This window comes from Cyanistes caeruleus, chromosome 7 (assembly GCF_971803275.1).
Source record: "Cyanistes caeruleus chromosome 7, bCyaCae1.hap1.1, whole genome shotgun sequence".
Lineage (NCBI taxonomy): Eukaryota > Metazoa > Chordata > Aves > Passeriformes > Paridae > Cyanistes > Cyanistes caeruleus.
Genome location: NC_141707.1, coordinates 8,920,085 through 9,064,263, shown reverse-complemented (window position 1 = coordinate 9,064,263; position 144,179 = coordinate 8,920,085). Strand labels below are relative to the sequence as shown.

The window sequence follows — 144,179 nt, the reverse complement described above, 5'->3', positions numbered from 1 at the left end:
CTTAGCAATCCTGAATTAAATGTCCATATGTCAGATTGCTGTTCTGATTGCTATCAGCTGATGTTTATTTGTCAGAAGCTTATCAATATTCTTCAAAGCTGCTATTATCACCTTAATTTAAATTCTTTACATCTGTACATTATTTATGCTGCCTAGAGGAGAAAATTTAGGACCTTCAAAAGACTCTTAATGGCAAGAATTTAGTTTGGCATTGGGGCCTGTCTCCTGCAATGTCCTCTCTCTATCAGTCATATGATAACCTGAGGGGAAACATCCTTCTAACTTGGATATTTGAGTTGGTTGCCAAATGGCAAGAAGGATAAATATCCCCGTTTCCCTCCTTTTTAAATCCTTCCCTCAGGATCTCATTTGTTCTTTGGGGTAATTTGCTATTTTAAAAGTAGCAGGATTAAGCCCTTAGCTAAAAACAAAAGCAAAGTTACAGAGAGAAAGAATATGAGAAGGAATAATATATTAACATGGCAAATAATTTAGCCATTTTTCTGTTTGCATTTTAAGAACTTCTTTACAGCTAATTAAATCAGAACATTTGGTTGTACTTTTTAGCAAGATACTGATTTTTTTATAATCTGCCCTCTCTGAAATTATCAATTTGAAAGATTAGATTGTAAAAAAACCTGTGTATTTCATCCTGAAATGATCTTCAAGTTAAACTAGAAGTCAGTGAGGGTACCTACAATATAAACCAATCCACTCTGAAGATACCAATTTGTGCCTTTTTAACTCACCTGGTTAAATATATATATATATATATATAAAAGTGTTTCAACTTGCTTGGTTCAGAGGAAACATGATTATTTGGTTCTTGCCATTTCTGAGATTCAGAAATTTCTACATCTCCCCTCAGTTCTCTTCCACACCATTTCTTCATTATTTCTTGCAGCTTTTCCAGCTTCTAATTTTCCACATAAAGTTGTATTTTCACGAATAGATATGACATAAAGTGAAGGTTTAAATAAAGTAACTATAGATAGCAAAAGTAATTTAACAACAAAGGTAATTGACCAGTCAAACAAGCTCAAATTAACTGTGGAGTATTCAAAGCTTTATCTCCAAAGCAAAGCTGGGAGAGGTGTGTTAGGACAATAGTGACTATTAAAAACAGAACATAAATTAGGCTCTCCAACCTCAATTAGGTGTTTGATATTTCTGATGCAGAGGTATCAAGGCAAACATGGAACCTTGTGCTTTACTAAAACACAGACAAGATGATCTGTATGTCTTGTTTGTCTCTATAGATATTTGATATTTTAAAGTCATCAAAGCAAAAGCTTCAGTCGTAGCAAACTGCTGAAAATTAGAATTTGAAATGAGAGCTCTAGCACTGCTTTCTACATCAGCAAATTACATATATTATTTAAATGTATGCATATTTTTATGTAAGTGTTACCCCATGCTACTGCTGCGTGGATTTAACCTTATGTTTGCAAATCACATGATCAGCAGAGTTCGTAATCTCAAAATCACCAAGGGCTCTAAAGCCTTGCAGTAGACTAACAGGGCAAGACACTGCCATAGAAATAAATAAATATCAAATAAACCATGCAGAAGAATTTAAAACTTAAACTATATGTATATGTATTTGAACTTTTCTGAGGCTTAGAGCCAAGAGAGCAGAATGTTAGCTGGCATGAATCCAGATGGTGCCCCAGTTTCTTTAAGGAGATGCTGGTGTCTAGCCTGGTGTATCTGTTATGATGAGAATAAAAAGAGGACAAATATTAAGCCCTATTAAAGTAACCCATATGGGCCCTCGAAGTGATTAAGTGAAACAGCACACAGTGTTCCTCCCATGTGCTGATTTGCAGCAGAAATTTCTGTTCATCCCCTCTTTTCTACCCAGAACTGCTTCTTTCTGTGACTGAGGGGAGTGAAGAGAACAGAAATTGCTGGAAATAGCAATTTAACCTCTTGCTGATTCAACAACAATTTGGCTAAACAAGTGGAGTCTCCAAATGCACTCATCTATGAGGAAAATTGTTTCTCTTAAACACTTACTGAAAGATCTGGGGGAAACCATGTGTATTCTTAGCATGGAAATCCCCCCTTCCTAACATTAAGTACTCCTCACTTCTCCCTGCAGAGATGATGTTCACACTGGACTAGAGGCTGATAAGATCTTTTTCACAAGATATATTTTAATTACTTAACTGGATATGTATAACATATTTATATTTTAAAATATTAGTTTCATTACCTACTTTTGTGAAACATTTATTGCACTTTTATTTGTAATAGAGCTCAAGAGAAAGTAGGAAGCAGAAAGAAACATGAGAGGTCAATGGAAAGGGAGAAGATTGAAATCCATCTGATAGAATGGAATGAAAGACTAAAGGTTAATTTAGACATCTGATATCTGGCCCAGTAATGTGCAAATCAGAAGAGCAGAACTCCTTTTGTAAGGGCACAAGGTTGTTTCTTTAGACATGAATAGTTCAGTGTGCAAAACAGTGGTTAACAAAGCATATAATTTTGAAATCCTGCTTCCACAACAGATGGTTTTATTTACCCTGTTTAGAAACTTGACATGGGGAAATCTTCCACTGGAAGTGCAGTTGTGAGTGCTGCAAAATAATCAGATGTGGGTCAAAAATCAGATTGCCCTAATTCTTGATGCCAGTGTTTATGTAAGACTGTCACAATCTGTCCAATGCAGGAAAAGATTCAAATAATTAAATTTATTTAGTGTGTGATGTTTTTCCTCCTGAAATAATTGTGAGCAAGTCTCAAGTGAAACATCCATAAGGGAGCAGATTTCCAGTGCTGCTTTTTTTCCATTTGGTACAGCTCTTGTGGTGTGGCTTTTCAAACATCCTTTCTTGCCATCAGCCTTCTGATAAGTTCTGGGAAATATGAAGCCATAAAAAAATCAGGGTATGCTGAAGAGTGAAGAGTGGTTGATGGATGGAAACACTGAAGAGGACCTCTAGGAGACACTAGAAAGAAATTCTGGAAAACACTGGTCAATGCTCTTTAAATTTCCTTCCTAGTGAATGTCTTATACCAAAGAAAGCACCAAGTGTTTTCCCTGCTCCTTATTTTTCTGCCCAAGAATGCTGCTGACCAGTCTGATCAGAGGAAAAGGTGCTGCAGCACAAGGACACCCAAACAAGTAATCAAAGGAGGGCCTGGAAAATAAGGAGGCAGGATATTATGTGTTAGGTGTTGGGAAATAATGTTCTGTGTGGAGGGGAAAGTGACCTAAGTTAAAATTGAGATGTTTCTCCAGAGTCCATGGGTATCCTGTATGCATGACAGAGCTGCCAGGAGGTGAAACCCCTTTAAAAAATCCTTTTCCATCTAAATTCAGCTTCTATCCATCCTGGTCATACAGTAAAGGACAAAAAACAAACAAACAAACAAACAAACACAAAAAAACCCCAAAAAAACAAAAACAAAACCCAAAAAAACAAACAAACAAAAAAAAAAAGTGTGGTTAGTTTATGGATCCTGAGGGTTTGTGGTTAGGGGTTTTTTTTCCAAATCTGTGTAAAACTGGAAGCAGTTTTTAATGAAATTAAGATCATTGACCAGTTCTGGTGTGATTTGCTAATCACAGCAGCAGGACCAAATCCCCATGGTGGGTAAATCATAAGCATAACCTAGACTATATTCTTCTGTTGTTTTGCTTCAGAGGAAGGTCATTAACACAACAAAACTACACTGGTCTGACTGGACTTCTCACAAATCTTCCTTCAAACACTGGAGCCAGAACAGAGAGAACAAGAGAACTGGTAAATTAAAGTACAGAACTGGGATGCTGTTCAACATTACTAATTTCTAAATTATCATTAACCCAGAGTTGTTACTAATATTAAGTAGGAATGAACCAGACAAGAGTTTTAGCAGTTCAACAACAACACATTTTTTAAGGGAAGTAAAAAGAGAAGAAGTGATATTAACACTCATCTACAGCTTTATTTTTACTGTACAAGAAGCTGAAAAAAGGTGACTCAGTGGCAAGCTAGCAAAACTGTTTGTTTTATATAGACATTCACTGAACAGGATAATCAAGATCTTGGGTTTTTCAGAAAAAGAAATTAGGACAATTTTAAGTGCAGTTCTTTAAAAGTAAGTGTATATTGCAAGGGCTGGCAAGCTGATTAATATTACCTTGGAGTTTATGGCTTGATTAGCTATAAATTCTACAGTGATGCTGCAACAACAGCAACACGAAATTGTATGTGGGGTTTCTGGGTGGTTTTTTTGAATTGTGGCATTAATTTCTCTGTTTGATTCTCTCATTTTTCTTATACTGAAAGCTGACTCACTGATTTTCACATCTTTGGCTGCCTGGCTCAAGTGACCCAGCCTGGCATCTTGGCTCCATTAAACAGAGCTGGCTGCAGAGGGAAGGGTTTCATGTGTTCACAGCAGATGTTCTAAATTGCCTCGAGGCCATTCTCACTGCAGAAACAGGAGAACAGGACAAAGCCTACAGTTTTTAACATATACACCAAGCAACTGGGAGCTTCTCAGACTTTCCCTGCGATGTGGAGGTATTTTGCAACATATAAATGTCAGAAGTTGCTACTTCAACACTTTCCATAACGATTTCCAAGGAAAGAGCTCTAGAAGTCAGGAAAATGCATGGGTTAAGTGCTGTGCAAATTGTGTGTCATTTGACATAAACGAACTCCTTTGAAGTGTTAATTTAGAGAATTTGTCTCCTTACTCTCTAAGTTTAAAAGGCAGATAAAGCACTCTGGTAGTGATAGATTTTTGAGATAAGATAATGGATAACAGGGCTTAAACAGAATCGTCCTTTTCATCATTAGTTTTGGGTATGGCATAAATTTCTTCTTAGGAAGCCTTGGGGGCCACTAACAAAATATATTTTCCTTTGGAGGAAATTTAATTTTAAAAAAAGGCAGACAAACCAATCTATGGATATTGTGGAAAAAATACTTGTACTTGCCTCCATCAAAACATTGGATGAAACTGGAGGGGACAGGAGGGAGGGAAGGGGAAGAAAGTAAAGAACAAGACACTATTTTTTCACATCTCTAACAATACAACGTATTTTGCATTTTTTTTCCTGACTGCAATATTGTCTCCTCAAGGAAGTGAAGTTGCTAAAATTGCTCCTGTATGTGGTTTTTTTTTGGTTTTTTTTTTCTATTAATATCACTTGCAAGCAGCCTTCCTGCAGAGTTTGATTCTTGTGTCTTTGCTCGGCCACCTCTGCCGGCTGCGCGCAGGCGTTTGTGCCAGAGCAGTGACATTGAGGGAAGGCAGAACACTGACACCACAGTTAATTCTCTGTGGCCAGGCTCTGCAGATGGGGTGTGCTGGGGCACTGACCCTGCTCCCAGCAGTGCTCCCTTGGAAGGGCACCTGCTGGGCAGGGACAGCTTGTCTCAGCACCCCTACACACTGAAGGCACCTCTGCACATCTCAGTCTGCTGTAATAGACTGCAATTTCTGCTTTATGGGCAGAAAATGGTTTCTGTCGAAAAAACTAATCAGTATGATTTTGGGAATAGCCACAGAAATGACCATATTCTGAGGCTTATGAAACCATTTGGGTTTGTTCAGCACAATAACTCAAATCATGTACTATCAGTGATTGAGAGACAGGGACATCCGAGTCGAGTTCAGAAGCTGATTTTATTGAGTATACAAGGCATTTATATAGGGTTTGACTTGTGTGGTACTTACATAGGGTTCTACTTTTGGTAACAATTTCCATTAATTACACATTCTTCATGACATCAGTTACCTGGTAATCATTACCAAGCTTCACAACACATCTCTTGGTCACTTCTACCCCAGGGAGCAGTTATCTGTGTCTGTCTCTCCCATGGTTTCATTAGGCCCAAGATACCAGGCTCATTTATCAGTTCCATTGTGCTCTCTGTTTTATCCCCCATAATGTACCACTGCTACAGTGATAGCAAATTTGCACTAGGTCCTACAACAGAGAGTGTGGTTGTTTTCGTGAGTTTTATATCAAAACCAAACATCTGTGCTTGATTACATGGGTCTTTTCTGGATAATGATAAACAATTAATAAATAAGAGCTTCAGTATTATCTCATTAGCAGCTTTTTTCAAAAGCACAGAATTTTGTTAGACTCTAGTATTATGTCCATGCACATAAAAATTCAGAAGACAATTCATTGACTTAAAATCACTAACCTAACATCTGAAAGAGCCCTGTGGGAGGTGTTTGATGGTTTGAGATGTGCTTATAGTGATGGATAACTACTTCAGGCACCAGGCCTCCCTGGGTGAACTATCATTCTGAGAAGTCAGGGTTTGCAGAAGGTGAGGGTAGAAAGCCAGGTCCCTGTGAATGAGTTCATTGCTGAACACACTGTCCTACCTGCTAGGACTTCCCTTAAAAGAACAGCACTTTGCCTTGCCATGACCTGGCTGTGATCTGTTATTTAGACATCATAACAGGCAGATATTTTCAGGCTGACACACTCAATCCTACCAGCAATGTGCACCTGAGGCAAAACACCTGAGCTGTCTGTGCTGAAGGGATGTGGCACTGAACACATCTGCCTGTAATTAGGGAGATACAGAGACTCACAGGTATAGGGTTTTTTTCAGTTTAACAAGAAAAACACTTAGATCTGAAGCAGAGAAGACAAACATTAGAATTGTTTTCAATCATTTAAGCTACATAGTTCTCACTTGAGAAGCTTTGATCATGTACAATCCTGTTGAAAGGCTGACTTATAACCAGCTTCACATACATTATGTTACAATGCTGCAGCACTAGTGCATGACAGAACTTTATTTTCCATTAATTCATTCTTTGCTGGAACTATAAACACTCTATATGCATAATAGCCCCAAAAAATGGATAGTACTGCTTTTTAAAATTGCCTCTTAATGAGAATTTTGCTTTTTATTAAAGAAATCTGAGTGCCTGAGGACCATTTTTTGAATACTGACACACCTATTTTCAACACCAACAGTGCTGAGCAATCAAAACAAAATCATCCCAGACACTGCTTTTACTAAAAGCACCCATGTTTCTTAACTGATCAAAATAGATGTTTACAGTATCTGTGAACCACAAATGATTTTAAAGTAGCTTTTTGCTGAACTTATGAACAATTTCATATCTACTCCAGTGCAGCAGTGATGGCTCTGCAGAAACATCCACGGAACAGGAAGTTATTTTCTAAGGAAAAAGCCTGTTGTTCTAAGCAGGCACCAAAAATAAAAATAAAATAAAAAAAAAAGATAGGAAAGTCTGCATTGAGCTGAGTCATAAAACCCATGCAAATACAGGGCCAGGCAGAGCTGTTGGCATTTGTAGGAAGAACTGTTTCCCCAGGCAGGGATACTCTGGCTGCAGGAGGGGGCTGAACACACACTGGTGTGTGGGAAATTCAAATTCCAGTCACACCCAGTGTACCAGCAGAGAGGAGGTATTTGTAAGAGCTCCTGTGTACCAACACATCACCTGATCAGGAGTAACTGAAAGCACAACTGTGCACTCCAAAGAAAGAATGGAATTTATACTGTTATCAGTTTTACAGAATATTAACTAAATCTGGATTATCCTACCTGCACTTTTTCATCTGTGCTTGTAAGAGCAAGAGCTTCATGCAGTCAGAATCTGAAAGGAAATAGTTACCCAGAGCTGTTGATACAAATCTCATGTTACAGGATTAAAAACCTTTCTTCCCAGTATTGCAAACTTAAAGCATTACAGGAGAAACAGAGCAACTCCTTATCTTATTTTCACACATAAGTAAGGACTTCTGGTGACTGATACTACACACCTGTGGAAGCTGGATTTAAAGCTTAGTGCAGTTTGAATATTTGGAATTTTTTCCTCCTGTTTTCTACCTTCTTTTTCCAATTCTGGGAAGTAGGAGAGGAGAATCCCTTCAGCTTATTCTAGATATAAATGTTAAACTTCAGGGTATTTTGGAAAACTTTAAACATATAGAATGTGGCACTGATGAAGGAAATAGATGAACAGCCTGTTGAAAATCATTAGGATTATCTCTATGTAGCAACAGTGAAAGAGAAAACTTTTCCCCAAACTTCTAGGTCTAGTGTCTCCTTTTTGTAGCTGCATATAAATATGTGATGAATTATTTGGTTTATTATTAAATCTTAATCCTGTGTTGTGTGTCATTTTTGGCTGGCCCTAATAATGTAAAGAACATTTCCCTGCCCATAGCAGGGGATTTGGAACTAGAGATTCCTTCCAACCCAAATTATTCTGTGATTCTAATGTAAAAAAAGGCTTACAAAATTAATGGTTCTGTGTTCTCCATCATATTGGGGAAAGAGATCACGTGAACAGAGGCATACTCAAACATAAAATATTGCTAAATAATCTCAATCAGAAATCAGGTTTTCATTATATTCTAGTAGGACACAGAAACACCACATCAAAAATATTTCATTTTCTCCTTCTGATATCCTGTGGTGGTGTTCTGATGGGTGGAGAGCTACAGGCAGTCATGGGTACATTTGTGATCATTCTGTTGTAGTTCTGTGTTGACATGGACAAATAAAAGTGGGACAGAAATTAAGTTTAGGGAGAAAGAAAAGTTTACCTCCTCTCAGTCGTGCACAAAACCTCATTTGCAGGCACTGATGGAAAGATGTCTTTATTGGACAGCCAGGAAGGGATTAATAAGGGATAATCAGCCAGGTCTGATTAATGATCAGAGATAACACATTTTCAAACACACCACTCCTGTTTCCAGCTGAAACCTGTTGACAGACAGGTACCTCCTACTGCCCTGCTCCATGCACTGTCACCTTTGGTCTCCTGGGCTGTGCAGCTGACATGCCTCCTATGTACCTAACTGTGATGAGGGATAGGGGGGCAGGGTGAGATTAAAACCCCCCTGCATTTATCACTTAATTAATTAATTAATCTTTTGTTTTAACCATCTGTCAGCATTTTAGGATACCTTTTGTTCCCACCCATTTGCATTTACTTTGTAATAAAGCTTTCTTTTCTCAAATTAATACTGGGCAAAAGAATTAGAAGTAAAACACATTTTTGGAAAGTCACTTGTCTTAGGTGGTGTTGGGGGTTTGGTTTCTTTCTTTTGTACTTATGGAATTTTTTTCCTGTAAGTTGCTAGCAAACTAACTATTGGGTACTTAAGAAAATCAAAAGAGTGGAGAAACTCAGGGGAGAGGGGAGGGATGCCTGGAGATTTGGACAGGGAAAAAAGATGTTTGGGGAGCTGCTAGAGCTCTCACTTTGGGTTTTGGAGGGCAGGTGAGCTGTCACTTACTGTGAAGGGAATTCATTGTCACTACCAGAACCCAGTTCTGAACTGCCTCATCCTTTCTGTGGGTGAGCATTGGACTGGAATGTGACCAACATCTACATCCCCAAAGCACAGTGACCAACATCTACCTCCCAAAACCACAGTGACCAACATCTACCTCCCAAAACCACAGAGTGACCAACATCTGCCTCCCTAAACCACAGAGTGACCAACATCTACCTCCCTAAACCACAGACCTGTCCTGGGGAGAGGAGTGACGGGTTTGTCTTTACAAACAAGCTGTGGTTCTGCTGATAAAATAAGACTGGCACTGAGAGATAACAGAAACAATGGGATGGATTCCATTGAAGGATGAAAGAGGCACTGAGGAAGCGCCGCGAATTCCACAAGAGTTAAGAATTAAGAAGGGATTATGCATTGAGGGGAAGTCTGTAGCTCTCAAGTACCTCAGCCTATGGGGAAAGAGAGAAGGGAATTTAGGGTAAAAAGGAGGCTGTGCCCTCCAAAAATTGGAGAGACCCCATGGCCTCTCCCTTTATTTGAATAAAGAAGAAGGACTCCTCTGTCTCCTTTTTGGACATAAACCTCTGGTGTTTGTGGATTCATTTTCCTGAGCCTGGTGTGCTCAGGTGCCTGGGATCTTGGGCTGCCTCCTCTCTGCCCTGCTGGGATCTGGGTTCCACTGTCCTGTCCCCTTTGTCCCCTCGGTGCCGCTCCCCAATGAGCCTTGGACCCGCATCTCTGGCCACAGCCCGGAGCTTCTGGCACATCTCATCTACCATCCCGGGAGTGTTGCTCGTTCCTGCTGTCAAAAACGACAGTTCAAATGCACAGTTAAAAAATTCACATTTTTTTAATATAAAATTTAAAAGGTTTAACAGAAAGACGATTAGGAGACAGAAATAAAGCAAAATGAACAAATGCGGCTGGCTGCCACAGCATTCAGCTAAGAGCACACTTTCCTAACCAAGGATTGTCCCTTAAAAACACAAATCTTTTGCATGTTCATAAATTCCTATGCATGATTCAAGCATTCCTCTTAAATTTTAGATGTTCTTTTGTTTAGCTTCAACTCCCCTCTCCCCAGCAGATCAATTTTCTCGCCTCTGTTGAGTCTCACACTCCCCAGTAACAGAAGTTCAGTAAATTCCTCCCTTGGAGCTCTGGTCACTGCTGTCTTCATCAGGATAAAATAACCTAAGAATGCAGGGGGGGATTTTCTTGCCATCTCTTCATTCTCTGGGTTATATGAACAAAAGCAGAATTTATTTTAATACCATACTACAGCCTAAAAAATACATATATATATCACACCGCTATTTCTAAGTTTCCTATAGCAAAGTTTTCCAATATTTATACATATAACATTCACTTTAATATTTGCAAAAAGCCAATATTATAATATGTATAATGTAATGCAACATAAAATTATGTGGCTTTTTAAAAAAAGAGCTCACTGAAGATGCATTTGTAATGATACAGCCTGGGTTTCTGCATAGCCAGTGAAGTTTTATATCAAACATCTAATAATGTACCTATTGGAGAGGCCCAAGTATCATTTAGGAAACCCTATATATTCCCAGCACACCACTGAGAATAATGTAAAGAAATACTTTTACTCCTGGTTTAATTTCCAGCATATCTGCTTTTAGTAGCTGTGCACTACTTCATTATGTATAAATACACTTTTTTTCCCTACAGGCAATCACCACATAACACATAGTGGCTGCAAACCTTAACTATACATAAATAAATAGTCCCATAAGGACTTTCTACAGAGACTGTATTTTCTGATATTCAAAAACATGCTCTTCTGTTAGAGCTCTAATTTCATTTTCACCTAAAAATAGAGGACAAGGAACCAAGTGAGACCCTCACACATTAGGGAACCCATGCATGCCTACAGTAGGTGGAATTATTGGCTCAGAAAGTCACTAGAAAGGTGTTCAGCCACTAACTTTTCATTTGTTGCATCAGGATTTCATGCCAATCCATATGTACCAACCATGAATTGTAACTTCAGAGTAACCCTCTTTACTACTCTGCTTGATATTTTGTCCCCAGTACCACAAGGTTAGTTCACACACTGGACCAAAAAAATTACATCATTTCAGTGTTAGACAAAATGCAAATTTGAAGAACCAAGCCAAGAATTTTATTTCAATAGAAAAGGTGTTGTTTTGCACATTGTACAGTCACAGACACAACTGGATGTGTGGTATAAACCACAGACATCAGGCAGGGAAGGAAAGCCCTGCATGAAAAGAGTTTTATTACTTTGCTTGTCTACTATACTGGTGCCTGGAATAAAGATGAAGTACTAATTATAAAAGACTTAAAAATCTTGAAAGAATGAGGAGGAATAGGTCTCCCTGGTAGCTGGAGCCCTATTTCTAAGGGTAAGGAAATTGAAATCCATCTGCTGAATTCTGTCCTTGCAACCTGGTTGCCTAATAGCATCCTGTAGGCCTGTGAAGTGGTACAGATGCTAACAAGCTGAACCTCAGATTAAAAATATCTATAATATGAGGAAAGACTACACAAACTGAAATTCTATCACATTAAAATGATTTGAGGAGAAAGGCAGTGTTGTAATTAAAGTACTTGCATTTTTGAATAGGATAAATGAGGTCTACTCAAGTTGCTATGTGCACTGCAAAAAAAAAACCAACAAAAAATGAATTTGTTAGTTAAATAAAAAATAAACTTGCAGCAGGTGTTTTATGTTTTCATGTACAAAGAACATACAGTAAAATAGTAGCTGTATCAAACACAGGGAAAATCAGCTCTTTCAACAAAGAGCTAAAAAGAAAAGATATACAAGCAATAGGCTATAGAAAGAACCTGGAAGTATTTTTAGATGCCTGAATTACAGTCATTAAAAAAATTATTTTTCCAGCTCTCACTCTGCCTTTAGCTTCCATAAATTAATAACACACATTCTGGCAGAAATAGAACTATGTTGCACATGTTGCCTCTGAAAAGAGAGGTCAAACACATCTTCTGAGCCAAACAAATAAACCCAGGCTCTCAACATCCCTAATCTAATCTAATAGCAGTCTGTGAAAGCAGGTGTTTGTTTCAAGCATTCCTGTTTATTTTACACTGAAGTCATATAATGCTGTTAATGCCCAGTTGCAAAGATTTAGAAGACTAGACACAGTTTTCTCCAGAAGTGATGGCAGTTTTCATGGAACAGTGTAATTTTCAGTACAGAAGAAAAAAACAAATCAGTGTTTTAATGACAGAGTAGATATTGAGATTAAATGCAGCAGGTCAGCAAAGCCTGCCTGTATTTCAAAAGAACAGCTCACAAAACTAAGAGTTTAAGAGTAGAGTGAACTTTCCTTGACTTCTCCATTGTCCCTGCACAGCACAGCAGGAAATGTTCCCTTTGGCACACATACCCCACTTTACACATCTATTACCCCAACAGATGCACTAAACAACAAGTTCAGCAAATACTAAACATCAAACACTGTTCAGCAACTGTTTTCCAGTTTTACCTAACCATAAGTCATCCTTTTCCATGCAATTAGGTCATGTAAGAATGGAAGCAATGCCAACAGCAGCTGCTTTATGTAACTCACTTCAGATCTTTCCCAAGATGAAGAATTTAGCCAATCATAATTCACAGAAGGGATGATGGTGCTTCTTCCAGGAGTCCAGTGGTCAGACACCCATGTTGTAGCATTGCCTCTGTCACCACTGGCCTTCCATATCACATCCAGCCCTGCTGAAATACAGAGACATTTAAAATGACAGCTCCCTGGAGACCTTCTATGAAGGACTCCTCTTTCCCATGATTAGTGATGATGTTCTGACATGCAGAGCACTTGCCATACATGCAGGGCACATATTAACATGCAGGCCAAAAGAAAAATTCAAACTATTCAGTAGAAAATTAAGTTCTTAAACTTTCCAGTTTTCCCTCAGAGGGGCAAGTCAAGATGTTCTGTTGCCTGAAGGAGACCAATAACCTCGCTGTGATTTTCTTTTGTTTTATTCCTCTAAACAATTCCTGTCTGACACATCTTAAAAGTCATTACAAACAACATCTGAATACCCAAAGGCACAGCTGAACTTCTGTGTCAGAGAGCTCTGCTCAGGCCATGCTCTCACACAGTACTAACCATACTCCTCAGACAGCTCCTGTGTCACCAAAGAGCAAGTATTTCTTTAGTGTATGACTGATACCTGGCTCAGAACACTTCACCCCAGCATAACTGCTGTTGGCTCTCCAGCCCTAGAGATACTCCAAAGTCATCTGGAAATGGCTGGAGGAGACAATTGCCAGCAGCACCTTCAGCCTCAGCTGTTCTGCCATTCAGTAAGGTCTCACAGTATAACTACTGAAGGCTTAACAGGCTTTAACAGGTTACATGAAGCACTTCATACTGGATTTCCACCTGTAGTTTATATGTTTCTTCATTTATCAGGGCCTTAACTCGTGTCTTTCTTCTCCATTTGAATCTTCAGTACTGCACCTGTGCTGTCTGCAAGGCACATCTGGGTTATATGAATCAAACACATAGAGAACACCTCTGTAAGGTTCCTCATATGGACAAAGGCACCTTGAGTCCTTGAGGGACAATTTTCAGGTCATTATTATGATAAATATTATTCTTCTGGTTTCTTTGTAAGATTTTTTTAATGTGCAATCAATTTTTTATATAAAATTATTTGCTAATTTTATTTTAATTTGCTAAGAACAGCAGGAAGATAAACAAGAATAAATGTCTAGTGGTACCTTTGCCTACATTTGGACAAGCTGATTATGTGCCATCTGACTCCTAAATGGGATCTTTTTCTAGCTCTCCAGAAGAATACAAAAATCTTCCCTTTGCCTTTCAAAACAACTCTATGAACAAGGATATCAGCTTAAACCTTAAAGATCATCTCATTTCAACTCCCCTCCCTTGGGCAGGGACACTTTTCACTAGACCAGGTTGCTCAGAACTGCATCCAGCCTGGCCTTGAGCACTTCCAGGGACGAGGCATCTGCAGTGTGCTGTATATGTGAGCCTGCCCCTCTCATGTTGTATTTCAGGGATGCAGAGCAATGTCACCTCTCTGGAACAGCTTGGCAGAGCAGCCAGCAGGTCAGCACACCCCCAGAGGCCAAAGGAGAGACACAGATAGCAGGGATTATTTTTCAGGCTCCAAAATGTTCCTGTTCAGATTAAAATTGCAACATTGGCACTGTTTTCTTGCCCCAAAGTAGCTGATTTCATCTAAATGTTACACAGTCCTAGAGGAATTGGAAGGGTGAAAGCAGGAGGCAACTTTAAAAAGGGAAGATTTTGTATTTTCAGGATAGGGTTTATCGCTTTGTTCTACACCATTAATTATACATATCATACATCTGATCTGACAGTTTTATATGCTTTGCATCTTAGGTGAATCTTTTCCCTGGGGAGGGAGGAAAGAGAAATTAAAAACTTGCCAGGGTTAAGACTCAGGAGGAGAGCTCCCTTGTCAGGATTTTTTTTTTTTTTTTTTTTTTAAGTCTATACAGTTGCTGAACACAATTTTCAAAGCAAAAATTAGTGTCTAAAACTCAGATCCTTAAACTCACACTACAGAAACTTAAATAAGAAGCTTAATGTAATGCCAAGCAGACAGTAATCCCAGGAATGCCAGAGAACTGCTGAATGCTGTGCAGCCTGAAAAATCAAGCCAGAAAATTGCAGATACCACATTTGCAGGCTTTCATGAAGAAATAGTTGCTGGAAATTCCCTGATTAGTTGGAGAACAGAGCTGTGGTTATCTTACAGGAGGAAAAGGAGAATGGATAATTTAGATTTAGATGCTGAAAAAGAAGTCTAGGAAAACTTGCTTCCTACCTAACACTCAAAGTTTTGAAATTTTACCTCTCAAGTGACCATATCATTTTTTTTCCTCCCATTTCTGCTAAGCTCTGAAGGTCTCCAAGGGCCCAATTCCTTTACTATGTTTATGGAATGTATATGCCCAGACACTGCTTTGTTGCACATCAGAATAATATCATACCAGGCTGGGGAACACACATAAGGGCAAAATACATATTTTTTTAAAAATAAGGCTCTGTATTATTAGAAGAAAAGTCCATCTTAGTTGGTCACATCCCCTCTGTGCCCCATGTCTTTGTTGGGTGCCCATCCCTCATCACCAGGCCTGTTGGTGCCCCAGGTAGGCTCTGTGTTTTACTGCCCTCTTCCACCCACATAACCACCAGTGAAATAATGTGGCTCCATGATTTTGGTGAAAGCCTGGCTGTTGGCTTGGGATCCTTTGCTTCGTTTTGAACCTTAAAACTGAGGAGAATTCAACATTAAAACTTGGCTGAGCGCTTCCCTAGCACATAACAGAATGGCCCTGTCTCAGCTGTTTTCAAGCCTATTAATTTATGGGAGAGATTTTAGGCTTCCCAAATGTACCATCTATTAATAGGCAGCTTGACAATCAGCAGGCTCCTGCCTTGTAACTTTGATTTAGGTACATTTTCCTCCACAGCCGAAGAACAGCATGGGAGCTGCCCAGCGACGAATCCCAGCTCCTGCAGCAGTCACTCCTCATAAGAGTTTGCACTTCTTCCCTGCACCCTGAAGCCTTGTTTTTGGAACACCTAATGTCAACCTTCTGTGGCTGAGCCTCACTGTATTTAACATCTAGTATCTTTGGTTTCAGCAGCCTCTCTGCTGATCTCGTGCTCAGCTGTGATCACTGTTGACGAGGTGAGCCCCTTCGTGGAGCTGCTGCTGCAGAGGCCTCTGTTTAAATGGAAGTGGTAGCACTTCATCAGGGCCTCACATGCATTCTTTGACAGAATATAGATTCCCAAAGAGAAGTCATTCTTGCAGCTATCATAAAGCACTGCTTTTTTCAGCACCATATGGCACTGCCATCAATAGAGCAACTGCTACCACCATCTACTGGCAAGAGCATAGAAGGGAAAGAATAGAGGGTAGGTATTGCCTCTGGATGGGTCTCAGCAGGAAAAAAAGCCAAGAAATACAGTATATGATCATCTTTCATGTCACCAGCCAGAGTGATAGCTCTCCAGTTGCACTGGTAGGGAAACACCTCAAGAATGAGCTCCCAGGTAAAAGCTATTTATTGCCTGCAGCTCGTGGATGGTACTTTACTGTTGAGTTCTGCCTTGCAGCAAGGGAAAGCCTGGCTAATCTGCTCTCTGCACTGCCTCTGCTGGGAAAACACCACCAGGATGTGGTGCTGCAGGAGAGCAGCAAGAGCACCACATCCAAGTGCTCCAAACACAGAGTCCTGATAGCACATTTGTGTATCTGAGTGGAATTCGGGGTAGATGGGCCTGTGTCAGCATTACAAAGTCACTGGGAATTATAAGAGTTTAAAAAAATGAAAAGACTGTGCTGTAGTACAGTGATTCACTGTGAATCTGATTCAAATATTATCAAATAAGAACACTTTCTTTTACACCAGTGGGAATTAAAGCCAGCACTAGACAAAATGTACTGATGGGGAATGTTGGTACTTCAGCTTTTCTGATTTAACTGTAAAACTGTCTTTCCTTAGAGAGATGATGGTGTAGTTGACTTAGAGATATTGAGCACAGCTTCCTGTTTTTTTCTGAACTTGAGTCTAAATGAACATGCAAATAACATCTTAGTTCAAGAAATCACAGTGTATTTCCCCATTTTTCACTGACACTGATTGAAAGATAATTGAGGGTCTTGGATTAGGTTCTAAAATGAGGCAAATAAATTAATCCTGTTGTATTAAATCAATTTTGGTCGTGTTCTTTACATAAATCAAGTCCAGAATAGGTCTTAGCTAAGGCTTTTAATTGTGATTCTTTCACCTGACAATAAAAACAGAGCCAGATCGAGATGATTTTATGCTCACTCATAGACTACCATAAAGGATCACAAAGAAATGCACCAACCCCTCTGTCACAATTAGACTCTGTCATAACCAGACAAATCAGGACAGGCTGAAGTCCCAAAGCCCTCGCCCCACATTTCTTCCTGAGCAGTGCCTGGGTCATCTCTGCTCTAACCTACAGGAGAGATGACAGCCCAAATCTTGTCTGCCTAGATGTGAAGACATCTGACAACCAGTTACTCCCTGGAAGAGACTATCCCATTTCAGGCAGAAGTCAGCAACTTTTAAGCTTCCAAACGGTGATGCTGATTCATTACCATTTAATCTTGACAATCTCCTGCTATCCTTTACTGGATAGAGGGCACAAACTACAGCTGAATGCCAAGGAACAAGAACTGGTACGAACATGATGTCCTGAGCCAAGATCTGCTGGACCAGCCAAATTGCATCCCAGTGAACTATTTGAAACGATGAAACCATCTGTTCTTATAAGTTGTACTCCGCATCAGTGCCCAACACCAAACACTGCCAAGAAGTCTTACTATATTTCACTTTAACTAACCCAGGCACCAGGAAGATTACTCAGACTGCAGACCCCTCTGCCTGTTTCATTCAGCTGAGAACTCAACTGCTCCCACCATTTACTGCATTCCTTGAGACGCTCTGATACTTTGTAGAAATTTTGCCCAAAAAGTGGTGACCCAGTCCAAGTTCTGTAGAGTCTCAGGAAACAGCCTCTTGAATTGTCATTCTGCTTCATCCAGGACACAATTCCCCTTTTCTTCCCTGAAGTGATATGTTTCTTGAAGAAACCCACCCTCAGAGGGTTTCTTTCACTCTCAGAGGGAGAGTTTTTAGTTGTTGCTTTACGACTTGGTATGAAATGACCACTTAGAAGTAAGATCATAAAACTTCCCATCCTCTGTGTTATGTGTCAAGTACATCTCTGTACTCTAAAAGATATATGGAGTCCTAACTGCTGAGATCCAAATGCCAGGGAGACCCAGGCTTACATTTGGAGAGCTCACCAGTAAAACAACCTAAATTGCTGTAGAGATTTTGTTATGAAACATCTGCTGCCTCTGCCTTGCCTGCTCTGCTCCACCAGCCCCTCCTGGATTGCTGATGGCTCTTGAACCTTGTCCTGACAGCTCTGTAACCAGCTTGTGTTTGATCAGTGCTCCCACACCTATGTGCAACAGCCTTGCTCCAATTTGCCTGTCCATCCTTTCCCTCACTCCTTTTTCCTGTGGGTGAGGGTCCATAGTGACAGAGTCCTCAGGCAGGTGCAGAAAGCCTAAGTTTTTTATTGCAAAAAACAGGTTTTTTTAAGCATTTAGGCCTTTCCCAGTTACACAGTTTTAAATCACAACAAGCATAATCCAGCCAATCACCATACACCACGATGTGAACACACAATGTTTATATAACTTGTTTTTCTACCTCTAATCCAGCTGAGTCTCTTTCCCATAGCCCTTTTCTGCTTAGCCAAAGTAGCAGGCCTGAACCATGGTTTTACATGTGTAAAAAGGCACTTATTTTATAAGGCTTTACCTATATGCAACATTTTCCCTTCACCAAGTATCAGCAGACTACTCCACTTTTCCAGGCTCCCTTCCCTGGCATCCACTGGGGGCACTGCCCCCAGTGATCTTAGGGATGAATTTTCATTTAGAAGAAAATCTTTAAACTTCTCTTGATATAAACACATACAACTGACCTCAGTTGTACCAGCCTCATGACAGTTCAAACAGTTCTTCAAGCCCTCCAGAAGTATCTGAAAAGTTAGAAAACAAAATGAAGTAAAATGGTTTGTCCAAGCCTCTCTGCACCAAAATACTGCAATTTCTCTGATGTTTGGTGGTTTTTTCGAATTGAGGTTAGAAGCCAAAGTAAAGAACTCAGGCTTTTTCTCCTTTTTTTTTTCACTTCCTTTTTACAACACTGTTGCAATGGAATAACTGTTACTTTTGCTTCAATCTTTTTGGTTTTTCACATGGTCATGTGTCCAAGGAATGTTGTTTCTCTGCACAAAAAAGCCTAGATAGCCCACATGTTATGTTTGGTTACTTCACTTATCCTTAAAAGCCAATTGGTTTGTTGTTTTCCTCCAAGTCCTACCCTATATTTTAATAATCTGTGACTGCAGGAAGGTAGTTTTGTGGTAAAAGCATGGTATAGCCTTGATTCTCTGTCATAATTACATTACTTTCTTTATGTCCTATTTCTGGGCCTAATTCTGACCATATAAATCAGATGAATCAGATGTCAGATGCCGCAGGTACACATTATTTCCATTTTCTCCACTTCCTACTGATTATTTTATGACTACGTTCAGCACATCATGGATTTGAACTTTGCTGGTACCAACAGCTCCCAGCTGGGTGAGAGAACAGAACTGAGCTCTCTGTCCTTGTATCTTCTTCAATAAAGAAAATTGGGAAGCACTGAAAGCATCTATATACTCTCAAATTTGTCCAAATTCAGGTGTTGAAGTCTCCTTTTCTAAGGTGACTTGGTCACTAGATGCCCAGCCACTACACCATGTGTAAGTCAGGAGGCTTTACCACTGAGAATTTCTTGCAGCAACTGTTTCTTCTGTTGCAGCAGTGCAGCAGTGTTTATTAATTGCTCCAAGAGCCTTGGATGAAAGGACTTGCAAATGTAGATTACACTATTCACTCTCATTAATTCATTTTGTAAACTATCTCAAGGTCCTTCTTAAGCTGCTGCTGCATCTGGAGCTGTTTCCAGTCACAGTTGGGATTAGCTTCAGACAACATGGAAATTTGAATGACCTGGCTGTGAAAATAAAAGAACAGGTTGTTCACGGTTTTAGTTGCAATGTTATGTATTTTTACATAACCTGAAAACATTAATGGAATATTGGCTGTTGGGCTGTGTTCTTTCTGATTAAGGCATTTCCCCATAATAAGCTGTGATCCTCTACATTACCCTCCAAACCCTGCTGCCTGAATTACTCATTAATACTCCAACTAAAAAAAAAAATTACTTAAACTCTTATGCATCTTTATTGCTTTTTAAATATCCAAAGAGTGTACCAAAAGAAACTTGCACAAATAAGAAATCCCTGTTTATTTGCTATGAACTTGAATAGGTCATTTTAAAATGATCTGATTAAGTAAACCCAACAAGACAAAAATAGTGCTAGGATTCAAGCATGATTGACCTGCTGCAGCTGCCTTAGAAAACACAATCTTCTTAAAACATGTATTTTTCTTCAAGGGAAAAAACCTAAATCTTCAGGGTAAAATTATCCCTTATTTGATGTAAAAGAAAAAAGTTCATTGTAATCAGCTTTCTTCATCTCACTAATGAATAAGTCAAATTCATTTCAGGAACAGATTATCCCATGATGTGACATAGCCTGGAATGCTGTTCATGCTTTGTGCTGCACACACAGTGTTCGTTTTGAACCACCTATAGGCTGTTCACAGCACTTTAAGTGATTACATAGTAGGTGTGTGTTTATATATAGTATGTAATCATTATATATAATATGTAATCCCATCAAATTCTGGGATTGCAGTGTGAATAGGTAATAAGAAATAAACTCCGCTTTTGATTACATAGACCTGTGATTAATTGTTTGAACTTTGGTAAATGAAAAAGACTTAATTAGTTTTAAAAAAAGCAACAAACCCACCCCCCCAAAAAAACTCAAAAAAAAACTCACCAGCAACTCCTGAAAATGGGCTGTTATTATTTAAGGTTAATATATTTTATGGGGTTTATTTACAGAGTATAACACTTTTGGGTTGGGTTTTTTTTCATTTTTTATTCAATTTGGTTTATTACCTTATTCATTGATTTTCCATAATAATGCTTGTGCTTATATACTGCCTTTCACTTGGTCTCATAAGGTACTTTACAAATGTTAATATATTTTTCTCACCCCTTTTATTTACATTCCCCTTCTAATGAAACTATCATAGACTAGCTGTATATAAATTACACTGAGAGCAAGAGAAGCAGAAGGCAGAACCTGTACCAGACGGGAAAGAAATTTACAATTACTGAAACAAAAGCCCAAAATGCCATGTCCCAGGTGGCTATTCCACCTTCTGCTCTGCCCTTGACAAGGAGAAGTAGATTGTGGATAGTATGGCTGTGCAGGGGCTGAGCCAGCTATACAGAGGTCACTCAGACATTGGGTTAACCTGTTCTCAAAAATTTCCTATTACAGAAATTCTCTGTGGAGAGCACAGACTCTGTTCTCACCCTGAACTACCCATGCTGTTGGAAACTTTTTTCTAATTTCTAATCTAAATCAGTTGCTTCAGGTTTATCTTATTACTCCATGTCTCATTCACTTGGACACAGAGAAAAATTGCTCCCTACCTTTGCAGCAGTCTCTTCTCAGTTTAATGGCAATTATCCTGTAGCACCTGTGTCTTTTTTCTTCTTTAGATGAAATAACAGCAGTTCATTAAATCTTCACTGGTAGGCATTCACATTGCCTTACACTTGCAATTACACTGCAAATCTCCAGTGTTATCTTCAATGAAGCCTAGTGGTGGAAATGGACATCAGATTTCACCAGAGCACCTTCACTTACCCTGCAGTGCTTTTTTCTTCTTTTATAGAATATTCCGGGATGGAACAGGTCCACAGGAATCATCCAGCCCAACTCCTGGCCCTGCACAGACACCTCATCCATCCCACCCTGTGCCTGAGAGCACTGTCCAAATTCTCCTTGGGCTCTGCTAGCCCTGGAGCCATGACCATTCCCTGGGGAGCCTCTTCAGTGCCCCACCACCCTCTGGGGGAAGAACCTTTCCCTAATATCCACCCTAAATCCGCCCTGACCATTCCCTGGTGCCCCACCACCCTCTGGGGGAAGAACCTTTCCCTAATATCCACCCTAAATCTGCCCTGACACAGCTCCAGCCATTCCCTTGGGTCCTGTCACTGGTCACAGGGAGAAGAGACCAACACCTGATCTCCAGTGAGTGCTGGTATTTCACACAACAGCTGGGCAGTGGTTCCTCCCACTAGTGATACCCAACAACACCCCAGACCTTTCCCTGCAGATCCATGACCCTGTGTATTCCAAACTGGCACAGCTGGCTAGCCTTGTACAATCACACTGTTGGTCAGCACTGTCAAGTGTCATATTTGTCCTTAATTCAACTCTGCTCTATGTTTCTCTAAATTATAAAAGTTATTGGAAAAAATTTCATATTTTCCCAACATGCCTGAATCAGCCTAGGATGATATGGTCTGCTTATTTACTAAGAATAACCTTTGCTTCATCATACAGGTTATTGATGAAGAAGCTACTGCTGTACCCAGAACACAAAGGATCCTGTGTGAGAGTTTGGCAGTGAGTCATTAATAACCTCTCTGTGAAGGAGGCTTTGCAGACAGCCCTGTATCAACCTCAGGGCACTTTAATTACAGACACACTTTTCCCAGTCTGCTTTGGAAGCCGCCACGTTATGCTTGCAAAGCTCAAAGTGTACCACACTGGCCAGTTCTACTATAGCAGCTCTATTTTTTCATATATATATATAAAAAAAGCAGGCTTGGAACTTGGATAATTTGCTTTTGACAGATCTTTCTTGTTTCACACTTCCTTGGGTTCATTTTGCTCTGTGCTGTGTTTGGGTTTTTTCCTTACAAATTATTTGTTTCTTCAGTATTTTTTTCTGAGAAGGCTGACTGATCTGTAATTCGTCTGATCTTCCTCTTCTCTCTTTTTAAAGATAAGGACTGCATTTACTCTTTTCCAGGATCTAGGACTTCATAAATCCTTCTTACTTTCTCAAAGATAATTTTTGATGGATCTATTTGATTCTCCTCATTCACAGCTCCCAGAAGAGACACCAAGTCCACCCAATTTCACAAGTCAAAAGTTCCTTAGCTCCCTGTGATGATTTCTTCTCCTCCTGTAGCTCCAAATCCTGCTTCTCTGCTGCTGTTCATGTGCAGCTGATCTTCCTACTGAGAGCTGAACTCTGATTTATATGAAAAAAAGTAGCATGAAGTATATTGGCTTTCTCAGTGGCATCTATCAGGAAAATTGCTATCTAAAACAGTATCCCAGCACTCTCCATCATTGATAATCTCTCTGTTCTTTCCTGGAGTGTCATATTCTGTGCCCTAATGAAAAGGCTGACTACCAGAATAAGTCCTGCAAAATCCCACTTGATGCATCCTTCTTGTTGCATCTCATATTGTAAAGTATATCATTATTAAACCAGTCTTATATAAGTATAAAGGGCAATTTGGGCACCTTCTTGCTCCTTCCACTTCTCCTGCAAGATTGTTTAAGAAATTCAGATTTGACAGGAGGTTTGAGCAGTGTCCATGGAAGGCTCTAACCACAGGCACTCACCACTTTCATTCTGCTTGGCATTTAACAGATTTCACTTATGTGGTTGCAAAATACATAACATTGGCATAACACTCACCATCAGAAGAATTCAAAGCACTTTCCACATGAAACTTTGTAATAAGGCAAAAGTAAAGTGACTTTCCAGAGGTCGCCCAGCACGTTATAGGCTGAGCCAAGAACACAGTCCAGACCTCCCAAATCCCAGGCCAGTGGTCCATCATTATGTCATCTAGCCTGCCATACTATTAATGCTGAGCCTAAATATATTTTTGTAGCAATTGATTTAATGCCATTAGTTTCAGACAGCTCCTTTAGTTATTCAGCCTTCAGGGATTTACTGGAACAAAGAACTTCAAGACCGATCCAGAAAATAACATAATAACTTTCCCAGGAATCCTAGCTAGAGTTTCTTAGTGGCAAAGTTACTTTGAAGGAAAGTGATCACCTGTAATTCCAAATCCACTGAAAATCAAATGAAAATGTTACATTTAACTAAGTATATTTGTGAGCAGGCCCACAATGGTTTTCTGCATTTCCTTTTCAGATGACAGCACTCAATAAAGATGTGCAGTAGTAATTAATGGTATGAAGTCAAAATAATTATTGTGATACATGTAAAGAGAATTAAGTAAAAAATCCTTAGGATCTTAAAGAGATGAGAGAGAGGGTGGAATTGGAGGCTGCAGAAAAATGGTATCCATTCAGCATTTGTTGGGCACAGGAGGAGATAAAGGTGCTGTGTGAATTATAGAAACAGATCAAATTAAACAACCAAAGGGAGATACATACAGCCATAAAAAGGACTTTGGAGTCCTAAGTTTTGGCAGTGCCCAGAAGGGTGTGGCTCAAAGTCCTCAGAAGATGGCAGAGAAGCTGGAGAACCAAGTTACCTGTTCATTAACAGGTGAGAGAACACAACTGGGACAGCCAGACAAGAGTGCACCAAGAGAAGGATCAGGAGGTGGTACAGAAATCTCTGTATCAATAAAGTCACACAGTTTTCTGTGCTTTTGGCTTTCATAATCCAATTTACTGAAATAGGTGGGAGAGGCCAAACGCTCCTTTCAGTCTATTATCTGAGACCCCTATATAGATTTTCTCACTCACCTGGATTCCTCCATGGTGTAGTTTCAAAATACTGAAGCTTTCAGAAAGCTCTGCTTATGCTGTGTGTTCTCCAGGTTTGTAGATCAAATAATGAAATGTTATTTCTTTCCATGTACATTGTACCTTTCCTTTACAGGACATTTGTTTTTCTCATCTAGCCAAGCCTTTGGATCAGACCTTACTCTTTATAGTGCTTTCTAATTGCCATTATATAACAATGCCAATTACTAGGTTTTATGTCAATGAAATCTACCATACCTTTTACAATTTAGAATAACTTATTTTTATTATCTCTGCTTCAGTATGGATGTCAGTGTTCTTAACAGCAAATCTAGTAATAGCTTATGTTTTCTACAGCTGAGTACATTAAGAAGATGCCTTGTGCTTCAAATACTCTATTGTGTACACAGATAAAATAGAAAATAAAAATATAAAATACAGAATCAACTATTTAAAGAGAAAAACTAAGAATTGTAGTAACACAGAATGGAAAAAGACGACTTTCAACTCTAAGCAGAAACAGCCCTGAACAAAAGGAAAAATTAAATTTCATCCTACCACATTTTCAGCTCACTGATGTGAATTTTATGTGGATAGAAAGACTAAACATCTGGTTTTCCTTTACATTCAGATTCAGCATCTACCAAGCCTGATGCATGATACTATCTGAGTACATCCCAGCCTCAGAAAGAACAACTGAGATTTAGAATGGTACATCTCAGGAATGGAATATTTAAAGAAACAGCAGACTTGAGGAAAAAATTTCTCAGTAAGTTTTGTACAAGAAAGACTACTGTACTTGGGTACTGTACTGTACCCAAGCTGAGATTTAAATATGTTTTTATGTACATAAGCATATATAAAGTAAGCAAAAATATACTTTATTTAAAATATATACAAGTATATTTTAAATATACTTTTCATGACAGAACAGAAAAGAAAAGCCTGTGACTCACATTTAAGGTGCAGAGCAGGTTTACATGCAAATCTCAGCTCATTCAGGGGAGATGTTTATCTGTAGGCAGAAAGCAAACACCTCTCAATACTAATCTCATGTGATTGATATCTCAATGTCAGAACTCGAGCTCTGAATCTTCAATAAATTGCTCAACCCCCATAGAATATGCTCCTGTATCTCTGTCTGCCACGAGCCCTGTTTGAATCCAGCACTGCCCATTTTATGTCAGGCTGTTCATCACCATCCTGGTCTGAAAGCACAGCAGCAGTCAAACATCCTCCTCCTGCACTCAGCTGCCAGCTCTCAACCTGGAGTGCTTCAAGTAAACCATTATAAATCTCACACACTGTAATTTGCAGCGTTTTATCAGCCTCCACTAGTCACTGATCAGACTGCAGCAGCCTCCAAGCCTTAATCCTGGTGATTTCTGATGGCAGCCCCCGGCAGCCTGACCTGCCTGGCAACCTGCCCCAGCAATATGTGCCTGCACAGGCATTGCTTATGGCCTGTCCAAGGACAGCAAGGTAAATGTGTTAAGAAACCTACTTTTCCCATCCTGAAGCAGTGTCTCCTAACTTTGTCCACATTTCCTCAGTTCTCTGTAGTTGTCTTTTCTGAATCAGATTCCAGCACCAGTGTCAAATGACTCAGTTGTATCAGTCATGACAGTGAGATTTCCAACCACTTGTTTTGTTTGCCTTGCCATTTTTCACCTGCAGTAACAAGAAGCACAAGCTCAGGAAGGTCACTTTTATTACCTGTTTGGTAGTCCAGGAAAGGAGATTAGAACTTAGAAGAACAGCTACAGTTCCTTGTATACTAAAGTATATTGACTGTGCTAAATTCTGGTTAGAGAGGGGTGTGTTCTCCTGTACTGGGTTCTACTTGTGCTGAGTCTTCCCCTGCCCTTAGCCAAGCACAAACCTTGTGGGTTTACCAGTTTTTAGAGAATTTCCTCTTGCTTTTCACCTGAATAAAACCCAGAAGAAGTGGTCCTGAGAGAATTCAGTGCATCTCCTGAATGCTTTTTCTCCAACTATCCCTCCAAAGAGCAAGTCATCACATACCTATAGGTGTCTGCACTTTCAGCAGCAAGGGCTGTGCTGAATGAACACAAATTTTTTATTTCTACAAAGTTGAAATTTGGTAGCATCAGCATTTTGAATTCTGACAGGAAAATGATAACGACAAATTATTTTTATGGAAATACCTAAAGAACTACTGGGAAGAAAAAAAAAACCTGAAGAAAAAAAGCTACCTTTCTCTTTGGAAAGAGGCATTTCTAAATGCCATACATCTTTTCAGCAACTGAAAACATAATGATAGTAGAAAGTTTTCCTTTACCAGGTAAAGCTGCAGATAAACTTTGTATTTATACTAGCTGACAGATCTTTACCATCTTCCCAAAACAAACATAACTCCTAGCTATAATAACCCACAATAATCATCTTTGGCTGAACACAGAGATACGTGTCAGGAGGACAAGGTGGTGGCATTTGCTGATATTTCAGATACACTTGCTGTGACAGCCAGCTCAGTGGGGTTTGTCTCTTTAGGTGAATTTTCACCAAACATACACTTTCTAATACTGTCTGGAGCCTCTAATTCTATGAAAGAAATCTTAACTCAAGGCATGTACACTTCCTTTTAAAAAAAAAAAAAACAACTTAAAAAGAAAATTGCATATTACTGCTACACTAGGCAGCTTGTGATAGCCCAAGAGAAACCTTATTGACCAGAATAGATTTGTTCATAAAATCCAGGACAGCCTCACACAGCTGATGAAGCAGCTGGATGCTTATGCTAGTGCAGACCAAAGTTTCACATGGGGCATCATGAACAGTTTGAGTTCACTGAAGTAGAAGAGAATAGAAGAGAATAAGAAACAAACATCAAAACTTAGATAAGTTAGATCAGGTTTTCTCATGTACAAATGGAGGCAACTTCCTGAAGACTTTGAAATCTGTTTCACGACATTATCACTTCTTGAGTAGTCTTGGAATTCTTTGTTTCCACTTCACTTCAAAATATATCCCTGCTGGAGCATCTCCTCAGGCAAACATCCTGATTTCAACACACCAGCCAAAAAATATCTTTGAACTAATCTTTTCTATTGGCAGCTGAACAACTTCTGTTATGTTGGAAGGACAAATATTTTACCATGCCAGGTAAAATATTTTATACAAATATTTAATATTTTAAAGCCAAGACCTGACCTTGGTATCCAGAAATGTAATATGTATTTGCAAACTAAATTTTGAAAGCCAAATTCACTGTCTGCATCTCCACGTGCTCAATTCACACTTTGACATTTAGAAATAAACTAAGATTTGTAAAGACAAACACAAAAGTGAGGGCAATACACTTGCTCACATGAAGAAAGTATTTATTCTTCAGAATATCTACTCCTTACCTGACATGTCAGTTCAAGGATTTAATGCCCAAACAACATGCCATCTTATATAAAATTGCTAACCTTAACTGCTGTGTTTATGACAAAGCACCTAATTTTGTGATAGATTTAAGGTCTTAATATATTCATCCCTTTTTGTTTAAACAATAGACTGCAGCTCACAAGGGTCTGACATTTGTTATTTTTGGCAAAACACATGGGTTTATAGATGTTTGCTATGTGTAGTGAATTAAAATGCAAATCTCCTTAGTACAATGAAGGCATTTTGTACTCAGGGCTGAAAATTTACCCAAAGTACAAAAATAATTGAATAAACGGTTGCATTCCTAACTATTCACTGACTTCTGCTCTTTTCATTTATTTTCCTCATCCACACTATTACTAGAGGAATCATTTACTGAGAGCTCATTTCATTGTGAAGCTCAAAACCTTTAAGAAAGGAAGCAATTCCTTCCACCACTTTGAAAGACAACAGCTTGACGTTCTGTGTGTACTGCCTGAATTTAAAACTATTTAGTTTTTCTTCCAAAGGAAGGTTGTGACAAAGCTGTCTCAACATAACCCATCTTTTAATCACAAGTTATAATAATTGTGAGATAGGATATTCCTGGCCTGTTTCACCTGACTGTATTTAATAGAAAATGCATCACTCAGCCATGTCAGAAAAATGAGACTCCAGCTCCCCTCTTCCTGCAGTATCAAATTATCTGGTAATGCAAATAAAAACACAGCACATCACAGCTTGCAGCTCCAGCTTTGGGTTGCAGAATAATGGTATGAAACAATAGCTGGCATATTTAAATTTAGGATAGCTCCAGAAATAGCTAGTGCTAGGTACAGTAAAGAAATATTAATAGAACAGGCCAGTTATAGATCAGAGACCCTGTGATTTGGCATTATATACTTGCATATCAATGAAATACAATATCTAAGACATAGCTCTATTTTCTCATATGGAAAGAGCCTTTTTCAGTTAATTCAAACTCCAGTTCACCTCTGAATGGGGTCACAGTAAAAACTGCTTACCTTTCCACAGATTTATTTCTGTGTCCATGTATAGCTGATACTTCACACTGCTAAATCTCTTCCCTCTTCCCCCATTTTTACTCTTTCAACAGAGGCAGAACCAGTAGAGCAAGGAGCATTTGTGCAGGTTACTTGTCACCAGAGCCATCAAACCTGTTTACTGTGATCAGAATAATTATATCATTATCCATGTTGGTTCATTAATGATGAATGATGCAAAAGGAGATAAGAACTGAGCTGGACTCTCAGCCCTCCATTTGAATTTCCATCAAGGAAGCAAAGAGTTCCATGGCCAGTAAAACTCCTAAAATCGTGTTCCTGCGGATTTATGTCCTGTGCTTCAACTACCAGCTGCCCAAAAGCACAAACTCTCATTCCTCAGAGAGAAGAGAGTATTTCTGTGGGGATGATCTGGTGTCTACATGATTTCCCAGTAACTAATGATAGGACTGATGTCATAACTGACTTTTATTTAAGCAATTATGCTTAAGCTACAAGCATTTGAAGCTTTTGAAATGAAATCTAAGAGCTCATAACCAATTCTTTTCCACAGAAAGGTGGAAAATATTTCTACTTGAAGACTAAACTTTTACAGAGATAAAAAGAAAATCAAGTAGTGCACAGAAAGCTGAATATATATATAATTTCAGCAAAAAACTTATATCAATCATTCAAACAAATAAATTGCATTTTTTTCATAATTTGAAATACAAAACTTCAATCCAGACATCAAAAAGCTGATGATGATGGTCTCTAATTTAACTTTGGATCATTTTAGACATTTTGGTGTGTAAGATCAGCACAAAAAAATTCTCCAACAGCTACTCAGAAAAAAATACATCAGTGGACTTATTCCTAAAAGATGTCTCTGAGAGAGAGACTTACTCTCTTCATCACTTACTACAGTGTCTGGTGGATTGTGATTCTGTGATAAAAGCTTTTGCTATTTCACTTCCAATCTGTTGTCACTGTTGGCAGAATGGAAGCAGTTTTCCACTGAAGTCATCTTAGATCCTCCTGTTGCCAGTTATTTTTAAGATTCCATAAAAAACCTAACATTTTATATCTATATAGTAGCATTTCTCTCATTTATGTTATTTTATAACAGTATTAGAAATTCACATAATACAAATATGTCAGGGTATGTGTATGCATATTTTTATGTATAAAACTGACACACCTACAAGGTGACCAACATCCTCATACAGATATATAGCCCTCAGACAAACAGGCAGAGTTTCCCTCTATAACTAGAACTCTGAAATGAAATAAACCAATTTATAATCATCCTCCAAGCACATGAAAAGTTTCCCATAAATGTTGTCATTTGACCTTTTCAGAAAAGGTCACCAAAAGGCCATCGATCTCTCATTGGATTTCGATTACACACACTTTGAACCAAGGATCTTTACATTTACTGCTCTCATTTATCACAGAATGCTGATTACAAGAAACATCCAAATTCTGACATTTCAAAGGTCAGTTTGCAATTTTTAAAAATTCCCTTCCATTATTCATTTTATTGCCTGCTCTGCTCCACAAGTAATCCATTAGAAATACAAGTTTTCTTCTTGATCTAAACAATTTGTATCAGAAGCTCATATTTGAGTGGAATTAAAAAACACCTAAATGAAAGACAAATAATTATGCTGGTTACTCATCAGAGGAAAACTCTGCTCAAGATAAATATCTTTACATGTTATATAGCTGTAGAGGCAGTTGATTGGTTTTTTGGAAAGGAGGGGGTTGCTCTTGGTTTTCCTAATCATACTTTAGGTAAAAGGTGAGACAGCAAACTTGAAAACAAGTGGCGTATATAGTTTTGGTTTCTGACTTATCACATTGCCAGGTGTAATGTCAGCAGCATTACAATTCTCCAAACTCCCCAAGTCCTTCAAGATCATGCCTAGGCAACGTGGCAGGCATGTCTAATCAGCTCCTACATTCTGCTTCAACATTTCAGTGAAACACATTCTCTGTTTGAATGCTCATGAAATAAATGTCTTCTCAAATACGTTTTAGTCTGGGATTACTTGTCATTAGATTAAAAAAAATAATTTATCCAAAAATCTTAATTTTGGTGTTCTGCTGCAGTAATAAAGTCAAATAAATGTTCATAGTTCCTGAGCACTAACATGATGCTCAGATTATTATGGAAGGGGAACACTACCTGTGATTTTTCTTTTTTTCATGAGGTGCTTGCATCCCTTGCCAGCAGCAGTTCTGGAGTCTTGGTAGAAAGGTGCTTCTAACTGAGCTTGAAAAACCCACTGAACCATCTCATACAATTGTGATCAGGAACCCCAAGGCTTTTTGGTTTTTTTGCTGCACTTTTCATAGGTTGAGTTGGCCTGTGGTGTTACATCCTTATTTAGAGCGTTACACACTGAGGTGTATTTTGATATAAGAAATGGGATACTGGGGCTTTGCAGAGAAATTATATGCTTATTCCAGAGTAGCTGAATAAATACCAAACAAACAAAATTTGACAACCAAAGTAAATCTTACACCTCTGGCATTGCCACAGGACTGCAGTAACATATGCCATTTCCCTTTGGGATATTTGGTCTGTGTACTTCTAAATGCATAATGTGGATATACTCAGGTGTGACGTTATGACTTTTTGTGGGGGAACAGTTTATACACCAGCATTTTGTACTGGCTGCCAGCTGAGGTCCAGAATCACTTAAATATCTGTTCTAACACCATAGAAGATGGCCAGAACCATGACCAAAATGTGTATATATTCCTTCTGAACATACAGACACAGATTCAGGATCATTTGATATGCCCATATAACTCATCTACTACGGAGCAGGGAAGAAACCTCCCTGCATTAGTGAATTCCTACGTGTTAAAAATCAAAATGAGACAAAAGGGAAAACAACCACCCGTGGTTTTTATTCCCACAGCCCAGACTTTTTTTTGACTTGCATTTTCTGGAGAGCTGCAGAATGTCAGATGGCTGCTCTTGTTTAAACCAAGAGCTGAATCCCTCAGGTCCTTCAGATTTGAAAAATGAAAGAAAACACTTCTAATTACTTCCCTCTCCATTGCTTCCATGCCCTGCTCTGATTATGGCTTTTCCTGTTTCTAATTCAAATGAAAGAAGAAAGAGTTCTAAGCCACAGATGGCAGGATATCATACTCCATTTCATTACTCTTTTTAATAGAGATTAATAATATTCTAATATTCTCTCCTGTTTTAATGGGATATCACACTTCCTTATGTACCATGAGAAGCACCTTTGATAGTCTAAATTCCAACTAGTGCCATACAATCTTTTAGGAAGAGATTTTAGGAGGTTTTCTATTTTTGTTATGTACAAAAAAAAAAAAAAAAAGGAAAAAAAAATGAAAGAAGCTATATTTTCTATTTGCAGATAACATTTTATCCACACAGATTATCCAGGGTGTATTTTATAGATAATATTTTCTCAATCCTCATTCAGAAATATTTGGGATTTTTTTAGTGTTTGCAATGTTGCTTACATTGCTGTTAATCTCAGCCATATAAAAAAAGTCAGGCAAACACTAATGATTTATACCTTCATTACAGTGTACATTTGAGTAATGGATTTATTCAGAGCATTACAGCTCTTCATTATGCACTAGACTGAGTAGTTTGGATTTACTAGCAGCACTTGGATACTCTATGAAAAGTTAACTTTAGAATTGAATGCCTTAACTTACTTGCTGTGTTAAATGCAACTGAGTAAAAGGCACAACTCACATTTTAAACTATTTGAAAGGGCTGTTCAAAACTCACTGCAGCAGCACAATGCATTTCTTTTTATGTTCCAACTCAGCCCAGCTGATAAAATGAGTTAATTTGTGCTGCAGACACATCAACCCCCTTGCATTGAATTCTACATGAAAACTATTGTTGGCTGAGCGATTTTTTATTTTATGTACTGAACTGGTTCTGAGGTGTTCTCATTTACACGTTTGACAGGTCCTGGCTTTGATCTCTACATCAGGAGGAGTTCTTTGGCACACCTTGCCACAGAAGATGTATTACAAAACCAAAGCAGAACAGACATCTGAGTGTCAGCTCTGAAGGAGAGAAAGGAAACCATGCAGTGCTATGAAAAGGATGAAGTGCTCCAAAATTGCTGTGCTCTCCCAGCTATCTGATCTCCTTGCTTTGTTTCATTTCACCACTATCACAATTAATTGAGTTTGGACAATTTTAATGCCATGATCCAAGATACAAAGCTGTAAGATACAGCCAGCTACAGGTGGGGCAAAAATCCCAGTTTCCAAGTCGATACAGCAAAGGTCTCAGCTGAAATACAGGGGACTAGCAGCTATATAAAGCTCAAATGTGAGTTGTGCAATGTCTGGAACTGGACCTAATTTGTGAAAGTCAAAATTACCTCTCTTTCTTCTACTACAGAATCAGGCAGTGAAACTTGCTACACTGAACACTGACTATAAGAAAATACTTAAATTCTTATTCAATGGGTTGTCCCCCATTAATCCAGTCAGAACAGAATTTCTGATGACTTATTAAAACTGTATTTGATGCAAAAAACTAAGATTTTATACTGTATACTAAGAATATATACTATAGATTACACTGAAATAATATCCTCAAGAGGGAGAAATGAGCTGGACCCTCAGGAACATAATTTATTTTTACTATTTTAAAAATCCTTACTGGTCAAATAAAATCCCTGTGTTTTAGCATATATATATAAATTTAGACATTTTAGTAAGGTACTTTACAATCTGTGATAGGCCAAGTCTCTCAGGAAACCTTCACTCTGATACAAGTAGATAATTTGTTTTATCACAAAGAGGAATTCACCATGAACTACTAGGTGCTGTCAAAATGGCTCACTGTTTCTGACCAAATCCAATATGCTGTAATTTTGGGGTTGTTTTGTTTTGACCAAAGGTCTGACTCCTTATAACCTCTCTAATGATTGCATTCCTTTCACAGTGGCATTCACTTAAAATAGCACAACAAAATACCCCCTGTTAGAGAAGAAAAAGATTCTCACTCCTCTTGACCATAAATGAAGTCCTCATAAAAAGTTTCTGATAAGGAATCATGTTTCAAATCTTTCTTCCCAGCCAGAAGTCGGGATACAAATTCCAATTGCATTTAGGCACTGCTTCAGGACATGGAGAGTATTTTATTCAGCAAAACTCCTGCATGCTATTCAGGTTCAGTGCAGGAATTTTTTTATTTTAATTTTTTTTGCCAATTTGAGGATAGAAACTTTTTGTACTGGTTCAATACTTCTTGTGTAGCTAAGCATTTTTGAGGCAAGTACTCTCCCACTGTTCAATGCACTGTAAAGAGCCCACATGTGTAACAGGACTTGCCCACTATCACTTTAGCCAAGATATTTGCACTGTTTGTACCAGTAAACTCTCAGAGTCAGCATTAAATAAAGTACTTAAGAGATTATTGTGGAGGAGAGACTCTCACAATGCCAAAAGTGGACAGATTAAAAGACAGAACATGTCTTTCCAACTCAGCTGCTGTGTGAATTAGTCTTTACCCATCATACACTTTCTTGATGCATTGTTTTTTACAGATTCTCAGCAGACAGAAAAAGCTTTGATGGAAATATATATATATAACCAAGGTAACTTCAAAGTAATATGTAATATATATATATATATATAATTCAAGGTAACTTCAAGGTAATTTCAAGGTGGTTGAGCTTTGAGATATGAGAAGATTTTGGTTCCAGTAGGGAAATTCCAAAATTGTCTTTAATTGATCTCTTTCAGAATTTAAGTACCTAAGACACTGGGGATACCCATGGACTTTGTTTGAATGTCAGTGTGGGGTTTGGATCTGTGCTGGAAACTTTTTTGATAACAGAACCTATCTTCCCTCTTACATCTTCTTAAATGGAAAACATTGTAAGTATTGCTTTATTTAGTGATCTCTAGGAAATTAGTCTTTCAATAAAATGTTAAGTTCTTAGGCAATCGGTGCCCAAGAGTTTATTCAGTGACTACTGCTCACTGGGAAACCTGATTTCAGCATCTAACCAGGATAATCACAGTTGTTTTGAGGCAGGATTTACTCATGTTTACTTTTGAAAGGCCAGAAAGTGTTTCATACCCAATTTCAGAGGACTGTAAAGAGAAAAAATCAGACTGTGCATCAAGACAGGCTTTGTAAGCTTTTTGTCTTTTTTAAGTGAGGGAGAGAAAGGGGCTCCAGCACAGAAAATTACATGATCATGCAACCCCATTGTAGGCTCACAGATTCACAGGTTGCAGCAGATCCTGTGCTTCATATCTGCCCCTTGAGACTGGTGTCAGCCTTTAACAAGAGCTGTGAAAGATGGCTTAGCAGCAGGTTAATCTCATGAATTCTTATGCAGCCTGCTATTGTAAAGGAATAAATTTCAGCAGGCCTGAAATCAGAAGGGTGACTTAAATTACCTGGGTGTTTTTGTGTTTTGTTTATTTATTTCTGGCTGGAGAGTATGGTATTTCTTGTGGCTCAGCCTGGTTACTCCCTTCACTGAACACTGATTTCTAAATCCAGATACCCCACAAACAAGGCACACTCTGCACATCCTCCACAATGCCATCTCCCCTGCACAGTCTCTGTATCCTTTGTCTCTCAATTCTATTAAAGCTGGCAATAAACATCCCTGTCTTAGAGCCCCTCACAGCAGGAAGAAAGTGCCTGAGCTCAGCAGAGCAGTTTTCAGGAGCTGGTGAGCGTTCTCCAGCCAGCAGCATCTCCTGCTTGTGCAGCTCCTGTCCATTCCAAGGGCACTCAGGGGCTGCAGCACCACTGTGCTCCATTTTCACTGAAGGAATTGACACAAGAGCAGATTCACATGGTGCCACTTGCTGTTCTCACAGCCTTTGAATCATCAAGGCTCGAGTACAGGGGCTCATTTGCCAGGAAATTGGTAGAAAGGAAGTAAACTTTTCAGGTTTTTCCTGTATTCTGTGGTTTGATTCTAGTCAGTTTTGAAGGATTGGGGTTTTTTTTAAGGCTTCAAGGAGAGGAGGAACAGTAATCAGAATAAATAAAGATATCACAGCACCTTGCTTATGAATGTATTACAGCAGTCACGAGCACAAAGATTGTTCTGGAATATATGGGGGGTGGAAATGAACCACAGTATTTCTCTCATGTCTAAAAATTTCCTCCCTAGTCAGCATCTTTAAGGAATAGTATCTTCACCAAAATAAAAACCTTCTGTTTTTATTTTGATTCTGTTTATCTTTGATTCTGTTATCAAGGAATCTCACTCTAAAACCATAGTTGACATTCAGTGCTGTCAAACCAAGAAAGGAATGTAGCCAATCAGCTTTCTGAATCAGTAGCATAATAAGGACCAAGGTATAATTAGCTAACATTCAAAATCGATAGCTGGTACATGTTTGAGCAACTTATGCCATAGTAATTCAAGGGGGAAAAAAAAATAAGTTTGCTCAGATTTATGCTCTGAATGAAGCAAACTGCTGAAGAGCTGCAGAGTGTGAGTTGTTCATGGACCAAGACCAGACAGGCAAATTTTAACCAAAATAAATGAGAGGCATTCATTCATTCAGAAGCAGGATTTAGAATGGAAACAACGACAAGGCCTTGGAGCATTGGCACTGTAACTAGTAGAGCTCAATATGGCACTGATGGGACCAAATTCTACCAGGGCACACTTTGGCAGCATTAGCCAAAATTAAAACCTCCATAAGATGGTCAGAGTAGTCACTGGACTGACTTAAGCACTTGCATTTTTATTATGTTGCAGGAGTTCTTGCTGGAGTGTGTGCAGTGTTTGCTCCTGCGGATTGCCAGGGTGAAAGAGAAAGAAGCTGGCAACAATTCTGTTTCCCCATTGTCTCCAAAAGACCCATCAGGATCTCTAAGACCCAAAGTTGCCATTTTAGAGGAGCAGGTGTAAAAACTCTACACCAGCTTACCTGGAATCCACACAACTGGATGCATCTGCCTTCATCTTTCCTTACTCATTCCTCTTGCTCGCTTGTCTCTTACTGTAGATATTTTTGTTTCTTTCTTCACTGACTCTCAAAATAGTCAAGAGCGTATTCCAGTCTCAAATACTTATTTTCAAAATAACCTTGAGGAGGAAAAAAAAAGAAACACTGGTGTTTTGTGGATGGAGACTTTTAAAACTTTTCACAATAGTTTTGCATAGAGTGGATTCAGTGAGCTCACTCTCATGTGATTGACTCATTATTTCCCATCAGTTCCATCAGTGAAAATGATTTCCAATATTTCTCAGAAAAAAAAATACAGTGTCAGTAGGGCACAGTCAAACACAATGGCTGTGAGCAGCTCAATAGACTGAATTACTCTTGCACAATTCTCTTTGCCCTGCAAAGAGACATTCTGCACATCAATTAGGTTCGGCAAGCATTCCGTTTAAAGTCAAGAGCTGGAAGAATAATGAATTTCTTTGAAGTCTGATGACAGCCTAGGCAACAGCCCAAGTAGAAAGAGAAACAAACTGGAAAACTCATTTACATAAGAAATTGTACCAGCTGACCTTTTATTAGATCTGATCTAGTGGAAGGTATCACTCTATGAATTCATCATTCTCACAAGCAATTCCTCATTTAATAAGGGCTATTTGCTGCAAATTATGGCACTGGGCTCAATAACTCCCTAGTAAGGGTCAGTGAAAACAGAAATTATGAATGCAATGGACAACTGCAGAGTACTCAGGTCCAGTGAATTTCACACCTCATCTATATTTAGTGTTAATTTGCAAAAGGAAATATCTGCTTGCTACCAGGAAATACCTGAACACCATTTGCTAAAATCTCTCTGTGAACCTTCAGTAGTTTTTGGTTTTTGATTTTGCACAAAGCCACCCAAAACACTGAATTGAAGATGTATAGATGTGTAGTCACATATTTCTGGTTTTTACAGGTGCCACAGGAGTCTCAAACAACAACTTTTATTAGGGACACTGGTGTACAGCTTTCCAAGAAAATTTAAGTAGGGAAGATGCCAGAGATGGTAAGAAATATGTATGTAGAAGGTTTGCACTGACACTCTTCAGCATTTGGAAGGAATAGCACAAAGATACAGGAAGAAACAAAGGTGAGTAAACTGAGCAGCAAATTTAGGGGAAATCTGAAGAAGCAAGGCATGGGAGTGACAAGGAATAATTAGACTCAATACAAAATATTGTGTTGAAGTTACTGGGGAACAAAAGCACCTGGTAACAGTAAAACAGAAACACTTTATTTCCAAGATTGTCAAAACATACCTTTTTGCAGCAATCTCCTTGTGGGTCTTTACCATGTTAAGTTGCAAAGTGAGCAGATATTTCTTCTGTGATTTCACTGCAGCTTTCAGTGGCCTTAAAATGAAATTATTTTTTCTTCACAATACCATCATTCTATGACTATACCAACAACTTCAACTGAAAACACTTTTCCAAATCAGCTGCCAAATCCAAAATGCCATTGTCAATAAAGGATGAAACCAATGATATGCAGAAAGACTCCACAACTCAGTAAAGCTGTAAGGTAGATACGTATTTATCCGGCACCAGGCACATGCAGGATCATTCCCAAAGGCACATGCACTGAAAGCAATGGCTGTTCCCCTTTTATTCTCTACAATCTAGGATTACACAAGATGCCTGATACATTTTCATTCCCTAGCCCCGCCTAGCCTCACTTTGTATGGTAATTAGCTCCAGGTGCTGTCTGTGCTTGTGCCTGCCCAGTTTAGGGATCATTGGTGGTCTTTGATGAAGGCTTCCAAGCTCTTCTTCACATCTGAACTCTTCACCTTTCCTCTTCACACGTGCTCCCTGCTCCCTTGGTCAGAGTCCAAGCTGCAAGACTAGTCCTGGCCAGTTGTGGGATCTAAGCAATCCTTCCTATCTCAGTCTCTGCATTCCTGTCTCACTTCATCCTGTCTTGAGGTTACAACTCCTTCCTCATCAAAGAGTGCTGCGTTCTTTCACGCTGTTTTGCCAGCACAGCAGATGTCCATCTGCTTTTGAAAGCACAGCAGAGGTCACAGAGACAATACACGTTTTCTACCAAGCAGAATTCATTGTAAAGATAATACACATTTCCAAGTTAGCTATCCCTAATCAATTAATGGCTAAACTTCTAACTCCTTTGCCTTGCCATCTAGCACTGGCTTGTTTCTCCAAGAAAAAGGGCTTCCTAATAAATGTGCCAACTCTTGAGAAAAATTAATTTACATTTTTTCAAAACAGTTGCATGTTGAACACTTATATTTTTCCCAATCGGTTTATATTATCTTGACAATAAATCACAGTCATTAATGAGTATTTCTGAAACAAAAACAAAAACAAAAAAACAACTTTTGAGCATGTTTATAGTATAGCACATACAGGTAAATAGGAATAACATTTGCTCTTGTTTTTAGTTTTCAGATTACAGAGCACTTGGTAATAGAAAACATTATTAGTGCTGAGGATTTTCTTGCTTTTCAGCTTGAGGGATCTGTTCATCCTGCTTCTTTCTGGGAGACTGTGTGTAACCTTTTTTTCCTTGGGCTTTCTTTGAAGGGAGAGTGAAGAAAGTTTTGATACACCAGGAATACACTTTTCTATCATGCCTCCAACATGGAATAATTGTAAGTGAGATGAATCCTCGTTTCATGGGGGTGCAGTATTTATTTGCTATTGCAAATAGTCCTGAGTTGCAGTGCAAGATGTAACCAAAAGTTTAGATTTTATTACCAGCTGTTGAAACCAGGTGTGGCAGTGTTCTTTATCTCTTCCATGACCCATGCTCCCTCCAGGGGGATTCTCTTCTGTTCATGGGCCACTGAGTCTCATTACATGACTAATAAAATCCATCATCCCAGTGTGAGATGCTCCAACCAGGGGGAGGAGCCAAGCATTCCTGGACAGAATCTGAGATTTGGAACACCACAGCAGCCTTTCTCCACTGGATTCCCAAAGGAAGACCAGACCCATCTACACCACTGGACCTTCAGAGGAAAACTCCACCCTTCTACAGGATCACTGCTTCAGCAGAACCACATCTGTCACTGCAGGAGGACTGCAGCCACCATTTAATGGGACTGCTACCAACACCCTGACCAACAGGCTGTCACCTTGTGTTTTGACTTTGTCAGTGATCTGGGTTTTTTTGTACTACTGCATTTTATTTTAATTTTCCTAGTAAAGAACTGTTATTCCTATTCCCTTATATTTCCCTGAGAGTCCCTTGATTTCAAGATTATAATAATTCTGAGGTGGGGTGTTTACATTTTTCCATTTCAAGGGAGGTTCCTGCCTTCCTCAGCAGACACCTGTCTTTTCAAACCAAGACACCTATGTAATACTCAATTCCCTTTCTGAATGTTATGATGCTATTTGCCATTAGTCTTCAGCTGAACTATACCAACATCACATCACTAATCTTCACCCCATCCTGTGATTTTCTACGTACAGTAAAGCAGTTTGTTTTGAATTTATTAAAAGCACTTGTAGATCCAGATATTGTTTTTGTTAAATAAAATAATAATAATATTTATTTTTAATATTTATTAATAAGAATAACAAGTTTATGAAAGTATTTATATCTATTTTATATTCACACCTTGCTATGTGTCTTTTCCAGAATTCAAATGAAAGTGGCAAGATCAGTTACCCTGCAAACTCATCCAGACCAGTTGCCAGTTATTTGTCATAACCAATTCCATTTTGAGACTAAACAGATGAGAAATAAAGTAATAAAATAATATGAGTGGTCAGAAATGTTCCATCTGCTAAGCCAGAGGTTCTGGAAAAACATCCCAGAAAAAAAACTCTTTCTACAGAAAACTGGTCACTCATCTGAAAGCCCAAAACTGCCAGAATGTTTTCTTGAACAACTAGCACAAATTGTTTTTAGGATTCCTAGGAAAACTTAGGAAAGTTTGGGTTAATATTCAGATCTGCCTTCCAATAAAAGAGTTGATAAACTGGCAACCTGGATACATAAGCACACATCTGTATTTATTATGTACATTTATATACATTTTACAGCTGCTTCAACCAAAAGGCAGAGAGCTGAATCCTGCAATCATATGGACCAGTCATTCCAGCCAGTGGAACCAGACATGAGGGCACTCTTTGACTACAGTTTCCATTAATAAAACTGCACCTATTGCAGATGCCAGCACAGACAGAGTGCTCAGAGCTGTTAATAAATACACTGAATTAGAAAATGTCTCCATACGAACAATGCATCTGAGCTAGACAGATTAGAGGATCAAGTTTCCCACTGCAGCAGTTCATATTATGGTGACACAGAAATGTCAAGGATAACAGAAGTTACTACTGAAGCATTGGAAAAACTGAATATAAAAACCATGACTTTAAAGCAAAAGAAAAAAAAAAAATAGATTCACAAATCAAATTAAGCAAGACACTGAAGAAGTAAATAAATTCTGAGTAAAAATTATTCAACTGTATTGGCAAAACTCATTAAAAGGTCAGGTCTCAAATCATTCTGTGTGACACACCAAAACCAGGGGATACATTTCCTAACCTGCTGAAAGGGGCATTTAGGATAAATTTAATCAATTTACCTCTTAGCAATTCTGAGCTTTCTGGAAGTATGCTTGCATCTAGTAAAAGCTGCAGAATGTTTCTCTGTGAGAAATCTTGTTACTCATCTTGCTTTCAAAGGACTGGAGGTGGCATGGGGGGTCTTCATCAGAGAGGTCTTCATGTAAAACAAACTAAATTGTCCATAGAAACACAGAAACCTCCTGTTTTAAAACCTCATCTCAAATCCTAAAATTACTTTCCTGTTTGTTTTCATTGTCTTTAGTGCAAAACTAGTATTTGCTCTGTTTTGCAATTATTTTTTAGTAATAACAAACTATAAAATGAATTGCACATTCATTAAATGACCACATAGGAAGTAAAGAAGTCTCCTGTTTTGCCAGCATCCTCTGTGTAATGGAAAGCAAATCCTGCATGGATTATTCTTCTTGTTGGTTATTGCACCCATGGGGCTGGAGAAACACTTGTGACCTTCAGGACACTAAAGATACTCGATGTCAAACCCAGAGAAAAGGTAAATTCGCTGCTGATGTGGAAAAGTGGATGAAAAATTGCAGTTAATAGAGTCAATTCCCTCTGAATCAGTCCCTTTGCACTTGCAAATGTTTTTCTGTCAGGTAAAAGAATGAACTCTAGTCTACAATAAATCATGAGATGCCTGTTACCTTCTTGAGGGTCAAGTGTTTCTGTTTGTATGGGCAAGTTGGAAAGAAGTTTTATTTTTAAATGCATCTCTGTAGCCCCTCATCTACACCACCAGCACAGTCTCAGAGCTCAATTTACCAACCAAAGGTATCAGCACTGTCTCTCAGAAGCCCCCTTTAAAATTCAGAGCCCAGCTTGAAAACTGAGGTTTTGCCACCAATATTTTATATTACTTTGGGGAATTACATCCCTCAAGAAAATAAAATATAAACATAGCCTTTATAAGTTCCTGCAGTAAAGTCAAATGATAAAAATACTTCCTTACCATCTTTTTCATACACATAAACAACTATTTCCAGTTCTCCTTTGACACAGGCAATGCCTGAAGCCCACCAGCTGTAATTCTGCCAGACCTCTGAACTGTGCCCTCTGGCTTGGTGAGTCAGCACCTGCTATTAAAGGTAAAGAATTACATATGAGGTTGATTTCTTTAAAGTCTGAAAAGGAGATGGGGTGAGGGGGTAGCTGGGAATTTGGGATTCATGTGTGGTCTCTTTTTATTTTGCTTATGTTTGATTTGGTTTGGTTTTGTTTGCTTGCTTTGCAGGGGGCTCTTGTTTTTATTTCCACATAATAAAAAAATTTCTGTTTTTACCTAGAAATGATGTCTCTGGGCTCCCTGGTCTTTTTGTTTATTTATCTTTGATTAAAGAGCATGTGCAGCATCAGACAAGAAAGGGGAGAAAGAAACTGGAAAAAGTGAAACTTTCCCAAGAAAATACAATGAACAGGCATTTAGAATGCAGATATTTCTGAGCCACCCTGCTGAGCACCATTAAATTCACCTTTATGCTGCAAATCCACCTGACTGAACCACAAAAGGAGTTGCTGTCGTACCCAAGCCTCTGAAACCTGGCCTAATGACCAGTATTTATATTTTAAGTCTTTGGAAGGCATAAACCAAACTTACTTGATGATATATATGCAAATGTGCTATCAAATACTACTGCCTTTTAGATTACAAAGCACTTATTTTCCTGTGGTGTTTTCCACACAATCTAGCCTCAAATAAAGACATCAGTAATTTTGACTTGATTACACTATAATTATTCAAATATCTTTTAATTTCATACGCTGGACTAATTATTATATCTGTTGTTATCATTAAAAGAGATTGTTACAGATAATGTATCTCATATATTCCCCCTAATTGAAAAATGCAGTTCTTGAACAATAACAGTTGTTACAAAAACAGCAATTCTGTTTAAAGGCTGCCCTGGCAGTACAGCTGGAATTATTGCAAACAAACTACAGTGAGGCACCACAATTAACAGCAGAGCTGAGGGACAAGCTGATGACAATTGACTTGGGGCTTTTGCCAAATTTCTATTTCTTCACAATGATCCAATAGACAGCTTTGCCAGGGAGCACCCAATGCTTATTTACTTATAAAATCTGTAATACCCAGGTGTTATCCAAAATAAATTCAGTGTACTTGTCTTGTACTAAAGACTCTCCAGATTCAGGCCCCCCAGAAATCATGAGTAGAGGGGCAGGATCACTTCCCTCGACCTGCTGGCAATGCTTCTCTCCCTAATGCAATGCAATCATCTTCTCTATTAAAAGTTGTGCTTTCTCCCCATGACCTTTCCCTCTTGGAGGATTCTTGATGGATATGGAAAGTGAAGAGGGATAGAGCAATTCACCAGAAAAATTGCCTTTGGACAGATGACGGCGGGAGTTGTTTGTTCACAGATCTCCCCCAAAATTGCAAGAAGAACCAAGAGGGAAAATGTCAGGCAAAAAAGCATCCATGGAAAATAAGAGAGAACTGGGACAAAGGTTTAAAAATGGAGACTGGGACAATACAAGAAATTGCAGAAAAGGAGAGAAGGGAATAAGAGAAGGGGAATGTTAATAGTGAGAAAAAGAACCACTGAGCAGAGGAAAACCAAACAATAGTCAGACATAAAAGTGCAGATGCATGAATTTCAGATTTTCCAAACACCAACACAGCTCTGAGAAAGAAGTTCAGGTGCTATGTACCAGAATAAAGAGGATGGAAATACCAGATGAAATGATGAACACTGTGAATATGGAGTGGCATTAAGACTGAAAGCTCTTCAGGGGAAAGACTGCCTTTTTATTGTGTGCTTTAGCAGGAGTCAGGAGGATTTTTAGCATAACTCCTTTCTCCAAGTGCTACTTCAGTACAAAAAATTAATAACAATAACAGTCAAAATAATTCATAAGACTAATGACTTTACAAATTATCTTGTGCAGTTCTCAAGGGTAAGTGCTCCTTTCCCTCAACTCACTCCCCAAAATTCACCAGTGAATGTAGCTACTTCCCTTGACAGCTCATCTTATCTCTCTCTATTCCTTATTTCAGCTTGAATTATGGACCAATTAATATACTTTCTGCCTTATAAGTAGAGCCACAGTCAGCTCTGTGCTGAAGCTGACTGCATGTTGCATTGAATTTGTAATGAACACCCTTCTGGCTGGCACTCAGCACTGCTTTTCCAAAGCAAAGTAGTTTGGATAGGTAAATAACAAATGCTGGATTTGTCAGATGTCTGGAACACTGGCATTCTGTCATGGATATTGCAGTGTCTGATTACCACCCTACAGTGTTAATATCTCTTTTTAAATGTATGCTCTCAAGAAAATGAGTTTCCCTATGATCACATTTGATCATTAACTTACACTTACAAGCGTGGACCAGCTCCAGCACAGTCTACTCACTCTTCCTTCACACTGATGGTCTTCTTTTCCAACACACACGTTGGGCTGATGTTTCAGCAGGACCAAAACAGCAGAGAATGAGGGCCCAGCGAGTGTTACCTGGTCTGGCTGCAGATTTAAGCCACGCTCTGAGCCGTGGGGATGCAAATCCACTCTGGGCTGGAAGGATCCATGGCTTCCAGCACATGTCAACAGTCCCACCTCCACCAGACCCACCAGTGTCTCCAGCAGCCTGCCAACATCCACCCAGGAGCACTCACTCATTCTCTGGCAGTCAGATGTCAGTGGAACAAGGATATGGTCCCACACATCCACTATCCACAGCGTCTGTCCGTGTTTTACCCATCTCATGCTGCGAGAAAAGGGAAAATTGGATGAATTTATTTAATTGGAATGTTGGAAGCCTTTTGTTATCCTTCTGCAAGCTCCTTTTAGATTCCTGCTGTCTCGTTTTCTAAGTGAAAACATTCTTAAGCTGCAATTTCTCAATAGAAAAAAAAAAAAAAAACAAACCACCAAACACCAGAGCATATCATCACCTTCCCTTGCACCACTTTCGAAGTAAAGGAAGTGGACCAGCAAGGATTTCTCTTTCTTTACAGAAGTCATGCCCCTATGTGAATGTCTTCCCAAAAGCCAGTTGTCAAAGAGCACTGTTGTATTTCATCAGTGCAATTTTCACTTCTGTAGATGAAATTACTGTAATTGAAATAGAATTCATGCAGATTAAAAGGCAGGTAGGCTGATATTTCCCAGGATCCTTCTTCATAGTTCTCTCCATCCTCCACCCTTGTTATCTATTGACTAAGATGTAAGATTCAAGGGGAAAATGGAAATTTGTTTTTCCAAAAATAAGGTTTTTTGTTTGCTTTTGCATTTTCTAAGATTGCAGCCTCTCAATTCTTGAAAAACAGGTGGATACATTTGAAGAGAATCAGGGAAGAGAAACTAATTCCTGTCAGCTTTGTACTGGTCTGCTGCTATTTCACCTTTCTGCTAACTGTGACACCAGCACAGAGATACTTAGAGGGTTTAGGGGTTTTTGGCAAAGCTAGAAGAGAAAAAATAAAATTATTTTTATTTTAAAAAAATTTAAATAGCTATATTTCATCAACTCTATTTATCAGCAGAAGCAGAAACAATAGATGGGACATCCATGTGTAGACAGAGCTTCCTTTACAGAAGTGACTTGAGGAGATTTAAGGAATGTCACTGTGATGAAGTTCTGTTGCCACCTCCGCTGTTCTGGGGCCAGTGCCACCACAAGTGGGCTTTGGAACTTAATGTACATGCTTTTAAGTCACAAATTCATTATTTCAAAGTAAAACCTCACCACTATCTCTAATGAATGCATTTTTGTGCTAACAGCAGATTCACTGCAATACTATTAACATTTACTTGTGTGCAAACTGATCCTGTCTCAGCATATTTGAATGAGCAAGGCTACCCTGTAACTGCAGTTTTGTTATAAATCTAATAAATAATAATGCAAGATGAAATTACATTTGCTCTTTATGCTGTCATACCACATCAATTTCATATGGAATGATTTGTCTGCCCTCAAATGAGAGCAGCACTCATCAAGCTGCTCTCCAGTTTTTCCCTTTTGTGCTTCTAAGTAGTATTCCCTAATACTGTTGGGAGAGCTAAAAATGGGGTTGGGGGGGGAAGTGTGTTGCCTAGGAGGCAAAATATCTTCAATGTTCATAAAAAAATAAGTGAAAACAGCAAATCTGCATCAACTTTCCTTAAATAACAGCAGGGTGCCAAGGCAGGCAGCAGCACTCAGAGACAGCTGGGCCTTGTTGGGAAGGGAGGGGAGAGAGACAAAAACCAAAATCAGCATTCCTCAGCACTGATAGGATTAATTTTGCACATTGTAAACATCTCTAAACAGGTCCTACAGCACAGGACACAAAAATATTTCCTACACCAGGAGCTGGTAGCACTTTTACCTGTCAGGTAACTACAGCTAAGGCAGGCTGACACCTCAAGGGGAACCTTTCAGCAAGAGGGAGGAATGCATCTGTTTGAGGAACATTCTCAACACTGGATCTGCTTCCTCGCTTCCAAAACCACCTTCTGATGCAAGCCTCCAGTTCATGATTGATCTGACACCAGGTCCCAGCTGTCCCTGACAGCCTCCCACGTGTCCTGGAGGCAGTGAGCAGCCCCTGTCTGCTCTTCAGAGGCTCGGCAATTAACAATTCATTTGATCATGCAATATTAACAGCTGTAATAACAGTGGTAACCCCAGCAGCTGCCACGTGGATGACAGCAAAAGAAACAAAAACAAAAGGCAACACTAGAAAAACAATTCAAAGGAGCTGGTTTCTTCAGGGAAGTGCAAGTTGGTTGTCCAGGGATGAACACAGGGATAAAGAAGCAGAGAGGCAGGGCCCAGAGGAGCGGCCTCCCCACATCAGTTCTGGGCTGAAAAGTGGTTTGACTTCCCTGGCAGCATTCAAAACACCTGAATGTGGCACTTGGGGACATGGTTTAGTGGTGGCATTGCCAGTGTTGGGTTAAGTGTTGGATGATGTTGTAGTTGATAGCCTGAAATGTATCTTTTCCCATCTTTCAGTTGCGATTTCCCCTCAGCTTCTCTTTCTCCTAATTGTTTACCTGGCGTCAAGTTCCCATGGTTACTGAAGTTTCTCTCCTCAGCCCCACGGCGAGGCCGGATAGAGTAAAGAGAGGACCCCGCTGGCATTTCCAGCTGCTTGAAGTTTCTTTAGCCCAGGAAAGCACGGGGTTGGGAGAAGAGAGACCCTTCTTTCCAACACGGAAGTTTGTAACTCTGTTTTTCCTGTCCCAGAATGCCTCTGAGCTATGGAAGCTGTGAGGGCATGCTCACCTTCCCTTTCTTTCCCCCCTGTGCTGCCAGGAAACCAGGCCCCTCCTCTCTCCTCCTCTGCCCCTCTGTGGAGAATACTCCTACACCTTTGTGGGCATTTGAAGAAATTGGTGTCTGTTATTTCTTATCTTAGTGTGTGTAACCTTGATTTGTAGAAAGTTTGTAAGATGTACTAACTGAGAAAAATAATTGGTTCTTTCTCTGATGTTCCCTGCCTCCGAGAAACCCTGTTAAAAGAGACCCCCCCAGACCCCAAATCCTTGGTCTCTCGTCCATTGGATTCCCCTTCACAGAAATAAACTGTGGAATGCAAACCAGAGAGAGTCCCCCCCTGATTTCTTTACTCGCTCTATAGACTTGAATTCTTGAAGAAAATCAGTGAATCTCACAAACATATGCTGGCTCGAAACTCGAGTGAAGAGAAACCTCATCACTGAGCTAGCCGGGCCACACTCGAGAAGATCGAGTCAGGATTTGATGACCTCAGGAGGTTTTCTAGCCTTTTTGTTTCTGAGTCATTCTCTTCCATGACCCTTAAGCAAAAATCACAAGAAGGGACTGAATGCACCACATTTGGATATAAAGGCCTCACTGATCCCCCAGATTTCTATTGCAATGGCACTAGCATTTTCCTTTCTGGCTTTGGCAAAGGTTTTAATAAACTATTGATCAGACAGGATGTTTTTGGTACTTATCTCTTCAGGTTGAAACAGCCAGAGGCCTGAATTTGGAAAGAAGTGGTCGACTGTTTTCCAAACCCAGAAATGCTGGGAACAAGTGGGATCAACACCTTAGTTAACAGGAGACATAGATACAGGGGGGCTATTTTTACATATAGGACCACTGCAGGTATTTTTTCAACACACAGATGTCCAGTTCCCTCAGCCCACTGCAGGCATTCTCACCTTGTTTCACATCCTGAAATACTGGAAATTATCCATGCAGGCCAAACTGAACACAAGTGATCTGCATTGCAGGTAAAAGGCATGTTTCAGAAGAAAAAGTTCGAGTTGGTTGGCTAAATAACCTGACTTAAATACTTGTCTCCAAAGAGATGCTTATTCCTGTTGATATTTGCATGGTGATAGCTGGGGTTTAAGATTTAATCTGTCTGAAATAAAGTGAATAAATTGGGTGATAAATCTTTAAAAATCAAGCTGCAACTCCTATCTCTCTTTTATCCTTCCTTTGGGACTCAATGCTGTTTGATTGCCCTTTTCTCTCTATTCCATATTATACTAAAATCATTATGATGATTGCTATAATCTGTGTAGCCCTAATTGTAAAAAAAGCCTCCTCAATAAATCTTTTCTGCTTTGTTTCTGCCAGGTTCTGTAGTGGCTTCAGGACATGCAGGAGAGGACAGTCTCAAGCAACGCCCAGCCTGTGAGATCACTTTTCCCATCCCATTCCTGTTCTAGTTCTGGTGGAGTCAAGGAGCCAGATTATCACCTGTGGTGAAGGATTTTTTAGAGAAAAGTTACACATGCAAATGACAGGAAGGAAAATGGCCTGAGCCAAGGGAGCAACAACCATCTGTGAAAAGCCTACAGAGGTTATTCATGACTTCACTAAAATTTATGGGGAACACCAGTTTCCTGTTGCCTGGGAAAGAAGAAAAAGGTAGGAGGACTTCTAAAATACAGTATATATTTCAGTTGGAATGAACTAGGTATATCAAAAAAATAGAGAGTTTCAGAAAGGGAAATCTCAGAATTCTGAAAAAGTTAGTTCAGATTCATTTAAATAAAAGAGACAGAAGGGGTCCCACTGAGTCCTGCAGTAGTGCTGCTTAGCCAAAGCATTCAAAATTCAAATCAGACCATTAAAAGCGAAAAGATAAAGAATAATGCACAGCAATGACTTTTGTTCACTGCTTTAGCTTTGCTCAACAGATTTAAAATATACTTAAAACCCTAATATTCCATTATCTCTTAAGTTACTACTTTTCTATAGTGAATATGCTTTCCTAACCATAACTGGGATGTGGTAGAAAGTTTAGCTTGAGTGACAATGACAAGCTTATAACTACAAACATAAGATGCTGTGTATACAGCCAGTGCATGCATTTTATCAGGAAATAGGGGGCTGTATACACCTCTCTCTCTCCTTTTCTCAACAGATACGTCAGCTGTGCTGTCCCTAAACAGGAGAATCAAACAAGTAAATAATCTGTTTAATTTAGTAATGCCTGAAGCTTTAATGTGTGAGATTAAAAGACTTGATTTCTGAGTATTAGGAGAGTTTCAAATAAGTAGGACAACTCTGCAAGCCTCTGAGTTGGTTTTACTCTTCCTGACTAGCTTTAATTAGTCTCTGCAGTCACTGAGCCATGATTGCTGCACTGTGGGTAAAACAGCAAGTGCCTTTTGCCTCACCCTGTGTGGGGAAAGAGCCTGTGCAGTAGAGGAGTCCATAAACATGCAGTGGGCTTAAAAAGCAGGAAATGTGTGCTGCAATCTTGCTGAATGAGTTGAAAAGCAGGGCTGTGCAATTGGTCTGTGCTGCCTGCCCCAAACATAGTGTGCTCAAATTCCAAGGAAGATTATTAAATAAAGTGATTTCCTGAATAATCATTCCCAAAAGAGGAATCTGCAGCAGCTGCATCTCAGAAATCTGCTGGCAGAAATCTGCCAGTTAGGTACACACCCTTTTTGTGCACTGAATGCCAAGTGAGCCATCACCTTTACATTCCTCAGTAACCTATACAGGGCAAGAGGAGGATGGGGTTTTTAAGTATTTTCAGAGTTTTGTAAAAATTCCAGCATTATGGACTAATCCCTCTTGGCCACAACTGTGGAAAAGCTTCGCCTGAAAATCCACCAGAAATTCAACCTATCCATCCCAAAAGTCATTCAAGTGTATTCTTGTAGCACGCTGTCTCTCACCAAAGATGATTAGTTTAAACAAAACTTTGTGCCAAAGCAACTACAAAGTTTCCAGTTTAGACCAGTTCTGTGTCTGAAGGCTTAAAATGCAAGCATAACAACCTGAAAAAACAGGCCTTTAAGGTCTTGCACATGTAAATTAGTCATAAGTATAAAAAAAAACTCACCTAGGGAGGACTAATTTTTCTTTGCCTTCATATATTTTATTAATCAGAGCCAGTTTAGCAGGGAAGCACTTTCAGAAAGCACATCAGTCAGCAGATCTGACACTGCCTCTCAGTGAAAGGCCAGCTGATGTCATGTTGCAGATTAACCCCTTGTATCACAAGCAAGAAGCTCTCTCACTGGAAAGTGGTCAGGGAATTAAAGGCTGAAGTTCAAAACCCAGGTGTCCTACTCTGCATCCTCAGGAGGTCTGTGTTTCCAGGTGGGACACATCACACTTGTGTCACTCAACAGGAGTGGCATCAGTGCTGGCTAAACTTAAAAATATCAGTAAAACAACAACTGCTCCATTTCCTCCTTCAAGAACTAGCCTCACTGCTTCTTCCATGCTTCCACCTCACAAGAGTTTGAAAGAAGTTAGTGTTTGAGCTCTGAATTTGGATAGATCTGAATTTGGATTCCAGTGCTCATATTTGCTGAAATAAACACTAAGTGGCCCATGGCTTATTAGCCACCAAAATCCAGCAGCAGCAGGCACAGGAATGTGGGTAGGTCAGTATTAAATTTAATTTTATTGCATTTTCCTGGGTTTCCAGAAGCATTTCACTCACATAAACGCTGCCTTCAGTAGCCTACGAAAGGGAGAGTTAGAAACACAATTTTAAGAGATTTAAAATATTTATACAGTGTGGTTTCATGATTACAATAAAACCTATTGCACTTTTGGGGCATCTCCATTGTTGAGATCTTCCAGTTCTATGAGGACTTCTCCATTATTAACAGGAGGTTGGCAAGAAATTTATTTTTTTTAAACACTATGAGCAAATCGTTGAAGCAAGCTCATACAGCCCTAGAAGGATTTGTGTTTGCTCTTCTAGACACTGTTTGAATCTTGTCCCCAAAGATGACATGGTTTTCTCCTTACTCACTTCTTCTGGCTGTAAAGCTAAATTTGTGTAGCTTACTCAGGAATGGAGTGAAAGAGAACATAGAAGCAGAATCTGCTGCAAAGGATTCAAGTCTCTGCAGGGCTATACAACTTCTCTCCATTCCTCAGCATGCATTTTTTAACATCACAGACTCCCAGAAGCTTTGACAAATTGGCAGGCATATTTTAAGGGGATTAGGGAGGGAAAAAATAATTTGTATCACCTTTTCACTGCTCTAGGAGTAAGGTTTTTTCTTCCTGTGGTTTCTGCTAATTGTGACTCAAACATATACATATATACATGTACACACACACATTTGTGGGGATTATTTGTTTGATTGGTTACAGTTTTTGCCTAAGAGTTGTAAAGGGTGGGTAATCAACTGTTCTTGTACCCAGAAGTGGTGTCTCAGCCTGCAGCATTTCAGCCTGAAATTTCCAGCACCAAATGAACCTTTTGATTTTGTATGAGGTGGGCAGCACCAAGAACAAATCGACAGACTTGTTTACCTATCTTTCCAAAAAAGCAGCTTCTAATTAATCATTAAGTGGAAATACAGAGGTGTCTTGTCTGGCATTGATTATTAACATCAGGAAATGACTGTATGGGGTAGAAAGCATCTGGTTTTGAGCTGCAGACTACTAAGAACTGACTTGCTTCCTATGGACACAGCATTAAGCAACTCCTGTTTCTCACAGGAGGCAAAGGTGCTGAACCCAACTGTGCCAAGTGTTTTGAGAGCCATGAGTGACAATGACTGCAGCTCTCCATGAACAGGGATTAAGCAAAGTCATGGCTTCCCTAAAAAACTGCTTCTGTTTATAAGGACATTGGAGGTATTTCAGCCATGTGTATCAAATCCAGCTGCTTTCTTCAGCAAAAACACACCGTACCTCCACAATTATTTTTAAAATTCCATTTCTTAAAACGTTAGCTTCTGATCAGAGCATATAAAATGACTTGATTTAATTTAAACCCAAAGGAAACCTCAAGAGCTCAGCATTCCTGTGGCCAAAATCAACACCATGGCACCATCTTCTGGGCACTTTATAAAGCAAGTTCTGAGAAAACCAACACTGCCCACAGGTACAGGCTGCTTCTTCCATCCCTGAGCTCAGACGGAAGCACCGTGTCAAATACGGTTTTAAAATCTGAAATTCATCATATCCAGCTGTTTGGGAAACTATTTTACAAGTTCAACAGCAGGTTTAGTAGGAGAATTTATATACGTTTTTAGTACACTTGTATCACAAAAAAAAAAAAGTCCTAAAAAATATATAAAATAAAAAGCAATCCTCAAACCGTGCAGGTAATGTGACTCTCCACAGGATCCTCAATGTGAATCCTAAATGAGAAATATGGATATATGTCCTACCTTCAGGAGTAAAACCACTACTGTCATGAAGGTTTTTTTGTTTTAGCAGAGAAAAATTAATCCAATTTCTTACTCATCTTTTGATGCTGGTTTTAACCACAAAACCATATGTGGCTTGAAACTCCTGACACAGTGACACACTACATCTATCTATCTATCCAAAATGCCCCAAAATCTTATTTTTACAAGGCCAGCAGAAGAAGAGTAAGAAAAGTAGGATACTTTTACATTTAAATTGGTCTGGCTCTTCCATTTGGGTCAGCAGTTCTTTTCATACACAACTTTTCAGCTAGCAGAAGGAACCATTGTACTTGGAATTCCATAAAAAACTTGCCTGTTATCTGCTTGTTCATTTTGTGTCTTTTCTATCCCTGAATGTTTTGTCAGCAAGTCTGTGAAGACACGAAGAAAGTAATTTCTATATTCACAGGTTTTACACTTTAGGTTGAGGAGCAGGTTAGGAGTGCACACAATTACAGAGGAGGAGGAGCAGAAAAATCTGTTTAAAAACTCCCAAAGACCACACCATAAAGATTGAAGTTCCCTGTAAAATAATCTAGGCACCACAGCAATTGAGGCTACAGATGAAGCAGCAATGGTTGGCACGCCTGGGATTTCATGCAACAGTTCTTCCTTGTATTTGTCTGTCTTGTCCCTGTGGTCAGGGACTCAGATAAAGTCAATTCTGCTCTGGCACCCTGGTATTCCCCCTCTGGGCTATGGGGAAGTCACTCTTGGATCAAAGCCACAGGTATAAAACTCACCAGCTCTGCAGAGTGCTGGCCAAACAAATGACTGAACAGTGTGAAGGGGCATCTCACACCATTTTTCAGGGACAATAGACCTGAAAACTACATTTCATTTGCTCTTGGTGAGAAGGTTTCTGAACAGGGAGAAAAGCATCCTGCCTGGCAATTCCAGGCTATTGTAGCAGATGTCACTGAAAATAATCTCCTACAGCTCTGCATTCACCTGCAGTTCTTCTGACACTGCTGCCCTGGATTCCTCCTCCTTGAGATTAAAACAGCTGATGTCAAAAGTGAAATATCATACTATTGCAAAAATCTGCCTGGGAATTCAAAACCCAGGGATGACTGGACTCTGCAACAGCTCTGATGTCCTACTGACACCTAACATCTTTTCCTCCCTCCAATCTCAGCAGCAAAACCAGCTTTAGGGCGTTTCTGTGTTTTTATTGTAGTTGACTGATTTCTGCTGAGTGTCTTTGGCCTCTCCTCCTCTCCTCCTTCAGTTGCACCAGGTTCACAGGCAGAGAAAGAGAGTTAAAAGAAGAAGCATCCAGGAGAAATCTGAAATCCTTGCTCATGCAGGAAAGGCAGGCGTGAAAATCATCCTGAAAATTCAAGTCTCCACAATCTTTCAAGCGCCTCCATGAGAAACTCTCCAGTGATCAAATTCTTCCTAGACCTGCTGGAGCTTATTAAGAAACACCTCTCTAAGCAGAAACAAGACCTCTTTGCCAACTGCTTTATCTCAGTGGAGAATTTGTTGGGTATGGATCCTAATTGGCTTCTCCATAATTCAGTCCTGCCACTGGCAGCACACATGGAGAGGTCTCCAGAGGCTGAGCCCCTGCTGCTCTTCAAAGCACAAAACAGCTTCCAGGGTTTGCAAGACTGAGGGCACTCAGAAGGGACTTAAACATCCAACCAAAATTGTACAGCAATGAGTTAGCAGTCACCTAGTGCAGGACCTCTACAAAATAAACTGGATAGAAATAAGAGTGATTACCATCTCAAGCACCTTCTATCCTGCCATCCCTTTGGTGTATATCTGAATGCACAGGTACAGATCAAACACTAACACGATACAGGCTGAAATCATAGCCAGAAATAATAAAATACAAAGTGGTTTTGGCTGGTCTGAGCTGACAAAGCATCGGTTTGGGTTTATTAAGTACTCAGCTGGGAGGCTGGAGAACTGGGTTCACCATTCATGCTCTAAAACAAAACCATTAAGTATTGTAAGCATTATATTTCATTAGAAGAGACATCATCATGGACAAAGGTGTAAAAATGCCCCTGGACTCTCAGCATGCAGCACTGCTGCTGGGAGACAAATTTAGAGTTAAGGGTAATGGGGAAACACATAGAATTACAGCTCCACTGCATGTGAATGCATCCCTAAGTGCCCAGGAGAGACCCAGGTACCAAACACTGCTGAGCTCACTGGAAAAAAAAAAAATAAAAATCCTCATTTTCTCTCACATTTGCACTGGCTGCTTGCCAAGAGTTTGGAAGCAATTTCCACATGGATTTCCAGACTTTCTATACTTTTTAGGTTCATATATATGCATATAAAATCTCAGAGCACTCAGTAAGGTGTTTGGAGAGTGATCAGCAAAGACTGGGAGGGAAGCCAGCTCCCAGAGGCCTCAATACATGCAAAGCAGACCCATTTAAACACAGATTTCATTCTTCATGTACGTAAGATAGGGCTTCATTAAGCTGAATTTCTCTATTGGACTTTAATATATACATAACATACACAAATATATATGATACATATATTAAACAGATATGGTTTGAAACACAGACCTGGTATTCTCAGCAGAAGAAATAATACTGCTCATCAACTGAATTCTTCCAAAGGGAAAAAAAAATGTACTCAAAGGCATGCAAAGGCCTTTGAAATAATAACAGAAATCTCAAAGTGGTTTCAAAAGGAGATTTACCAAGTGCTGGCTCCCTGTGAGTGAACACAGGTTAAGACCCTTTTTCATCACCAAGGCATGTGTGCATTACCCCACTCTTGGCAGGCTGAGCTGCCTTGAGTGGCACAGAGTGAAATTCTCAAGTTTCACCTCCTCTGCTTTCCTATTATACTTTAGAGTATGTTATATCAACACTATAACTTTATACTATTCTCTTTAACATGCTTAAAATTGTCTTTCACAAAGACAATTGTACCAAAGCAGAAAATTAACTCCTCTAAGATGCTGCAGTGCTCTGTAACTTTTTCAAGCCTGCAATATCTAGAAGTTTGTTCTGTTCACCTCTAAGAGCAAGAAGCTTAGGAACTCCATAAACAGTTTATGACTGTTATTGCCATAGAGAAGAGGGACACAAACTCCAGCTTGAGGGAATAGCTATGCAAGGTCATCCCAAAACAGAACAGAAGCATGTATTTACTCATCTCAGAATTCACTTTCCTCCCACACTCTGCCAAAGGGTAGGAACATCTCAAACTGCTACAGCTGCTTCCTGTGTGAGAATGAGTCCTAAATCTTTCCACTGGATCTCAAGGATTAGTCCAGCTTTACCACTACATTGTCCATGACAAGTTAATTCACTCCTTTACATCTTTCCCCTCCACCCCATCCCTTCTGTACCTCTCATGAATTTTAAAAAAAAAAATTTAGTTCTTCTTAGCCATTGCTGTGTTACCAAACATGAATCATATCTACTTGTTGTACTTGCAGGGAGGAAATTTGGTCAAAGAAAAACCTGTGTATGAATTCTGCTCTTTGATATGCAGCCGAGTCCCTGAGTGCAATAGAGAAACAATTAAGAGAGAGATTCAACTACAAATCCATTATTTCATTGAGTTCTACACACCCAATTCCTTTGCAGTTACAAAAAAATTATATTTTATTTTAACTGGAAGGGCAACAAAATTCAGAGCAACATCCTTAAAATACCACCATGGGGATTTGTTCTCTGAATCAGGAAGCAGAGGGGTGGTAGAGTGAGCTCCTTTTGATCCAGGCAACAGACTGTGTTTCTTTTTCCTTAAACACACAGAAAAATAAATGGCCCCACTGGCCAGTAATTTTCTTCTTTCCCAAGGAACTCAGAGACTAATGTGTCACTTTCAGACAAAAGAGACTTTGGCTGCAGGCTTGTTCAACACACAGAAAATTACTCTTATTTCTGGGACTCTGTTAAGAATGCAGCCTGCCTCTGTTCATTTCTCTCTTAATTTTGCTGTTTCCAAACACACAAACAAACCAACAATTAGCTCAATGGGCTACTACTGATTATAATCTCTTTGGAAAGAGTGAAATGTGAGCTCTTCAGCTGGAAAGTGGCAGATCCAAAACCTCCAATAAGTATCAAAAGGGACAGGGGAATCCTGTTTCAGCATCACCAGCCCTCTCCTCAGGTCCTTGTCAGCTCACGTATCTCCCTCGAAAGGCTGACAAACACAAAATCCTGGTGGCAAGTCTTCCCTTCATAGAAGTCTATTTCTAACCACAATGAAGCTAAACAGCAAAATGCCCTTTAGCCTGCACTGTCATGCCAACCTCACAGTACTTTTTGTGCAAGCAAAAAGGTTTTCAAAGCTTAGCTTTTAAATTTTTTAAATTTTTTTACTTTTTTTCTTTTTAAGACTCCACCACTGCTGTTGGGAAAATTCCTCTTGCCAGGTCACAGTGCTGCTTCAGGGCTCTCCTTTCCTGTCTGACAGAGGCCTGAGGCTACAGACTGCTTTGTTTTCCAGCAGTACCACAGGTGTGGGCAGTGCCACACTCCCTCTGAGTGCTCTTTGGAAAACACTGGTCTCAGCACAGAGTTTTATCCAATTCCTTTTAGTTCAATGTTCAGCAGCAGCCTACAGAGCCAGTGCTGAGGAGCATTCTCATAGGACAAGTATGACACACTACAGTGGGGCATGGGGAAGATTCATAGAGGAAATGGGTATAGATCCCTGACCTAGCCATCTATAAGAAAATAAAAAGACTGCATGGCCTTCAGGCTGCCCAAAAAACAACCAGCTCCCGAGTTCTTATTTATCTAATTAGCCCAGAGAAAAAGTAAACTACAACTGTTGGATTTGGGCTTTATGGTTCTTAAGAATTTAGATATTAAGCTATAGTGTGAAGAAGAAACTCTGACAACCCAAAGCCTGAAACTGAGGAAGGTTCCGCCATCTTCAAGGTGAATTTATGCTAAAATATTTCATGTTTCAAAACCAGAACACTGGGTTTTGCCACAGATTATTATAGTGAAAAATTGTGAGGGAAAGATGGCCCAGCACCAGTGCTTTCAACTCTTTCACCCCCTTCTATCCCTCCCTATGCCTAATACCCTCCCAGTTCCCCTGCAGGCTGCTGGGAACGCATGGAAATGCATGGAAAAGGATGGAAATGCATGGAAAAGGATGGAAATGCATGGAAAAGGATGGAAAAGGATGGAAAAGGTTCACCTGGCACTACACAGAGTCCTCACTAAGCAAATTCACACCACAGACAAGCTGGCAAATCCCGCTGAGAGCTTCAGATGTTAGAGTGAAAAGAAGAATGAACCCAGTGCATCCACTCAGTGACAAGTCAGGGCAGATTCCATTGCAGGAATAGCAAGAGTATTTTAGACTTAGATTGAGAGGCTTTCAAAGCCTCCAGTTTGCAGATCAGATCACTTGGTGCATTGATTTATCTTCATCAAATAGTAGGTGGAACAGTGAATAAAAGACTGGATAGCCTCAATTTTAAAGCTGATTGTTTTTCCTGGCCTTGTTATAAACTAGCTAACCAAAGGAAAATAATGAAATCATCCCCTGTCAAGCTTTAATGAGAATCCTTTACAATATTCATTTATTTAAAACTTTAATAAAGTTTAATTAAAATTGGTTTTCTGCACCAATGTTTCTGCAGAGCAAGCATCTGGATTTGTGTTCACATGCATGAAATGGGAAAATAAGCTTTGGAAAGAATGACTGTGGGATTGCATCTAGCACCACTCCACATGCATTCCAAGTTTGCAGTTGGTGGAATTATTTTTCCTCCAGATAAACTGGACAGAAACTACAGAGCCTGAATTGCATCTCAGTTGTGAAAAACATCTGTACAGCTCTTGTTATCTCTTGGTGTTCCCTGACAGAACACAGACCAAACTGGCTATTTATATGTACCATATTCTCTGTTTGTCACTAATGATCCAAGAGAAAGTTAAAATGGGTGCACTGAGCACCTCAGTTTTGTGGCTCATATTGCAACAAAATGAGAATTTTACTCTAAAAGCAATAGTCACACTAGTACAACTTTTTACTCCTCTCTGTTTAGTACCTCATAATTCCTGGCATCTATCACTGCGAGATTTTGGTCTTCCCAAAAGCATCCTGAAGGTCACTATTACCACATTTCTGAAGTTCAAGTATCCTATCTTTGGCAAACACAGCAGCTAATCAGTAATCACAGTGCAGTGCAATAACCAGTAACACTCATAAGAACCCAGCTAAATCTTTAATTCTTTCTCAAACAAAAGGATGAAGGAGGCTGATGGGTTTAGGATTCATAACACAAGCTGCAGAACTCTTTGAAAACTGTCAAAAGGTGATACAGACACAGACTTCATGCAGGGGTTGAGTTTTATCAGCATGTCTAGAGTTGCTCTGAATTTTACAGAATCAGATCCTAACCCAAATTCCTAAAGGAAAACAAAGGGACTTGTTCCCCCCTTTGGGAATAAATCCATTTGTTCACTGCAGAGAGGCTGTAACCAGCTGCCTTTAGTGGATATTTCTGGTTTCCACAGGTCTCCCTTACAGCTTTGCTGACAAGTTCATCACATTTTCATGAAGCACCTCAAAGGGATATTTATTTTAAATTACCTTAATTTCAAACAATGCTGCAGATCTGCCTCGAGTGGCACAGATTAAATCCTCCAGTTCCATCCACTCTGCCTTCCTAGCATACTTTAGACTATACTATATTTTATACTATAATATTCTAGTATATATAATAATATATACAACTCAGTACAGCTGTTCTTACAGTTCTGACAACAGCCTCTGCTCCCTTAGCTGTACCACTTTCTAACCTGCATGTTCTTTAATATTTTTCCTTTATTTTTTCTTTTTATGATATATTTTATTTTGTATGCAATCAAGCCATTTTTACCCAAGCTGGCAAGAGAAGTGGAATGGGAAGTAAATTAGTTTGAAAAGCCATTAGGACACCCCAGAAATAGTAAGGATAAAAGGTGGCAAAGTGCAGCACTGTAAGCTTTTGCTTCACTAGAAAGGAAGAAAAACAGTGGCTGCTCATAAAAACGCCAAGTGAATTGATGTTTCATTAAAGAAAAAAATTCCAGTGGCACAGAGGACCAATTTAGGTCTTAACGTGGCACATAGTCACTGTTTACTATTCCCATAGATAAAGGGTAAAATACATTCATGGTCTGGTTGTTTGTGCATGTATTTATTGCACCTAAGGCATCTACTCTGGGATTCTCAGTGCCCTTTAGACAACAGCTACAGCAAAAACAATTACCTTCTTTTAAAACAAAGTTACTTGAAAACCAAGAAGCACAATAAATAGTAATATTCATAACCCATAGTCCTGACCTAAAGACAAGTAATATTGGAAATGAAAAAACATTCATCTCTTGATTTTCCCAACTCAGAGACTTTGTTCATAACGTATGGGTTGTCAGTTTACCCAAAATACATTTTTGTGTTTTTGAAATACCCTGGAAAGTGGGATAGCTGTTTCAGAAAAATAAAAAAAAAAAAAAAAACTAAAAAAGAACAAAAGAGATGGGATGGGATGGGATGGGATGGGATGGGATGGGATGGGATGGGATGGGATGGGAGTTGATGTTACACTGCTCTTATTCTGGGTTACAGATGAGCTTCAGAAGTGCTGAAGTATTTTAATGTTACAAGACAAAAGCTAGAGCATTCCGTGATCTGTTTCCAGGCTGCTCAGCACAGTCCAGTCCTTATTTATCAAGTAGGTCACCCTTTCCCCCAGTTTAATAAAGGTTTACAGGGCAATTTATGGATTTGCATGAGAGCTTTATATCAGTAATGATTACAGCTGTGTCTAGAAACTTCCAGAACAGCAACACCCTTACAGAGCCATGGTAAGATCTTTTGATCTCATGAATTTATGTATTTGGTTGGCAAACTGTTAAAACTAAACTAAGTGCAATCTGCAATTACATCACCAAGTTTTGAAAAATGAATCAGAAAAAAAAAAGAAAACCAAGTAACCCCTGTGGTATTAGGAAGCCACAGGATATGGGAGGATGTACTGCATACACAGAACATTTCAAATTCTTTCCCCTCAGAGGTCGTCACACTTCCACTCTAATTTTCAGGCTTTTTCTCTGAAGAGGTCTAGGTCAGGACTGACTTTTCTACAGAAGCAGGCTCATAAAATAGCATCAATGAATATGAAAAGGGAAAGCATGAAATTGAAATCTGCAGTCATCTCTCACATCAGTAGCTCACCTCTCAGTTTTCTCAGCCTTACTTCCCCATTAAAGGAAATCTTTCCCCCCTGTCTACACATAAATTATACACATATTATGTGTATAATTTATGTGTAATTATCTGCATAAATTGTAATGATTTTAATTGCCCTATCTTCTTCAAAAAGACAGATACTCTATTTATGCATGCTCTCTCTCCATGTAAGCAAAGTATTTCTCTGCTCTGGAATTAGTTACAAACAACTTGAAGTTGTACTGTTGAGTCAGAGAATGGTTAAGTGTGAAAGAACTTGAATAGTTTTGAGGCTGATTTCACCTGCATACACCAAACAGGTTTACATTAAAGTAGATGGATAAATATTTGTTCAAGGAATCCTTTATGACGCTTCAACTTCTACCAAAGTTACCGAACTCTTTCCATTCACTTCCCCCCCGACACTGTTCTAGCAAATGCTTTGCAATCTCAAATCCATCCTGGATTTCAATAGTTATTCACAAAGCTATTTAGGAAAAAACATGGTGAATTTTCACTTTCAGAGTTGGCAGATCTGATTTCCCCACAGAGCACAGCCAGCAGTGTCTGAGAACTGTAGGGGTCAAACCCCACAGGAGTCAGTGTTTTACCCATGATCAGTTTCAGTGGAGGCCAAATTTCTTGCTCTATTTAAAAAGCACTGTGAGTGTTTGAGAAAATGTAAAATTTCAGGAAATAAATCTTGTTGGAACTGTTAGAAATTCCCCTTCATTTTATATTTGACACATATTACTCTTTCTAATGTTACTCCCTTTATACCATGACTACTTTTGTCAAACAGCATTGGTATAACCATGGGATTCATGTAGGGCCAGAACTTTGCTGGTAAGCATCAGAACAAGTTGGTCCTCCAAAAATAAGTTCTAAAAATCTTACCATTTTTTATTCCTGTTTTATTCTGTTATAGAGCACAAATTGCTATTTGAATTGTTTCCTTCCTCACAAAATACATTCCAGAGTATATTTTAAGAACTACACAAGACTCGTCTAGAGATCATTTTGTTGCAACATCACAAATGAGGACTGCCGCTTTCCTAACTGGGCAATTGTTGACAAGAGCCATTTAAGCTGTCACACACCCTAATGAACAGCTGTGCACTCTGTGGGCTTTTGGAAAGGTAAAGAAAAACTAGATGAAAACGCTTTTAAGCGGCAGAAGCTGGGCTGTATAAATGGGAACAGCTTGTCTGCAAGAGCAGGGCAGCGCTCAAAAGGAGCCCTGCCAGCCCACAAACACAGAGGCAAAATTACACACTGTGGTGACAGCAAGGGGCTCTAAGCTCAAGCTCTCAAGGACATCTGGAACTCTGCTGATGCAACTTTCTTAGCTTGAAAGCATAGTCAGAAAAACTGACCTACAAGAGTCCTTGCAGCAGCTACTGAACATTTCTGCCCACTTTTATTGGCTGCTGCTGCCAAGGAACGCATCAACTCAAAATAAAACTGCCACACGTGTCCTTCAGCATAAAATCACTAATTGTTACTAGGAACAAGCACCTTCACTATTCACAGGAATGTTAATCCTGATGCTTTTAAACCAAAGAGGGTTGACTGGATGAATACTCAGTTCCTTTTTATAAATACTGATTCTTAAAGCTCACAGAGTTTTCAGCTGATGAATATACAGCAACAGTTTTCATTCTCTGGACCTGCATTAGTTTGCTGCATCATTGGTTGAAATCCAAGCGTTTAGCCAAGCTTGTTTCCCTGGCTCCTGGCTTTGCACATGTAATGAGAATTATGTGTTTCCCACTCATGCCAGCCTGCAGTCCTCAGAGGAGAATGACAGAGTCAGCACTGCATCAGGAGAGTCAGCACTGCAGAAAATAATCCTGTGCAGGCTCACCCAGGTGGAATTCTGATTCCAAATGTTGGAACTAATGAAACATAAAGAGCTAATGATAGGACAGAGTTTGTTTCTGCAGTCTAACCTTATTTAGCTTAAACCATTGCTGGGTGCACTTTTAAAAAGTGTTACCTTGAGAACAGATCCTGTTCCATGTGCTTTAGGCATAACAACCTTGCACTCGGGTTGCAAACATAAAAAAAAATGAAACACACTTGAATTTCTATATAAACCTTTTTTTGCTGGTTTTCACCAAAGGCTGCAATGAAATCTCTGCTCAGATTGAAAATGCAATTTGCATTATTTTGCATATTTGCAAACAAGTTTTCACATCTGAAAACTACAAACTGTCAGGTTAATTTTGCACATGAATACATGTAAGCTTTTGCAGGTTTTGAATTACCAGTACAGTCAGTACAATATCCACAAGAAAATTAAAGACCTTCATATATATTTTCTTGTTATCAAAAGATTATATTTTGAAAGTCACTGGTGGTTGTTTTCTATTCAGCAAGACACTAATGCATAAAGCAAGCTCTAGGCCTCCTGTGAAACCTACACTAAAGTCCATGTTATTTAAACCTGTCATCTCAAAGCAGCATATCCCTGAATAATTTGTTAAATGGGGATGTTCTAAGAAATTTCATATTTCTTCCTGGAACTGGGACCTTCATCCTCAGAGTGGCTCAACATGAACCTGAGCTGATCATTGCCAGTAAAAAGTGTTATCTGAAACTGTTGTCAGTCTGTTCCACAGGACAAGTTCAAACCAAAAATAAAGAAATACATAAGCAGTATCAAACAGTTCCTTTAAAATAGTACTAATGGATAAAATAACCTTAAAATTTAATTTGTTAATACAAGAATATGTTAAAAGAAAATCGTCAATGAAATTACAATGAGACACTGGAACTAGTAATCCCTGGAGAACAAAGGTCCCTCCAGAAAACCAGCCTGACTCAGTATTTGCAAACTTGTGAAGGCAGAAACAAGGTAACAGAACATAAATCACATTTTCAATTATGGGTTTCTCTATTCTCTTGAACACTGAAATGTTTTCATATTAATAAATTAATATTTTCTTTTCATAAACGTACCTTGTATTTCCATGAATAGAAGGATTCTCTCTGCAGCACCAAAAAGAATCTCTGCAGGATTCTCTCTGGTGCACCACCAGACAATTAAGAAATGAGCTGATCAACCACATTATGTGACAAGGGACAACATGACAAACTAATTAGGTCAGCCCCGCTTCATTTTTCTCCAGTAAAACTGTGTCTGGTAGGCAAGGAGCTACAAGTTGTAATTAACATCAATTATGAATTAATCCATCACCTGGCTTCTTATTTGGGCCAAAGGTAGATTTCCCACTTTAAAACAATCTATTGAATTTTGTATTTCAACACCAGCAATACTGAGAGAGTTTCCTTGATTCTTTCTAATCTAAAAACAGAGGATTTTTTTATTTTCCTCATAAAATAAGAACTAAACCACTGATCCTTGTTTTTAAGCGAGATTAGCATACATTTTGTAAATCAACCTGAGATATCCTGTCTTTGCTCTGCTTTAGGGTTTCATTTGGTTTTGTTTACTGTCACACCCTCACCCAAGGAATCATCCTGTGACAGAACTCAGTCCATTGAAGAAGCAGGTTCTGTGTGCCTTCACAGTGATGCAGAAGGAAAACAAGAGCTTAAACTCCCAAAATCTGATGGAAGAAAATATAAACCTAAATGGCATCATCACTAAAGCGATGATTAAAGTAGTAGATGCACACATAGCTTACATTATTAAGCCAAATATTGTAAAAAAGTTACTTTCAATACAACAAATATCTTAATTATCACTCCTAAGCCAATTTGCTTCTATTTTTAAATTTTATTTTTAAAAACAAAGTGAGAGTTTTAGCTAGATTTGATTCTATCTCTTCTCAATTACATAGGACCTGCAGTCCAAAATCAATCTAATATGACCACTTTTAACAGCACCTAAATATTTAATTAGAATTTTTTGAAGTCACTATTGACAAGTGACTTTGGTGGTAGAGATACACACTTGGGTTTTCTACAGGCCACACTCCTTCCACCAAGATGCTAATTTTGAGCTTATTGTCCTTATCTTTGGGAAGAAAAATATTTACATAGTATTTTATACAGATTATTAAAACCTGAGGGAGGAAAAAATGAGAATTTGGTGTATTACTTCTATTTGTCACCAAAATCACAGTTCACCAAAACATTCTTACCAAAATTGGTTATTTTTAGATAAATAAGTAACCTTTCATGCATGTATTAGGATAGGTCTGGTTTTTGTAGGGTAGCTCAGCATTTAAATCTCAGTCTGACAGGACCTCTGTTGGGAGAGAAAAAAAAATCAAGTTTTTCTTCCCCTCACTTAGAGAAGCTGCACTGTGCAGTCGATGCTTCAGATACAGAAGAATTTCACCCCATCTGCTTTGTGTAATACAATATTTCCTTCTTCTCCTTTACTGAGAGAATTCTATTGCTTCTGCACAAGACTAGGACTTTGCTTTCATGTATGTAACACTTGCTGCTGCTCCACAACACACCAGCCCCTCTTTTGCTATTCCTATTCTCCTCTCTGCTATTATGACACAAACCCAGCTGCACTGGAGTGACAACACTTGTGTGCAGCTCTTGACTTTGAGCTGATTACAGGTGCTGTGGCATTTGAAGACGACAATGTGGAAGATTATTTCCAGCCCTCTCAACAAACCTGGCTTGCTACTTTGCAAAATCAGAGGGAGCACAAAGGAGGGGAGCAGGCGCCTCCATCTCTGTGTGTTTGTGTTCCAAAAGAAAAGCTGCACTAATACAGCCTTACCCACAGTTTTCTAGCAGAAACTGCCCAACACCAAGTTCTCTTCAAATAAAATTAATTTGCTTGTAACATAGTGACATTAGCAAGAAGGGAAGAATGGGGGTTTTTTTACAGCACTAAACCAGACTCTGATCAGCACCTGTTCTGCTGCTCCAGATCCACTCTGTAACCCTGGCTTCAGTCACTTGACCTTTCAGCTCAATCATTTCCATGTCTCTAAAAGGAAGATCCCAATTTCCATCCATCTCACATTTCCAGGTTTTCAGCTCTGGAGGGCAGGACCTATTCCCAAAGTGTCTCTGCAGGGCTTACCAAAGGCACCATGACAAGAGTGGGAGTCTAAAACCAGTGTGACAGCAAAGGCGCTGGAACAAATCATTCCGTGCTCCAGAAGGTCAAGCCCTCCACATAGGGTTTGGAAGGTTTAAATTTCCAGATTTTGAATATTCTACTGAAGACAACTTCAGCAATTAAGGGAGGAGACACCTGGTTTCTAGACAGAGATTCTCCTACAAGAGCAAGATCCTTCCCACACAAGAGTGAAACTCTGAAAATGCAGGTTTTAATGATGACCTAAACCTCCTCTGCCATCATCTGTTATAACATTTGCTGTTCCCACACTTTTCCTCCCTGCATGGTGAAGATCTGTGACCTTTTTTCTGCCTAAAATCTTGGCAATTAAAATATATAAAAACAATTCAATGGTTTACCAGCTGAATTTCCATGTTCTGGTATTTCTGTCTATGAAAGGAGGCTTTTCCTGCTGTGCCAGGGCAGCCTGGGATTTGATGGGAGCAGATTTGATCAGTGAATCACAGCACTAAGTGCCCTTAAGAACAGGACAATGTCCTGCAGTGATAGGCTCTGTTTCCCTCTGTAGAACATTTATTTGTATTTCAATAAAGAAAAACTATTTCAATAAAGAAAAACTATTCCTTTGCTCCTGAGCATGCAACAAATTGGGAAGAAAACTGTTGGACGAAAGCAACAGATGGGATTGAAAAGGGTAATCAGGAGGGAATTGTGGTCAACCATTCACAGTAACAGCATGCAGGTGCATAACAGATCCTCTTTTGCAACTAACTGTAGGAAAATCCATTATATGTGAAACTCTAGATCCTGTCAGGGCAAGTATTCCAACCCAATATGCCAGATCAGGTTGCTGCTTTTTATTAATTTCCTGTAGTAAGACACAACAATTTCTAAGTTTTATACTCCCCTTGTATTACTGGGCAAGAGAAAGTACGTACCATTAGGTCTAACAGTTTTAGGATGCTGAAAAGAAAAAAAAAAACAAAAAACAACCCAAAACCAACATCAACAACAAAAAAAACCCCAAACACAAACCCAAAAAACCAAAGAAACCAACAAAACCCACACATCCCGCCCCAAAAAAATATTTGATGTGAATGTAAATATTGAGCTGCATAAAACTTCACCCTGATTTTACTGAAATTCCTTTGATGTTGCTATGGATTAGTACACTTGTGTTGCAGTGTGTTTTTGTCCCTAACAGTCTGTTCTGCTTCCCCCCTGCTTTGCTGGTTTAGTCTAAGTTATACCCTCCGCTTCAGCCCCTTGTTCTAGAATGTTCTCTGTTCCTCCTCTTTCTGAGTTGTCAATCCCACCTTACCCCAGCCCCCTGCCTTGGAAATCCCATGGAAATCCCCTAATATTCCACACCCCATTGGTTTGTTTGCTCTGTTCCCCGCCCCCTGTGCTCCCCATTGGTTTGTGGATCGTGAATCCTGCCCTGTGATCCTCCCCTGTGTTTTCCCCATTGGTTAAAGATTTTACCCTCCCCCTGAGGCCTCCCCCTATAAAATCTCCTGCACACACAGTTTCTTTGTCTTTTGTCCCTGGACCCTTGAATGGAATAAATTATTTTGGGACCCACACAAGCAAGCACATCACATTTGTTTCTATGAGGCTGTTATTAAAACAATAAAGTGAACCCACCAGCTATCTTAGTCCTGTCACGGCTGGAGATTTCAATTTTAAGATTCTCACTGACTTCAGGAGACAAAAGTTGGAGTAAATTAGACCCACAGAATATGAAATAAAATAGTGTAGGGTTTCAGAAAAGAATTAGACTTAGAGCTGAAGTATAACGGGGGTTTTTGTCTCTTAGAGACATTAGACAACAAAAACACTATATTCCTCATATGCAGTTAGTCTGGCCATATGATCTGGTCAGTCATTAGTCCCTACCTAAAAATTGATGTCCATATATGCAAAAAAATAGGTTTTGTGATCAGGGTTTGCCTAATTTTTTTTTTTAATAACAGTTTTCTACTGGCTAAATTTTCTGGTAATGTTCCTTAGGTTTATAATAAAAATATTTTGAGAGGAAACATGAAAACCAAACAGAACCTAACACAGAGATTGTGGAATCAAATCCCTATACAGCTCCCTTTTTCCAGCCCAAAGAGTTCATACAAACTATAGGCACTGTTGTTCCAAGTCCATCCTACTGGGACTCAAATGTCAGCAATTCCAGATGGTCAGAGCACAATTGCTGCAAAAGCACTTCTAGGTGTTAAAAAGAACTCCTTCATCCAGCAAATAAACACCTGGCTCAGAATGCCAAGCAAAACCAGGCTGGCTGGAGAAAACCCTAGGCATTTCTCTCACACAGGCACTTACAGCACTGCTCTGTCAACCATATTCCATGATCTTCCACCTCAGGGCAGAGGTGGCAGCTCTTGCAGAAACAGAGGGGGCAATTTTCATCATGCTAGTTTAATTGCACAAAAAAAAAGGGCCCTGGAAGAGTACTGAGAAAATGTTCTTGAGCCATTTCTCTCTCTTTCGTATGCAGTGATAAGGCTGAAAGTGAATAAATTTATGCAACCTCATTTTTCCCATGCAAGGTGTCAGGGTTAAAAGCTAAGTGCCCCGTTGTTACATGTCAAAGCTAAATTTAAGTCAGAAATTCAAACTGTTGTGGGGTAGGTTTCTCATTGAAGTTCTTCATTTGAAAAGACATTGTGCCTGGCAGGTGGGAAACTCCTGTTACTGTGTTGTTTTTTGTTCAGTTCTGTGTTATACACACACACACACACACACACATATATCCTAATAAAGAATTCAATAAATTCATTTTCCTTCATTTTTGCATGGAAAGACCACAACTTTCAGAGTTACAATAATTTGGAGGGAGAGGGTCTTCTTTACCATTCCAGGGAGGTTCCTGCCTTCTTTAGCAGACATTTTGTTCTTTAAACCAGGACATAAACTTTTCAAACATCTCAGACAGTGGAAGATATATCAGAACATGAGCTTTCAGTACTTGCATTTTACAGTAGTTTGGTGATATTTGTACACTAGAAGTTTCCCAATCACTTTTTCTGACTATTCCTGATGAGGTTTTACTCTTCATTTTGGATTAATTATACCTGACCTGGTCTTTGTCACGTTGTGTGTTGCAGCAACTCCCTGCCTCTCACACACACACACACACAAAAAATATTTCTCAAGGTTCATTAAATGCCCATCCAGAGCCAGATGCCACAAAAGCCTCTAAAAATAAAGCATCTATGCAGCTGCTCCTGCATCACAATTTTATATGCTACTACAGCTTTAATTCACCTAAATAAACTCGGTTTTATCTCCTAGGGGTCAGAATTCCAGCTGCCACCCCTGCAGTACAACTAGTAGTAAGTTTAAATAGGTTTCAATGCCGTAGTTGTAGTGACAGGAGTTGGACACCATGATCCTATGATCCTTATGGGTCCCTTCCAACTTGGGATAATTTATGATTCTCTGCCTTTCAGGACCTTTCCCAGTGGCAGCTCTGCTTATATCTGGAAAAAAAACCAAACATTTCAAGGCTCAGCTAGGAAGATGTCCAGCAACATCTGAATTTTTCCATCTATAGCTGAAGGGACGGTGATAACTGCACTAAAGCACCCATATTGCAGTTAATCATTGTGTGTCTTATTAGGCTAGCTGTCTCCATAACAACATAATTAAAAATACATTTTTAAATTCTTCATTATGCTGGTGTTCATGAACAAGATTCATTTATAGAAAGATGCTCTTGCAACAAAGAGCTGACTTCTGCTACGAGCCAGATTGATGAGCATTTTTGAGCAGGAGACAAAACTGACTAGTTGAATTAATAATATGTTATTAATATATTAAAAGATCCAAACAGCTTTAAAAATTTATTTTACAGTGCTTTTTTTTTTTTTTGTCATTACAGACAACTTTGTAATTCTAATTCTTTCAAGCCAACTGTATGTTTAGTTGCCAGGAGGAAACAGGAGTTTTGGCAAAAGAACACCACCATTTAACTTATCAGCACCCAAAAATTAGGTGGCTGAGATACACAATAGAAAAGAAAAATATATTCAAAAGTTCCCAGATTTTCATGTTAAAAAATTATTTAATCCTTACAATGAATGAATGATATGTTCATAAACAGATTTCTGCAGTAAACTGTACCAAAACCTGATGCAATAAACAATTGAAACCATAAAACAAAGGCTGTTCAGAACAATCTCTCATTTTCCTGCTGTTTCTAAGCAGAAGAGAGACTCCAGCTTCGGGCAAAGAACTGTAATGAACAAAACACACAATTCATCTCCAGAGATCACAGAGATCAGAATTTTGGGGTCACTGCATCTGAATACATCAGCAATAAATTTTTTATTGAAGCTGAAAGTCCACTTGCAAAGCTGACAAACTTGAGAAGCCAAGATACCTGTTTGATATGCAGGACATCTTAGAATGTAGAGTTTCTCAGCCATGCTCCTGGATTTCAACACGTTTTATTTGTGTAAAAGTGGAAAACATCACTTTGTTGGTAGAAGCACAGCTCATAAACATTACTCAACAGCACACCTGAATCAAAGCATTCCTTAATAAAGGCAAAAAGCATTTTACAGAGTGTTTTTTTTCTGAAATTTTTAAACCTGAGCCTTCGTTCAGAAGGATGTAGCACAGCTCTTTCGTGGCTTAATCTTAAAGTGACTATTGGGTGAATCATGCTTACTGATGCATTGGGTATAGTTAAAACAAAAACAGTCACTGCACTTGTTACATAGGTGAAATTAACTAAAATTTACCAGGACTGGAGTTTTCTTTCCAAGAAAGATTATCTCAAATAATTTTGTGAATCTCAGTAGGGAAGATGCCTTCTCTACCTTCCCTAAAAATTGAGGCAGACACTGATTGCATCAACAACTGTGCTTGTATACAACTAAGGGCTAGAGAAATGTTTTCAGTAGCTGTGCCTGGAGTATCAATGTTGGTTATCAATTCATGATTTAGTTCTCTTGTGGTTTTTTTTTTAATTCTGGTAATACCTTGGATAATTTCCACTGGCTAGTGCCTAATGCTAATACAGATGATTGCAAGGGTTGTTGCAGTTTGACTGTATATTACTGATTGCAGTTAATTTCTTCATTAATACTTCTGAATCTGTCATGTTTAAGATCTCCAGTCTTGTTCCAAATACCTTTGTAAGATCTTTTTTCCATTTGATTGTATAAGGTACATGCTTTTGCAACTAAGTGGTTTATTCCATAGGAGAGGTTCTGAGGAAAGGAACACACTCTGACCAAATGGCAGAAGCATTTACCTGCCCTGCATTTCTACTCCCTTCAGGGACCATTCTGGATTAAGCAATGGCCTTTGGATCTTTGTATTTTTAATAGCATAAGTCATTATTTTGGTGATTAAAGGCTGAATGATTTCTTTTGGGGTTTTAATGGGTGTGACCTGGGTGGCTGTGTGTACCATAGTGTGCCCCAGCCAAACTGTCTGTAGAATTTCTTATCTCTAGAATTCCTCAAAGCTGCTGAAACACAAATTGTTCTAAAATGAGGAACAGAAAAACAAGACCACAAGAACCAGATAACAAAAGGTTGTTGAACACCTAGGCTGTGACCAAACACAAAACCTGAGGAGTTCGTGCTCAGTGCGTGAACAGTACAGAGGCACAAATCAAGTAATGCATAATCATGTGAACAGTACTTTTAGAATCTATAAATAAGTGCATAATGTAAACAAGAAACAGCTTCTGTGAAATCATATTAGTTTGCTGATCAGAAGCCCTGAGCTCCTGCAACTATGATTTCTCCTGGTGTTGGGGTTTGTGGAGTTGTTTTCTTCTCTTTATTCTAAAGAGAATATTTATTCTCTTTATTCTTTATTCTTTCACATCTTGATAGTACAATCTTGGATTCAGAATAGTTGGTTTAGCATTTGTCACAATATTTAGTACTAATTTGAATGGGTTTTATAGGTCCTCGGTGTATTCTATCTTGAACAAACCTTACTTTACATTTTGGGACATTTCTCCTTGTCCAAATAGTTGAATTTGCAATCTGTAAACGTGCCACAGAGACTCATGGGAGTTGAAGTCATAAGCTTTTCCTTGACAAACATACATGCCAGTCTCATTAGATTCAGGTGGTCTTGCATTGACATCTGTTGCAGCCATGACTGTGATTGCAACAGCCACAGCTTTCCAGGCTGAACCTACTCGGTTCTCCATGGTGTCTGTGAAGCCTTTTTGATCTTGATTGTGGTGAAGGAGGTGAGGAGCACTTGATATGGTCCTTTCTACTGAGGTTCCAAAGTCCTTTTTGCAAGAGATGTTACACATGATCTCTAGGTTGCACATTAGGTACTGGCCCATCCTTTACACCAGGTTCCTAATACATGTTTCTTAATATTATTGAGATGTTTCCCCAGGGCTACTATATTTTCTATTGTAGTTTCTTCCCCTACTTGTGCTGATTTTCTTTTCTGCATCTCATAGGGTCACCCATAGGATCTCAAAGGGACTCAGTCCTTTCTTTGCCCTTCGTTTGTAGGCATAAGAGAGCTAGAGGAAGAGACTGAGGCCAAAGTAGATAGACTTCTTGTCTTAATTTCACAATTTGCTGCTTGACAAGGTCGTTCATCTTTTCTGCTTGTCCACTTGATTGGGGATGATATGGGGTATGTAATTGCCAATCTATACCCAGAGTATTGCTAACTTGTTGTACCACTTTTGAAATAAAACAGGGTTCTCTGTCTGAGGAACTGACAGCCAGAGCCCCAGATGGTGGTACTGTTTCTTTGATCAATACCTTGACCACTTCTCAAGCAGTTCTTAGTGGTTCTGGTGAGAAAAGCCTCAGGCCATCTTGAAAAGATGTCAGTTAACACCAGTAAATAATAAAACCCCCCTTTTCCTGGCAGTTCTGAAAAATCAATTTGTCATGGTTGACAAGATCCATTCTCTCTCTTAATTTGTCTCATTTTGGGCTTTGGAGTGTTTTTGGGGTTAGTCTGGAGGCAGAGGTCACACTGTCAGGTTACCTGCCTTACTGTAGTGTATAAATTTTTAGTTGTGATGTCCTGAGTCAGATACTCATACAGGGCCTCTTGTCCCCAGTGCCTCTTCTTAAGCTCTTCCTTTACTACAGACTATATTAGATGGTTAGGTATGATTGCTTTTTCTTCTGGAGTGCAGGCCCACCCTCCTTTATTGTATGTCCCCTCCAAGTCTGTGATTAGCTTTAGATCCTCTTTGTTATAGTTTGGCTTACCCTCATGGGAAATTCTTCTGTCTGGAACTAAAGCTCCTTCTATTTTTACTTCTCTCCTTGCTGCTTCTTTTGCCTCTCTGTCTGCCAGCTCCTTTCCTTTTTTTAATTCCGAGTTTGCCTTTTGATGTGCTCTGATGTGCCTGATTGCTATTTTCTTTGGGAGCTGTACCGCCTCTAATAATTTCAAACTTTCTTCTGCATGTCTAATGTTTTTCTCTTGGGAGCTCAGCAGCCCATTTTTTTTCCCAGATTGCTCCAAGGGCATGCACAACTCCCAAAGAACACTTTGAATCCGTGTATATTTTCACATTCTTTCCTTGGGCCAATTCCAAGGCTCGAGTCAAGGTGATTATCTCAGCCTTTTGCACACAGGTATTGACAGGCAATGGCTCTGACTCTCTTGCCTCATGGCTAGTGGTGATGGCATATTTTCCATGATTTCTGCTATTTAGGATGTGGCTGCTTCTGTTTGTGAACCGGTTTTCTGCATCCTCCATAGGAGCATCCTTCAGATCCAGGAGACCTGAGTGCATTGCTTCAGTGGTTTCCAAGCAGTCATGGCCCTGTGTTTCCACTGAGGAAAGGTTGACAGTGACTACAACCTCTACATCATCCTGTTCCACCATTATGGCTTGGCACTCGGGAATCTCTCTGGAGAAAGTCAGTGCCTGCCCTTCACTTTTAATGCAGCAGACACTGTGTGGGACACCAGCAAAGTCATTTTCTGCCCTGAGGTGACTTTTTGTGCTTCCTGGGTGTTGAGCACCACGGCTGCTGCCACACACAAGCACCCTGGCCATCCCTTTGCAGCTGTGTCCAATGGCTTAGAAATGTAGGTGACTGCCTGACGGTATGGACCCAGATCTTGTGCCAATATTCCTAAGGCAATCCCTGTTTCTCATGAGAAAACAGAAAGGCTTAGTCATGTCAGGGAGTCCCAGGGCTGGAGCTGACACCAGAGCCTTTTTCAGTTGTTCAAAGGCCCATGTGGCTTGTTTATCCCATTGGAGATGCTTCTGCTCGGTGTCTATTAGTGCACACAGGGGCTTAACAAGTAGCCCATAATTACAGATCCAAAGGTGACATCACCCAGTCATCCTGAGAAAAGTTCTCAGCTCCTTTGCAGTCTGTGGCTCTGGTGTTTGGCATACAGTCTCCTTCTGGGCTTGCCTCAAGGTCCTCAGTAATAAATTACTTCTTGCCCCATTACCTGGGCTTTCTTCTTAGACACTCGGTGCCCTTGGAGCCCTAAAAAGTTTAAGAGACTCACTGTCCAAGCCATGCAAGTATCTTCTGTTTCAGTGGCAATCAAGATGCTGTCTACATATTGTAGCAATCTTCCCTTCCCAGGTGGGGTTTCCTAAGACTCGGTTGCCAGATACGGTGGGGGAATTTTTGAATCCTTGGGGCAGTGCAGTCCAGGTGAGCTGAGTTCTTTGCCTACTTTTAGGATTTTCCCATTCAAAGGCAAATATCTTCTGGCTGGCTTAATGGAGGGAGGTAAAAGAAAGTGTCTTTCAAATCTGAAACAGTAAATTAATACTGTTAACAAAGTATAAGGATTCACAACTACGGGATATAAATCCTCTGCTGTTTTACTGACAGCTCTCAAGTCTTGGACCACTCCATATGTTCTGGTTTCTGGATCAGAACCCATCCAGGAAGAGCCTGCCTGGTCTGGCTCTCTGGGCTTGAGCTGGAGCTTTTGGGAGCTCAGAAAACTGACGTGCTGTGATTATACCTTTTAGCACAAGAGGGCAGCCCTACCCCAAAAATGAATAAAACTGTTCTCAAACACGACTTCTACAGGACATTTGTGGCAGTAAGGATTCAAGCAGAAAAATGGTAGAAAATAGTGATAATACCTTGCGTTTCTCTCGAGCTACCCCTAAGCTCTCTAAGCTCTTTTTGATGGTGAAACAGGCTACTAGGAGAATCTGGATGGTTTTTTCTCTTTTCTCAAATACTTCTATCGCTGTGTTCCCTTACACAATGATGTTACTGATATATTGCAGATGTTTTGGAGCTTCACTCTTTTCTAGTGTAGCTTGGATCAGTCTGTGGCAGATGTGGGGCTGTGTTTCTACCCCTGGGCCAGTCGGTTCCAGGTGTCCTGCACACTTTTCTAGGTGAAAGTAAATAAATTGAGCTTGCATTCTGCTGTCAGAGGAATGGAGAAAAACGTGTTAGCAATGTCAATAGTGGTGTAACACTTTGTTTTCTTGGACTGCAGCTCGTCCTGGAGCTCCAACATGCCTGGCACAGCAGCACTCAGCGGAGGAGTCACTTTATTTAAGCTACAGTAGTGTGCCAGGCTTGCACACAGGCTAAATGGGGCTTTTGGAGGGTGAATGGGCCTTACTGACTACTCTTTGGCTTTCTAGCTCACAGATCATCCTGTGGGTGGGGATCACAGCATCTTGATTCGTCTGATACTGCTGGGGGTGCACTGTCGAGGTAGTAATTGGTATTTGCTGTTCTTCCACTTTCAGAAGTCCTACTGCAGATGGGGATTTTTTGCAATTTGGGTAAGGTGTTCGATTGCTTAATGTCCTCTGCCTCCACAGCAGCTATTCCAAAAGCCCACCTGAGTCCCTTTGGGTCTTTGTAATAGCCATTTCTAAGGAAGTCCATGCCCAGAATACACGGGGCCTCGGGGCCAGTCACAATGGGATGTTTCTGCCATTCCTTCCCAGTCAGGCTCACCCCAGCAATGGAAACAGGTTCTGCCCCCACATGTCCTGATGGCATTAGGGTACACTGTGCACCAGTATCAACTAAAGCTTCATATTTTTGTGGCTCTGATGTGCCAGGCCATCGGATCCACACCGTCCAAAAGACCCGGCTTTCCCGTGCCTCTTCCTGGCTAGAGGCAGGGCCCCTCTAGCACTGGTCATCCTCTCCTCCCTGGGCATACATGCTAGAGGTTCCTTCAAGGGGATCATCCTCTTTTCTGTAATATCTGGCAGTTTGGTCACGGGAGGTTGAGGCTACCTTCACTTTAGTGGAACCTTTCTGGTTACTGGTTCCCTCCCTGAGTAGATGCACTCATGCTGCCAGGGCAGAAGTGGGTTTCCCATCCCACTTTCCCATGTCTTCCCCATGGTCACATAGAAAGAACCACAGCTCAGTTGGTGAGGTGTACCCTCTCTCTCTAGCTGGGGGACGCTGGGCTTGGAGTTTTGGGCTTGTGACCCGCACTGGTGCCATATGGGAACTGCTCTTCCTCATCTCTTCCCTCATTTCCCTCATCTCCTCTTTGAGTTCCTTAATCACAGCAGAAATCTTAGCCTGCTGTGGGCCATGGACCATACTGTTGAAATGTCTAAGCCTGGTGGTGACAGAACCCACCGTCTCTCGGCTGTTATCGGCATTAATCGTTGCAATATAGGTGGTGTAGTCACCTGGCCCTAGATTTGCCAGACTCCACAACATCTGCCCAGTGCACCTGACTTTGTCGGGTCATTATCATGCTGTCCACCCCTCCCAAAAAGGACCTCTAATATTGCCACTTCTCTCAGCTGCTGGATCCCTTCCTCAATGGTTTTCCAGGGCATTCTATGATGGTGTTGCTCTGTTCTCTCTCTGTGGACAAACCTCTCCCTTACACTCATTAAAAGCCGCTCCCAGAGGGAAAGGGTTGCTGTGTTCTGCAGCTGCAGGATCGAGTCCAGGGAGGTTATGTATTCTGGTGACTGACATGGGACTCATCAAGATGGGTTTCTGCTTGATTAAGCCCAGGAAACCATTTATTCAACACAGGAACAAACTCAGTTTAAATCCAGAGAGCCCCAGACAGAGGCAAAAAACCCCTACAATTTAATAGGAAAATTAAAATAAAATGCAGTAGTACAAAAAAACCCAGACCAGTGACAAAGTCAAAACACAAGGTGACAGCCTGTTGGTCAGGGTGTTGGTAGCAGTCCCATTAAATGGTGGCTGCAGTCCTCCTGCAGTGACAGATTCTGGTTCTGCTGAAGCAGTGATCCTGTAGAAGGGTGGAGTTTTCCTCTGAAGGTCCAGTGCTGTAGATGGGTCTGGTCTTCCTTTGGGAATCCAGTGGAGAAAGGCTGCTGTGGTGTTCCAAATTTCAGATTCTGTCCAGGAATGCTTGGCTCCTCCCCCTGGTTGGAGCATCTCACACTGGGATGATGGATTTTATCAGTCGTGCAGTGAGACTCAGTGGACCATGAACAGAAGAGATCCCTCCTGGAGGAGTTATGAGGGATGGGTTTTGGAAGAGATAAAGAACATTGCTCCACTTGGTTTTAACAGATGGGAATAGAATATATGGTCTTGGTTACATTTTGCATTGCAGCCTGAGACAACTGGCGAAATTTTGTGGGTTTGGACCTTGTGGTGGTCTGTACACCACCAGGCCTGTTTGTGCCCAACAGGATTCACCTTTATCAATGGAGGAAAATAATTTTTTCCTCATAAATTGGCGGGACTGATCAAAATAGCAGCACTGTGTTATTCCATAGGTTATTACAGAAAATCTCTGGCTCCTTTCTTTTACAGGTAACTTCAGCTTCCTAGCTGTTACCTGGGACTGTCATATAGCAGACTCAAAACAGTCCCAGGAGATTCAGGTAACATCCAGCTGGCAGCCAACCCCTAGCTGTGCTCCCCAGGCTCAATGTTAGGGGCAGTTGGCCAATGATAATAGGTTAGAAGGAACCATTAATTCCCCTGAGGGCAGAGAGACCATCACAGAGAGATCTCTGTGGATTAGTGCACTTGAGAAATCAGCAACCAAATGAAATGCAGCAAGGACAAATGCTGGATTCTGCTCTTAAAATTCTGGGTGTCTGTCCAAAGTGGGGGACAAGTTCCTCACCAAGAGGGTGGTCAAGAACTGGAACACACTTGGAGGTGGAAGTTGCACTGGGTTTGGCATGAAAAGTTTATTTTTTTTCACAGTAGCTGGTAGAGTGCTGCTTTCCAGATCTGAGTGTTGACAGGAGAACAGTGTTTTACTGTTACTGAGCAGCACTTGCACAGCATCAAGGCCTCCTTTCTCATTCTGCACCTGTGAGTAAGGTGGGAGTGGGTGGCTTTGTTTAGATGATTGAAGGAAGAGAGGCTGATAAGATCATGATTATCTTTTCATCAGGTGTGTCAGGGTACAACACTGATAGCTCAGTTGTTTTCCTCAGGACCAAGATTAATGAGAGAGAGATTGCTCTTGTGTTTGGGTTCAGTTGTTTGTTCTTCCTTTTCTATATTACATATTTACAGACAGAGAGGAGCTGTGTACACTAAGCTAACCAGCTACAAAATGGAAAGAGAAGTATCTCTCCAAGGTCTTTTAAGTGTCAGCCTACCCAACAATGAAATGCCAAGTGACTTTATTTTTGCTTATAACCCAGTAACCAAACACCTGCGTCCCACAATGTGGATTCTTCCATCCAATCACCTAATAGTACCCAAAAACTCTAGAAGAAGGAGGGGGGGAAAGGACAACACCCTAAATCCTCCATGTTGTCTCTTATTCACTAATATAGATTAATATAGCTATATAACTAATATAGCTTAAACCCTGAACTTTCTTACCCAGTGACTTCCTCACATTCTCAGTTTCTCCACTTGGAGCTTTCTCCATGGTCTCAGGTTACTGAGGAAACTCAATGTTCTCTTGAGTGTCTGAGCCCGTCAGCACAGATCAGGGAATATTATCTCTGCCTCTGACTCCAGCAATGATCTTCTCATCAGGTGTCCTGTCCTGCTGAAAGAGGAATCAGGGAGGATTCTTTCTGATATTTCTCAGATGAAAATGAAGTGCAAACACAGCAATATCATGTCTTAGAACCATTTATTGATAAATGTCTCTGCAGAAGAGGGAATAGAAAAGAGAAAAGGGAAAATCATGGGAGCTTTCTCTGCCCTGGCCAGCTGTCAGGCAAAGCCTCCTTGGAACAGGGCTCCCCTCTATTTTCTGCCTCCTGAACAGATGGCACACGTTAGGGCTTTCAGCAGTGTACAGCCCCTATGGGAATTTTTCACCCTGTGTCAGAAAATGGATTCATAACATATGTTGAGGCATAAATAAAAATCTAATTGGTCCCTTTCATAAGGGTCTGGTTTGTAACACGAACAGCATTTGTCCTGCCACAGTCCTGGCAGAGGGGTCCAAGCTCCTCCTCTCCCTGGGCTGGAGGAGCCAATTCCTGCTCCCACACAGGCCTGCTGCTGAAACCCGCCTTTTTTTGGATGGTTCATCTTTTGTTGTGTGGTACAAACATCCAGAAGTGACCCCTGCCATGATTTCCATTGCAGGGTTTGATACAGCCACGGAAAAAGCACATTTACCTTAAAAAGCTGTCAGCACCCTGACTGAACAGCCATCCAAGAAGGAGAATGTCTCTTGAGGTTCACCACTCTGTAACTCATGAGAGATTTAACTATTTCCAGACATGTACATGAAGAGAGGGGGATGAATATCCTTTAATTTTTTTTTGCAAGAGGAGTACAACCCTGCTGAGTTCTAGGAAGGCTCAGTGGTGTGGGGCCACGTGAGTAGAGGCCTCAGTGAATTGAGAGGTGCCTGTGCATTGACAGATCTTACAGTCTGCTGTCCTCTCTCTCAAAGAGAGTGATGGCTCATCACTGCAGTTTGATTCCTGTAGCCCCCTCAAAGCATTTATGTCTTCTTGGCATCCCTTGGATCCCTTCTGGGGTCAGCTCATAGGTTCCCACCTTACTGCTCTGAGGTTCAAAAGAACTGCTCCAAAGGCTGTTTGTCCCCATGGCAGAAGTCCCAGTGGCTGTGGCAGTAATGCTGCCAAGCTGTCTTCTTCAAATGTTGGCAGACTTGCCAAGGATGCAAGAGGATGATGCCTCTCATGCCTGGGACTACATTGGTTTGTTTTCCAAAAGCATGCAATCATTGCTGTGTGGCATCTGAAATCAAATCTGTATTTGAACAACTCGGTGTGAGCAAGAGCTGGGCCATCACATCAGGCAGATGGCCTCATGAATGAATACTGGGTTTTGCCTGACGTGCAAATGTCCTGGTTTACAGACCCCACTTCAGTACAGGCTCTAGGAGGGAGATAATTGACATTTTCAGCAGCTGAAATACTCATGTCTGGACTGATCTCTCAGTGGGAAGAGCCAAACCAGCAGCAGCACCAGCAGGTCACACCTGTGTTACCACTGTGGCAGGGGCAAACTGAAGTGATTCTGGCCACTTGCAAAGGCTTGAACTGGAATTCAGAGCCCAGCTTTTCCCTGAGGATGTGATACAGAGTGAAAAAACAGAATCCATTAGAGCTTACCACTGTACCCATAGGCTAGTGCTTCCAATAACACACCACTCAGCTCCCCCATAACCTTCCCATTTGCTACAAGTTACAGATGTCCAAGTGAAATAAACACAGCTTCACCTGCCGGGGAAGAACTTCTGCACCTGCCCTTCCTGCCCCAGCCTCCACCACCACCCTCCCTTTGCTGCCTCTGGAGATCACTGCCCTCTACCAAGCACCAGCCACTGAATCTGGTGCAATTAATGCAGGATTGTCACCTGGCTGGACAAAACCCAGTGCCACAGGCCAGGGGAAACCTGTCTTAGCCACGAGCTGCTCTTGAGACTGGTGCCTCTTGATGTGGTGTCCCTTATCCAGCATCCTCCAAACTGTGGTTGTGCAGGGCTTGGTGACAGTACCACAGACACAAATAGGTTGGAAAAGACCTCAGAAGTCATCAGGTCCAACCTAAACCCATGGAGCCAGAAACCACTTTCACACTGACAGAGTTTCCTTGAGTACATTCCTTGCTTCTGTTGTTCCTAGAAAAGGTCACAGAAACACAGAATATTCCAAGTTGGAAGGGACCCACAAGGATCATTGGAGCTTACAAGGGGTCTTTCCAAAACAGGTGCATCACCCATGTAGGGATCTCCTATCTTACTCCTGCTCCCAGTCAGACATTGATCTGGTAAGTCAGATGATGGGGACAACAAATACCAGCCTGAAGGACACTGAAGGATATGGCAGTCCCACAAAAATCAGGCTGTGAAGCAGAGCTGTCTTGGATCTGATTCATTTTTAAAATTTATTTCTTCTGTGCAAGATAAGTTGGTGCACCTGCTTCCAGATCCAGAGGGGCCATGTGTTGGTGGCTCCCTGCCCTTCCTCAGCCAGTGCTGCAGCCCTGGGTCTGAGCTGGCATTTCTAACTGATCAACTGAGACCAGGATTCTCCAGAGGCATCCTTGGAGCAGGATGCAAGAGCAGCACATTCAGCCAAGACCTTCTTGCTTTGTTGGGACAGGTGCTGGTTAAAGGTGACCATCAGGTGTCTGGGCTCCTGCTGTCCCAGCACTGGGGAGCTGGGTCCCCTCCTTGTGCACTGGCAGTGCTGGCAGCCCACGGGGGGCTCACCAGCTCCCACAGCAGCAGCTCAGGGCGACCACCACGGGCAGGATCCAAACCAAACGGCAGACACGTGTTGGGGTGATAACCCTGGTGACCACCCACAGGTTTTGGGGATCCCACTTGGGATTTGAGTGCTAAATGTCAGTTTTGAAACACAGCAGAGGTGGCACAGCCCTTCTCAGACCGTGATCCTACACTGGAGTCACAGACCTGTCACTTGTCCTGTCCTTTCCCAGGCTCTTACCAGCTCCTCAAGATGTAAGCAAATCCACCACCTTAAGGACATGCACACTTATTGTTTTGCTGTCACTAGCAACACTGATACGAAAAAAAATAATAATGAAACTTAGCAATTATATAGCTCTTTATATTTTGAAATCTCTGTACAAACATTACTTAAACAAAGCAAGGTAGTATGCAAAACAGTCATTGCTTAAAATAATCGACCAAGGGGGTTGTGCTTCAGCGGTGACACCGGGAGGACAAGGATGCTGGAAGGAAAACGACAAACCAGAGGTGTAATGAGGTCTCTCCTTCAGATCTGGGGTTATGAATGGAGAAAGTGTCAAGGACAGTATCTGAAAGTGTTCTTTAATAACCTTACACCATGTAGATAAAGCTGATGTATTTGCACTGTCACACAGAAAGACTGGGGAAAGAGTAACTGCTTAATGCAAATAATATACAGCAATATTATACATATGTATGTATAAATACATATTCACACACACATACATTGGATCTTAAACTTGTTGAGGAATGTCTCAGCCAAACAAAAATGATATTGGTATGATAGTGATGAAGATATTAAAAACATAAAAACACAGCAGTGACACCAACTGTGGATCTTTCCCTCCAGAGAACAGGTATTACTTCAACTGTTCCATCTGCTGAGGCTGCAAACATGGCTCTCAATTCCTCTTTCCTGGAATGGCCAAAGAAAACAAAACTACCCACAAAAGTCATTCCTGCAAACACAAATGCTGTTGGTGCAATTGACTGCCCATTCATTAACAGGTAGTGGGACAGGCCTTTGGCTGAAAGGTTCTGAAAAACACGGTACAGTGACATGATCCAACAAGGAATGTGTGCCCTCCCTGGTCCCCACAGCCCCGCCAGGTCCAGGATTCCAGTCCCAGCTCAGTTCCTGCAGCCCCCCTGGTGACTGGTTTCTATCATTCCCAGCTAGACAGAAACTATGGAAAAAGCAGTTTTATTGGAAGTACCGTATGGGCTTGAGCACAAAATGCCAGTGGATGTACTGAGGGAAAACCGCTGGAGTTCATCCCCCCAGGTGTGTTTTAGGGACAAACACCTACCTAAAGATGAAACACACCCCCCCACACCCCATCCTGCAGCTCCAAACACCAAGCCTGCCTGTCCAGAGACACACACAACCTCCTCCCACGGGGAATCAACCCCAAATTGCTGCAAATACTCCAGCTGTTTGCATAAAGGAAGAGCAGTGAGCCCAATGAACCTCAAAGGCCTCAGATACACACTCATAGCTGGTACATCTGAGCTGAGCTGTGACATTTCTAGGAAAAGCAGTGGCTGGGAGCACCTGCTGCCAGGTGGGCAAATCCTCTGGTCCATGCTCCCTGTGCCTACAGCCCATGGGCCTCTCCAACAAAATCCCCATCCCATGCCATCATTTCTACATTAGAAACTACACTACCAGACTCAGCACGAGCTGTAGCACATCCATCCCACTGAGCCACCAGCAGGACAGGGACCAAGCCCAGGAAACTTCCCCCTTCCAGCCCTGTGGCACAAATTTCAGCACCCCTTATATAAAATCCCCCCTTCCTATCAAAACCTCTGTGCCTCTGCTAGCTCTAGCCCCAGGATAAACATCACCTCCTCTCCCAACAGGAGCACACAAAGTGAAGGTGGAAACGTTTAAGCTCAACCGAAAACACTTAGTATCAGAAAAAAAATAAATAAATGGACAAAGAAACCCAACAAAAACCACACAGTGATTCTGAGACAGAACAGTTATATTTTATACATTTTTATTTCTGTGGGGTTTTAGGTTTTAAATAACATGAGACATTTTTGTTCTGACTCTATACCTGAATTGCAACTCTCCTTCCTTTCCAGTAAACTTTGGGATAATTTTCACAGTAGACAGTTAATGATGATGAAATGGGAAAGAATTCAAAGTGCAGCCTCTCTGCAAGCATAAGCCTTCCAAACATTAATTTAAGGAATGGAAATAAAACTGTTTTGAAAACTACTGATATTTAAAAAACCCAAAATTTTAATTATGTGGTGACCATGACTAAGCAGTTCTTAGAACACATTCTCAATTCCTGGCTGGTAATTTTTTTAAAACTACAGCTTGGCCTCCAAAGGCAACACTACTCCATGGCAGGCTCTGCCATGTTCCCAAACACGTTCCCAAAACACTCTGGACCAACAGCTTGAACTTGTTTAATTTATTTAATTTGCACTGAGAGCACAGTGAGTTTTGGGATTTCCCTTGGCTACATGCACTCTTGGACATCATAAAATCATGAAATGGTTTGGCTTGGAAGGACCTTAAAGCTCATCCAGTTCCAGCCCCCTGCCATGGGAAAGGGACATTTCTCACTATCCCAGGTTATTCCAAGCCCATCCAATCTGGCCTTGAACACTTCCAGGGATGGAGCAGCCACAGCTCCTCTGAGCATCTCTGTGCCATGGTCTCATCACCCTCACAGGGAAAAAATTCTTCCCAATATCCAGACAAAATGTAACCTCTGTTAGTTTGTAGCCATGCCTCTTGTCCTGTCACTCCAGGCACTCTCCAGCTATCTTGGAGCCCCTCTAGGCACTCAAAGGGGCTCTCAGGTGTCCCCAGAGCTTTCTCTTTTAGTGAACAGCCACAGCGCTCCCAGCCTGTCTTCAGAACTGGACTGATGAAACACAACACCAGTTCTGTGACCCCAAGCCTTTCAGCTGCTAGATCTTTCAGATTCAGAGGAAGGGCACACAAAAACCTTCTACTCTGGAGCTTCCTGTGCAGTAACCAGCCATGAAAAGATTTCTCCAAGACAAGAAGAAAATGAGAATTGCCAACTGTACAGAAACCCCACTGTTGTAAATCCCAAAGACAGCTTCTAAGAGTCACTTAGTTCCCATCACTAGCTGTTCCTAGGGGGAGAGGCAGCTGCACATTCCCACTGCCAAGCTCCTACATAGTAACACTCACACAATCAGTAAGAATAATCTACAGTTATTACCAGGTCCTGAGTACAGCCTTAGCAAGATTTCAAGTGTAAACCTTTAGGCCCAGATTTATTTTTTTTAAATGATCCTGCAGAACATATATATATATATATATAAAACATCTGTATTTAAAATTATCTATTTACCTAACCTATAAAACTTTACTACAAGCCAGACTGCCATCTGGAGAAAAAACACCTTAAATTCAATTTCAAGTATTCATCAACATTAAAGTTGTTGCTCTAAGTCCTTTAAAGATCCTGAGACAAATATTCAATTATAATTAAGTAAATATCCAATCAAAATAATTATATAAATATTCAATCAAATATAAGGGGAAAAAAATAAGTGAAAGAATGGAAGCAGCTCCCAGAACAGCAGTACAACTTCCCTGTGCAGGCCAGCTCCCACCTACCCAGCCCAAGTTTTCCAGAGCCCTCAGCCTCCACAAGCTGGTCTCCTAGAAAATCTGGCAGCTGCCAGAGGCTGAGTTGTCTTATCTTTTGCAGTCACTTGAGATTCTATGCATTGCTATCCCTCCTTGCTCAGTGACAGTGATTTCCAGGGAATGAACTCTTCCTACTTCCTTCCACGTGTGAACTGCACAAAAAGGAACAAGGGATTGAAGGAAGCCAAGCAGTATTTTATTGACTCCTGGAAGACAGATATGGATTGCACACAACCCTGGAAAACTTCTTTTTAAAATCCCAGAATTACCAACAAGAGAACTCTTCCTCATAAATAACCTGACAACACTCCTTCGTCCAAAGATTTTGGCATGGAACTTATTTCCATTACAGTTTAATGTTAACAGTTCGTTCCAAAAGCTAAAAAACTATGTCTATAATACTATTTAAATATTTTGTTCATATTTTTGACTTAATAAAAAAAATAGTTTGAGCTACTACTTTCCTAGTCCTCAAAAAAAAAAAAATTCAGAGAGACACCAACTTTTGAATGAGTACCTTAAAAATGTGTATTTCACCTGAGAGCAGTAATGACTCCAAGGAAACACACAGCGTGACCACCTTTCCCTCAACCCCACAGAAACATGTTCACACACTCAGCTACAGCCCCAAACAGAACTTCTGCAATGTGACCAAGACAAGGTCAACCCCAAAGGCTGGTGTCCCAGTGCTTGCAAAATCTGACCACACACAACTGAATTCCTTCTTGCTTTGGAAGAGGTCAGTCTGCACCTCAGCTGGATGATGACTCCAAGAGCCTTGTTGTTAGGCCTGCAGAGGCCATGGGAGTGCTCTCAGCTTTAGTGAGAAGCTGACAGGATGACTGAAGCCACCACAAAGGTGAATTTACCCAACCCTTCCACTGCAGCTTCTTTCCCCAGCATCTGGGAAAGGCAGTAACCTCTAGAAGCATCCATCCACTGAGGGGACCCCTGGATCAGACTCTCTTGTCTTCCCAGAGGAATGCTTGCTATTATCCACAGTACCACCCAAATGTCCTGTTTGCACCTCAGTTTGCACCTCCCAAGACGTGGACCCAGAGACTTCAACTAATGCACAAGTGATTTTGAGGTCTGATCAGTTTCTGAAGCTGAGGACAGGTTCCTACTCGAGCAGAAATGCCTTACCCTTCACGACTGGCCTGAAGTGTGTTTTCACCAAAGTCTTCAACACCCCAAGGACTTGCTGACCCCAGAGGTGCTGGGGCTGAGGTGCTCCTTCTACACAGCAGTTAATCAACCCTCAGTATCTCAACTCCCACCTCACATTTTTACATAAAGCAGAAGTGTCCAAACCTTCAGGAAAAGCACTTTTTAAAGGAATAGTCAAAAGAGATGGACACACATTTGAGAGCAACTTACCTAATTAGCTTCATGATGCCCATCACACATGTAAAGCCCAAAGGCAAGGGAATCTCAGATACAACAGTTTGGCTGAAAGCAGATATAACTCACAGGAAAGAAGTTTTAAGAACTGGTTTCTCTGTTACAAGAGATTCTAGAGGAGAGCAATTAATACCAAACAAGTGACTGTTTTTTGGCAACTCAGGCTTGGTGCCCTTAAAATAAGCAGATTTTTTTAAAGCTGTTACATTGCTGTTACAGTTAAGATTGTATTTGGATGAGCTCCTGGGGTACACAAATCACCTACTTCTAAACAGGCTTATGCATGTTATAGACTAAACTTCTTAACTTACAAATATTTATTTTGCTGTTTCCAGTTTACAATGGTAAAAAAATGAAGACTTCACAATGGGTATAAATGGGAGGTAAATGTATTTTTAAAAACAGAATAAAAAGCTGCATGTTAAAAACTGGCTCACAGACTAATAAATACATACATCAAAGACATGAAATTTTCAGCAGCTGGTTTTAAAGAGAAAGGAATTGGGAAAAAACTAGCTGTCCAGACTCCATTCTGGCTCTGTGGTCTATGTACTAAAAATATCTGCAGTTGAAAAACAAGTTAACAGAGGAGTAGAATCAGCTTTGTCGCCTATTTTCTTTTTTAAAAATTAAGCTACTTCCTAAAAGTGTGGTGTAAAACCTAGAGAAACTATTAATTTCTTCATGCACTTGATGACATTGAATTAAAAAAGAAATTATTTTAACCCAGAAAAAATGAGTCATTGTATACAGTAAGGACAGCCTTACTGCAAGTTTTCTACAGTAGAAGTATTTCTAGAAATACACCAGAAATTACTTTCTTATAACAAAATATACAATTATGTGTTGGATCATCATTGAGTTTCAATACTTAGGCAAAACAGAAACAGCTACTGTGAAGTTTCAAAAAAAACCCAAAGAAACTCAACTCCGAAGAGCAGAAAGATGTTTTGACGGCTGTGGAGATGCCAGAAAGCAATGCTGGACACCAGGAATCTCCAGAACAACTTCCTTTCCAAAGTGATGTGCAGTTTGTGAATTAGATTGTGAGAGAAAACTGATCCTGTTCTATGGGCTTCTCCACCCAGGCTCCAAGTCCTGCCTTCAGGAATGCTTTAAACAAACACTCTTTAGCAGTTTGATACTCAGTGGCTCCTTGCTTGGTGTCGTGGTACAGGTTGGGCTTGAGGATCTTTGAGCGCAAGCTGGAGGAAAGCTGTGGGGTTCAGAGACAAGAGAAGGAGAGAGACAAGACCTTATTAAGCCAAACAGTACCAGAGTGACTGAGTTATTTAAACAACTGATATTCAAACAAGGATCTATCAAACTAAATGCTGAGGTCAAAAAGGCACACACATACTTCCTGGAAGCTTTCTTTCTGAAAGTAAAGAGTGAAACCTCAGCAGAGAAAATGGGATTATTCTTCCAAATAAATTAAAATGCAAAGACAAGCTCAAAGGGGACAGCATCCTTTGCTTACTCAGCTATAAACCAAGGAATATGCATTTTGGACCAGACATCATCATATTAAAAAGTCAGTTACAAAACACATTGTTCTTTTCCATTACTGCATGGAACAGCAGCTACCTGGCCTCGAGTTGCACCGGGGGAGGTTTGGATTAGATATTAGGGAAAAAAAATTCACTGAAAGGGTTGTAAAACATTAGAAGAGGCTGCCCAGGGAAGTAGTAGTGGGGTCACCATCCCTGGAAATCTTCAAAACGTGGTGCTAGAGGACATGGTTTAATGTGAACGTGGTGGTGGTGCTGCATCAGTGGTTGGACTTGACAGTCTTAAGGGTCTTTCCAGCCTTAATGGTTCTAACATGGGGCTCAACTTAAGAAAGGCTGAGAAAGTGACTGCAGAGCAGAGAAAGCACATGCAGGCATTTCCCTAAGACTTAAGAAGAGGCAATGTTTGCCCTCTGGAAGCTGTACCTTAGCATGGATGCGCATCCAGCGGCTGTAGAACGCATGCTTGCAGAGGCGCGACGCACGGCCCATCTCATCCTTGCCAGTTGTAGCATTAATGACTTCCAGACCAGAGTCTCCTACTGTCCAGTTCACACTGAAGTTCGGGGCTTTCCCTGGCTGACGGGCTTCTGCATTGCTGATACCTGAAAGAAAAGTGATGTTTAATGATGATAATAAACACAAATGCTTGGCTTTGGTTTTTTGTTGAGAAGTAAACAGTCTTAGAAGCAGATCTTTTATTTTGAGGGCATTCTCCTGCAGATTGCTCACTGACTTGTAGAGGTAACACCATGAGGTAACACTCTCCTTCTAGCTAAAGTGTTCTCTAGTTCTGCCCTCCCCAGCAGGCCAAGTGTGCACTGCTGGAGAAAGCAGCCTCCTCAGCAGAGAGGATCATGGAGAGCTCTGTGGCAGGAGTTCAAGGGGTTCATCTCACTTCCAAATGGATGTGAAACTATGAACCCTGGAAGTGTTCATGGCCAGGCTGGATGGGGCTTGGAGCAACCTGAGGTAGTGGGAGGTGTCCCTGCCCATAGCAAGGGGTGGAACGAGATGGGCTTTACAGTCCCAACACAAACCATCCTGTGATTCTACTGAAAGTGAGCCCCATCCTCAGCACGTTCCACAAAGCCAGAACTGGCAGGCATTTGGGTCTTCCAGCATAAAACCACTGTGTTCTAGCTGCCTCCCCACTTTACACGTCCAGTGTTGCACACTGAGCCTAGAGATGGGGAACCACAGGACTCCAAACAGGACTCAGATCACTTTGCCCAGGTGTTAAGTTATGTGACACCTTCCAGCTATGGCTCTATCTGCAGGGGTGGGGGAAGCAAAGCCACCACAATCCAACCCAAGTGCAAATCGATTCTGCCCAGGGCAGGATTTCTTCCCCACAACACCACAGTGCTCGGAGATGGACTATACATAATGAAGGTCACAGCAGCTGCTGCCATGCACGTGTGACTCCTCAGACATTCCAGGGGTGCCAAAACTCTATTTAAGATGGCTCAGTCACCTCACCAGGAAAGAACAAAGCACCAGGGCAATTTGTTCTTTCTAGTAAATAAAAATCCCACTTCTACTTCAAGGCAGCTCTTGCCAAGAACCTATTTCAAGTCTGCTCCACTGTTAGGCCAGGCCCTACACTTAATAAAATCTAAAGAATTTGTGGAAATTGAACATCAGCAACACTGCAGGATGCATTTCTGGCTGATACCTGGAACACAACCTGATAAAGCTGGGCACCTGGGAGCAGGACTGATTCACGTGGCTCAGTCTCCTGGCACCTCTGGGCCCAGCACTGAGAGTAAGCAAGGTCTACAAGGTCAGAATGACACAGCAAAATTCAATTTGCTTCCTATCATCAGTTCCTCGTTTAATGAACAAACCCTTTGAAATATAAACCATTGAAGCTGTTGTATTTTTACCCTTGGTTTGGATCAATCTTGTCACTATGACTGATAAGAAATAATTAGCTGAATAGTAACAGAAAATAACCTACTATTCCCCATTTTCTTAAAATATGAGCTGAAAAAACTGAGAATTGGGACAAAAGTTGGTTTTACCAAAAGTACTGAGGCAAAAGTGCTAAGAAATTGATGCCACATGTCAATTTTTTGTCTTTTTTTTCTCTTTAATTTAATTTAATCTATACTATTACCTTTTCTTTCATTTCATACACTATTAAACAAGTACAGGGATCAGAGGTCATCAAGTACTCCAAAACACTTGTGAAATCACAACTAGACCCACAAGCACATGAAATAAAGAAAAGAAAGCTGAACATCCAATATGTACTACATTTCCATTGCAATATGATTCCATTCCTTGGTTTTTGATGAACTAATTAAATTTAAAAAAAAAATAAATAACCAAAACCAACCAAATCCAAACCAGATTTGGATTTTCAAATAGATTTAATTAATAACAACCCATTCAGCTGCTTATTTGTATGCAAGAACCCTGGAGTGATGTCAAATGAGTCCCTGATGGTGGATCACAAGTAGCATAGACAGGGAACAAAAGTCATCTCAAAATCAAAGTATTTGATAAAACTTTAGGTGGGTGATATCTTCCCCCTCAAAATGTAGACATGAATATAGTACAGTATGCTGAGATTGGAAACAGAAGAGAAATTTACAATAGAAAATCAAATATTTTCCTCTTCTTTGAAAACTAATAGAACTAGAGCTATTTTAGAGAACATTGCTCAGAACTTATTGTTGAATATTATTACAAAGGGATATAATAAACAAAAGCAAATGTCACAGCTTTTTGTGCCAGTGCTTATATAAATAATAAACTTTGACAGTTCTTTGAGGAGAGAGCAAATACAACCTTCATTAAAAAGGACATAGAAAGCTAGAAAAAAATACTAATGTGAACAGGAGGATAAGGTACCAAGGGAACAGCCAAAATAAAAAAATCACCAGAAATTCTGCTGAAGGTTTTATTTTTGTCTTCCTTAAAAACAAATTCATTAACACTTGGATAAAGATGGTATCTTTGGGAAGAGTGAACACAGCTGGAGACCCTCCAGCTCAGGGCAGATCTGGGATGTGTGGTGGGGGCAAACACTGAGGTAGAATCATTGGTGATACTAAATTATTTTTAAATATCAATAAAAGGAGCAAAAAGTAGCACAAAAACCTCACATACTGGGTGTGTCTAGGCCATAAAAAGGCAGATAAAATTCATCACATATTAATATAAAGCAACACATATTAGGAAAAAACCCAAAGCAATCTTGCACAAGGAATGCTGGACTTGAAGCTTGATATTAGCATTCAGGAATGAGATTTTAGTTTCTAATACTCAGTTCTACCAAAAGGTCAGGTCAATCACCAACAGTAATTAAAGTGAGTGTCAGGAATTATTAGTGAAGGATCAAGGAAGTGAACAGAATATATGCCACTACATGGACTAGTACTGCTGCCTTATCCTGAATATCAGGTACTGCCCTGGTCTCACTAGCACAAAAGTGGGTCTGCAAAATGATCCTTACACAAAAGGGTCTCTGCACAAGGAACAACAAGGTAGACTAAGACACTTCAGCTTGCAAAAAATAGGACTTATATAAGGAGGAGTATCTTGGAGGTATAGAAAACTGAGTGTCATGGCCACTGCTTATGGCCTGGATCCCACAGAGCACTGAGGAATATCTAATTGAGTAAATTAGCAGAAAGGAAGCTCCTTTGCACAAACCTTTGCACAATCCACAGTCCTCCTTACTCAAGGAGGCTGTGGATAGCAAAAGGTTGAAAGCATTTTTAAAAAATGGAACCAGGAATGAACAAATGCAAGAAGTGTTAAGGATTTCTAAACACAAAGATCTCAATATCTGACTCAGGCTTCAGCTCAGGTGAACTCCTGCATGCCCACCTCCCACAGCAGCCCCCCCTCAAAGAGTCTGTGCAGGTCACTCTGCAGATGGGCAACTTGATACTGGCTGATTTATCCAACCACCCTCACTCTGATTGAGAAATCCAGGGTTTTTTCAAATTGTTCTAGAAATTTACAAGATTTGAACCTGTTTTCTCTTCAAGTGGGGTGGCCACCTCTCAGGGAGAGCTCAAAGGCACCCTGAAAGGCTGGATCCTGCAACCACAGCTTCCAGGAGTCAGCACAGGAGGGAGTTTCCTATGAATGGACAGATTTCCTGCATCCCTCAGCTGAAAAACACCTGTCTCAGGTATGTGTGTCCCCCACTGGAACTGAATATATGGGGACATGTTAGTGGTGGACAGGGCAGTGCTGGGCTAATGGCTCAATTCGTTGTTCTTGGGGGTCTTTTACAACCTTAATGATTCTATGATTCAATCTGCTGGCAAAAGGTATAAGTAAAAATTCTCTTATAAAGAAAGATGGACGATGAAAAGACAATTTTTAGCAGTACAAACAACATCTCAAAATAATTTTGACAATGCAGGTGCCCCAGCAGACATAAAATTTGCTTTATTAGAGGAAGAAAACCTATTTTTACAGTACTTTCTCAGCTAAAAAGGCAGAACAGTGGGGCAAGACAGCTATTTCTGTTCTAGTTCATCCCTCTGGTGGAAATAAATCACAGAGAAGTGTGTGTGGTACAAGAAAGAACACAGAGACAGGTATTTCTGCCGTGCTTGTTCTAGGGAAGAATACACTGAAAAATACGAGAATCCAAGTGCACATGGGCAGCTACACAAATGTCCCAGCTGAATCAGAGGTCAGAAAATCAGCTTTCAGACTGAACCAGTGAAAGAAAACACATCAACACAGCTCTCTGCCCAACCTCCTAAAGACCCTTCCTGTACATTTTTGAGATGTGTATTTTTGTGTAAACTCAACAGCTGAGAACATTTCCAAACTCTCTCTGCTGCACAGCAAGTCCTGGCTCAACTGTTTAAACAGATGGCTCTATTTCATGGGGAATAGATAATAGCACCATTGCAGAAAGATGATTTTCAAGAAGACAAGATACTGCTATGTGCTGTGAAAAGGATAACAAAAACACTTCTCACCCTACCTCAAACCTGCTGTCTTGAAAGACTGATAAAAATTCATCAAAATCAGGCAGAAACAGTCCATACATCAGCTACTATGCTCATAAAACTATTACATGTTTGTTCCAGAGTGCTTAAACTGTTACTTACTTGCTAATATAAGGACAAATATGTTATTTAATATTTTTATACATCCAAGTTCAGGGAATCCTTATTACCTTTCTTACCTGAAGATATACTTATTGTTCACAATGCTTTTTTCCCCACTAGCTCCCTAAATCTTCTTTAAAAAATTCATGCCAAACTTTAAACATGCTTTAAAATGATGAGCTCCTTTTTCCCCCCCTGGAAAATAAACATGCCAAAAGCTAACCTCTACAGAACAAAGCAATACACACAGTGAGAGGGAGGATGAGATTTCTGTTTTAAAGCCTTGAGAGCATCACTGTAACAAGACATTTTAGAATTTAAGACAGGTGAGGTGTTACCTCTGTCTATTTTGAGTTGATTATTGACCTAGAAATTGTGAACCAAGTGTGTCTATCTTGGCATACTGATAGATGAAAGGACCACTCAACAAAAATCTGAAATGCAAGAGAAGTGACAGTGAGTGCCAACACAGAATTCCACAGGTAGGAGGAGGTTTCCCTACGCCTTCAACTCTTCACATCTTCCTAGGGCATGCTCCAGACAGGAACGGTGTGAAAACTCATCCAAAGTTTCATCCCCCAGATCTTTCCAACTTTTAAAGGTCCTTGCTATGGTATTTCTGACTGAGTATCTGTACTAAGTTTTGACCACAACTTCTCTATTGTAAGCAGCAAGCAGTTTACTCACAGCACACAGTTTGCAAGGTTTTGAGGACTACAAAATCACAATGCTACTGCGACAGACTTAGTTACCGGCACGGCCTTCTCCATTAGATACTTGCCACTAAGTAAAGGTCTGTTGAGTGTATAAAGAGGTGGTAGATCTTCTATCTCTGCTATCCTCTGGTATACGGCTCTGGATAGATGATCCCCATGATATAAACTCCCCAAGATGATGCTAGAGAAGTAAATTGGCTCCACAAAGAGGCTAAGTAAGGCTCCTTGAATACCCAATACGTTCCACCTAAGAGGGAGGGAAAAACAAAACAAAACAAAAAACAAAAAAAAACACTTTCTTTTTAATGGAACAAGTAACATCTGCCAGACATAACAGCAGTTAATCACAATGGACCAGACTTTCAAACCTTCTCCTGACCAGCACACGATCATGGTAGCATAAGCTGTGACACCTGCCAGACTTTCAGAGATCAGCTTAGGGGATACTCAGTGTAATCCTGAGTAAAATGACCTAAAACAGGAACAGACTCTGTAACTTGTACCCCTGCTAACATGCCTGGTGATGCACTTTCCAGCACTCATAATGCCAGAGATGGACAGAATCATTCAATGGGAGAAAGCCAAACTGAGATTCTCCACCAGAAACAGCAGCTGATGCCTGCAGAAGACACCTGGCAGGGAGAAGAGCATCCTTCTTAGAGCACAAGAAGGATTGTCTGCAAGACCTCCATGCCTCACCAGCACAAGGAAAGGCCTGTCCTTCAAACCCTAGCCCACATCCTGCTGACAGAAAGGGCACGTGCACTGGCTTGCCATATCCATGGGCAGGGACAAAACTGAATATGAAAACTAAAAACATGCAAAGAATGCATACAGTCTTTGCTCCCTTTAGCTGCTTCACAGATTCCAAACATAAACACCCTGTCTGAGCACTGTGATTTACACTGGATCAGGCGTGGTGGCAGGGGTGTAGAATGCCTAGGAGCAAAATCCTCATTTTGATTCTTTTTTTAAAAATTGTGTTCATTTGATAAAGTTTGGCTCTCAATGTCTCTGTAACTGTCACACAAAATATTTTTGAAAACCTCAGTGTCTCCTGCAGAGTATTTTCACTACCTTGGTCTGAGGAATACTGAGGCACCATGAAAACAGCGTATTTCAGTCTTGGAATCCCAGAATGGTTTGGCTTGGAAGGAACCTTAAACATAATCTAGTTTCAAACCCTGCCAAGGGCAGGGACACCCTTCACAACCTATCCCAAGTTGCTCCAATCCCTGTTCCCTCCAACCTGGTGTTGGAGCCCAACTGCAACAGCCAGACAGAAGCGGCAGGAAGTTTCCTTTGGTGCTTGGATAAAACAGAGGAGCACACCAGAAGCTCTCGTGCTCCCATAGAATGGCTGTCCTTAATAAAAAGCTCATGCTGTACCAGGTTGCAAGGTTCTTCTAGGAAAACAGGGAATTCAGATGCTGTCAACAGTGTTTCCTGCAGCTTGTGCTGGGCTGGTTACACATCAGCATCCTTTCAGGCTAGAAACTCCACACCACAACTGTTTCACTACTGCAATAACTGAACTACACAGGCTGGCTTCAGGACTTGCAACATGTTTTGTTTTAAAACAAAGATCATAATCCAAAGAAACTACTTCTTTACATATCTTTACTGATGATGAAAATGGAGGCAATATTCATTCATTTACTCACCTGTCATAAAAAAGCTGGCCCTAATAAGTGAGTAAAAATACTGTGCTAATATATGAGTTGTATTTTACATGGAACAAAGGCATATTTTTAACAAGACTGAAAACACAATCAGCAACCAAGTGTCAGAGTAAAGATATCAAGTGAGAATTGTTGGTTCCCAGGACCAATATGCCTTTCTGACTGCTACAGACACAGGTAATACTATGGAAGTAACATCTGGAAAGAATTCAAGCCTGAGCATTGCAAACTGAGGTTTGCAGACAAGGCACATCACATTTTACATAACATGATCAGTGCTTAAGTGATGATAGACATTTTAAAATAGGCCAAAGCACTCCTCTGGCAAGCCCTTACTTCCTAAATAAACCCTCTGCCAGACCCTTTTCCTTACTTCTGACTTCACTATTTCCAGAGCTCATTGTTTTGCTGCTTCCTCCCACACTCGGTGACCTTTTCTGGCACAGAAAATGAAAGCTGGCATTTGTCTTGTGAACTTCTGATCAGAAGAGGAGGAGGAGGAGTGAGGACAGCTGAGCAAGCCTCTGCAAAGAGGATTGTATGAACTGATATTACTGGGCACAGGCCTTGTTTTGCTGGGTTGTGCTCAATCTCTTTTGCCACTGCAGCACACTCTCATGCTGGGCTCAGAGCAATGGGCCTATGCAAGGACAGAAACCACTCATACAACCAAAACCCTTAATATTCATTAGCCAGGGCTTGGGTGGTGGTTAGGTTTATAAAACTAGCTTTAAATTGCATCATCATAATAAAAGAACATATACTCCTCTACAGGAACGTATTCTTATATCAGAAGCTCATGTAAGGTTATAGAAGGTTATAGTGAAGAGAGATAAACATGAAAACCAAAACAATCACATAATCACTAAGGCTGGAGGAGCCCTCTAAAATCAAGTCCAACCACTAACCTTGTTCAGCACCATCATGCTCATCATTGATCCCAGGTGCCACAATCCACACACCTTTTGGACACTTCCAGGGACACTCCACCACTTCCCTGGGCAGCCTGTTCCAGTGCCTGTTCCAGGGTCAAATTTTCCACCATATCTAACCTGAACCTCACCTGGCACAGCATTTCCTCTGGTCCTGTCCCTTGACAGCTGGGAGAAGAGACCAACCCTTGGCTAACTGCCCTCCCATCAGGGAGTTGTGGAGAGCAAGAAGGTCACTCCTGAGCCTCCTTTCCTTCAGGCTGAGCCCCCCCAGATCGCTCAGCCTCTCCCTATCAGATTTATGGTCATGTTCTGCAGATCATAGCAGAGTGAAAGAAAGGACTGCATAGAGACTTGCTTCTTGTTCCTTTTTTATACTGTACTTCTGTCAAACAGTAGTATCTCACAATAGCACGTATGCTCAAACAACTTCTATGAGTATAAACTGAGAAGAAACCACCACCACAAATCAGTTTACAAAAGGCCACCAGGCATCACCTCCAGAAGTGGTAAAACTGCCTTGTCCTCCAGTTTACAAACACAGATTGTTAGAACTCACACCAACAACTGCTGCCAATATAGCATTAACCTTTTCTGAAAGCAATATTTCTTTTTGAAATTAAGGGGCCAAATGCTGTATTTCACTGCAGTGCAGGGCAGAAAAAGCAAAATGCACTAGAGAAAACTTCAAGTCAGTGTTGTCTCTCCAGTGGAGCAATTAAACAATGGATTTTTTTTTTCTTCACATTAAAAATAGTACCAGAAAAGAGTTAAGTGAAGTGACTTAAAAGTAGCTTACAAACCCAAACCTGGGTGCTAAAGAACAAGCAAAAGCAGAACACAGGAATGCTGCATCACATCAGCAGATACTGAAATGGCTAAAGTAAGGCATGTAAAGCAGAGAGTTGCAGATGGAAAAGAACAACCAGGGAAGCAGGCAGGAAAACTCTTCCAATGTAAACCTTCTCACTGGAAACACCTGAGATGCTTGTCTAAGGTGAGCAAAAAAATTGTCTCATGACGCTATTTAACATATTCTGAGCGTTGTGGTTTTAAGTTGCTGCAAGACTTTTTTCTGACAACCTTCAAAAACTTAACCTTAAAGTAAAACTGATATGTAAAGTGCAAGCTCTTAGATTGGTATAAATAGCCACAAGATTTATGTTCAAACTACTAATGCACAGGTGCCCTGTGATTTGAGCTGGGGTACAGCTAACGTTGATTCCTTCACTGTTGGAGTAGAAGGACAGTGTTGGGAAATGCTCCTTCTAACCAGTACATCCCAACACCTTTACAGGCTCAACCCCAACCTTGGCCTTTGCAGATGAGTTGAGTTCAACTCCTGTCAATTTACACAGAGGACACTCTCTGTGTATTTATCATTTATCATACTTACTGGTTTTCTTATTCTAGATGCACTACTGTAGATCTTGTTCATAACAGTCTGGAGGATGGATGCACTTCCTCAACCTTTCTGCTGTTCTCAAGCACACTGCACTAAAAAAAGAGGGTGGAGAAACCAGAGACTGACACCAAATCAAGAGGAGTCCTCTCCTCCTTGCTGTGTTGTCACATTTCTGCTTTGGACCACCATCTGCTCAGGGGCATCTACAGTGGATTCTGGGTTCCTAAAAGGTCTGTGGATTTCTTCATGAAATGCAGCTGATTTCACAGCTCTAGACACATGAGAAGGTAAGCAAAATTTAACTCTCAGCAACACTTTCACAGTGTACTGGTAGTACCTCTTGCGAAAAATAAAACCTGTTAAAAATACATGTACCAGGTAAAAACTTTGCTCTGAACTTTCCAAACTCAAAAGGTACAGAAATTCTGTTATTCACATTATTTGAGAAAAAATGCAGAATTGAAGGGGGCCTAGCAGCAGTAAGTCATAAACCTGATGTTAATATCAAACATCTTAGTTTCTAATTTTTATACAGAGAGCAGGATGGGACAGGGGAGTCACTATTTGTGACCCACAATGGTGCCTACATTGAACTGTGTAAAAATTCATCTCAGGAAAACAAGAGACTCCTGAAACTACTCAAACAAGGCAAAACCTGACAAGTGTTTACAGTTCAGAGAGCTTCTCATATCAGTATTGTTTATAAACAACAATTACTATGAAGAAATGACAATGATTTAGTTGGCACTTTGTTTATCACAGGTTTTTACTTGCCACTGATGGCAAGCAAGAGAAGGTGTCACTATGGAAGATGTAGGACTATCCCAGAAAGCACTTTTCCTTCTGGCATGCAGAAGGCACAACTTTAAACCTGATTTCTCTGTTTCCTGAAGAGATTAATTCTCTGAGACCACTCCTCTTTAAGAGCCATAGCTGCAAACAGGCAGCAATATCTTTACAAGGAGTGAGAGCTTCTTTTAAATCAAGTGGCTGGCTCAGCAGCCCACACTAAAAATCCTAAGTGCAGGAAGTCTCTGGTCTTCAACAGTAGCTCTTCTCAAAAATACCATTTTAAATTTGCAGTTACAGGCATGAAAAAGTTTTCCCCTTGTAGCTGCACTGAGGCAGGCAACCACACAGCTCTAACTTGTCCCAGCTTTTCTGGCATTCCCTGGATTTGCTGCCTGTATGTTGTTGAAGACAGAAAGGTTATAGTTTATGACTTAAACATCTCCATGAAGGACCTTTGCCTACTATACAGCAAAAATACAGCAAAACTGTATTAGAAAAGCTGCAGAGAACATCACTATGCCCTAAAGAGGCCTGACTACACTGCTTGCTGAGTGGTCACTTGGATGAACCATTCACATCAGCTACTGTCACTGGGTTAAGAACTGGTAAGGAGAAATGCTCACTTTCGGGGACAAAAAGAGGAAGATCAAGTTACAAATGTCTGTTTGGATTTCCCACTCTGAATGAGCACGAAACAAAGCCAGTGGATGGGTATGTGATGTTCTTTCACACAAGAGATTATCAGAAAAATATTTTCTCTTCTTTGAAGTAGAAGAGCACCAATGACTTCCATTTTAATAACTCAACCTAGAAAGTTTTTCTCAGTTCCTAGAGCTTTTGTAAGAAACTATGTGAAAAGGAATTTTGCACTTCTCAGCAGGACATCTGCCATTAACTGGAATGTTTAATGAGAAGTAATTATTTGAAACAAAAAAAAGGGGCAGAAAAACACATCAAAAGAAAAATGACAGAAATCAATGTTGTGAAGTACCATGGCACCAGGCCAGGATACATTTAAAACAAAGGCATGTATATTAATGTTAACTCTGCTGAGAAACCACCCTAACACCTTACTGCAGAGCCACTGATCTCTAACACACCAGGACAATCCTGTTTTAATGCTTCCAGCCCAAGTGGGATTACACTCGTGGCCCTCTCACATTTCTCACAACTTTTCTTGGATGTTCCTACCAGGTCTAAGAGGGTGCTGGGCAGCACACTGCAACAAAGCACTCCAAGGCTAGAAACAGCAACTTGGATTATATAGATAATCCACACAGATGAGGCAGTTCAGATATAAGCAGTTTGATACAACTACAGCCCCACACCCCCAATTCATCCACATCTTTCCCAGGCTGTGACTGTGAACCTTTGGCAAAGCTCAGTGGAAATTCCTGGGACTGAGGCATACTGGAGGACTGATTGCTGGACACTCTGGAGCAAGGCACTCTTTTAAATGTAAATGTTCAAAATACATCAGGGCAATGTAAAAAAAAAATAAAATAAAATAAAGAAATAATAGGAAGATGAAAATTTGGGCCTCCTTACCCGTCATACAGTCTTTGTTCTGTGTCAAGGGGTTCTATTTGCCTCCTTCACTGGCACAAACAAAATTATTCCCATTAGCCCCAAGGAGAGGTGACAGCTAGCTATGGAAGCGAGAGATGGATTCTGTTCTGCATCACACAAAATCAACAAAAGAGTCAAATGTGTTCTAGCTCAACAACTGGCTTTTTTTATGTATATTTGCAATGACAATGTGATAAAAGAATGTGGCATGAATCCTAAGTCAGGTGGTTGGGAGAAGCCCCTGGCATGAAACTGGGGGATTTATTTGGTGAATTTTACTGAAAATATTAAAAAAGAAGCTGAAATGTCATTTCTGTAGAATTACCTTTCCCCAGCTGCCTGTCCTAGCTTCTGAAAGGCCCAATGCATTTATGTTAGGGGTATTTAACCTAAAATAAAATGTTTTCCTCCAGCAGACATGCTGATTACTTGAGACAAGACTAAAGGAACAAAACCATTATATAACCTTCCTCTTCTATTTTTCATTTGGCATATGCAGTTCACAAGAATACTTCCAACTTAATATCTTTAATAAACTTTGAATCAGGCTAACAGTGACTTGAGAAAACAGCAGAGCTCTATTAATGAAAACATAGATAACATACATATAATTAAAAATAACTGAAGTATCATTAGCTGAAAAACTTGGCATTTCTCATCTACTTTGCAAGTCCACAAAGGCTGCAAACACACAGACTCATTAAAATAAAAGTTATGAAGTTGCAACTCTCCCATACTTCAAATGCTTGTTAAAGAATGCTACTGATGAATTTTTTCTGTCCATTTATGATTTTGAAAACAAACAACAAAAATATTTTGATCTTTGTCAAAAATAACAACAAAAAAGAAATTTGATGAAATACTGATTAAAATATTGTTCTGGAAACAAAATATTTAATTTCAACAATAAATTTAAGCTATAATTAAAATTCTAGAGTAAAACTAGAAGTGCCCATCAATTAGGAATTTTTAACAGGCACATTTTTCACCATAAAAAATAATGAAAAACTAAACTATGTATGGAAAATGAAGGCATCTTTAATATCATGGAATGATTTGTGCTGGAGTAGATTCCAACCCCATGCCATGGGCAGGGACACTTGCAACTAGCCCAGGTTGCTCCAAGCCCCTTCCAACCTGACTTTGGACATTTCCAAAGATGGGGCAAGGACATATATCACCAGGAAATCAGAGGAAAATATCTAAATATAAATAATGCAATAGATTTATTGTATTGTTTTCCTAATACTACACTACTTTAGGGGAAAAAAATGCAAAACATTCCTCTGCTATTCCCCAGAGACAGAAATACAAATCAAAGCTGTCATGACTTGATGTGGCTGTAATGATACAGAATGACTACACCTTGACTGTGAAGCCAGCAAAAGGTCTGACACCAACTGCAGGTGAAGAATCAGAGCTTTATCACAGGGGTGACAGCCACCCTCACACTATGTCTAAGCAGTGAGATAAGCCCATCAATTCCCTGCTCATTCATTGCAGGTACCATGCACTCCTCCTCTCTTGTAGGACTCACAGGATGGATTTGGATTGAAAGACCTCTAAAGATCATCTTATTCCACCCCTCTGCCATGGGCAGGGACACCTTCCACTATCCCAGGTTGCTCCAAGCCTCGTCCAGCCTTGGCCTTGAACACTTCCAGGGATGGGGCAGCCACAGCTTCTCTGGGCAGCCTGTGCCAGGGCCTCACCACTCTCACAGGGAAGAATTTATTTCCAATATCCCATCTAACCCAACTCTTCTTCAGCTTAAGGCCATTCCCCCTTGTCCTATGCCCTCCTTCAGCAGTAACATCAACAGCAACAAAACCAATCATTCAGTGTCTCACCTGGCTATCTTGTCACTGCAAGACATGGTCAGCAGCCTCTCTCCTTGCAATACCCCATCCCACGTCTGGATAGTGGTAGTGGAGCGCACAGGGATGGTCCCTTCCCCAGACTCGATTTTTGTCCGTAGCTGTCCTCTGGCTTTGCGGTTGGGATGTCTGTCCCCTTGGTCTGAAGGACAAAAACCACTGAGAATCAGCTGAGGAGCATTCTCAAAGGGTTTTACATTAGAATCACAATATGAAAGACTGGTTTGAGGTATTTGCCTGTAGTTACTTGCTTGCATCACAGTTCCTACTGCTCTTGGCGATTTAGCTATAGCATCAGACACCTCTCACAAATACTGCCTTCCAAAACACACTTGCAGTTAAACCAAACTTTCACCTAAGGAGCAGTAGGAAGCAGGCAACTCTTGAGCTCAGCTCTGTGTGTTACAGAGTTAAAATGAAGTTAATGGACAGACTGTGGAAGGGGCAGATAGAGAGCTGCTGTTAAAAGATGGAAACAGGGAAAGGGGATGGTTAGTTCTGTAGGAATACTTGCTGACTCACTGGCTTATCTCAGTTAGCATCAGCCTCTTCAAGACCACAGGGCTCATCACTCTATACTGAGCTTCTACCACAGAGGAAGTACAGCTCAGATTTTTTTGGAAGAGAACTTAGAACACACTTCTATGCTAAAAGGAAAGAAGACACCTAAATTTTAACCATACCACTTGTACATGCCCCAAGAATAATTTAAGCTCCCTTGGGTGGAAGAGGACTGCTGTCATACCCTCTTGTGCTGCTTCATGGGGTGAGAAAATCCGAGCATCACCACAAGGAGATGTGCTGATATAGAGATGGAACTGCACATTCTCCTTCAGCTTAAACCCGCCTTGTTCTGATCTGATGAAAATGGATTTTTGCTGATCTTCTTTATTGCTGAAACAGAGAAGAAAGCTGGAGTCAAAACTGACATTAACATGGAAATAGGCATAAACTGGGCAGGCGTAATAGGCATTTAAAAAACACAGGATGGCTGAAAATTCTATAATATAAATCTAACAGTTATGACAATTAACAAAATTAAAGGATCATTGAGACAAATTGAAACAAAGAGCTGTGGCAATCCCAGGTGTCAAGAGCTTTCAGGAACTTAAATAAAATATCAGCAATCTTTACCCCACTTCATATTATTTTCATTTATATATTTACAGTTTAAAAAATTATTGCCAGTTACTTTCCCCATCCTCCCCTCTCATGACTGACACCTCACTGAAGAAATGTTTCGTTCAACTCAAACCTGAAGGCAAAGGGCACGAGTTCTAAATTCAGCATCCTAATGCAACAGGACAAGTGCTTTACACTGAAATAATGAAGACAGATGTTTTCTACAGACACCTTTTCAGCTCTGTAGGATCAGCCCATCACCTTTTTCCCTCCAGCTCACCTTAGGTAAAGCTCAAGCTGCGTGTACAGAAATTTCAGCAGACACCGTCGAGCTATAATTTCTGCGTGGCAATCATTTAGTGCAAGACCACGATCACTCATGTATTCACCATTAATGCATTTTGTTCCTGTAGAAACACTTATTACCAGGGCATCTTTCACATCTGTACCTGCCAAACAAAATTTCAGCAAGGACATGCAATTAACATCACAAATAATGCACTGAGTGATCTTCTTGCAGAACCAAAACAAGACTCTTTTTTTTTTTGGTTGTTTGCTTCTAAAATAAGCAAGAAGAAATGTTTTTTCTTCTAATAATTTATTTAAAACAAAAGCTTCACTCAGCCATACCTCCCTGCACCAGCACCATCAGTGGTTCTTATGAGAACTACTCTCATGTTGGAGTTCAGACAAGTTAAAAATTGGAAACCTGCAGGTAAAAAGTGCTGCTTCAAAAGGAATTATTAAAGCCCAAGATCCAAAGTGGTTTTTTTCCTGAGATTCAGGCAGTCAGCAACTTTCAGCTGTAGCTTCTGGCCACCTGTGCAGATATTCACTTTAGAAATCTGAAAGGCACTGGTTTATTAAAGCAACAACATGTTATGGAAGGGTGTTGAGCCAACAACAGCAAAGGGAAAACTAGGAAAAGAAGAAATGTAAATGTTCAATCATTGGAAAGATTACCAGTATAACGTGTAGCTCTTCTATCCCATGCAACAGAAATTAAAAAGGATGTTAGGTGGGTGATTTCTATATAGAAAACTGCCTTTATCACTCAAAAAATCCACCTTACTGAAGGACTAAGAAAGACAGGTCAAAATGCCCCTTAGCAAAACACTCAGGGGGAATAAAAGCTCAAGAAGTTAAAATGAACCTGAGCCCAGCTCAGCCCTCCTGCCCACAGGGCTAGAGGAGAAGCACCAAGCTGTAACACAAGGCTTGCAATGGGGTCATTTAATTCCAAACATTCCCCAGACATGTATTCATTAAAAGATATTTTCTTATTCTGTGTAAAGCTGTTTCTTCAGTTAATCAAAAGGTATTCACATGCTAGTTAAGTCTTAATTCTTTGGCACATGACTCTTCTGGGAATTGCACATACAGAGCTGTAAATGGCATGAAAACCCATTAAACATCAGAAAACAAAATAAACAAAACTACAGCATGTTCCTCATGTATTTGGGGCTAACACAGTGTTATTACCAGATGGAGGTCTGGTTGCTGCTCAGCAGAGCTTGAGGAGCATCAAGGCTTCTTAAATCTCCCAAAAGCCTGTGTGAGTGGGAGGGCAAGAGACTGGGGAGGACACAGCTGGGACAGCCTCAAAATGAATATTCCATCAAGGGTTCACATGGATTGCAGACAAAGATCAACCTTAATGTGAGGAAAACTCAGCAACAGCATGGTCATGGATTAATTTAGGGCAGAACTTCACTGTTTTGGGAGATTTGGACAAGCAGAGATCTCGTGTCAGCACCCAGGGAGCCATGACACCACTGCTGACACGTGAACACCACTGCCATCTGCCAAAACATAAACTGCTTTCTTCACAATATTTTTACTAAAATGACTGACATAGAGCACTAAGAATAAAATGTAGCAGGAAGAACAAAGTGCAAAATCTTAAAACCTTGGAAAGGAGAGTTATTCTTACATAACATGCCCAAACCAGGAATACTGATGGGTAAAATCCCCCCAAAGTTTCATGATTAACTTTAAAACCTACATTTTGTGAGCTACTCAGATGTCTCAGGCAGAGGACTGGAACTCTGTGGAAAAAGAAGTATTTGCAGGTCTAATTTTCCTGTAAGTACCCGAGATTTAATTACTATATTTAGTCCACCTTCAAGATTAAACAGTAAAAATACATTTCAAATTGGTTGAATGAAAAAAGTTAGTTTACTAGATGTAAAGAGAGCTCTCATATTTAAGCATTTAAAATGCTACTTTTATTAAAATGTACCTGTTGTCATGACAATTCCAGCAAGGACTTTTCGACGTGCATGTGGAGATGAGAAATTTTCTGTCAAATCACTGAATTTATCTACAACCAAGCGTGCAACAGCATCAGCTAACACCTGTAGGACCACACAGAAACACACATGAAAAAATCAAATAATAACTGAAAAATTACAGGAGCATGAAGTTATAAAGATTTACACTTTTAAATAAGTGGACAAAGCAAATGAAGTGAGTTTTTATTGTTCACTTTAAAAACAGACATTGAGGCATCCCTTGCAAGTAGAAGCAGAGGTATGAATGCTCCATGTCTACCAAAACAAGGTCAAACAGCACTAAGCCAAGCACTGAAGTACCTAATGCCCATGAGCCTGATGAACATTTGAGGCTTGGGAGAACAATTGCATAGACAGATAAGTCCATATTCTCATGCTCAAACCTCAAAACACATCATTTCAGTATCCTCAACATTGAGCCTGACAATAAGATTGAAGTAATAATTCATGACACTCAAAAGAACCTTTAATAACAATCTAGTTCCTTATCTATTATATAAATAAGGGCAATTTTGTTTTCACCCTAGCTTAGCACTTCCTATATCCTATTTTTACAAGATCTATACAAAGTTAGGAATAGAAAACATCAGTGCATAAGCCCAAATAAGATATCTCAAAATTAGGAAAGATTTCTGTCTTTCAGGAAAACTTGAACAGTCACTTCAAGTCAGTCTGTAAGTGGGGGTAAATTCTAAAATGAGGGAAAATTTCTAAATAGCAGTCCTGCTCCTGTAGACAGACAATCCAGTTCAGCACTGCAGCTAATCTCACCTGCTGTTTGCAAGGCAGCTGGAGCTGTAACTGCTAGAAAAAATGAGTCTAGACCAAATTCTGAAAAGAAACTGAAGCCAAGGCAAGCATGTGTTAATAACCAACAGTATTTGAGATGTTCTAGGTGTGCACACCTGGCCCACAGCTTCACACACCACACAGACACAGGTATTGTGTCACACCCACCAGTGACATTCAGATGTTGAGTGAGGCACTGGAACAGAGAAGCTGTGGCTGCCCCATTCCTGGAAATGTTCCAGGCCAGCTTGGACAGGGCTTGGAGCAACCTGGGACAGTGGAAAGTATCCCTGCCCATAGCAGGGGTGGGACTGGATGAGCATTAAGGTTCCTTCCAACTCAAACCATTCTATGACAGAGATGTATTAGATGCCCAAGGGAAAAAGGGGAAACAACAAAATAAAATAAAGAAAAGGGGTTAAAGGCCACCAGCCTAATTCACCCCCATTTCCATAACAAGGCTCATGAAAACCAGCAGCCTAGAAATGATGTAGACATGCTCTCAATGTTAACTTTGTTTTGGAAAAGCTTTAGCAGCCAAGAAATAACTGAAGCTTGGATGTCATGATTACAGAGCTCAGCAGCTCTCACCAGAGCCTGACAGAACACAGTGACCAGCAGTCAGGTCCCAACTGCACCAGCTTCATCCACGTTTTGCAATCACTCAACTTGTGGAATCAGAAGACTCTCGACATTGCAAACACCAATTTTCTTCAAACACTTGAAACTCCATCTATTTTTCAGGAACGCAATTTGGCTCAGAGGTCACGAACATGTCTGGTCAGGCACTGATTTTCTAACATGGTCTTTCTGTTGGTGGACCCAAAATTGAGTTACAGTCCATGTTCTGTCAGCATCACAACCACACGGGACTAAATCTGCATTTAATTGTCCTAGAACTTACCTAATGCAGAAAGCTGAACTTTAAGGTCAGTACACAAAAGGCAAATAATTGAGTGGTTTTTAATCATCCTGGTCTTAGAAATGGAAAAATAAGACACAAGAGGCTTATATTATTAAGCTCCCTGCAGCCATGAGGGCAGATCACTGTACAGCCAAGGCACAGAATCCCCATTCCCATGTTTTATCCCTAGTCTCACTGCATAGTTATGGATACTTGCTTCCCAGTTGCAAGTTTTATGCCCTCATTTCTGTAATCCATCTATTTTCTGCTCTGCTCTATACCGTGATGTGCTGGACAGCACACTGTAAAATCATGCTGAATGACATTGTGATGGAATATAGATAATATGAAACAAACTATTCCAGACAGGAAATACTTCCAACCCAAACTATGCTATGATTCTATGCTTAATAGAGGCTTTCAAACATGCTAGAAAAGGTATCCAGGGAATAAACAATGTGATTTGACTTTTCTCAAAAAAAAAAGAAAAAAAAACAAAAACAAAAACAAGGTGGTGGGTGATGACTGGTATCTGGAGGAGCTTTCCCCAGCACTGAGAACTGAACATGCCATGTGTTTCTGGGAAGAAATCCATGGCCACTTTCCCTGCTACTGCCACTGACAAAGGCTCCTTGAAAGGCTGCTGGGTAGTAAGCTTGGATACAGGCTGGATCCATTAGCTTTTTCCAGAAGAATCCTTTTTTTTTTCCCCATATAACAAGCAAAGCAGAGGAATCTGTAGTGTTGGTATACAAAGGAGCATGCAGTGAGCTCCTCTAGGAAGATGTAAGTTGGCACAGCAGAACAGGATGGAGCTGCATCTCACAGAGCCTGGAACTAAGCTGTTGGCAAGGAAATTTGAAAATGCTTGGATGAACTTAGAGCCAGACACTGGGGAGGACTCATAAGAAAGACTTAACAGAACTCAAGCGAGACAAAATGAACCTTGGAGATGCAAACAATCCAGGATGAACTGGAGAGGAGGAAAAAGAAAAATCACTGCCAGAAAACAGGCAGATACATTCAAGATTTGTTATTTCTGTCTGATACACAAATTATGTGACAACAGCTGGGCAGTGAGGAATAAACACTGGTAAATGCCTATAGATGTAGTCACTAAGATTTTGATCCTTGATAAGAATACTCCCCCAAGAAATTAGAAGAATTATCCCTGTCTCCCAGGCAGTCTATGTCTATTATATTGACATAGTTAAGGGCAGGGAAGAGAAGGGAATAAGGCAGCACCAGGAACAAGACTTACTGGTCAGAAATTACATCCTGCTGGCCCATTTCAAAACCATGGACTTGAAGCTGTTTCCACAGGAACCCCAGGTCACTGACTGGCCTGAGCAGGGATCTTTCACATCACATTCTGACTCTACTGTCTTTTATATAAATAAACATTAATTGGGACAGAAATTGAACTTATGCCTCACCTTCTCTGTGAATGCTCTAAAATCTGACACAGTTTCTCTACCCCTGCATTAAATCATTATTCCAAGTTGAGTAATTCAAAAAAGGAAAGGCCTAAAATATCTGACAGTTGGCTCAGTAAGGCATGTGAGCTCCAAGTTATTTTGGGTGCGTTGTTCCCTTCTCTGATGAAGTCACAGCAAACCCACTCCTTTTCTACACACACAGACTGGTTTTGGTTAAATACAAATGTTGCAGCAATGCTGTAGCAGAACCACCCTGATCATTCACACTTGAAAATATTCTGGAGCTGATGAAGCTCAGGTCAATCTGGAGCTGAAGGAAGACCTTGAATGACCATGGAGACCACCCAAGATGAATGCTGGTGATCCCCTGGACAGTGGGAAAGGCAGCAGCAATAGCTCACAGCTCTCAAAGGAACTAACCCAAGACATCTCAGTCCTTTGTGCTTTTCTTAGATCTCCAGGTACCCTTCTCAAACAGAAATATTCCCCCTTGGTTTGTTTTGGTTGTTTTTTTTTTTCCTTATCTTCAGAGTTTATGGCTTAAGAGAACTTCCCTCTGCAAGTAAAATCAAGGTCAACCAGATCCTCCCCTTTAACAGTGACCAGCACACACAATTCAGAGAAGTTTCCTTGTAATGATTTTAAAAAACTTCTGCCTGTTTGTAGAGTCTTTCACTGCTTATGCTAATATATCCTGTAGATTTCTTCCAATTCCACGGCAATTATTCCGAGACATAATTAATGATATTTCCATAAATACATTCAATATTACCTTTTTCCCAGGTTTGAATCCATCACATTCTTATTCTCCTGTATACATTAAGCAATCCATTGCTACAACTGCCTAGAACTTCTCTGTACCTCTCCAGATGTAGCTTTCCCAGATCTCCAATAATGTTCATAATTATTTGTGTAGCTTTTATATATTTGAATCGTATTTTATACTTCCCCTTGTCCCAGGTTGAACCAGGACTAAAAAAAACCACATCAGGTACAAGCAGCCATTCAATACTGGTTCTCATCCCATGTCTCCTGCTTAAGGTTTTGTTTCAATGTCTGTCCACAACAACAGAAAGGATACATTGAATTAGGTGGATGATTAATAATACTCTCTCTAGTGATGTTTTTCAAACTTATCTCATTTGCAGCTACACTGTTCATTTGTGTAGCTCAATTTGCTTCCTCTCACAACAGTCAAGCTTTCTAATTTAAATAACTATATTTAAGCTTCAATGTGTATGATTTCAATTTCCAGCTCTCTGCACGCCTTGACTAATCAGTTATCATTTTAAGCAAACAGTTTGAGGAAATAACATTAGGAAAACCTCCAATATCAGCTTTCTAACATAAGCCCTTTGTGGCCTGAAGAGGTGATACCTCCAACCAGCAGGATCCCATTGTCTGATGGAAAACTTTTCCTTGAGTGACACCAGCAGCCTGGACTGCTGAAAGTTTGAAGCATATACTGGGGAATTACTGCTGCTAGTATGTTCTTTTCTCAGTTTTATTCCAAAGCATTTGGTACTGGCCTGAGAACTTCTTTTAGGGACAGCACCATGCCATCTTTGACAGAGGTGTGAGACCCCTCCAGAGAAGGCCACCAAGATGTTCCAAGAGCTGGAGCCCCTCTGGAGACAGGCTGGGAGAGCTGGGTGTTCACCTGGAGGAGAGAAGGATCAAGGGAGACCTTAGAGGCCCTTCCAGTGCTTGAAGGGGCTCCAGGAGAGCTGGAGAGAACTTCAGGCAAGGGCCTGTAGTGAAGGGGAAGTGGAAATGGCTTCCCATTGACAGAGGGCAGCATCAGATGGGATATTGGGAAGAAATTCTTCCCTGTGAAGGTGGTGAGGCCATGGCACTGAGAAGCTGTGGCTGCTCCATCCTTGTAAGCGTTCAGGGGCAGGTTGGACAGGGATTGGAGCAACCTGGAATAGCAGAAGGTGTCTGCACACATGGCAGGGGGTGGGAATAACAATCTTTAAGGTTTCTTCCAACCCAAACCATTTTGCCATTCTATGTCTTTTTTGATCAGTTCACAAAGCAGAGCTAACCATAAAAATACTGTCTGTGTTTTGGAGAGGTTAAGTCCCTCTAATGCAAGTGTGACAATCTGTTCAATACCAACACACCCACTGCCAAGGTGTTAAATGCACAGCTGCAGACTTTTTCAGTGGGACATTTTTACCCACTCTGAGGGACATGTTGAGTGTGTTCCTAACTACACATTAATTACTAGCAGTGAAATTTTCTTGGTGTCTGGGGTCAAATCTACTTTTAAAAGCAGCACAGAGATGTTCCTCACTGCAGGAAACCTTCCTTCGTCTCTGACAACAGACCAAGCTCCGAGCAAGCAGACAAGCTTGAACTGAACCACAGGATCAGCACCTCAGTAATCCCCTGTACAGACCACAAGATTATTCTCACACCCATTTCAGAAGGATCAATTTTTGATTTTAGCAACCCTTCTGTACCATTTGATACTTTGCACATGTGTTTCTGCATTTCACTCTCTTTGGGGCACCTGCAGCTCTCAGGACATCTGCTGGGGTCACAGACAGACATCTAGCCATAGTCACGACCACCACCATCACAGGGAACATCTCTCCTCTCAACTCCATTCTTCCCACCACAAATGAGCTACAGGCAGGTTTGGACCTACCACCCAGGCAGTCAATTCCAACATCTTCATGGGCACAACCACGCTGTACTACTTTTATTTCCCTTAAGCACTTGGTATTTGAATTTTTCCTCCCCTCACATATTTCTAGCTTTCATTTTTTCCAACACAATCAACATTTTTTGTCCACTGATTGTATCAAAACCTAGCCCCATTTACATCATTCCTGCAGTCTCCAGTTTTTGTGATTTCACCCGCTTTAGGATTATCTCTGAATTTAACACTTTTTTAAACAGTAAACAATGTCTAAAATAATTAAACAACTCACAGACTTCTAAAAAAAGATAAATCAAGCAGGACCTGACAACACCACAAATGCTTAAATCATTAAATGCATACCAGACCAAAACCACTAATATGTAAAAGACCTAATGTAATTCCAGTAACAGCTAATTATAATTCAGAGCAAAGCACCACAGTGAAGTGCTTGATGACATTCTGATGACAAGATGAAAAGCTCCTGAAAAAAAAAATTACTTGAAATAGGGTCTAAATGAGGCAGCACCCATGTAACATCTTTCCCAGCTCAGCTTGGGTTTTTCACACTTCCCTCTTCCAGTTTTCACCACTTTACTGATGCAAGAACTAATTACACATGAATTACTAGCAATGAAATTTTTTTGGTGTCTGGGGTCAAATCTACTTTTAAAAGCAGAGAATGCAGTGTGAAATCACTGAATCTATTGAAGAAATTGTAAGTACTTAAAACAGCATGATCCTGGATTTGAAAATGAAGGAAACATTCATCAGTAACACAACTGTGCAACATTAAAATGAAACCCTATAGGAAGGCCTGAAATATGTATAATATCCACCTACTTTGTGAAAACAATGTACTCAAAATAGTCACATTTACTTATACTCTTTGACCCCACATTATTATATCAGAACAGTATGTTAGAATTTTAATGAAATCTACAACAGTTTTGAGATATAAAAGGTCAAAGCCTTGAAATTCTCATAATAAACAGAAAGCTGAAAAAGAATTCACAGACAAATATTTTAATTTAGATGGGCAAATAATATCATTAAAACGACCCAACAGATGCAGTAGAAAGACAGTAGTCTAACAATTATTAGTGTAGTTTGACTGAGAAGAAACATAAACAAGAAAAGAATGGAGAAATTTTATGCATTAAAAAAATTCAAAATTACTCCATTCTAGTGACTTCAAATTTCTGATCTGTGTCTGGTATGCTGGCTACCTTCCCTAGTTCATTATATGATTTAAATTATTTCTCAACCAGATTCACTTGCCTAAGTAATTCCCATATGATGTTAATTCATTTGCCTAGAGCACAACCCTTCAGATGACAGCCACTCAACCACACATGCTGGATACATGCACATGGAATGTGTTCACACCCTGGAAACCAGGGGCAATTGCAGCAGTCTTACTTCATCTGACCTTGACTTGCAACACTTTCTGTTTGCAGGAGAGAATGATTTTCTTCTCTGCTAAAAATTGTTGTATCAAATAATAACTTCACTTAAAGCAGTAATTCTCTTTTGAACTCCATCTAAGTCTTGCTGCCTGAGATGAGCAAGATGTGATTCAATCTTTCCCCAGCACAAACTGTAATTCAGGCTGGCACTGGTGCTCTCTAACACAACATGAAAACAACAGAAACAAAGCCTCTTCTCTGTGCAAGAAAATACGAATTGTCAGAAGCTGTAACTGTATAAATCACCTAATACAAATATACATACACACGTATGTGTGTATACAGAGACACACACATATCTAGAGAAGCAGAAATGCTGTTCAAACTGATTCAATACACATGACTTGACTCCTCTTGGTCATTACCCAAAGCCATCCACAACACCCAAAGGATTTCTCACCTGTGGCAGGTGTAACTGGAGCCCCTCACTGGGAATGGGCTGGCGAGATGGAGTCTGGTCCAGCTGCATGTTAAACAGGGATGCCAGGGCTGACTGAGCAGCCCGGGCTTTTGCCAGCTTTTTATTCCTTCCCGAGCCTTCGAAAGTCTGACCGTCCACCGCCACAGCCATGACAAAGTTCTTGGCGTGGCTCTCTCCGCTCTCCGAGAGGAACTCGTACTTCAGCCCCGGGCGCAGCTCGTTGAGGATCATGACGGGGTTCTTCCCGCTGGCCATGGGGTAGGGTGAGGGCGGGGGGAGAGGCGACTGGGAAAGGCTGCTGGCCACGGCAGACGACGGCAAGCCGTAGTCCCCGCTGGAGCCGAAGGACCCGTCCCCGTTGGAGCCCAGGTAAAAGGAAGCGTCAGAAGGGACCGGAGTCTCAAACCCATTGAAAAGGGTGTCGGGGAAGTCTGCTTGGTCAGATGTGAAGTCCGTGTTGACCGACAGAGTCCTGCCCATGGCCAGGTGGGCTTCTGAGGCATTTGGGAACTGGACAAAGGAGCGCAGAGCCTTTTCGGCAGCGTGAAGCTTGGCTTTCTTTTTTGTCGGGCCAGACCCCTCAAACACCTGCCCATTGACTTCCACTGCCATCACAAACATGGGGGCGTGGACCGGCCCTGTCTGGGAGAGGAGTTTGTATTGTAAACCGGGTTTAATCTCGTTAAGCTGCATCAGGGCGTTCTTTGGCAGAACAGGGCCGGGCGTTTTCTTCCTCTTCTTGGGGCGAAATCTGGAATGGCCATTGTTGCCCTCCTCCAAAGGTCTCTTCCTGCTGCTGCTGCCACCGCCGTTGGAGAGCGGGGTCCCCTCGCCAGGCGCCTGCCCGGCACTGTCCTTGGGGGGAACGTTGTCCACATTGCGGTTTTCTTTAATGTCGGTGCTGCTCGAACCTGCGGTGCCCAGAAAGAGTAACTTACAATGCCTTCGGTGCAGGATCTTGTAAATGCAAAATTTATAGATTCCTTTATCTCTCTTTGTAACTGGTTAAGTGATGTGTGCTCACAGGTTAAAAATTTTTGCAATACAACTGGAGATGATGATAACGTAACACAACCTCTCAGTAATTCAAGAAGTAACACACTCCATCTTCAAACTACACACTTGATACAACTGCACAACAAAAAGTCACTACAACTTTTTTTTTTCATTTTAATTATGCTGGAATGAAGCTTTTCCTTATCAAGTTATATTTAGCCTCAAAAACACTTTAAATCAACAATATAAGCTACAACAACATATGCCCACAAAACAAACAACTACCATATGTAAAAATGGATGCCTAAGACCACAACTCTGAGACAGATATTTAATTCTAGTTTATTATCAGTTTAGTCATGTTATTTTTCTTCCCACAGTGATTTTAGCTGCTTAAATTTAAAAACTACATAAATAAAACCTTCATTCAGAAAACAATGAAAACTAATGAAAAATTAGGCAGCTCTTTAGTAGGTACTATGGCTGAAGAGTGTTTGAATGTTTTTATTTCTCTTTAGCTATTCTATATTTTTCAAATTCAGTGGGTTTTTTATGCTTTTTCTAAACATTCATTTCACCTCATCCCAATTTTCTCAGGAACTTCAGCTGCCCCCTGTGCCAGCAGGACAACAAAACTATATATTTCCACACAGCCTTCTACCAAAAAAATCTTTTATCATTTACAAGCATAATTCCTTGTCAAGAAAACTGTTGTCATGGAGCTACAAACCCAAAAATCACTAGAGATCCTCTCTAAGGCTATACAGGACAAAAGTGTGACAAAAGTTGCACACTCACAGTGCAAATATTTTAATGGGAGGGCAGGAAAGACAATATAATACTAATTTAATGATTTGTTTTCAAAAATATAAGTTGGGGTAATGACATGTCAGAGCTATCTATAAGGAATTAAATTTGCTGTAAGTTCAAAGACCTCATTTTCACCCCGATGAAGAAACTAAGTAAATTAACTATTTGTGCTTTCTACTGGCATTTGTGAATGAAAAGGCAAATGTTACAGAACAAGTATTTTTAACTCTGCTCTTACAAAACTTCACTGTATCTGTATTACTTGTACACTGATCCAAGGTAGTAAATGGTCATTGAAATTAGAGCAAACCAGGTGGAAACTCTCTAAATAAAGTGACAAATTCCAGCCACGCTTTCAGTCTTCCCTAAAAATCCCCTACCATGCACACATCACTTCACCCAGGTTACAAAGCTGATGGAATGGTTACTAAATTTTCATTTATAACATCCTCCAGCAAAAGCTCGATAGGTTACTCCTTTCGGTGCTCAAAGAGAAAAAAAGGAAGGAAAAAAACAGATCAAAAGAAAATGCCAAAGTAGGAACACATTTCATTAAATCACAGCAGCACAACAAAGAATTGTACAGTACTGATCATGCAATTAAGTCAATTAAATTTGGTCAAGATTTGAAATTCTGAAGCATTTCATTGCTAAAAATCTGCTAGATTTAATCAAGGAGCTCTTGTTCAGCAACAAACGTACTGCCTGGGGAATGAAGGCTATAGGGCCACAACTGTCAACACAGTGTTCATGTATATATTCCTTATAAAAATATATATCTATGGTGGAGGAATCCAGGACAATGGAGAAAATTTTTAGATCTTTCCTTACAGTGAGTTTCTTACATCTTATCTAAAACACTGCCCTTACTGGTGGCACCAGGTATTTGTTATCAACCACCAAGACCTTAAGGCTGAACAGAAATAATTGTGTTAACACTAATTAATGGTCTCTGGTTTAATTTCTTTTTTATATGAAAACCACTACCAGAAACCACAGAAGGAAAATAGGAGTTGAACAGACTCCAGCTGAACATTAAAAAGAAAAACTTTTGCATAAAAGTATAGCAGCTGGAGGAACTCCTTCGTCAGGTAGGGGAAACCATGTCCTGACAGGAGGGACTTGTAGGGAGCAAGAAATAAACTTGCAAGCTTACCTTGGCTCACTAAGAGAGAAGGGAAGAAAACTACTCCTTGCCTGAGAGCTACTAGGCTTTGTTAGCCTTGGAGAATCTGCAGGGTGGAAGAAACTTGGAGAGGAAGAATGTAGGGAGCTGATCCTGAGTCAAACCGAGAGACCAGGAAAGGAGGCAACTGTGGAGTTGATCCAAATCCAAATTTGTGATGGAAAAATGAAAGACCTTCTGTGCAAACCAAAAGGGCCTGTGCTTATTTCAACCCACAGAGTCATTGGACTGCAAGGAGAGGTCCCTCCCTCTCAGAGTGAGGGTGAAGGTATGTTTTTGGTTCTTTTCGTAAGCCTGTCTGGCCCAGCAGTGCTGATGCTCTCTAGTTACCCAAGGGCTTAGGAAGATTAGTCAAAACATAAGCTGTTCAAGTCAGAGATGTCACCTCCAATCTTGTCCATGTTCAGACATGGAGCCTGCAGCACAGCCTTTCCCTGGATGCCTTTTCCAGGCATGCCACCCTTCCAGGGAAGTCAGGAATGGCCCTCCTGCCTCTTCCTCACCTCTCCCAGTTCCCCACATGTGACAGGGCCACCAACAGACCCCAGGAGAGGGTATCACACCAGCATAGAGACACAGTGACCCTCCCCAGGGCAGCCTTGCAGCTCTGCTTTCTTCCAGAGGTCAAGGCAGGGAGCCACATGTGCTTTTTTTTCCCCCAAAAAAAAGTTTCCTAATGGCTTCTAAAGACCCCATAAACCCATGGCATCCACGAAGTCCTGATCAAGGTTCTTCAGCATTTCATTACAAATGGCATGAAAACATCTCCCATTGCTTTCTTTGATCCTCCACCTGACAGTCCTATTGCATTTACTGGGATTTATTTGCTGTTTTTTAAAGTTTTATGATTCTAATATGCAACACTGGATGTCATGCATGATTTTACAGAAATCTAGTATTTCCAATCTTTAAATTTAATTTTTCAAGGAATGAATGCTTTAGAGAGCCCTTTGAAGTCTATCATATCTGCTGTGTATTTAAGGATTTAAAGTAGCATTAACACAAAATAAACACTTGATGACTGAGATCCCGTTTGCTTAATCATTTATACAACCCATGATTTAAAAACTGGATGTTTTTCATGAAATTGGTGTATTTTCTAGTCATTAAAAACAGCTGGAAGCTTCAACTAGGTACTTGAGTTATGTCTGTGGAGGCAAGCAGAGTAAAAATCATAGCTGGCACCAACAACTTCAGCAGAAGGACAGTCCTGCCCCCCAGATTTTGTCTGAGTGCTTACAAACCCAAGAACACTCAAAGCAGGGAACAGGTATGGGGAATTTTTTATGCCAGTAAAGAAATAAACCTTCCATCTGGACATGCTGGTTTATTTTTGGGTTTATTCCCTGTAATTAAAAAGCATCTGCCATTAAGATGCTTTATCCATTGGGGACCTTCCATTACCTGCTTGATGAGAGACACTCCCCCTGCTCTGTCTGATCTGGAGCACAATTCATTAAATTTAGATGACTCTTAGCTGAATCAAAAGATGGTTCTAGCTATCCCTTATACTGCTGCTCTCATTTAGTGGCCTGGGGAAGTTCTAAATAAGTCATTTTTTTTATTTAAAAACAAGCAGAAAAAACCACATGCTCTCTTCAGAGCATCTTTTAGAAAAAGGAGAAAACAGATCAAAGAGAAAGGTCAGGGGAGTCACATGTTTGTGTTCCAAGTGTTCAGAGTGCTGCAGACACACCAGCCACGCAAAGCAACCAAAAACAAACATTCCAAATAACCATCTCTTTCCCCAAATATCTTGTAGCATCTCTATGACCAAAGAATAAAGAAGGAAAACTCTAAAAAGTGAAGTCTGAAACACTGTTTTCTCAGGGATATTAATTTATTAATGTAAGACATCATCACTGTCTTATATTTAATCTGAACCAAAAATAATCACCTTAATTCTGGCTTCTGCAGAGGAATTCTTGTTATGCAACCACAGGCTACCCCACAACAAAAACTTTCTGAATTTATCATCTCTTCAAATAACAGAAAGTTTTATTGTTTAATATTACTAATTTTTTTTATATTTATAGGTATTTGGCTTATTAAACAAACAATTTTTTCCACTTTTATCCAAAAAAAATATTTTCACAAACTAGTTAAGGGAGGGGCCATTTAAATTTACTTTCTAGAAAAACCCCATTCAGTAATTTTCTCCCAAATTTACCATAAATCAAAATAAATACAACTGCATAGCCCACCTTCCTTTCCTTTAAGAACCTTTCCCCAAAAGGAGTTACATAAAATAATAAAAAAATTTAGTAAGCAACTTTTAATATGCCACTTCACAATTATAAGAGATATAAAAGTAAAGAGAAAAAAAGTTTAAAAAAAAGTATGTCTGCACACATCAAAGTGAAGAATTTAAGAATTTAAACTTTGATTTCTGACACACACATACACACCCCCCCCCAAATCAGATGATTTAACATTTCAAATTCATGATGTTTGTGTGGGCACACAAAGGAAGGTCATTTTGTACTTTATATGAACTGGGCTCAGCCAAGGTTCTGACAACTCAAAACTGAGGTTATACAAATGCATTCCTAAACAGTTCCATTGAGCCAAGCCCCTGACAAAATAACAAATTCCTTGAATGGTTTCCCATATTGATGCACTAACACAAAAAAAATCCATAAGCAGACAAAACTTTAGTGTTTTTCTTAATTACACAAAATTGAAAAATGCCCCTATAAAGAAATTATATTTCTCTAGCTCAGGAAGCCACTTTCTATTCATGCTCAGCTATAGCATTATTGAGAAAAGGGATATTTTATCAAAAACATTGTGAGAATTATCCAATTACATTTTTTAAAGGCCTTCATAGAGAAGCCACCTTTAGGAAGTTATCCATGTGAAGTAATTTCTTATATATCAAGGAAAAGAAAATTTTACCAAGTGTATTGCAGTTGAGTTTACTGTTTCACTAAGGAGAAAATATTAATTCTATTTCAGGTAATATTTTTTGCTTTGGTTTTGGATTTTGGGTTTTTTTTGGGGGGGAGGGATGAGGGGGAGGATGTCTGGTTTGGGTTTGATTGGTTTATTTTAACACAATGATCTAACTTCCTCATCTCCCAAAATTGTTCTGTAACTCCTCCAGACTGAACTACAATTCTTCTGCTCCAAAACCACTGCAGGGCTTTGTCACCTTTTCCAGATGCACTCTTTAGCCACTGTCACTTGGGGGAAAAAGAAGCAAATTTGTTATAACATAATGTACAATTATTTAGTCAAGCACAGCACAGCAGCAACAGAACAATTCTCTTATGTCACAACAACAACAAAAAAAAAAAAAGATAGCTGAAAGGCAAATAACAGTAAAAATATTTAGAATGGTTCAATAAGAATACCTTTTTAATAAGTTATTGGATCTTAATTATAGCCCAGAGTTAGCAGCCCCACACACTTGACTGCATCAAGTAAGCATGAAGATGATCACTTCATCTGACAGTTTTTATGCTTTAAAACCACTTTAATAATTCACTAGCTCAGGGATGGAACAATCAGCATCTAAAGAGAATAAGCAGCCCATGTGAGACCTGCACAGAGCTTCCAGCTCCTCCTTTGCTTTTCTCTTTCTTATTTTCCGCTCTCCCTCCTTTACATTATACTCTTCAACTCCATCTCCTTCATCTCACCTCGGCATGGGCACTACTGATATTATCCCTTCCTTCTTCACTGCTGGTTCAAGACATGGAAATATTTTGATTAGTCCACTGCTGTAATAAAAATCTAAGGTGCAAAGTATAATACAGAAGGTATAACTATATTAGCACATTTAAAACACTGTTAATGCATAAGCTCCAATTCACTCTTCACTGCATTTTAAAGGACTTCCATTTCTGCATCTGAAGTTTCTTTGCAGTTGCTCCTGTGCTTGGAAGAAAAAAATGGCTTTCAGAAACTATTACAGAGTTTATTGCTATGTAAATAAACACATCTTACTCATATTTTCTTCATCGTCTGCATCCATTGTGAAATATCTTTGCTGGTTTCTTGGCTGGCGGAGACGGCTTCTGGCTGGAAAACAGGGAGGGGGATATTTAGGCTTTAAGGTACCAATTTATTAGGTAAAGTTTTAAACATCCTTTAAAAGCAGCAGCCTCAGACCTGGGCTTGGCATTGGGCAGTTTGGATAAATCCAGACCAAAGATACCTCCTAAAATGGAGATGTCCATCAGGGACTGATAGATGCAGCCCTAATCTGCCAAAGGACAGAGTGGGATGATGAAGACCACAATGAGGTCTCCCCAGTCTTCTCCAGGCTGAACAAGCCAAGTGCTCTCAGCTGTTCCTCCTATGGCTTCCCCTCCAGACTCTCCACTTTCTTCACAGCCTCCTTCAGACAATCTCTAATAGCTTCATGTCTTTTTTATATTGTAGTGCTCAAACCCATCCCTAGGACTCAAGGTGAGGCCATACCAACCCAGAGCAAAGTGGGACAATCTCTTCCCTTGCCAGCTGGGGTTGCTGTGCCTGATGCTCCTCCTGGCTGCCAGAGGACTGCTGACTCCTACTCAACTTGCCATCAAACAAGATCCCCACAAGTCCTTTCCCACAGCTCTCCAGCCTCTCATTCCTCTCATGTCCTGGTCTATACACACAGCCAGGGTTGCCCTACCCCAGGTGCAGAATCCAGCACTTGCCCTCGATATTAAACCTCTCATGGCTGGTGACTGCCCAGCCCTTGGATTCATCAGGGTCTCTCTATAGGGCCCCTCTGCCCTCGAGGGAGTCAACAGCTCCTTCCAATTTAGTATTGGCAGCAAACTTATTTAGTATTCCCTTGATTCCTGCCTCCAGGCTGTTTATGAAGATGCTGAAGAGCACAGGGACATGGATAGAGCCGTGTGGGACCCCACTAGTGACAAACACACACCTGATTGTAACCCCATCTAGTATAACCTCTTGTGCCCCTCTTGTTGAGAGTTTACATTACACAACATCAGCACACTCCACTGTAACAAGAGGAAATTAGTTGACTGTAATCAACAGGACTTGTAAATAATTATCACCTTCATTAGCACATCACAACAGCTCCAGTTACTCATGCAGCACCACTTTGTACTCAAGGACAAAGGACTTGAAGAATTCCTGGTTTAACTTCTGCCAAGGAGATCAGTGAGTGCCCTGAGCCAGGGTAGGAGTGACAAAAGCTGTAGAGTTGTCCCACACTTCCACACCACGGATAAACCCTCCTGAGGAGCTGGGTTACCTGCCTGGGCTCAGCACCTCACCCCACAGCCGAAAGGAGAGAAAAGGCAAGCTCCTGTCTGCTAAAAGCAGAGGAAAACAGAAACTCTACTTGCATAATTTTTTTTAAATAGTTTCAGTAACTGTGCCAAAATAGATTCTGAATGCGTTGAGGAAGATAAACAGCCAAGCAGGACAGTTGACAGAAGAGCCCTAAGGCACCTAAGAGATGCAATCCTACAGTGTTAATGCAGCCAAATGACACTAAGCTCCCTGTTTTAAGCTTTAACCACTTGTGTTTAAGAGTTAGACTACTCATGGCATATAAAGAATTATCACCTTTTTCCCAAATCCTTTCTTTATAAAAAAACACACGAGTTAGCAGTGCTCAGCTCCTCCCTCCAGCCCATACAACTGCACCAGCAGATCACTCTGGTAAAGAACATAAGAGGCATAGAATCACTGAGTATTTCCATAGACAGGAAGAACATCAGAAATACTTAAAAATGCAGCTGCCAACACAACAGAATTTGCTTTTATTTCCACGGGAGACTACTTGAGAAATTTTTAGGTAAATGTTAGCTATAGCAAGTACACAGCACATGAGGACTTACAGCATTCTTCTGCTTGAATATCCTAGGTATTGACTGCATGCAAAAAAAGTTGAGAAAGACTTTAAGAGTTACCTTGGTTTATTCTCTTTACTGAGAGAAAACCTAAATATGTCTTGAAAAGGAAATTTAGCAGCTAACAACACTTTACATTCAGTGAATGGCATATACGCAAAAAATCCCATTAACTTGATAGATGACACAGCACTATTAGAAAACAGTGTAAGTCAGAAAGCTGCAGCTTTAGAGAATTTTCATATTTGTTAAAAAGTCCTCTCCTTCCAAATGTCAAAAATCAAGTGAAGTAAAACATGAGGAAATGCATCTTGCTCAAAGTATTTCCAACAAACTGGATTTCTTATGAATCCGAAGTCAAATGCTGAAGTTGCACTTAGCAAAGAGGTTCAAACCTCACCTGAAAGCAACATTTACAACACCACCACCCCTCCAGCTACTCCTTTGTTCCAGCATTTAAAATCAGCAATACCTCTCCTCTCAGATAGCTTCATCGTCCTGCATCTCCAGTGCAGTCAGGCCATGCTGCAGAGGTTCCCCCTGCCCAGAGCCATGGCTTGACACGATGCCATGCACCCCCTACCACCTGTGCTGCCCCCTCACCTCCTCCCAAAGCAGCAGCAATGTATTCCCAAAAGGAGAGTTATCCCTGTGCTTCCTCTACCCAGCCCCCAGAACCATGGAGTGCACTGATGCACAGTCCAGTGAACAAAGATGAGTGAAGGATGCAGCTCACTCGTATCCACTGCCAGAGGCACATGTGACAATTAACCCTTTGTCACACAGAAGGGGCAAGGAAAGACAGTTCTCTTAGAAAAGGACTAGATCAAAGACATCCTCACTGCTAGGTGTAGATTAATTTTATTTTGTTATTAATAAGGGAAGGCAACTCTTCAGTCTTGTAGCTCAGTAACAAGGAGAGACATAAGCAAGGAAATATTTATACAGTATAGTGCGTCAAACAAGATGCTTTCAGCATCCTTTACAACTATTCCTCATGTTCCCATTGCATACACTGCCTCAAAAGGCACAGAATGCATTTGGAAATAGCAGGAATACATAAATATGCCAATCTCAAATATACTTTAGTCACAGATTTTCCATACAAGGGTTTCTATCAGGCCTGACCAGGAGGCCTCCCACTGTCAACATTACCTGTGGTATTTCCCAGCCTTTCCATAAACTAAAAAGTAACATGTGACATTATGGGATAATGTGGTATCATCCTCTTTCCCCATCAGAGTGACCAACAAACATATGTTGATCCTGTAAATTGTACAGATCATCAGCACAGACTGAGGGTTGCAGCTATCCTTTAATCCTGCCCCCAGATTAAACATCACAGGACAAAAAAGCACTTTCCAGCAGGGAATGCCTGCAGGGGCAAACTCCATGGGTTTCTTCAGTCTGTTACTACAGTGATGAGACTTCTCTGACCAGTCACCTCCAGCTGCTCTCAGACCTTTATTTCTCAGTACATCAGGAACACAGCACATGATTGAATCTAGATGATCTCTGGTAGATGACTTACATGCACCATCATATTTTGACAATTATCCAGGCTGGCATTTTTTGAAAAACATTGCCACTGGCATCTTAAATTAGCAGCACTTCACTAACCAAACCCAACATGCTCGAGCTCACCACTGGACCTTGCAGCTGTGGCATCTCTACTCCCTTCCCTGTCTAGGTTCCCTGACCAGCAGGAGGCTCAAAGCCATGCTGCAGCCCCTATTTTACATATATATAAAGCATATTTATATACACCACATAAGTTTTTAAATATACATCACATGAAAATCTCCATGCATTTAAACATCCTTGAAAATCTCATTTACTTATAGATTTGGCCCCTATTATCAGCTTACTTTACATGCTCTTTGAAGAAATACTCGTACACTGTATTTTGTAAGCACTTTCAAAGATTTTTTTAAATTTTTTGCTCTCACAAGCAAGCTGGGTATTTTTCAAGCACAAGGACAGTATTACAGGCCAACAGCAGTTTTCCTTTTAGTTTTGTGTACTTCAGCAAGAACGAATATAAATTAGCATCAACTGCTAGAATTAGTAAGGCTAAGCTACAGCCTGAGAAGCTGCTCTGCACAGCAAATTCCAGATGCAGAGCTGCTGGCTGCATACTGGGAACCCCAAGAGCTCTGATATAGAACCACATACTGGAGTTTATTGGTCAGCTTGATGTCTATTCTGCAGGTGATTAAAGCCATTCCAACTGCGCCATCTGCTGTTACATAAATAATTGAGCTTGTATTTATTGTTCCCTCAACCAAGGAAGTTTAGAGCTCTGTTCCCAATTAGAAATAACTTAAGATATTTGCAGATTTATTCCTTTGTCTCTAACCTTCTTACCAGGTTACTGTTAGGACTGAATTTCTCATTTTAACATATTTTTTTTCCCAAAGGACACCTGTAACTGTCAGAAATGTTACAGAAATTTATGATGTGCTACCAAGGCAAAAGTGGTAACTATTCAGAGAGAAAAACTGAACAGGCTAGACCTCCCAGTAACTAATATTAATATTTTCAACATCATTTAAAAGATAACTGATACAGCTATTCAGTGTTAAGGAATATAATAGCAAATTGCAAGAAATATCTAAACCAGCTTTAAAGGAGGTTAAAAGAGACTCAGATATCTTGGAGCTATTTCATAAAAAAAAGTCATAGATGTAGGCTGATGGTTTGGATTAGGAGATAGACTTACAATTTGGGCTTATTTCCTCTTTTCCCACCAAAATCAGTTATTAAGCTTTGCTCAAACACTCTGCAAACTCTCAAGTCCTACATGCCAGCTGTGCCTATTTACTTTATTAATATGCATTGCAAAAAACAAATTTGCAGAAGGGTAACTAACTTTTTGTAGTATCAACTTGACAACCAATATTCTCTCTATTTTTAAACTGTTGATCTGATAATTGTGAAGGGATTTAGAGTCCAAATACAAATAAAAGTTACAGATACAACAATGAAGTACTAAATAGATGTTCAAATACATTAAGATGAAGTCTCTCCTCCTCCAAGTTACGAGCCAAATGCATCAATCAGAGAACAGAGAATCCTTCTCCACATCTGCAAATACTGTATGCTTACCTTTTTAACTATTGGAGACACATGCTGATTCTGCAACCTGCAAGAAGAGAAAATCCAGTCAATTGCTTGGTTCTTTAAAAATTTGTGCATTACAAATAGCAACTCCTGACCTTAAAAGGGACAAATTTCTGGAACTCTAGAAATAAACAGGCCATACAGTCCCAGAGCCCAGCCTTTTTGTAACCCTAGCAAAGACGATTTTGGACATTCTATATGGAAAAATAAATAATAAAAAAAAGAAATCAAGACTCAAGATGCCTAATACTGGGGTTAATAGTGGGGGTCAGAAGAAACATCCATAAGGTACAAGCAGTTATGTAGTAGTACCCAATCTGAAATCTCTGCATCTTCTAGGAGAGCAGGTCAGCAAAAATGTGGTAAATAATGGTTTAAAATCATCTGTGCTATCACAGCCAACTTATCCTGAAAGCAAACCCAGAGTTCTCATCTTTTTAAACTTTCTTTCATTTAGATCTTTAGTTTTTATTTTTAGGGATTGATTTGAACCCATATAAAAGGCCCCTCATACAACAACCCCCCTTTCCAAACACCACTTTCCTGATCCCACTGACATCAGACTGCATTCTCCTGCAAAAGAGGAAAATCCCTCAACTACCAACAGTGGGGTGGAAAACAACTGGCAGATGTAGGGTAAAACACACACAGACCCATTTTTAAGGTCTCTTCCAACCCAAACTGTTTAGTGGTTCTGATTCTAAGGAGGATAACGGGGATGCTGTGAGCAATTTTATTTCTATGAATAGGCGCAGCTGTTGGATTAGGAACAGCTTTAATTTAACAGACAACCTCCTATTCTAAAAAATATTGATGGGGCCTTACCAGAGTGAAGATAAGACTGTTGTAAAACAGTTCCAAAACCACAATCACACAGCCCACGAGAGGGTGCTGGTACCCTGCAGAAACCTGCACTGAATTCAAGTTACACAGAGCAGAGCTACACAACACAAACCGATGGCTCCACACCTCGGGTCTTAAACTAGAGTTTGGTCAAAAAAAAAGAGATCTGACACAATATTTAAAGATCATAAAAGAGCATATTGCATTGATTAGATCTCAGCTTTTTTTTAAGACATTTTGATTTCCCAACACTCCACAGTGGCATTTTCCAATAAAAATAAAAAGATTACTGTAATACTACATTGTTCTTAGCATAAAGCAGGAAAAATACCCAGAATTCTGAGTTCAGAATCCAAGTCCCAACCTAGTGTTCCCATACCCACAAATAAAAACTCCCAAGCTCTTAGAATACGAGCTATAAATTAGGTGTGATGTGAAAATCCCATATTTGTGGCAACAGCCACCAAAAAACATATCTTAAAAACAAGGTTTTGATAATTCTCTTCCTATGCAAGCATTGCTTAAAGTTACAATTAATCCTGAGAAAACACACTGCTAATAGTTTTTAACTAAGTTTTTATATTAGTATGTCCTTGAGTTTATTTAGATTTCACATTATCTTCCTTATATGCAACATTACTCCAATCAGTAATTCCCTAACAAACCAAAAACAACCTATGAAAATTGAGACTAAGTTTACCGCTGAGTACCAGAAGTCCTTTCATACTGACAGATGCAGTGAGGGGAAGAACCAGACAGGGTTAAGAACTAGGAAAAAAAGCTCATCTTAGTAATTCTTTCTGTTATACTGTGAGCAGTAATGACAGGTGAAGGAAAAACTGAGACTTGTAACACCTTGAACCAGTAAAAACTCTAAATAGCAACGAAAGGGAAATACCACTATGTTATAAAAGCCAGGAAAAAAGCTCTGATCTTCAGCATGTCCTACCTGGCTCTGTCCAGTGGCAAATGGCCATTCTGGAGCTTGTTCAAGCCATGACATGATTCCCTAACACCTTCTGCAGGGAGAGCCTCTTTTAGGAGCTCAGCACTTTGCCACAGCATGTCCATATTGTTACCTTGCAAAAAATCCAATAAACCAATTCTTTGTCCCTTACTAGTGAATTCATTTACCCTAAAAAGTTTAGAAACATGTCCATGATTTCTCCCAGGGCAGCAAAGGATACTTGAAAATCATCTGAAGAACATAACACATTGGCCTTTTAGGAATATCTCCAAATACTAACTTTTTTAAGATCAGTTGAAAATATATCAAGGCAATGAGAATCAAAACAGACATCTGAGGTACCACCTCAAGACATAAACCACCCAAACACAAGGCAACAACCTGTAGGCACTCAGCATCAGTCCTATGGTCAGGATAAATAAACACCACTTCCAATCTTTCTGTGTTTATTTCTGTATTTTATTTACTGTTTATTTTACTTCTCACATGTTGAAAAGGAAAAGTAGTCTGTTTAGACATCTCATCTGCTGATGCATGACAAAAACCACAGGTACGTTAAAAGATTTAATGTATGTTACATTAAATTCAGTCAGGATATTCTGGGATTGTGACATGACATGTTTTTTCATACACCAAGTCATGAGTCTCTGCCATAAACTATAAAAGCAGTTCAACAGCACAGCTACAGAGCTGGGTTTTCCTCTGAAAATATTTTCCATCTATATATGAAGAAACAATTTGACATCTATGATATACTTCAGTTTATCAGTCTGAATTAAAGACATAATAGCCCAAATCCAGCCCACACTCCCTCCAGCCCTTTTGAACTGCTCATTTAAATATCTAAAGTTAAGAAAGACTAGCAATTGAGCACCACAATGAAAAAAAAAAAAAATCTTAGGAACAAAAAGGACATTATGTTGCAACTGGAAAAAGAAGTAGAATTTACTCATTATACAAGCTGTCAAATGCTTCTCCTTCCCTTGATATAAAACAAACTCTTTTGGAACTTACAAACAGGTACTTTTTATACACAAGACACTGAAACAAAGTTCACTGACACTTCAAAAGCTATGAAAATTCAGCAGCTATTAAGCAACAGGAATCCAAGGATAAAATAAAAAAAGTACTACTCCAAGTATTATCCAAGCTTTTACTGCAGGAATCAAAACAAAAGAATGTTCATAATTTATTCTAGAACATGGAATTATCCAAAAAATGTTAAGGAAGAAACAGAATAGTATTTTCCAAACATTCTCTCACCAAAAATGGTTTCACATATTTGCATAGTATCAGCAAGAAACTCTTCACTTCTAACTTTTACTTTTGCCATCTCCTGTGTTTGAAAAAGTGTGTTCACTGGTGTACTGGTACATCCTAAAGCCTCAATACAAAATTTTGATACTGAAACATTATTTCAAAATCAAAGGTTTTAATGCCACTCCTCTTTTTACAGGATCATCTCATGTATAAGAGCAGTTACCTTAGAAGAGAACGTAATTGAAAGCAAAGGAATTATTAATATGAGCAAAATTACCACAAATGTCTTCAGAGCAGTTTAGGCTTTAATCTTGTTGTTGATGATTTCACTATAGCTAGTGTTTAAATATTTACATTACTTATTTAGCTGCTTTAAACATTAGTCAAGCAGTCCAACAGTGCAACCCTCCAGACTAAGCAGCAGCTTTTAAAAGGCAACAGAATCTAAGACATCAGTTGTAATTTCTCTGTTTGGTATTAGTGGTTTTTAGACAACAGCTAAAAAGAAAAATAAGGGGTTTTTTACTACAGATAAATTGTGGACAAGAATTGTCCAGCAGAGACAGGACAACCTAGCCATCACTGACCAATTCTGACACTGGAAGATGCTCTACCTGTGAGCAGATGTTGCTGCACCAACTGATAGAACTGCTTAAAGCTCTTCTCTTGCTACAGTGATCAACCAGGGTTTTCAGCTTAATACATTAAAAAACTTGCTTCAAGCTTGTTCTATGTATGTGCAGCACCTACTAGAGGAATGCCAATCTTTCTTCCTTTGAACAGCAGCAGTATTTTCCAGCCTTCACAACAAGGCAGACTTGATTATTTTCATTCTTACTCCCACCCTAGGGCAAAGATTAGATGCATGTGAACACTTTGTACTTAGCATTAGTCTTCAGAAAAATGCTTCAGAAATCAATGTTTAATAAAAGATGCCAAATAATTATCACTCAGTTTAACAGTGCTCAAACCCATGAGATTATGTTGTGCATTAAGGACATATGAGTGTCTTCTCTGGCTGTTACCATGGGAAGTCACTCTCCACAGTCCTTAAATAAAGTTTATTGATTCAGGAGTGCCAGAACAAGGCACTTTATTCCCTCTGCTTTTAAAGACAGTTTGGGATGGCTGTGCTATTGCCTCCAGCCTCCTGGTATAACAAGAGATTGCTGACAAAACTGGGAGACAGACTGGGAATTAGCAAGGGTGGAATGAAGTGCACATACTAAGCCATGCCTGCTGTGACACACCCTTCACTGGGAGCTCCCAGACCATGCCTACAGCCTCAAGAACCAATGTGATCTATTCCTGGATTTAAAAGTGTGGCCAGAGTGGCCAAGTGTCACCTCTCAGCACATGACAGAAGACAAAGTGACATGACAGAGACTTAAACAACCCAAATCACTGCAGGAAAAAACACCTTATGCAGCCCAGACAACAAATTTCTTCAATTTTGTTGATGAGAGGCAACTTGACTGCAGTACTGTCTGGAGAAGATAAAACAGTAGAAGAGGGTGCTGCAACTTCAGTAAAAGGAGTTTATTGTACAAGCTAGAAACAAGGCTTAACACAGTCACTGCTTGTGCACATTTCATACAGTCTCAGAACGGTTTGGGTTGGAAGAGACCTTAAAGATCCATCTTGTTCCAAAACCCCTGCCACCAGTATGGAACATCTTCCAGGGAAGGGACACTTCCCACTATCCCAGGTTGCTCCAAGCTCCACCCAACGTGTCCTTGGTCGCTTCCAGGGATGGAGCAGCCACAGCTTCTCTACAGAACCTGTGTCAGAGCCTCTCCACCCTCAGAGCCAAGAATTTCTTCCCAATATCCCATCTAATGCTGCCCTTTGTCAATGGGAAGCCATTCCCCCTTCTCCTTCACTCCACATCCTTGCCTGAAGTCCCTCTCCAGCTTTCTTGGAGCCCATTCAAGCACTGGAAGGTCCTACAAGATCTCCCCAGAGTCTTCTCTTCTCCAGGCTGAACACCCCAAGCTCTCCCAGCCTGTCTCCAGAGCAGAGGGGCTTCAGCCCTTGAAGCATCTTCAAGGCCTCCTCTGGACCCACTCTAACAGGCCCATGTCTTTCTTGTGCTGAGGATCCCAAATCTGGACACAATAAGGCAGGTGGAGTCCCATGATGGTAAAGGGGGAATTTTGGCCTTATCCTTTGATTCCCAATGCCAGCCATTCTCCATTAGCCTACAGCTCACCAATAGTTTCCCCCATGGGAGACACAGAACAAACTGCATCTGTTGTGCACAAAATGCCAGAAAGTACAAACAACACCAGGGGGAAAAGAAAAATCATAGATTGCACGAGTGCATCCAAAGCCAGGGCACCCACCAACAACCTTTTTACCAGGCTCAACATTATTTTTGAAATATATGTTATGCATGTAAAATGGAAGAGCTTTAGAGGTCTTTATTCCTTTAACTTGCACCTTATAGGAACTCCATACACAGACAAGTTAAAAGATTGTGAAAGACCTGACTCACACTATTTTCCCAACAAAGGACTGGGTTAGCTGCAAAACATGTTTCCAGGTCAGTTGTTTTCTTGCTGTTTCTCTATAGAGACTAATTTTGTGCTCTGGGCAGAGCTGGAGACCACAGAGGAGCAATGCAGGGATGGAACTAAACCACAGCAAGACTCTGGGCGGCTCTCACCCCACCACATCAGAGAAGGAAAAGACATCAAGCATCCCAGTGCAGCAGGGAGCAAAAAAAACAGTGGCTGCATCTTAAACTGAGTTTTCTTCTCCACAGAGGCCCACTCTGAGGCTGTCCCAGAGAGGGAGCATAGCAGCAGCAAGCTAAACTAGAAACACCCCATGTTTGTGACTCAAGTCTCACTGACAGTCTGCATTTTCAGACTGGTGACTCCTAGGATTTTGATATACCTCATCCCTGTTTTAGGAAGAACAAGCTACTGGACTTCTAAGAATATGGAAGTGTTCCATTTCATTTTTACAGTCACACTTCTGCTTTTCTCCTACTAAAATATGAGCAGATTTGAAGAACTTCAAGCTAACTTTTGATGCACCTTGACTTCCCACCAGTCTTCTGAGATCCTGGAAGCCTTCCTAGGATCTGGCATGCAACTGCCTGTCAGGGATCTCTCTAACAGAAGACTGACTCAAACTGCCTTCCAGAGCAGTTCCTTGAGTTATTCAATATCAAGTTACTGAATGTTAAAGAAACAAAACAAAACAAAAAACAACCCCAAAAACACCACACTTATGGTGTAAAATCTGAATGCCATCACCACTCAGGTGTGTGGGCAGAGTGTTTGCCATCACAGAATATTAGACATTTTTCTGCTACATAGTGCAGAATTGGGACTTACCACCTTCATATTCAAGAAAGTGTAATACATCCTGGAGTTTGACAAGGCAAGCAAGGAAAACACCCAGAAGATTTTGGATTAGGGCAGGAGGAAAGCAAGAGAGAGGGAAGATGCTGGCATGACCAGGCCAGGTCAGACCTGTGGTCTATGTTACTTACACATGGAATCATAGAACTAAAGCTGGAAAATACCTCTAAGATCATCAAGTGCAGCTCTTAGACAGGACCCTCCATGTTCACAACTGAATCATGTTCCATCCGTGTGCCACATCTACACACCTTTGGAACACATCCAGGGATGGTGACTCCACCACCACCCTGGGCAGCCTGTGCCACGGCCTGGCCACCCTTCCAGGGAAGAAATCTTCCCTACTAGTCAATCTAAATGTGCTCTGGCACAACTTGAGGCCATTTCCTCTGGTCCTGTCACCTGTTGTCTGAAAGAAGAGATCTATCCCTCCCTGGCTACAACCTACTGTGAGGGAGTTGTAGGGAGCAATAAGGTCTCCCTCGAACAAAAACCACATCAGAGGGCAACTGGACCAAAACCTGTTGAGTGTATCAAGACAGTGACTCAAGACTACATCAGACAGTTTTTGATGTATTCCCCCCCAAGGGCTGAGATGCTGGGAGGTAACTCATACATTAATTTTCATTAGCCTTTTTGAGTTCAGATAAAAACTGATAAATAACAAATGACGTTAGGTTATCTGAAAAGCTGATTATTAAAGTTGCTCATGATAGCCAAAGTAAACAAGACAAATGGGAGTTGAAATACTTACACCTATTTTATCTACTGAGTTATTTACACAAAGTAGCCCCAAAGAATCTCCCAGCAAGACATACCTGAAACTAATATTTAAAGGGAAAGAACTAATAAGTGATGAAAGTTCCAGATCACAGAATCCCAGACTGGAAGGGTTAGAAGGTACCTTAAAGCTCATCTCATTCCAAAACCTGCCATGGGCAGGGGCACCTTCAACTGTCCCAGGTTGCTCCAAGCTCTGTCCAACCTGGCCTTGAACACATCCAGAGATGGGGCAGCCACAGCTTCTCTGGGCAACCTGTGCATACGGGACCCTGCCCAACTTTGCTACCTCTTGTAAATCAGCATTACATCAAAGCAGAAGGCAAACAGAAGGACTACAGGGTGATACATAGCACAGGGAGCTTGAGAGACGTACCCTAAAGAGCTGCTCAGTCTACAAGAACAAATCAGAGTCTGACTGTACAAATAGAGGAGGAAAGGGAAAAAAGGAAACAATTATCAGTCCTGAAAGGGAGCACTATACAGAATCAAAGGCAAGAAATAGTCTATGCTTTTCAGGCAGAATTGATACATGCTGCAAATGTTGGCAGAGCAAGTACACTGGATTAGCCCCAAGCACATCTATTCTTCTCCAGTCTTACAGAAAGCATATCTGGGTGGCTCCAGGAGAAGGGCAGAGCTGCCAGCCTTCTATGTGTGCCACACGCAGGCAGCAGCCGCCACCGAGCAGCCACGAGCTGTGGAGGAAGGATGTAAAATCCAAGAGATGCCAGCCTTCACTAGGGACATGGGGCACTTGCCTGTGATTTTGCTGGAAACCAGAGTTGTGCCTTCCCTGCTCAGTTGTATTTCCACTCCAGGCAAAAGTGGAGCCACCCAAGAAGCCTGCTGCCATCCTCCCCATTTCACAGGGCACACACATACCTGGATCACCACCACATCCTTCCTCTGCCTCTGCTGCTCCCAACACCTACAGCAGCACAGGCATAAGGTCCAAGGATGACCCCACCAGAGGTCCCCAAGATTTTAAAACAGCAGCAGATCACCAAGGAGACCAGCACTGCTTCTGCACAGACTGTGGTGCACCTGCTCCAGGAAAGAGGATGGAAAATCCCCATTCCCCTGGCACACCAACCCAGGGGAGCAAATAACTCAAGATATAACATTTCCTTCAGGTTCAGGACAACAAAATCACATAGTAAGAGCCCTTTAAAGCCATCAAGAGTCCTTAAGAGATCTCAGCCACAGAAGTAGAGTCTATCAGTTCATATGCCAGAAAAACTCCATGCTGAGTGGCATATGAATTATGAACCTACTTTAGTGACCTTTTACTGTAGTTATTTTTAGACTGAAGTTTTTATTCTGGACAAAGTACTGGAGATAAAATATTATACATATGCATGTATTTTTAATATATGCACATACTGCATGCATTTTCTGTCAAGTAAAGAAGCAGCTGCTGATTCAGAAATACAGGGAGTTGGCTGTTCTCTCAAGAATAACCTATGCACTGTGAACATGCACTATACGAGAAACCAAGACTTAGTTCTGGGAGGTGAAATTCTCCAGTAAGAACATCAGCAGCCTCCTAATATAGATCCAAAAGTCATTTATTCAAAACTACCCCACTGCACACACATTAAAGTACTATTCACTAGCAGTGCTGCCAGGACAACTGCTGGAGCAAGAGGCATCTATGCATTTTAAGTACCACTGGATGTAAAAATACCCACTAATACAATTCTTGTATTATTTTGTATTTTTACAATTTATGTCTAATTTGGACTACAGCAACATACCAAACCTAGGCAAGAAAACACTAGAAGACAGCAAAGAAGGTCTGTGACCCAGGGAGATGCACAAATACCCAAGCTAAAGCCATAAATAATTCTGAGGAGCTCTGCTACACTGAAAGCTACCAGAAAAAAAAAATCCTTTCCTTTCTACCACAGCACTCTAATAAGTTATGACCTTCAAAATATTGGCTATTTTTCTTTAGCTTTAAAAGCAGCCTGCTTCAGCTAAGCTGTTCTACAGATCAGGTGATACTCTGGCAAGAGAGTAACTGTCAATAGCCATATTCCTCAACAGAGCTTTTATTACAAAAATCAAATGTACTTCCAGTTCCTTCCATATTCACTGAAAGCCTTCAAGAGCAGTTACTTAGAAAATATTCTCACAGCTATCAGGGAACCTCACTTAAGTCTGGAAAGCAAACTTTAAAAGAAAGCAAATCTATTGAACAAAGGACTGAAGGAAGAATATATTGAAAAGAAGAGCAAGCCACAGCTCTTCTTGGGGTTATCCTGTGCAGGGCCAGGAGTTGGACTCAATAATCCTTGTGGGTCCCTTCCAACACTGCCTATTGTATGAATCCTGAACTTGAAAAAGGCTTCTACTGAAAGCCAGCAAAGGCATCACAGATGCTGAGAGAAGCTGTGGGTGCTCATATGCAGGCTGGGCAAACTGGCCCCAAAAGTGTCACGGCCCATCTTCAGCTGAGCTCCTGACTGAAACCTGACTGAAGCCTGCATGAAGAGCTTCTCTCTGAGGAAAGGAGCACAAGGAGGCCAAAGGAGATGGAAAATAAGCAGTGGGGTTAGGAACACCATCCAGTAGGCCTGGGTATTACCTGAGCTGCAAAAAAAAAAAAAAAAGCCAGCTAGCCATTATGATCTGAAACACAGTGACGAGAGAAAAAAAAGTACAGAATTATAGGAATACTAGCTATATTTATTGAAGCCATATTTATTGAAGTTGTTGATCTATATCCATAATATATGCTAGTATTAAAAAAATCTATAAAATAAAATTTATATAGTATTTTATGTAACTGGGATGAGCCAGGACCAGGAGGGTAGGACGAGGCTCCCTCCCTGCCAGTGGCAGCAAGCACTCACAGCCCAGCAGCCCCGCTTGGTACCACGGAGAGCTCCCTCCTTCCTTTCCTCCTAAAATGGAAAACCAAAGGCTTGCCACCAAACAATCATTTTCCCTTCTAAGTAGGAAAAAAAAAGCAAACAAAACCATCTCTCAGACTGTATCTGAGGAATCTGTACGCAGGAAAAGTTCTCTTGACAGCATAGAACTTAGATGCATAAAGAATGATGCTGTCCAAAAATATGAATAAATTACCATCTTGGCAAAAAACACAAGCCAAAGCTCAAAAGAAGTATTTCAGTTCCAGGCAAGTTCACTCATAGATCTCACTAATAGTGAACCTGATTCCTTTAGGAACTCAGGAGCAGCAGAAGGAAAAGCATATAAGAAGATTAGGTTAATACTATATTTAAACATATGTAAGGACAGTGAATGAAATAGTGATTATTCACTCATTTAATTCAAGAAAAACAACCACTTACTAAGAATAGCTTTCAGAGGATAAAAGAAGATAAACTAGGCTGTACCAGGGGAAAAAAACCCGACAGAGCTACAGTAGTATTCACTATCCCTCGTTATCCATATTTGTCAGCACTGAGGTCTGGGGAAAACAATTTTGGTATAAAAGCCTCAAACAGGGACAAACTACCCCAACGTTTCCAGACTAATGCACCCTTTCCACTAGTTGGGAAGCTTTCCCAACTCATTATCATCCTCATGGAAAACAGTAGAGTTGTATTTAGCATAACAGATTTTTGCAAGAGTTTCAAAGACACGAGAGAAAACAGATTTTGCAGATTTGATGGAAGGACCTGACAGTTCTCATGAAATAGAGGGGGTGGAGGGTGCTACTGGACTTGAGCTCCCACCAATTCAAGCATGCATGGGTAGACTATGGAGTGAAGACAGGATTTTCTCTACTTTCACAAGCTTTTTCAGGGAGACTTCACCACTTTGGAGGTACTTTGCCAAAAGCACAGGCACACGCTCCCGACCAGACCTTGCTGCTTTTGCTTGCATCAGCTGTACTTTTCTGTCTCATGTTCTTGAGAGCTGCTAATTCAGTGAAAGGTCCCGATTTAGCTTCTTATTAATCAAACTCTGAGCACTCATTAGCCAAAGAAGTACAATCCAATCACAAACTTAGAGGCAGTGAACATGCCCCTAGAGCTCATCTCTGCACTCACCCTCCTCTGAAGGGAGCCTGTGCAAGCTCTCCCACCTCAGGCATAGAGGTGGAAACACACAGGATTGTCACAGAATCATGGAATCAGCAAGTCTGGAAAAGATCTCTAAGACCATTGAGTCTAAACAGGTCCACCACTAAGCTATGTCCCCATGTGCCACATCTACATATTTTTGTAGTCTCAGAAGCATGTTTCCAATTCCAATTAAAACACTGGCATACACACCCAACCCGCAACTGCCAGGATCACTGGTTTGAGTTAAACATTAATTTCCAGCTCCTCTTTGTTATCAAAACACAGTATCACATGACATCAAACTGCAGAACACCACTTGGCACTGGTGAGCGGCAGGAGACAAAAAGCATCTGTAAAAATATCACTACAAGAAGGTCTGTATAATACACATTAAATCCCAGGAAAGCCTATCTGCTGTCAGCACTGGAAGGATGGTTTTGCTGCCTGTAAAAGTGCTCCTCACCAAGAGAGGGGCTGCAGCCCCAAAGACATCAAAGCCACCACAGCTGAGAAAATACAAGTATGTGCCACAGAGCTGCTCTGAAAAGCTTACAGGTAAAAAAACAGGAACATGCTCTAGTCCAGCTGGAAAAGATGACTCTGGTTTAACAGAGAATAAAGTAATGACTGCAGTTACCTGTGGCTCCACACCTGTGAATGACACCCAGATTTTGTGCAGACTCCACAGGCAACAGGTCCAAAGGGCTGCAAACCTGCACAGTCAGCACCCAAAAAGTGCTGTTCAACCAGCTGACAACTTTTACCTACCAAAATTTAAGGGAGAAAACCGCTATTTGTCTTCCAAATAGTTCGGAAACTATCGCAAAGGAGATCTCTCCCTACTTTATGACACCTTGGTCATTTCCATGCTGTGGAAAACACTCGTATGGGTGTACATTTGACCAAAGGCTATCAGGGTTATAAAAGAGAGCAAGCATCCAACAAAAGAGAAGTTATCTCCTCTGCCTTTGATTTCCCACAGTGAGTACTTGCGCATGTCAAGAGCAAGCTTTAAAACCTGGGCAGTGGAGGAGGGATATAACCCTTGCTCCCTCTCAGAGCATATTACAAGTTTCTCCCAAACAAAGCACAGCTCAGGCATCAGCTTACATTAATTATTCTCATTTTTGAGCTATTTAAATATACCAAAACTGATCCTTTATCTTTAGCTGTGAAAAACATGGCAACTCTAAGGCCAAAAGCAGCACTAAAACATGTTATCTTAGTCCAGTTTTGACCAGAACATTTTAATTAAAGATCCTACTACTAGGACCCATCTGAAGAGTTTCAGAGTTGTTTTATTAAGAACTCAGCATCTGCGTTCGGTATTTGAAGAGAAAAATTAAAATGCATTTTGATACAGAATGGCCTCTGTAAACAAAGCTTTATAAAATCTGCATCTAAAGAAAGAAGTCAAAGGTACTTTTCCCCTTTAATAGTTTTCCAGCAGACAGTGCACAAATATTAGAGCATAACTAAGCAAGGAAAAAAAGACAGTGAGAGCTTAAACTTAAAGGTTCATTTGCTAATAAAGTTGAAGAGCTGAGTAAATCAACCTAAACCAAAATCAACCTAATTTTAGACACACTGAACACTTTCAGCAGAAGCCCTTCAGAATGGCAGAGGTAAGGATTAACTACCTCTGCAAATCTCAGAACTTACACAGACTAAATGGGGAAAATACTCCTAGTTGAGACTGCCTCACAATTCCTATGTAAAAACTTCATATTCACATTGCATGTGACAAATGAAAGAAACTAATGTCCAGCATACGTGCTTGTTCTCTTTTTGATCAAATTTTAAACAGTTCATCTCTTTTCAGAGCTGATATGACAAAATCAATAACAGAATGGAGAAGCCACTGATAAACTGAGTTTAGAACAAAGATAAATTGACATTGGTATAATACTCTCACGTAATTTTATCCAAGGCACATCATAAAACTTGTTTATACAACTTAAAAGTATCATAATAACAAAAGCACCAGGCAGCAAAGTATTCAGAAAGTACCTTCTGCCATGCAGCACCAAACTCATCCCCAACTGAGGAAGACTTCTACTATAAATTCAAAATATGGTATATTCCTCACATGTTTTCTCCTAATGAGGATATTCAGGTTACTCTTTATCCTACCTAGATACTCCATTCTGTTAAAATCTCTTTAAAATTAACTAAACCCAAAAATTCCTCTGAAATCTGATGAGGAGCCCTTCCTTTTGCAACTCTGCCAAAAGCACTCTGCATGGAAAAATCCTGACCCTGCTGCTTTCCTACACCTATAAAAGGACATTATTCCAAACAACTACACGAGCCTTTATAGGGAAATTTAAAATCTTTGCTAGTCTCCCTTGTGCTTCAGCCCCCAGGGGCAGGGTGAGGGACTGTACCCAAACATTTTGTTTTCTTCCATCACCTACTATGATGCAAGAGCGCCCCTCAGATCACTCCTCTCCACTTTCACAAAGGATACTTAGGAAAATAAGGACCTACCTTTTACTGGAACTACTTAGGAAACTTGATTTCCTGTTTGTCTCACTACCACAAAGCTCCTCTGATGTCCAGTAATATCTGCAATCCAGCAACAGCTTTTCTTTCAGCAGAGCACTCATCTGAGATTTCCTTTCTCACAGATTCTTGTGCTCACAGAAGTCAGGACCTCCCTGTGACATACCCACTCTCTTGCCAAATCTGACGGACTTTTCAAGGTGTTGACCAATTTCATTCAAGGGCACTGATGGTGTGACACCAGGCAATGGGAAATCAAGCTTAGAAGCACAGGAAGATGGCCAGAGTTTCCAATAAAGACATTTTTTATGAAGCAACCCTGAGTTAGAAGTACAGACAGCTCTCCTCTCTTCAGGAGACAGAACCACAGAGAGACCTAACCCTGGAGCATCAGGGAAGACATTTCTCCAAAAGAAAACAAAGCACTCTTCGTCTTCAAGCACAAAAATCTTAAAATAAAATGTAAACAAAGAACACAACCCACAGAGACAATACATAATACTGTACACAGGAGAAGCTTCTTGCCTCAGAGATCCCTGGCACTTCCACAGGTGCTCAGTAACAACCAACTTCCACCAACACACACAATAGGAAAGAAGTCCGACATTCCCAAACCCCTCTAAGCAGGTGATACTCTCAGAGGACAGCTCTGGAATGAGGTTACAGGCACACACCCTGGCTGTGCTGGCAGCAGGCTGGCTGTGCATTCGAGGGGACAGCACTGAGTCACAGCCCTGGGCAGCCAGCACTGACTCAGCCCTGCTCTCCTGCCGGGAACAGAAGCTCAAGGTAACCCCAGCAGCTTTTGGGGAGGTGATGGATTCCCTTGGCTTGGGAACACACACCACAGCTGACCCAGAGGCAGAGAACAGAAAAAGAGCCTAAATCCTTTTGCAACAAGACATTCTTAAGATGACGACTGTACTGAGCATCCTCTGAGCTCCCACAGTAATAGCAGTTAGATGGTTTCATTGGGGATGTTTTACCTTAATTATTACTTAAATGCACACACGTGCTGCCGATTTGATCAGCTACAGCCCCAAATATTCAGATCTGGCTCCTCCTAGGTCCCAGAGCCTGCTGATGACCTCTTTCAAAACAACTATTTCTCATACCTACCATACAAAAAATATTCACTGAAAGCATTTTTAGAATGCTAAACAGCAGGAAAGAGAAAAAAAAAACCAAAAAAACAGCCACACCATCCCCAAACAGGAAAGAAACTTTTGCTTTAAAACGTCATTTCACTTGCTTACATAATCATTTCACAAAGGGGGTTTTTTGTGGATGTTTTGGGTTTTTTTTTTTTGGTCAGGCAGCATTTCTACTATAAAGGTATTTCCTTTAAAACCAAGATACATAAATAACAGCGTCCACTCATAAATACAGCCCAAAACCACAGCTTTAATCTTCAGTACTTAAATGTAAGCTGAAATCCACACTGCAGCAGCTGGATGGCCTGAGTTTCAAACGTGCCAAGCACCTACTAGTTTCAGAAGTTGCAGAAATAGCAAGAGCTCTGGTCTCCCTTCATCAGACCAGATATTCTCAGGCATTCTAGCAAAGACCCTCAGGGTCCTGCACTGCCATGATTTCAAACACAAAGCATCAGCCTAACAGGGCACTCACTGCAAGCACTGGGAGACAACCCGTTTCAGCTCCACCTGAAACCAGCCCCATATCAACACACAGCCCAGCCCTTGCAGAGAGAGAAACATTTCCCACTTGAACCACCACTGCCATCCCTTAAACCTCCTCGAGTCACAGGTGACACATCAACAACACTGACTGCTGAGAGGGCACGTTACACCCATGGTGTGTCCCACGGCTCTCTTACAGCAGTGTTTGCAGGAACACTGTTCCTGTTTGGCAGGAACCCCTTGTTCCCATGCAGAATCTCTGACCAGGTGATGGGAACAGCTACAGGCAGCAGTCTGGGGTTTGTCAAGTGTAGGCAGGAGTTTGCTCAGGGTAGCAGAGCCCCACCTGGTCCCAGTCCCAAACTGTCTGAGCTAGTAAGCCTGGCCATTTAGGTTTTACTCACTTAAACCTAAGCATGGGTGCCTTTCAAAAGAGAAAAAAGTCCCATTTAGTTATAATAAAGGTTCTCCAGAAGACCTTTGCACTCAAAGCAAGCCAGAGGCCTGCCACCGAGGACTTACAGAACTGCATTTCCACATACAGCCCACAAAAGGGCACTAAACTTCCAACTGAGCAGATAAACCTGGATAACTGGGGGTGATATCAAAGTGGGCTGGGGTCTGTGAGCACAGTGTGACCGAAGCTATGAGACACTCCTGTTTCAAACACTGAGCACAATGACCTCTCTGGTACCTTCTCAGAAAAAGAAGTGCTCATAGAGCAAACACTCCTCCTGCTGAAAAAGTTAGCTATTTTTTCTCTCTCAAGCTGAGAAGACAGTGCTCTTGAACATCATCAGCAGAGAAGCCTCGGCCAGCACGCTGGCTGCTGAAAACAAACTCCAGAAAGCATGTGCACATGAGAGGTTGGGCCAGTGCTCAACCATCGTGGTCTGATAAACCACACAGCAAAATGTGAGAAAATTCCTCGTGCCAGCCTCACTCCTAACTCCTGACAGCAAGAATGGTGTGCTCACACAGCTGCACCCTGGGACACTAGGGGAAAGCAGCCCAGGAAGGACCAGCACAAGCAGCATCACACCCAGCTGCTCTGTGTCCCTGTCTCATGGAAAACTGGGCTCAGAGCACAGATAAACAGGGCTCTGAGCTGAATTCACGGAGGGCAGGGCCTCAGAGCAGGAGTGATGCAGTCACCCAGCAGAGCCTGCTGCTAGCCATCTCCATAGGAGCATGGATTTCATGGAAAAACCAGGACTGCTTAACCTTGGGCTGTCATAGGAGCAGTGGGAAGCTTTTCTCTGCAGCTGTGCCAGCTCTGAACAGTGAGGGTTACCGAGCCTTGCCTCTGGTCAGTGCATACAACTACACAGCGTAAGGGCCAAGAAACATAGCTCACTGCAGAGGAAAAAAAAAAAAATTAGACAGAAGATTTGGCAAAACCCCCAAAGGCATCTATCTCGGACACCCCAAAAGTAACAACAGTCATTCAAGATATGACTTGTTTATACTATAAGGCTCATTACACAGAGGCCTGCCTATTTTTAGAGGTAGATATCGCTACAGCTGAGTGCTAGATAAACCCAAATAATTATTTTAAAAGGGTATTCCATCACTAATTATTCTAAACATCTTGTGTGTCCAGAAAGGCTGGCCTGATGCCACTCTCCAGCATAAAACAGCTCAGAGAACAATGCTACGACTTTACTCTCAGGAGTGACAGAGCAACTGACAGAGCAAGCAGGGTGCTTGGGAGATCCAGACAGCTCCAGTAAGCTCACTACCATTTGGATAAAACAAAAAACAATAACAAATGGGGCCCTAATATTGTTTATGCTAAAAAAAAAATACCTGAAGTTGGTTTTTCCTTCATATACCACCAAATTTAGTAGGTAAAAATTTAAAAAGAGAAAAGGGAAAAAAAAAAAGCCCAAGCCAAGGACCTGCAGGGTTGATGGTGGCTCGTCCATCAATTCTGTGGTTTCACCAGCTCAAGTGCAGAGTTCTGAATGCTCTACAGACCCTCTCTGCCATGACCAGTGCTTTCCCCACTTGAGTGCTGAGAGGTACAAGGTGAAGATGGGCAGAGCAGGAGTGGCCCAGGCCAGCAGTGCCCCTCGGTCAGCAGACAGGCACCCTTCAGAAGCCTTTTATTTCTGTTATTCTAAGCAAACCAGACTTTTAAAAGCACAATCACAGATCTCACGACCGCAGTTTTGCTCCAGCGTAGCACAAACGCAACCAAATCCCAAAAGAACAGCGAAACCCACCGGGGGCCACGGCAACAGATGGAGAAGGGCTCCGGTGGGGTTGTGCAGCCGGGAAGGAAAGGCGCTGGGATGTGCAGCCGCGTTTCACGCCCGAGCTGCTCTCCAAGGACGCGCCGCCTCCCCACTGCAGAGGGCGTGCGGCGGTGCCGGGGCGGCCGGAGCCGGCGGCGCCGGAGGCAGCCAAGCCTCCCCGCGGCAGCGGGTGCCGGCCACAGCGCTTCTCCGCTCCCCGCGGCCCCGGGCGGCTGGGCCAGGCGCCGTGACGGGCGGCCGGTCCCGCTGAGGAGCTGCCCCCGGCTCGGGCTGCCAGGGCCAAACTTCCCGCGGTACGGCCACCCCCCCAAAAATGGCCTCGACGCCGCCGCCGCCGCCGCGGCCCCTGCCCGGGTGAGCGCTCCCGGGCGCCCGCTCCCGCCGGGAACGGCGGGGCCCCGCTCCCCGCTGCACCGCGCCCCCGCACCGGCACCTCCACCGCGGTCCGGCCCGCCCAGGCCCCGCCGCTCTCAACAGGTGCGGGGCGGCCGCGCGAGCCGCCACCGGCACCGGCACCTGCCACCGCGTCAGGACCTGGACAGGTCCCGCGAGGCGCTCCCGCCACCGCGGCCCGGGCTCACCTCTCGCCGTGCCGCTGCCCGGGCCCCGCCGCCGCCGCCGCCGCTCCGCCATGCGCGGTCCCGGCCGAGCCCCGCGGCGGCCCCGCCGCGGCTCCGTGCGCGCGCCGCCGCCGACGTGCAGGCCGCGCCGGGCCCGCCAGCGGCGCGAGCCCCGCGCGCGCGGGGGCGGGGCCGCGGGCGGCTCCGTTCTTCCCATTGGCGAGGCTGAGAGCAAGCGGGGGTGGGGCCGAGGGCGCTCGCGCGCTCGCGCGCGGCGGGGATGGCAACGGGAGCCGAGGGGCGGGGCCGGCCGCTCGGAAGAGCGGCGCTGATTGGGCGAGCGGGGGGCGGGGCCGACCCGGGGGCGGGGT

At 40.8% G+C, this 144,179-nt stretch overlaps 2 protein-coding genes across 24 annotated transcripts; both read right to left on the bottom strand.

The window, feature by feature from the left end:
• Positions 1-10,086: 10,086 nt before the first annotated feature.
• On the bottom strand, positions 10,087-47,752 carry LOC111931902 (uncharacterized). 19 transcript variants are annotated; one of them, XM_086897014.1, is made up of 14 exons: positions 47,492-47,752; positions 44,828-45,218; positions 42,444-42,570; positions 38,195-39,241; positions 36,879-37,036; positions 28,962-29,121; positions 26,069-26,235; positions 25,521-25,579; positions 21,459-21,627; positions 19,664-19,898; positions 18,817-18,873; positions 12,841-12,983; positions 11,859-11,903; positions 10,087-10,489 (listed from the first exon to the last, which is right to left on the bottom strand). In XM_086897014.1, exons 2-4 carry the CDS (start codon positions 45,215-45,217, stop codon positions 39,204-39,206), a joined length of 555 nt encoding a protein of 184 aa, XP_086753140.1. In that variant the 5' UTR covers position 45,218; positions 47,492-47,752; the 3' UTR covers positions 10,087-10,489; positions 11,859-11,903; positions 12,841-12,983; positions 18,817-18,873; positions 19,664-19,898; positions 21,459-21,627; positions 25,521-25,579; positions 26,069-26,235; positions 28,962-29,121; positions 36,879-37,036; positions 38,195-39,203. The 19 variants fall into 19 exon arrangements, 18 of the variants coding, with proteins under 18 accessions (XP_086753140.1, XP_086753132.1, XP_086753144.1 ...); XM_086897006.1 differs by having other exon boundaries at positions 38,195-38,934; XR_015289048.1 differs by lacking the exon at positions 38,195-39,241 and having other exon boundaries at positions 45,127-45,218; positions 47,492-47,748.
• Positions 47,753-83,887: 36,135 nt separating this feature from the next.
• ADARB1 (adenosine deaminase RNA specific B1) lies at positions 83,888-143,941 on the bottom strand. Of its 5 annotated transcripts, none has more exons than XM_086896656.1 (12): positions 143,682-143,808; positions 142,212-142,343; positions 125,561-125,597; positions 120,579-120,653; positions 113,615-114,546; positions 105,912-106,026; positions 103,950-104,118; positions 103,293-103,441; positions 102,521-102,689; positions 94,356-94,537; positions 88,908-89,086; positions 83,888-88,186 (listed from the first exon to the last, which is right to left on the bottom strand). In XM_086896656.1, exons 4-12 carry the CDS (start codon positions 120,604-120,606, stop codon positions 88,010-88,012), a joined length of 2,100 nt encoding a protein of 699 aa, XP_086752782.1. In that variant the 5' UTR covers positions 120,607-120,653; positions 125,561-125,597; positions 142,212-142,343; positions 143,682-143,808; the 3' UTR covers positions 83,888-88,009. The 5 variants fall into 5 exon arrangements, with proteins under 5 accessions (XP_086752782.1, XP_086752784.1, XP_086752781.1 ...); XM_086896658.1 differs by lacking the exons at positions 142,212-142,343; positions 143,682-143,808 and adding exons at positions 139,499-139,666; positions 140,022-140,320; XM_086896655.1 differs by lacking the exons at positions 142,212-142,343; positions 143,682-143,808 and adding an exon at positions 143,830-143,941.
• Between the last annotated feature and the right edge of the window lie 238 nt (positions 143,942-144,179).

Bases quoted from the DNA above. Each gene is read 5' to 3' on its own strand.
- LOC111931902 (XM_086897001.1), bottom strand. From the start codon at position 45,217: ATGAGATGGGTAAAACACGGACAGACGCTGTGGATAGTGGATGTGTGG. The intron at 42,571-44,827 runs GTAAGTTAATGA...TACCTTTAATAG, and splicing joins GCTGGTCCACGCTTGTAAGT to CAGGTGCTGACTCACCAAGC. The intron at 37,037-42,443 runs GTAAGGAAGTAT...TTCCTCCTCAAG, and splicing joins TTATGTGTATGAAAAAGATG to GTTATTTTGAAAATAAGTAT.
- ADARB1 (XM_086896655.1), bottom strand. From the start codon at position 120,606: ATGGATGCAGACGATGAAGAAAATATGA. The intron at 114,547-120,578 runs GTAAGATGTGTT...TGGGCACCGCAG, and splicing joins AGACGATGAAGAAAATATGA to GTTCGAGCAGCACCGACATT. The intron at 94,538-102,520 runs GTGAGACACTGA...CCTCCCTCTTAG, and splicing joins TGCAGTGACAAGATAGCCAG to GTGGAACGTATTGGGTATTC.